The sequence below is a fragment of the Sciurus carolinensis genome, chromosome 13 (assembly GCF_902686445.1).
Source record: "Sciurus carolinensis chromosome 13, mSciCar1.2, whole genome shotgun sequence".
In the NCBI taxonomy this organism is placed as follows: domain Eukaryota; kingdom Metazoa; phylum Chordata; class Mammalia; order Rodentia; family Sciuridae; genus Sciurus; species Sciurus carolinensis.
The window spans coordinates 47,326,071-47,470,249 of NC_062225.1; the positions used below are offsets into that span (position 1 = coordinate 47,326,071).

The 144,179-nt window shown below is 38.2% G+C and overlaps 1 protein-coding gene and 2 pseudogenes across 2 annotated transcripts; all 3 read left to right on the forward strand.

The window, feature by feature from the left end:
• The first annotated feature begins 24,481 nt into the window (after positions 1 to 24,481).
• On the forward strand, positions 24,482 to 79,815 carry Efemp1 (EGF containing fibulin extracellular matrix protein 1). Of its 2 annotated transcripts, XM_047522250.1 has the most exons (12): positions 24,519 to 24,637; positions 25,401 to 25,441; positions 25,871 to 25,958; positions 30,066 to 30,114; positions 30,278 to 30,664; positions 63,476 to 63,598; positions 67,477 to 67,596; positions 68,575 to 68,694; positions 69,380 to 69,499; positions 73,230 to 73,353; positions 73,438 to 73,633; positions 78,528 to 79,815. In XM_047522250.1, exons 3-12 carry the CDS (start codon positions 25,878 to 25,880, stop codon positions 78,687 to 78,689), a joined length of 1,482 nt encoding a protein of 493 aa, XP_047378206.1. In that variant the 5' UTR covers positions 24,519 to 24,637; positions 25,401 to 25,441; positions 25,871 to 25,877; the 3' UTR covers positions 78,690 to 79,815. The 2 variants fall into 2 exon arrangements, with proteins under 2 accessions (XP_047378205.1, XP_047378206.1); XM_047522249.1 differs by lacking the exon at positions 25,401 to 25,441 and having other exon boundaries at positions 24,482 to 24,637.
• Positions 79,816 to 90,459: 10,644 nt separating this feature from the next.
• Positions 90,460 to 91,606, forward strand: LOC124962882 (homeobox protein TGIF1-like; annotated as a pseudogene).
• A 41,450-nt stretch (positions 91,607 to 133,056) lies between these two features.
• LOC124962883 (60S ribosomal protein L22-like 1) overlaps positions 133,057 to 144,179 on the forward strand; it is a 14,869-nt pseudogene continuing 3,746 nt past the window's right edge.

Sequence of the window (144,179 nt, forward strand, 5' to 3'; positions counted from 1 at the left end):
AGAGATATGACTTTGAATGGTGGTTGAATAATGTTAAGTATACATGGCTAGGATCCCAAAATATGACAAATTGAGATGATTGCTTGTAGAAATTTAAATTCCACTTTAGAGCATCTCGTAGTTCCCAAGGGCCATCACAAACTGTTATTTATTCGTGACTAAATAAGACAAAATTAGTGGGTAGGGGGTTGGGGGGCAGGGGTGGGAGGTTATTGGAAGGATAAATCTGTCAGCTATTTAGGGTAAACATAACATTCAGAAGCAGTTCCTTCAGCTATAAAATGATTTGGTACATTTCTAACAGGAGACTTAATTTTTTGGAGGGGGGGCAACTTATCAAATGCAAAGACCTAAGAAACAGATTATGGAACGATTTTACAGAGTGATAAGAGTCCTTAAAAATTCACTAGTTTCAAACCTCTTTCCTACCAAAGTTCCCAAGAAAATTTTATAATCAGAAAAGAATGGGAAAGAAGACAAAATCAACTAACTTCTTAAAAGAAAGATGTTGCTAAAACTGAGTAAATTCCCCAGATGTTGGCCTTTTTCTTTTTTCTAAAATCAGAGCTCAGGTTTGAAATATAAAAATAAACTATGCTTAAAGTTCCAGGTGCTCTTTTAAAATAAAATATTGCTGGAGGAAAATGGGAGGGGGAGCTTACTAGTCTGGAAAAGCCTATAATAACAACTAAACCCTTTCCAGGCTTCTAGAGAGAATTCTAAAGACCAGGGACCAATCTGAAAACAGGATCACCACAGAAGGATTCAATTAACCACACTCTTGTTCCTATAACATAACATGATTCTGTTTGGTAATGCAAATGCTTTGGTGGCTGGGCAAACATGGGATGAACTCTTCAGTTACTTGTGGATGGCTGTAGAATAAATGAGTTTTCTGACTCTGGTTATGTCTACCACAAGTTCTGTGTACACCAAGTATTTTGGCAACCAAATGTATCAGGTTGTTTGTATGACAACAGGTATCTGGATAACATTTTTAAATAAAATAACTATTAAAGGGGGATATAATGAACATATTATGGTTCCTCTCACCATGGCCATAGTTAATTTAAGCCCATCTCTTTCATTTTTTTTTTTATCAAAAGACTTATACCTTTACCCTTCCTCTCTTAAAGTATAAATTTCATGATAGGTTATTGGAAGGATAAATCTGTCAGCTAAGACCGATTTGTGACAACTAGATTTTTTGAGTGATTTGATACTGTCTTGGGGTTCAAAAACAATCAGATGAGTTAGATAGAAAATCCAACATCTTAAATGTGGCAAAACCATAAGTCATGACTTATATATAGCAATAACTCTCCAGAGAGACTCCCTCTTGAAGTAGGTTTGGATTCCCTGTCCTATTTGACCATGGATGTGTCTTGACTAGGGGCATTTGACTTGAAATTCATTTCTCTCTAGAGTTAAGTTCTTTCAGGTATCAAGAGACAACCCTGACCACTTGAACAGTGACTATTGATCATTTGAACAGTACACAAGAGAGACCCACACATGCTTAACAGGCAGGCCCAGACCCATCTTGGCTCTGTAGGCCTCTGCCTCTTCTTCTGCACAGTGCACACAGTAACAGGTCCTACCTCAAAGCATTGCCATGATTAACCAAAGCCTTTTAAACTCACAGTTAAGCCTCAAAAAGCGTGGGCTCTTACTAAGCAACCAAGTTACATGCTGATAAAATAACTTAGTTGTAGGAATCTCTTACATTGCTATTTTAAGAATATTCTACTGATGAACACCTGTTTAAAATTTAAGTGTGCTTCTCCTTTTAGTAATGTACTTCTGTTTTCTTAATAAAGTTCAAAGCAGAAGCTTTAAATAATTACATTGAGTTTCTTGATCTAGGGATTATCTATTGCAGAGAAATCACTGGCAGACCCAGATTTTTGTGGTTTTAAAATTTATCCATTTGGAGGCCCTCTTTTAAAAGAAGAATATGACATTATCAACACAAAATTAAGGACAGGGTCTTAGAAATTAGAAATACAAAATTAGAAGACTGTGCAAGTAAGGCATTCTGAAGTTTCATTAACTTCATGGTAAATCCACCCCTGATAGCAGTTTTAACATCAGAAACATGATCTGTATTTCACTTTTAATACTTATAACCTGAAAGAAGATACTTTATATAGAAAAGTAGGCAACATGGAGCTTATAGAAGAGGTGGGCTGCTTTGCATAATAATAATATTTGCAGAACTCTGGTTAGCCAAATAATTTTTATGTATAAAAAAGCCAAAGAAACCCTATAGCAAATATCTTTTATAATGTCAAGAATTCTTATATGAAATGAGTAATCCCTTTTTAAAAATTAGATTCCCAAGAACTGTTTTGTTTATGGCAGTAACTATAATCTACATTTACATTCCCTCAATTAGTCATTATGAGACAGAACTTTGTAGGAATATATTGTATCTCAGACACACCATGATTCTTAAATGGAAGACATTAACCTTGATCATTAAAAGATACCTCTTTATGGAGGAAATATTTTCATCCCCTAACATCATCATCAACAACATCATTATCATTATTATTATTACTATTATACAATACTCTTAAGAAAGAGATTTACATTTTCTTCTGTAGCAGCCCATAAACCCTGACTAACCATATTTACTTCAGGTCAGCTTCCCCCCATTTTCATGCAGTTAAAAAAACAATTAAAATTAACACATGACAAGAAATTAACACACACTGTTGTACTTGATGGTAAGCCTTTCATTCATTATTGTAATCAACCTATATTATCATACTAATTCTGTACACTTAAGGACATATAAACTTCAAATGTTTCATAAAACAAATAACTTCTTAACAACCACTGTTTCCACTTCTTCATTTTTCATTCATTCTTCAACCTCTCCACACACACAGTGTTCTCTTAAGGTCAAAAATGGCTTTGTTTCTAAATCCAGTCTATGTTTTTCAATTGAAAAGAAACCTACTCAAAGCCCACCTCGATCCCACCATTAAGCCCAAGGGCCTAGTTTCAGACCCGGCTTATTTCTCCGGTCTCAACGTTCACACTGAACTTTTCATAACTGCCCTGAAGGCTAAGTGTTTTTGAAGTCCTACCCTGCCTTTCCTGTGGTGCAGGGCTCACCTCCTGGAAGCAGCCACCCTCTGACCTCCCAAGGCTGAGCTAGCCGTCTCTTCCTGCGCTCTCTGTTGCTTGCACATCACATCAACTCACCTGCCTGCTTAGAGAGATGTTTGACACGCCCTCCACACTGCCATGTCCTTAAACATAGGGTGGTAAATAGTACCTAGCATGTATTCTACAAATACTTGTAGAAAAACCAAAGGGCCAATAAAAATTCTAAAAAACAAATGAATGATTTTAAATATAAACAAATAACATGTAAAATAAAAAGTAGTGAGGATTTTGAACTTTCCCAACACAAAGAAATGATAAATCTTTTAGGTGATGATATGTCAATTTCCCTAATATGATCATTACACATTGTACCCCATAAATATATACAAGTATGTGTCAATTAAAAAATTTTAAGCGTTCAATAAATAACACATACACACTCATCGTTCAGATGGTTTTACATAGACTTTTCTTTCTTGAGACTGAACAAATGGTGCTCTACCACTGAGCTACATCCCCATATCCCCAGCCCTTTTTATTGTTTGCTTTTCAGACAGGGTCTCACTACATTGCCCAGGCTGGCCTCAAACTTGTGATCCTCTTGCCTCAGCCTCCCACATTGCCAGGACTACAAGAGTGTGCACCATGCCAAACTTTACATAGACACTTGACTGTTTTTTCTTTCTATTCTTAAAACTCAATTACAACAACCAAAAGGTATTTAATAATTTCAAGTAAAATGCATTAGTAGTTAGCCAGAACATAATCACCTAATTAAATCTAATCACCAAATTAAACACTGGTATCTCTGTCTAGTAGTAAAAGCAATGATTTAGTCTACATTATTGCCCATAAATAATTCAGTTACTGGGTTTTATTTTTCAGAGAACTTACTGACCTAATGGGCTACTCGAAGTTCAGACAGTAATGGGCTTTATAATGATTTTTATAATTTAGGAACAGCCTATTAATCAGTTTCAAGTTCTTTCTTTTATAAATGTTATTTTCACAAATTGGAGGCTAGTTAGACTTAATGCATTACTGCAAGTACAAATTATACAAGAAATACAAGTTCACTTTAATTTGCAAAGAAATTTTGAGTTTGTATCTTAACCACTCTGTGTGTTTTAAGATCTCACCATTGTCCAAATGAAATAGGGACTCCAAAGAATAAGGCAATTTTAGAATGTTCACTTTAAGAGATCTAATTGAAAAGACTCAAACATAAGCAAAACAGACTCATGAAAGGAACCGGATGAGCATTTGTTGAAGCTAATCACTCTCGACAAGGGAATGGGAGGAAGAGAGCAATTTTCCAGATCACACCCTCAAGGTGTGTGTTTTGTGAGATTCTTCAGCTAAGCTACAGCTTCCAAGACTAACCTAGCTGGTCATTCAGTAATTCATCTAACACATTTTTGTTGAGAATGTCTTCCATGGCTCTAACAGAAGAAGCAGTCATGCCTTTATGGAGCTTAGAGTCACAGGTAGTGAATTTTGACAGTAGCTTATTACTGTAAAACAAATAAACAAACTGAATTGCTTGACTCTTACCCTAATAATGTACCTTATCGCTTTTTATGATAAACTATTCCCCAGGACTGGATAATTATCTTTTGAGTGTGTATCATGTGTCTCAAAAGATAATAGCTAGTATTTTCAATAGATCCATTTCCATCTGAGGGAATAAAAAGTCCTCGACACTTTGAAATGGGATCAACTTCTCTCTTCTACTCCCCATCTGCAGCCCTTATTCTTTCTCTTCTGTGTTTCTCCCTCCAGTTCCTCTGTTGACTAATTATACCACCTGGTCTCTCGAGAAAGAAACACAAGAGTCATCTGGGCTTTCTTCCTGAACCATCACCAGGTCCTGAACTGCCCACTCCCTTAACACCCCTTACCTCTGGCATCTTCTCTCCACCCTTTATCAGAAAAATTCAAACAGGTTTCTTACTGCTGTGAACCTCACACCTCCCCTAAAAAATTTACCCATCATCCCTTCTACCAGCAATGTAAAATTTATAGCATTTAAGTCTGAGTAATCATTTCCCTTCCTAAACTCCTTACCAGGGTCATCAAGTCCAAGTCACTCCTCAGGATCCACAAGATCACCCTTCTTTGGATCTTCAACTTTACCTCCCACCATCTGCCCACACCTGCATCTATATTCAACCCTTGCATCTATGACTTTGATGACAAAACCCTATCTTCCTGTGAAATCTATCTTAAGCATAAGTTGCTCTAGTAATCTTTACTGCTCAGAATTAAGCATTGCCTATCTTCCCTTCCATATAAATTGGGACAAAGTAAGGACCTTCTTTATATTCCTCATATCCAGATCAGGGCCTTAAACATAGCAGGCTCTCAAAAAAAATTTTAAGCATGAGTGGAAGGATGAATAATACATGGGATAAGAATCAAGAAAACAGAATTCCATACCCAGCTGTACTCTTCAATGCGTGTGCACCTACCTACCTGCCTGTGTGTCTCAGGTAAATTTCCATAAAACAGAAGAGTGGAATTGAAGCCTTCAACTCTAAAGTAGAATAATAAAAAGAATATGAATGGTTTAAGAGATCAAAGAATTAAAGATATAGTATGTTTCTGTTTAATGTTGTAATGCCTTTGATAAGTATGAGAATATGGGAATAAGCAGAGTCTTAAACATGATCAACAGGGTAAAATATAAAAGACAGCAATTCAGTCCCTCTTAAAAGACTACAGAATGTTTGCTTCATTTAATTGAACCCTTAACTTGTTCAACTCCAGTTTCAATTCCTTTTTTAGAGAAAAGTGTGGGAACAAAAAGGAGAAAAATATCCCTATTTTCTATGACTCATTTATTGCCTATCTCATGTAGATATAGTAATAGTGGTCTAAGAAAAATGGCCTTCCTCATAAGCAAATATAAAAATAATTGAGGGGCTAAAAGCTGCTAGGAAGGAAAGACAAGCAGCAGATGATATGGAGGAGAGGAGAAATGTAAGAGTGATTAGGCATAGCAAATAAGAGGCAGCACATAGCACAAAAGCAAATTTTTTCAAATAAAATGCAAAAAGAAATCTAGAATTAGAAAATGTTCAAAAGTTCTTTACTTTGTGATAGAAGTTCAAAAATCCCTTCTATCTTCATCACCAATCAGTAGATCACTCTTGCAGATCAAAGTATAATTTGATGGAGAGATACATATGCCTTGTTCTCCACTGAAATTCCAGACATAGGAGTTTGTCTGATGAGCTAGCAGGGTGGACCTGATACAAGGTGATGTTTATTGGGAGACGGATGAGCATCTAGGGAAGATCCAGCCAGATCCACTAACAGACTTGGTCATTGTGGAAGAGAAGAGGATGTAGCACTGTACGGAGTGCAATACTGTCACCCAGATTTTTCCCCGGGCCAATGCCTTATATATTGATTCTGAAGGAAAGGTTCTTACGCAAATATAGACCTGAGAAGCTGTTTCTGCTATTTCATGTAAATATTGATGTCTAATGCAATGCCGTGTTAATGTTCATGTGACCCCCTCCCTTCTGCATGAGACCAGAACATTTTCAGAGTACAGGAGGTTTCAGAAAACATCACTTTAGATCCTCAAGAGCTGCAGCACTTCCATGGGGGCCACGGTGTCCAATGAAATACATCAGACTTGTCCTCAGAAGACCACCATGTTGCAAATAATATATAAATCATAGATAAAATAATATATAAAATCATATATAAAATCATATGAACGACTGGAGATCGTTCATAAAGAAAATCAAATATGAACTTTACAAAACATTACACATTGGGAAAAATGGTCAAAATAATTTAATGTTGAGCAAGGATAAAATAATATATAAAATCATATGCACAGGTGTAATATATGTGCTCCAAAATATGGACTTAGAATAAATACAGAGGGAGAGTATGTGTGCATATAATCAAGTCTGGAAACAAAGAAATATAACTATGTTAAGAGTTGTTGTTTCTTAGATTGAATTATATTCATTTTTGTTGTAATTTTTATGTTTTACAAAATGTCTATATTAAGCACATGTTAAGGTTATAAGTATCTTAGACCATTTTCTGTTGCTATAACAAAATACTTGAGACATGGTTATTTATACAGAATAGAGGTTTACTTAGGTCACAGTTCTTGAGGCTGGGATGTCCAGCTGCATGGTACCACCATTGGCTTGTTATCTGGTGAGGGTCTTCTCACTGCCTTGCAATATGGCAGAGGGCATCACATAGTGAGACAGCAAGTATGCCAGAGAGTACATTTTTATAACAAAGCTACTCTCTCAATAACCTATTAACCCATTAACCCATGAATGGATTAATCTACCCATGAATTCAGAGCTCTCAAGACCAGATCACCTCCCAAAGGTCCCAACCTCAAATGCCATTGATATAGGAATTTGTCAGTTAAGTTTCCAACTCATGAATTTGAGGGATACATTCAAAGCATAACAACAAGGAAAAAACATATACTGTTAAAAAGTCATTAGGAAGACGGAAGCTACACAATGTTCAGAAAGATTAAAAAGGTAATTATGTTGGCAAACCACTAAAGTTCCAAATCAAGGTTGTCAATTTAAAAACTTGTGATATTCCTTTGGTATGCTTCTGCAGAAGAAAGACAGGTACTATTTTGTCTAAAATATAGCTTATTCACACATTACTTTTAACTTAATGGATATGAGTTATTAATTAACTCCAACCTAGAGTTTCTGAAGGATTTTGAAAGAAGGCTAAGTGATAGAAACTCAGCATGTGTATAGAGAACGACTCCTTTTTTCTTCACTAAATAGTTCCTCGGAGAGAAGAGAGAATAATTCCTTAATATAACATAAACGTATATTCAAATTCAGCCTTCACAATACATGCAGGAGAAAAAAGAACCAGTCATTCATACAATTTGCCAGATATTCAGACCACCTGACTAAGCTATAAGAGTAGCTTAGTCAGTTTTCTGTTGCTGTAACAGAATAACTGAGACTGAGTAATGTATAAAGACAAGAAAAGTGTTTCTTTAGAATTCTAGAGACTGGGATGTCCAAGATCAAGGGGCAGTATCTGATGAGGGGTTTCTTGCTGGTGGAGACTCTCTACAGAGTCCCAAGGCAGTGCAAAGCATCATATGGTGAGGGACACATGCAAGAGACAGAGCCAAACTAGCATTTATAACAGACCTGCTCTAGAGACAATCCCTTAACCCATTAATCCATTAGTGGATTAATCCATTCAGGAGGGCAGAGCCCTCATGACCTAATTACCTCTTCAAGGTCCTACCTTGTAAGATCTCACAATGGAGATTAAACTTCAGCGTGAATTTTGGTGGGGACATCCAACCATAGCAAAGAGTAAACTTATGTGTCTGAGTGTGACCCATTGAACCATGAGCCATTTTATATCACATGTGTTCTTAACACAGTCTCTCCAAGCTACACACTCCATAAAAAGATGAGGAAGATGAAGACAGAAGTGTCCCTATGAAGTATCTTTACTGTTCATTCTGCAAACATCTGTTGAGTATCTGCCAAGTACCAGGATTGTGACATTGATAAAATTACTTATTTCAGTTTCCAGATACATAGGGGTCGGGCATTAATATGGGCTGAGGCCAACATCCTAGGAGCTTGCAGCAAAGGTAAACATGTGGGCCACTTGCTCAAGATCTACAGAGAACAGCATCAAGCAAAAATAAAGTAAAAGGTAATCTCTAGGCAAGATATCGAAATCAAAGCCAGGCTGTCCAAGTGAATTGTCTATCTAAAGACAATGTAAGCTGTGAAGAAGACTCCTAGCAGGAAGCAATGGGCCCGAAACCAAAACAGACATGAGAACTCTTGGCCAAGGAACAATTGGAGAAATATTGGAGGCAAAGGGCTTTCTGCATAAAGCTTCATAGAACCTGTTCTTGGTGTGGACTGCTAGAGAAGCAGACAAGCACAGCCCCTGCCTTCGGGATCTCAACCTGGCGGAAGAGAGATAGAACACCCATTTAATTCCACATCTGTACTTGTCAGCTCCACCCACCAGCCCCTAAGGACTGGAGACGGCCCAGGCAGCACTCAGGGTGTGCTGGATGGATAGATGATGATAATGAAGATTAATTGTGTCAAATAGACTAGGAAGGCTACAAATAAATCGAGAAGGCAGGGAAGAGGGAAGTGGAAAGTTCTAAAGATGGGGAATCAAGACATGTGGCCCCAGTCCTTGGCTCTGCCACCAAGTGAACCAGTGTTCACTTGAACAACGAAGGTAAACTCCAAGTTTCATGAGGAAGAGTGGATGGCTACTCAGATCCTCCTTTCCTTCTCTCTCTTTTTCACTATAAAATGAATTCACCTATTCTTAAATCAGACTGGAAAGCCCTTTCTGATCCTGCCATTCTTCCAACTGAATTGAACAAATTCAACAGTGTTTTATAACTCTTGGCCCTTTTAAAAATTAACTACGATGAAAGCATCTGCTTGAACAGAGATCTTAAAGGAAAAAACACTTAAATCCAAGCAATATCCTTGCAATGTCTCTCTTGTGGATATGTAAACTTTTAACCTTTTACCTTGAATAGAATTTCCACATTTGCCCTATTTAATCAACAATAAAAGTCAGATATGTCATTCCTTCTATTTTATCCCTTAGCAGCATACTATAAATCCTAAGTAGAAAGGGATTTTTTTCTTGCCTTTTCACATTCTACAGTGAGATAGAAGTTAATGCTAGTCTATCAAAATAATTTATGTTTTAAAATTCCTTAAAGAGCAGAGAGAGAATAATAATGTCCATCCCAGTTCTAGGCTTTGGTCTCAGGAGTTCCGCTGGCCTAGCATATGACATACTCAGGGGAAAAAGTCATAAATCTATCTTACTAATGCTATTATAAATTTTTTTTAAATTACAGTTGTCAACATACACAAAGTCTTTATGATTTTATTTGAACCATTGTTCCCTAAAAAATCAATTTAAATATTTTCAAGAGATTTTAAAATCTGTTTTGTAACCTATACTAGGTATCAAGATGTAGGATTAGTCACAGAAGGACAGATGAGGAACTTCTCCATTAGGCAAATCCACAAAGGGGAGGAAAAAAATATTTAACTAAGGTAAAATAAAGTTGGAAAGTAGAACATCAAAAATTCTAAAAATCAACAAATTATTATGGAAAGGTACCAAACTGGCAAAAGTGGAAGAATAATGATCGAGTGATTTAAATTACACATTGAAAGAAAATTACTAATTTTCAGAGAGTATTATTTCTAATTTCATGCTTCATAATATATTCATCTTGAAACCCCATCAGCCTTGATTAGACAAATGAAGTTTCCGGAAAAGCTAAGTTTGAAATAAGGAGGAAGGGATTTGAAGTCAAAAACAAAATAAAGCTTCACATCTGTGTCTGCATCTGAGGTTGCTCTGTAAGATCTGATAAGTTGTTAGAAAGCAATCTTTTTTGCAAGGCAATGGATTTACATCATACATTTTTATCTCTCCAAGGAAATTCTAATTACTGGTTCCAATCATTTCTGATTGATTTGACTTTTATTCATCCAAGGTATTCTCTGCTCAGTGATGAAATCAAGTCTCTAATAAAATTCCAAAATTTTCAGAACAATTTACAAGCTCCAGATGACTGAAAGTTTTCTCATGTTCATTTGGCGTTTGGGAACGGAGTTTCACTGAACATATTCTGAAGAATGATACATCTGGCACTCACTAAAACAACTTACCGATGACATACTTAAAACCAATTAATGTCGCCTAAGTGCAAATTTGTCAATATTCTTTGAGGTCCAACTTCAATACGACCCCCACCTATTCAGTGAGTCTTTTTCTAACACACACGCCACCAGTCCCGTGGGTTTGTGTTTAGAGGTTATTTTAGCAATTGATTAAATAAGTACACATTATCTGCTTTGTACAAGTTTATAATTATTTATGTATGTTATTTTTTTTTAAAGGAAAGACTTAGCATCTGTTGAAAGATCTCTGAAATTCATCCTTTCTCTTGGCTTTTTGGACTCCAATTCAGTGAGAAAAGACAACCTATAATCAAAGAATGTTAGCAACCATCTCTTCCAAGGAATTGTTTCAATCATAGTAAATATATCAGAAATCCATATGTGCGTTCACCATGAGAATATTTTCATGGATAATAATGGTAAATTTAGCTATTCAAAAACATTGAATTTTTTTAAGCATCAATATGATAGCAACCCAAGAAAATAATAACCAGCTTTATTCTTGCAAGAGTACATAATGGCTATTAGTCGTCAGTGATCATTTTTTTTCAATTATCTGAAGAATACTAGCATTTGGCAATGAACTTTTTCTGTAAAAGGAAGAAATTTATTCAGTCAGTCTGACTCCAGCCTTGGATTCTCCTTCAGCACCTTCATATGAAAAGATACTTTTACAAATCAAGTGAACCCAAACATTGCCTGGTTTGACCACAGGGCCAGAAATTATTGACTAATTTAGTGATTCATGTCTTGGTCTCAGCATGCCAGGGATACCCACTGTGGTCCTTGCTGGACCCAGTCAGCCTCCCTCACTATGAGCCACTCTTAGAAATGAGCCACACTGATAGGACGCATGATTCAGACACACATGCCAATGCACACTACACAATGTATGCTCATCGATATCTGTGAATCTCTTCTGAAACTGTGAATTTTTTTCCCACCAAAGAGATCTTGAAATCTTTAAAACCTTGGCTTCCCCTCAATTCAGAGTAATTTATCAAGGTGAATGTACTGCAATCTCCAACTGCATCCTGCTCAATCTGAGTGTCCAGCTTGCATCTCTGTGGCTGCACCCTGTGGAAGAAATCACCTATGCCTCTGTATGTCTCGACCATACTACGTTCAGTTGTTCGTGGTGGGGGTGGGGGGAGGGGGCATTGCAGAGAGACATTCAGAGCAAGAGTTCTGGCACTAGACAGCCTGAGGGTTCGAAGGTGAACCCTTGCTCTGCTGCTCCCCAGCTGTGACCTAGGGCAAGTTCCTTTGCTCTGGGACTCAACTTCCTGTTTAATATAACAGGGATGATGACAAAGCTATTAAGTGAGCACACATAAACTGATTATTATAGTTTCTGGAACAGTGTAAATGCCATATGAATATTAGTTATTGCTACTTATTGATATTAAGGAAATATAATTTATCATACTTTAAATTTTTGAAATTCAAAAAGTCAAGTATCTCAGAGCCAGTGATTCCAAAAATACCTTTATCTGAGAATATCGCTTATTATGGGGACACACATTTCCATGACCCAGTCATCAAGTTGTTGCAGCATAAGCCAATGAGTGATAAGCCATCATGATGAATAACAACAACAGTAATAGTTTTATGAGAGGAACTGTACTAAGGGCTCTGTATTTGTTTATTTGATACTTGTAAAACCTTGACAACACAGGAACTACCATCATCCCCTATTCTACAAATGAGGAAATTAAGGCCCGGAGAGGTTAAGTAACCTTCCCAAGTTCACACAGTCAGGGAGTTACTCAGTCAAGATTGAACACAGCCTTGCTGACTCTAAACCTCATGCTTCACCACCACTTCATTAAAGGATGTCTTAGAGTGTGTCTACCATTCCTCAACCAAACATTGTGGCTTTAAGAGATTTGATGTTATGACTAGCAGGGCCTAGGCACACGTTCGCCCATCAAGCCAAGGAAAAAAATTAACTCCATAACCCAGAAATGTTCTAAGCCAAACCAAGGTGCCTGGATTCAAAGATAGATAAATATCATCCAAAGAATAAAATGAAAACAGGGTTTGTGAGACGCCTCTGCTCTGGCCTTCCTCGTGGTTCACACCGGCTGGCCCGGAGCCTGAAGTCTTGACATCCTAGATAGAATGGGCTGTCTTCCAGTCAGAGGGGCAGGAACAGTCTGTGTGTGTCCCCTGTCTCATCAGTACACAGAAACAATTTAAACCACTACAAAAGGCAGTATTTTGCCACAGCACTGGACTTGAGGCCCAACTAGGCCTTGACATGCTTGTGCTCGCACTGGCCCTGTCCCCCATCTAAACTGTAGGCTTTAAAATTTTTCCTTTGGTGTGCACTTAGGAGCATCCAGTGGACGGGACCAGTCAGGACCTACACCATATGGTTGGTTTCCAAAGGAAAACCAGGATACTGTCACTAAAAGAAGAGAGAATAAATGAGAAACAGGAAAAATAATGTAATGACCTCAGAGAAGCAGGATATGATGGCAGCAGGTGAGATGCTATAATTACTTCAGATAAATACCATCAACAGGTATGCAGGGCTGGGTTGTAGCTCAGTGGTTGAGTGCTTGCCTAGTAGGCGTGAGGCACTGAGTTCAATCCTCAGCTCTGCATAAGAATAAATAAATAAAATAAAGGTATTGTGTCCATCAACAACTAAAAAAAAATTTAAAAAAAACATGTATGCAAAACTGACTCAAACAACCCAGGAGACTGCCAGGGCTCACTCCCGGTCACCTGTCCCATTTTCTTTGTGCTCTATTTTTCCCACTACTCATACCCTCAAGTTTGCCTGGGACGGAGAGGTTTCCCAGGACACAGAACTTTCAGTAAAAACTACGAAAGTCCTGGGCAAGCCAGGACGAGTTGACCCTATAAATCTCCTTGTAACAGTTCCATCTTTAGTGCCCTCTTAGTGAATTCATTTTTTTTCCCCACAGGTTTCAATTTTCTCCACACCATGGAATATTCTTAACTAGGTTTGAACCACAGGACTTGTTGACTCAATGACTCAATTAAAAACCTATGTGGGAGAGGTTTCAAGATGGCGGACTAGAGGGTGGTTGCATTTCATGTTGCTCCAGGATGCAGGATTCAAAAGAGGAGATAGTGAGAGACTTGGGACCAACTCAAAGCCGCCGGGTGAGTCTCTCCCACTGGGGAGGCGTCCCGGATGGGGTGGTAGCCCCAGAACGCAGGGAACTTTGTGAAGTAGAGTTACCCGGCGAGACGCCCCTCCCCCCACTAGAGCGGAAAACACGGACAACTGGGATCATCGTAGAGGAGGCGGCTCAGCACAGTGCTTGACTCGGAGCAACCACTGGGGCTCCGGGCGGCTGCCTGAGGAGGAGCAGCGTGGCGAGCTGTTTAGACTCAGAGCAACCGCTTCTAAACACCAGGGATTTGCCCGGAGGAAGAGGAGAAGCGCAGAGGGTCGCTTGGTCTAGGAGTGACTGCATCAGAACTACAGGCGGCTGCCTGAGGAGGAGCTGGGGGGCGAGCTATTTGGACTCAGAACGACCGCTTCTGAACACCGAGGGGTTGCCCGGAGGAAGAGGAGAAGCGCAGCGGGTCGCTTGGTCTACGAGTGTCTGCATCAGAGCCACAGGCGGTTGCCAGAGGAGGAGGCGAGTGGTGAGTTGTTGGGACTCAAAGCGACCGTTCCTGAACACCCGGGGGGCTGCCCCGAGGAGGAGGAGGAACAGGGTGGGTCACTTGGACTCGGAGTGACTGCCTAGGGCTACGGGCGTTGGCGGGAGGAGGAGACGGGAAGTGAGTTGCTTGGACTCCTAGTGACTGCATCGGAAACCTGGTGGCTGTCCGGAGGAGGAGGTGTGTGGTGGGTCTCTGGGTCTCTGAGCTATTGTACGGGGCTCCAGGTGGCGGCTCAGAGGAGGGGCCGCATAGCCAGGCGATTAGGTGCAGAGCAGGGTACCAGGACCGGCTTCTTGCTGGAAGAGCCGCACAGAGACACGCCTAGGGGTGGAGCGAAGTTTCCAGGACTACAGGCAGATTCTCTGAGGAGAGGCAGCCTAAGGAGACTCGTCTGTGAAGGGTGAGGCTCCCAGGCCCAGGAGGTAGGGCCGGGCCCCTGGAAACGTTGCAGAGGAAGACAGCCCAGCCCAGGCGGCAGTTGTACATTGAGGGGAACCTCTAGGAGGGGAACTGACCAGCGAGACCTCCCCACTGGGTGAGTCTTCCCTGCCGGGCGAGGTTTTCCCACAAGGACGGTAAAACCAGAGACACAGGCACAAACAGGCCTTGCCTCAGCCTGCAGCCTAGTTCCCCTTTGGATGACCATTGGTCAACAAGTGGAGGCACCTCTGCCCACTATCAGGGAATATACCCCACCTGAGGGTCACCATCCCTAGAGAGGCAGCTTCCTTGTGGAGCACCACATTATCAACTTCCTCCAAGACTTCAGGCTACTGAAGGATAAGAGGGGATATACTAGCAATCTTCAGGGACATTATAAGTCAATAGAGGAAATCTGCAATATCTTAATGACCCACTGAATCCTGAACAATATGAGAAAACAAGGGAAGAAAATGCCCCAAACAACTCTAGATGTTACATCAATAAAATCCAACGACAGCATGGCAGAAGAAATGACAGAAAGGGAGCTCAGAATGTACATAATTAAAATGACCAGAGAAGCAAACGATGAGATGAAAGAGCAAATGCAGGCATTGAATGATCGCACCAATCGACAGTTAAAAGAGCAAATACAGGAAGCAAAAGATCATTTCAATAAAGAGTTAGAGATATTGAAAAAAAAAACAAACAGAAATCCTTGAAATGAAGGAAACAATAAACCAAATTAAGAACTCCATAGAAAGCACAACCAATAGGATAGAAAACCTGGAAGACAGAACCTCAGATATTGAAGACAAAATATTTAACCTCGAAAACAAAGTTGAACAAACAGAGAAGATGGTAAGAAATCATGAACAGAATCTACAAGAACTATGGGATATCATGAAAAGGCCAAATTTGAGAATTATTGGGATTGAGGAAGGCTTAGAGAAACAAACCAAAGGAATGAACAATCTAGTCAATGAAATAATATCAGAAAATTTCCCAAATCTGAGGAATGAAAAGGAAAATCAAGTTCCAGAGGCTTATAGGACTCCAAATACACAAAATTACAAAAGACCCACACCAAGGCACATTATAATGAAAATACTGAACATACAAAATAAAGACAGAATTTTAAAGGCTGTGAGAGAAAAGAACCAAATTACATTCAGGGGGAAACCAATAAGGATATCAGCAGATTTATCAATCCAGACCCTAAAAGCTAGAAGGGCCTGGAACAACATTTTTCAAGCTCTGAAAGAAAATGGATGCCAACCAAGAATCTTATACCCAGCAAAACTTACCTTCAAATTTGACGATGAAATAAAATCATTCCATGATAAACAAAAGCTAAAAGAATTTACAAAAAGAAAGCCAGCATTACAGAACATTCTCAGCAAAATATTCCATGAGGAAGAAATAAAACACAAAAAAGCAAATCAGCAAAGGGAGGAATTATCCTAAAGGAATAAAGGAGGAACCAAGTTGTGTCAAAAAATTAAATAAATAAATAAATAAAATTTTAAATATGAACCAAATGACCGGGAATACAAATCATATCTCAATAATAATCCTGAATGTTAATGGCCTGAATTCATCAATCAAAAGACACAGACTGGCAGATTGGATTAAAAAGAAAGATCCAACAATATGTTGCCTGCAAGAGACTCACCTCATAGAAAGAGATACCCATAGACTAAAGGTGAAAGGATGGGGAAAAACATACCATGCACATGGACTCAGCAAAAAAGCTGGAGTATCCATCCTCATTTCAGATAATGTGGACTTCAAGCCAATGTTAGTCAGAAGGGATAAAGAAGGACATTTCATACTGCTTAAGGGAAGCATAAATCAGCAAGATATAACAATCATAAACATCTATGCCCCAAACAGTGGCTCATCCATGTATGTCAAACAAATCCTTCTCAATTTTAGAAACCAAATAGACCATAACACAATAATACTAGGTGATTTTAACACGCCTCTCTCACCACTGGACAGATCTTCCAAACAAAAATTGAACAAAGAAACCATAGATCTCAATAACACAATCAATAATTTAGACTTAACAGACATTTATAGAATATACCATCCAACCAAGAGCGAATACTCTTTCTTCTCAGCAGCGCATGGATCCTTCTCTAAAATAGACCATATATTATGCCACAAAGCTAATGATAGCAAATACAAGAAAATAGAGACACTACCTTGTATTCTATCAGATAATAATGGATTGAAGTTAGAAATAAATGAAAGAGTAAAAAACAGAAACTACTCCAACACCTGGAGATTAAACAATATGCTATTATATGATGAATGGATAACACAAGATATTAGGAAGGAAATTAAAAAATTCTTAGAGGTAAATGAGAACAAAGAAACATCATATCAAAATCTCTGGGACACTATGAAAGCAGTACTTAGAGGAAAATTTATTTCATGGAGCGCATTTAATAAAAGAAGTAAAACTCAACAAATAAACAACCTAACACTACAGCTCAAAGCCCTAGAAAAAGAAGAACAGACCAACACCAAAAGTAGTAGAAGACAGGAAATAGTTAAACTCAGAGCTGAAATCAACGAAACTGAAACAAAAGAAACAATACAAAAAATTAACAAAATAAATAGTTGGTTCTTCGAAAAAATAAACAAAATTGATAAACCTTTAGCCACACTAACAAAGAGAAGACGAGAGAAAAACCCAAATTACTAAAATTCGGAATGAACAAGGAAATATCATAACAGACACGACTGAAATACAAAACATAATTAGAAGCTATTTTGAAAATCAATACTCCAACAAAATAGAAAATTTCGAAGACATCAACAGGTTTCTAGAGACATATGAATTGCCTAAACTGAATGAGGAGGACATACACAATTTAAATAGACCAATTTCAAGTAATGAAATAGATGAAGTCATCAAAAGCCTACCAACAAAGAAAAGTTCAGGACCAGATGGGTTTTCAGCCGAGTTCTACAAAACCTTTAAAGAAGAGCTCATTCCAATACTTCTCAAAGTATTCCATAAAATAGAAGAGGAGGGAACCCTCCCAAACTCGTTCTATGAAGCCAATATCACCCTGATACCTAAACCAGACAGAGACACATCAAGGAAAGAAAATTTCAGACCAATATCCTTAATGAACATCGACGCAAAAATTCTCAACAAAATTTTAGCAAATCGCATACAAAAACATATTAAAAAGATAGTGCACCATGATCAAGTGGGTTTCATCCCAGGGATGCAAGGTTGGTTCAACATCAGGAAATCAATAAATGTAATTCACCATATCAATAGACTTAAAGTCAAGAATCACATGATTATTTCGATAGATGCAGAAAAAGCATTTGATAAAATACAGCACCCCTTCATGCTCAAAACACTAGAAAAAATAGGGATAGTGGGAGCATTCCTTAACATTGTAAAGGCCATCTATGCTAAGCCCATGGCTAATATTCTAAATGGTGAAAAACTGAAAGCATTCCCCCTTAAAACTGGAACAAGGCAGGGATGCCCTCTTTCACCACTTCTTTTGAATATCGTCCTTGAAACTCTAGCCAGAGCAATTAGACAGACCAAAGAAATTAAAGGGATACGAATAGGAAAAGAAGAACTCAAACTATCCCTGTTTGCTGATGATATGATTATATACTTAGAGGAACCAGGAAATTCCACCAGAAAACTGTTAGATCTCATAAGTGAATTCAGTAAAGTAGTGGAATATAAGATCAATGCACATAAATCTAAGGCATTTTTATACATAAGTGATGAATCTTCAGAAAGAGAAATTAGGAAAACTACCCCATTCACAATAGCATCAAAAAAAATAAAATACTTGGGAATCAATCTCACAAAAGAGGTGAAAGACCTCTACAGTGAGAACTACAGAACACTAAAGAAAGAAAGTAAAGAAAACCTCAGAAGATGGAAAGATCTCCCATGTTCTTGGATAGGAAGAATTAATATTGTCAAAATGGCCATACTACCAAAAGTGCTATACAGATTCAATGCAATTCCAATTAAAATCCCAATGATGTTCCTTACAGAAATAGAGCAAGCAATTATGAAATTCATCTGGAAGAATAAAAAACCCAGAATATCTAAAGCAATCCTCAGTAGAAAGAGTGAAGCAGGGGATATCACAATACCAGATCTTCGACTCTACTACAAAGCAATAGTAACAAAAACGGCATGGTATTGGTACCAAAATAGAAAGGTGGATCAATGGTACAGAATAGAGGACACGGACACAAACCCAAATAAATACAATTTTCTCATACTAGACAAAGAGGCCAAAAATATGCAATGGAGAAAAGATAGCCTCTTCAACAAATGGTGCTGGGAGAATTGGAAATCCATATGCAACAGAATGAAACTAAACCCATATCTCTCACCATGCACGAAACTAAACTCAAAATGGATTAAGGACCTCGGAATCAGACCAGAGACCCTGCATCTTATAGAAGAAAAAGTAGGTCCAGAGCTTCAACATGTCGGCTTAGGACCAGGCTTCCTCAACAGGACTCCCATAGCACAAGAAATAAAAGCAAGAATCAATAACTGGGATAGATTCAAACTAAAAAGCTTTCTCTCAGCAAAGGAAACTATCAGCAATGCAAAGAAAGAGCCTACAGAGTGGGAAAAAATCTTTGCCAATCATACTTCAGATAGAGCACTAATCTCCAGAATCTATAAAGAACTCAAAAAACTCTACACCAAGAATGCAAATAATCCAATCGACAAATGGGCTAAGAAATGAATAGACACTTCACAGAAGAAGATGTACAAGCAATCAACAAACATATGGAAAAATGTTCAACATCTCTAGTAATAAGAGAAATGCAAATCAAAACCACCCTAAGATTCTATCTCACCCCAATTAGAATGGCGATTATCAAGAATACAAGCAACAACAGGTGTTGGCAAGGATATGGGGAGAAAGGTACACTCATACATTGCTGGTGGGGCTGCAAATTAGTGCAGCCACTCTGGAAAGCAGTGTGGAGACTCCTTAGAAAACTTGGAATGGAACCACCGTTTGACCCAGCTATCCCACTCCTTGGCCTGTACCCAAAGGAATTAAAATCAGCATATTACAGAGATACAGCTACATCAATGTTCATAGCTGCTCAGTTCACAATAGCCAGATTGTGGAACCAACCTAGATGTCCTTCAATTGATGAATGGATAAAGAAACTGTGGTATATATGTACAATGGAATATTACTCAGCCATAAAGAATGATAAAATTATGGCATTTGCAGGCAAATGGATGAAATTGGAGAATATCATGCTAAGTGAGATAAGCCAATCTCAAAAAACCAAAGGAAGAATGATATCGCTAATAAGTGGATGATGACACATAATGGGGGTTGGGAGGGGTTAGTGTTAGGGTTAGGGAGGGGGGCACGAATGGAGGAAGGAAAGACTGTATAGAGGGTAAAGAGGGGTGGGAGGGGTGGGAGGGGTGGGGGGAAGGAAGGACTGTATAGAGGGAAAAGAGGGGTGGGAGGGGTGGGGGTGAAGGAAAAAAATAACAAAATGAATCAAACAGCATTACCCTATGTAAATTTATGATTACACAAATGGTATGCCTTTACGCCATGTACAGAGAAACAACATAAACAACATGTATCCCATTTGTTTATAATAAAAAAAAACCTATGTGGGATCTTGAGACTTCTGATTAAAAGATAAATATTAGAGAAAACATATAATAATTTTTCGTGTATGATATTTACAATGTAACATCTGGCAATGTAATTGGGAACACAGGGCTCCCATATTAAAGTTATTATTACTTTTTTTAAAATGATTTTGTTTGTTCTAATAGTTATATATGACAGGAGAATGCCTTTGGATACATAGATGGAGTATAACTTCTCATTCTTCTGGTTGTACATGATGTAGAATCACACGGGTCATATAATCATATATGCACAGAGGGTAATAATGTCCCAGTCATTCTACTATTGTTCCTAACCCCATTCATTCTCTTCACTCCCCTCTGTCTAATCCAAAGTACCTCTACTCTTCTCTAGCCACCCCGCTAGTGTGAATGAGCATCCGCGTATCAGAGAAAACATTAGGACTTTGGTTTTCTCTGATACCGTTACTTTTTAAGTTACAAGAAGCCAGAGTTGCCTTCTTGAGGCAGTGACTGTTAAAGGGAAGAGTCACAACTTAAATCTTTGTAAATTTTTGAAATCTCACACACACACACACACACACACACACACACACACACACACACGGTAGATTGAGAATCTGCTCCAAGTAGAAGTAGATGAATGCTCACCTCACCCAAGGACAGAGGCTAGGCATCTCTCCCCATACATACCTAGGCCGGTCATTTTGGAGTGCAGGGCCCAGGTACAACACTTGACAGGATCTGAGTTCCCACAGAGGGAGTCTTCCTCAGCTAGCAGTGAGCACATTTTCTGCGACAAGGAACACCTGACTCAAACTGCTTGAACTGTGAGGAAATATACTGCCTGACAAAGCTAGAGTGCAGAAGTAGAGCAGAGTCCATTTTTGAGTGGCTCAGAAGTCATACAACGACTTCCATGGTCCCTAGGCGTCCTTGCCCTTATGGACCCCTTCCATCATAAAAAATAATTAAAAATAAAAATAATAATAGTAATAATAAATTATATTTTATAACCACAATGGTATAAATATAAATAAACCCAGGAAGGATACATTTATTTCCTCCTTCTGATTTTGAAAGAAATTAAATTATTAGGGCTGGGGATAAAGCATAAGGCCCTGGGTTCAATCTCCAGCACGGCAAAAAAAAATAAATAAAATTATCACGGAGAAACCCTGAAAGCATCAAGAGCTGATTGCATTACTTTCAGACTAATCAGGAAACACCCTGGCGTTTGGAATGGGCACAATACCTAAATAATATTGGGTTATGTTGGAGAGGAGGAATGGTCTACTACAGCCCGCACGCCAGAAATCCTGGTGTCTAAAAACAGTCATTCACATGTACTTGATATCTGTCATGAGATTCTCACTCAATCCTTAGAACAACCTTAAGAAATAGACTGATATCCTTCCTATTTTACAAAAGCAGTAACTGAGGCATAGAAATTGTAAAGAGTTTGCCCAAGGCAAATTTCTTAAACAGAACAAAAAAGGATAAAACATAAGGAAAAAAGTAATAAATTGAACTTCATCAAAATTAAAAATGTTTCTTTCAAAAGACAGAATTAACATATTGAAAAAACAACAGACTAGGAGAAAATATTCAAAAAACATATTCAACAAAGGGCTGGCAGGAAAACTATTTCTTACAAAAACTCTTACAACTAATAAGAAGACAAAAGAAGTCAAAGAAATAAATAAGATTGACATGGGCCTTACAGAAAGGAAGATATATTAATGGACAATAAGCATGTGAAAAATGTTTAGCACTCGACATCAGAGAATTATAAAATAAAACCATAATGAAATAGCATTTACACAGCAACAAAATGACTAACATGATAAATATCTGGCAATATTTATATTGGCAAGTGTGGTCAAGGATGTGGAGCAAGTGGAATCTCATATATGGCTGGTGGAAATGTAAAATGGTACACTTACTTTGGACAACATTTTGGCATGTTCTTCTACCATATAATCTAGCAATTGTACTCCTATTTACCTAATAGAAAACATATATGCCCACACAAATATTTCTGTGAATGTCCATATTGGAGTATAGCTACACAATGGAATACTATGCAACAATAAAAAGGGATAAACTTTTGAAACTCCTAACAAGGGTGCATCTCAAAAATATGCGAAGTGAAGGAAATCAGACCCAAGAGATTATATATTCTATAATTTAATTCATGTGAATGTCTGCTGAGAAAAGGCTGCAGAAGAACAACAGTGTAAGCAGGGAGATCAAACAGGAGACTATTAAAATAGAGGTAGAAAACAGTAGTGGCTTAGACCAGGATGTCTGCAAAGGAGATGATGGGAAGCTGACCAGTTCTGGATATATTTGAAGGTGAAGCCAACAGTTTTCTGAAGACTTGAATGTGAGAAAAAGAGAAATCAAGGATGACTCCATGGTTCTGGACCACAGCAAATGGAAAGATGAAAGTTCTATTAATTGAGCTGGTGAAACAGGTGGGTGGAGTAGTTTGGGGAGAAGATGAGACCAACAGATGTGATCAGTCTGAAATGTCCATTAGTTGTCTAAATGAAGATAAGTCCACAGTGGGATATACAGGAAGAGATCCAGGCTGCAGATAAGGGTTTTCACCTCATTTTTCTGGAGAAAAGACTGAAGACAGGTAAAAAAGAGTTCAAATGAAACTGAAGAAAACACCTGGATAGATCTTTTACTGAACAAAAAGCAAAGATTCATTTAAAAAAAAAAAAAGGTTTAAGGGGAAATGATGTACTAGAATTTTGGTAATAAAAATCTTGAATACAATTAACAAAACTATAGGCTCATATGAGGTTCAAGGAAGGTCAGGGAGCTCCTCTGGGCTTGCCCGATATTGCAAAACTTTTTGCCAAGCTGGCAAGGTCTGGGTACCTACTTGGCAACTTCTCTCTTGCAGTCCCTATCACCTTCTCACCCTTGGTGACACCTGTGCTTTCTGTTCTTGGGTAAGTTAAGTTCTTAACCCCTCCTGTTGGCAGGTAATCTCTGCATTTGATGGTTTGGTTCTTAAAAGGCACAGCTGCCAAGGAAGCAAACTATTAATCTGACTTTAGAGTTGCAGCTTTCAGAGATAACCCCAATCTGTGTGGTATGATTCAACGAAAAGCAAAAATAATTTTTTTTCTCTCTGTCCAGATTCCTAAAATTCCACCATTGGTTTGAAAGGGGGGAAAAGCAAAATATCCAACTTTGAATAAGCAGCATTGAGGACTCCATCAAGTGAACCAGAAGAGAAAAGATAAACTGCAGAGGAGAAAGGAGACTCACTGAAAAGCAAGGGTTGAAAAATCAAAAGTAAACTTCCCCTCACAATTTGGTTGGGGTGAGTTCTACTGGCCCCTTCCCAACACCTTGCACATAGTAGGCCACAGATATTTGTTGAATGAATACATGAATTCTCATTTTTGTTTATTTGAGGAAGCAGACCTTTTCCCTCAAAAAAGAAAGAAAGAAAGAAAGAAAGAAAGAAAGAAAGAAAGAAAGAAAGAAAGAAAGAAAGAAACAGGAGGAGGAGGAGGATCTTAAAAAGCAAAAGGATCAGTTCTATGAATAGGCTTAATGTACTCTCAAAACTGTGGAAATTTTTTTAAAGCAACATTTGAAACTTTCTAGGAGAGATGTTTGCCCCTCCTAGGACACAAGAAATCGCCCTGTAGGCTGTGAGCATCACCAAGGCTGATTCAAAAGCAGGGCATCACTTCTCAGATGTACCCTCTGAGGCCTGGGGTCCGGGTGAGTCAAGAAACGCAGCAACTGGCAGGGTAGGGCAGGCTCTGGGCGGCGTAGACCCGCCTTGGGGGGCGCAGAACCAGCTGCGCGGTGCGCTGCCCCGCGGGCTTGCAGCGCTTGGCTGGGCGCTTGCGCCTCCCTCGGCTCTCTCCTCCGCCCCGCTTCGCCCTCCCCCTTTCCCTCCCTTTCTCCTCCTCCTCCTGCCGCCGCGGCCGCTGCCAGACCTCGCCAGTTCAGACCCACCGGGCTGCCCTCCCCTGCGCACTCCCCTCGCTGCCCCGGCCCCGAGCGCAGCACAGCAGCGCAGGTAGGAGCCCCCGACGGGAAATCGCACCAAGCACACCCAGCGCCCCAGAGGCTGCGCGCCGGGGAATAAGGTGGGGTGACCTGCGAGGTGCAGAGCGCCCGAGAACTGCCCCGGACTGCGCAAAGTCTCAGGCAGAAAGGGAGGTGGAGGTGTGCAGTCTAGGAATGCGATCTGTCGGCATGTGCGAGTAGTCGGTGACATCTGTTGGGATGGGCATGTGTGTGCGCGCCGACAACCGACCGGCAGGGTTTTGCCTGTAAACGTGATTTTGAAGATTTCAGGAGACCCGTGTGAGAAATTTAAGCTGCACTTGGATTCCACGCGAGCTAAAATAGAAGCTGGAGCGCTAAGCAGCTCTGACGGACAGCCGCCTGTTAGCTTATAGTTGAGAAACGGGACCTAACCTGGCTGGAGGCGCCAGGGCCCTCCGCCCCGACGTTGGTACCCTGGGGCTGCTGCACGTTCTGCAGTTCCGCCCCTAGACAGCCCGGATCCTGAAGGTAGCAGGTCGGGGACCTAGGGATTGATAAGATACAAGGGAATCAGTGGCATTGGGCTGCTCCTCTATACAACCTGAGGCTTTTAAACAAAAGCTGTGCGCAGAGAACGGCGTGGAAATGCACTTTGAATGTGTGTACGGGAGGATGTGGGACGCTCTAGTATTCTACTAGAACTGGGAAGAGATTGCTCTCCGAATTTTGTTTTGATATTTTGTTAAGAAAAAAAAAAAGTTTGAGGCCATGTAATTCATATTGATTCGCAGGTATTTTTGCTGAGCTATGCAAGGAACTGCACTAGCTGGAGGTGAGCATATAGGGAAATCCTTAAAGTTCAAGGGAATAGAGGTTTACTGCCCCACTTCCACCCCTGGGGGAGGCGGGATTCACCGTCGCCTTTAAAATTGATTACTTTTAATTTTTCTCTTCAAGTCCCTTTTTCTGGAACCGGCTGTGTAAGTGCAGTATAAAATACACTCTGAATGTCTTCTTAATATGGATGAATGGAGTAAAGAGAAATGCAATTCTGCAGCCGTTTTTCAGTCTTTCCTGCCTCATTTGGTGGCTACCGGGAAGGTTGAGGAGGGGGAGGGGAAATAAGAAAGCAAATGAGAAGTTCGGTGTTGTAGAGCCTCTGCCTCCCCACCCTCCTTGACTTGCCGGTTACTTCACTGCTGAAGTCCCCCTCCCCCCGCAGCAGATACTAAACATCGATTTGTCCTGTGTTTTCTTTGAGATTCACAATGTTGAAAGTCCTTTTCCTAACTATGCTGACTCTGGCCCTGGTCGAGTCACAGGACACCGAAGAAACCATCACATACACGGTAAGGGGTGATGGAATTTGAGATAAGAGCGTTCAGTGGGATTCTATGACACAAGAAAGATTTTACCCACCCCTGCCATTGAATGCCGGCTCTATTCTGTGACGGGTAATAAATTAAACACCACTTTAGTATGGTTCACATTTAAGATTTGTTGTGAATTGCCCAGAATCCTTTTAAAAGTTCATTTAGATCACCAGTTGAGATAAGGATCAAAAATGTAATGATTTGTATGAGGACAAAAGAAAGGAAACCCTTTTGAAACTGAAATCAAAGTAAGCTACATGTTTCCAACACATTTAGTAAATTAATGGATGTAAGGAATCAGGAAACTTGAATTCCCACATACATGCAAATGAAATCAGTAAGTACAGAATAACATCAAGTCAAATAAGAATGTTAAACATGATATAAGCACAGCATCCCATTTGTGCATGTGACTTTTGTCATGGAAGCAGCCTTTATTAAATTTATAAAGGCTATATATTCATTTACAGTATAACTCACATAAGTACCCTACAGGATGCAGTATTGGCTAACGCAGATTTAAAATGCAGTTTGTACAACTGTGCTTTGCATTTTCTATTAGTATCTCTGATATGATATTTCCAAAGTGTTTGATTAACTAGTTAATGCATGAGTATAACCAATATATAATAAAATGTTAAAATTATCATCTGACCATTCCCACTGCCAAAAATAGATATGGTAAGAACAGGGCAAGACAGAACTTACCTCACTTGAGTGAGGTGAGTTTGCATCTCTGTTTTGTGTTTTGTAGTTTTCAGTCAGTTTATGAAGTGAATGACATTTGTCCTGGTTCAGAAAATGAAAAACACATTTTTCTATTTGCTCCCAACTTTAAAAATTAAGTAATCACACTCAAAAGAATGCAAAAAAATTTTTTTAAACTTAAAAGTGATCTAATGTCAATTACTGATAATAAACATTATCTCACTTTTTTTTAATCCCTGAATGTTAGTATTCATCTGGCAAATGTTTCTTTTTGTTGTTCAGATCAATTATAAATAAAATAGCATAATATAAATATTTTGTTAACTTGATGTTAAATGCAGTTGCTTCCTCTGCTGAAGATAAATAAAGCAAGAGAAATTAATGCATGTGCTGTTTATCTTCAATGAAAATGTTTTGTTATTCAAGCTAAACTTACTACCTTCTCAGGGAACTAAAATTTAATTTGCTTTTCCCTTTTGTAATCATGTAATAAAAGGTTTTATTGCTTTTACAATTGCTTATTTTATGCCCTTCCGTTTGCTAATCACCTAAATCTAACTTATTTTTAGTAAATAAAGTTTCCTGTGGAGTAAGGACTGTAGTTCTAAGACTACTAACAAGGGTTCACTATTATTCTAACAGATTTTCCAGATATGATACCCTTTTTGTGCTAAGATTAGTTCTATTCTCTTTTGAATTAAGTATGCCTAGTAATCCATAGTTAGAGGACATAAAGGACAGAGGTACCTATATAAGTACTCCACTATGGAGACACTATCTCCTTTCACCATCGCAGTAAAGTAGGAGGTAAGTGGCATCCTGCTTGCCCTGCTGATGACAGAACTGAAGACCAGAAAGTGTGCCTCACGTCTACACAACCAGCAAGTGATAAAGCTAAATTCAGTCTAGGCTTGTTCAATAATAGGTCCACATCAAATGTTCTGGAACTAAATAGCTACAACAAACTGCAAGTCCACTACTTACCATTCAGATTATTCAAGTGAACTGCCATCTTTGCCTGGTTTGAAAGATACCGTTTGGAAGAATGGGCTTGTATCCACAACACAGCCTCATATTCCCCTTCCATATTGGATGGAGGGTTTAGTCAGCTACTGCACAAGCATCTCTCATAACTATTCAAAGAATTTAAGTTGCCAGTTACACCTGTAATCCCAGCATTTTGGGAGGCTGAGGTAGGAAATCACAAGTTCCAGGCCAGCCTCAGCAACTTAGCAGGGCCCTCAGTAACTTAGCAAGGTCCTATTCCAAAATGAAAAAATGCGATGAAATAAAAAGGGCTGGAGATGTAGCTCAGTGGTAAAGTGCCTCTGGGTTCAATCCCCAGTACCAAAAAAAAAAAAAAAAAAAGAAAAAAAAATCATAATTTAAAATTTTTTAAGTTTATTTGTTTACTAAGAATAGTCAGCCTTCTGTCCCAGGGAATTTACCCTGGGAATACACTGTTGAAAACTACAAAGTTTCTAAGTAAATACAAGTAGTCTTATACAGTTTATATAAATTGCTAAAGAAATAGAAAAGTGAAGAGGTGATTAATGTCGGTGCTGGCATGTTAAAGAAGATAGAACTCTGTGCTGGTTCTTGAAGGAGTTATGACCTCAGATTGATCCAAAAAAGGCTAAAGGGCCCTTGAGTCAAAGAGTGTGACATCATCAAATACTGGGGCTGAAAACAGCAACAATAAAGCCTGGAGGGCATAAAGGCAGATGGGCTGAAGCTGGGGTTGGAGAGAACCTGGAGACAGTAATAATGACTTACAGAGGTGTGAGGCCCACTATGAGCCCTTAGTAATCAAAAGAGCAAAAACCATTGTCATGGGGGCTTCCGCAGAATGTAGAGATCAAGAACCTTGTCTCCTCATGAGGCCAGAAAGAGTAGGTAGAAATGGGGCTAACGTGGTAGATACAGGAACAGACACAAGCAGGCAAAGCTTGAAGGAAAAGAATTGGAAAAGTCAAAGTTGATGTTCATGCGTCTTGAGAAAGGTGGTGTTACCTTGGAAGTATTGGAAAAACTAGAAAAAATTAGTCTGGGAAATAACATGAGTTTAGTTATCATCCTGGTAAATTTCAGGTGTCAATTAAACAGTTAAAAGGATATCTCTGCCACCATTCAGCTAGCTATTTGCCATACATCTGTTGTTGAATGAGGAATTCTTGGCTCTGTTAAAAGGATCATGTTTGCTTATTTGTTTACTCTATTTTTGCACAATCCTTCCTGAAGCATCATCCTTACCACGACGTTCTCAAGTGAGCAACTGATCAAATTGTTTCTGGAGCATTAAAGTTCTGCAGGGACTCTAACCACCTACAGCAACATTTCTCAAGATGTGGCCCATGGATGACCTATTTGGGAATCACCTGGGATATTAGGAATTCAGATTCCAGGCCTCTGGCCCAGACCTATAGAATCAGATCCTTTGGTTTGCAGAGCCTCAAAATTCACATTTTAACAAGCACCCTAGGTGATCCTAAGGCATAACAAAGCTTGAAATTCAAGGACCTTCAGGGTAGAATCTAGTTCCCTCTATCCCAAGGAAAGGCTTCCTGGATTTGATGGAAACCTCACCCCTGACTCAGAAACACTTGCAGCCCTTTCCCTCTTACAATTCTGTGCCTTTGCTCACAATGGTCCTCCTTCCTAGAATAGGAAAAATCCTGCTCATTCTGTAAGACCCAAGTCACTTGTCACCTTCCCTGTGAAGCCTTCCCTTCTTCGCTGTTCATGCCAACCCTTCAGCCCTGAGCAGAGTGCCTCACCCCTTCTACATACACACTGACATCTTGTTCCAACTTGTCCAACTGTCTGTCTTCTGGCCCTTGAACTGCTTGAAGGGGCAAGGTGTTCATCATCTTTGCATCTACAGGGCCTAGGACAATCCCTAAGTGCTTAATAGATGACTTGTTCAGGGAGTGCACATGAGAGGACCTATAGGAAGTGAAGCGAAGAGGAAGGATGGGTGTGAGAAGAAGCTAATCATGGTGAGCAAAGCCAGGTGCTTGATTGCTCAAGAGGATTTGGAGAAGAGGAAGATGTCAGGGCTGGTAGGGGTGAGTAGAGAACTTGGTGAATTTTTTGGTGAAATTTTCAATGTGGGAAAGGGGGTAAATAAAAGAGTAATCAGAGAGATTGGAGAAGATTAGTCTCAAGACAGAGAAAAGGATTCAAGGGAACGCTGAAGCATATCTATGCATAGATTTATCTTTAACACAAGGATGGCTAGAGAACATTAAGTTATCCATCTTGTATATCTAGGACTCCAGCCCAAGGATTGTTGCCCATGAGCACAATTTTGAGTGTCTTCTTAGGGAAACAACTAATTGTTTTCTGGCTCCATCTTTGATGTTTCCTTTGCAGCAATGCACTGACGGATATGAGTGGGACCCTGTAAGACAGCAGTGCAAAGGTGAGCTGGCTTCAAAGACTTCCATCTGAACATAGCTTCCTGTCTCCATCTCTTGTAGTGCTCTTGCTGTCCTGCTCATATTATACTAAAGGCATGTGCCTATAGTTACATGTTCCTTTTTCTCTCTAAAAAGATTGCTGACTTATTTTATTACTGATCACAGATATTGATGAATGTGACATTGTCCCTGATGCTTGCAAAGGTGGAATGAAATGTGTCAACCACTATGGAGGATACCTGTGCCTTCCTAAAACAGCCCAGATTATTGTCAATAATGAACAACCTCAGCAAGAAACACCAGCAGCTGAAGCAGCCTCAGGCGCAGCCACCGGGGGTATGGCTGCCAGTAGCATGGCAACCAGTGGAGTGGTGCCTGGGGGTGGTTTTGTGGCCAGTGCTGCTGCAGTCGCGGGCCCTGAAGTACAGACTGGCCGAAATAACTTTGTCATCCGTCGGAACCCAGCTGACCCTCAGCGCATTCCCTCCAACCCTTCCCATCGGATCCAGTGTGCGGCAGGCTACGAGCAGAGCGAGCACAATGTGTGCCAAGGTGAGCGTGACTTACTATGCTAACATGAACGTTCTCGCCCCTGTGCACCTCGGGTAAGGATGCCAGCAGTGGCTCATGTTTACCCAGGGCTTCCAGTGAGACACTGTGTAGAGTGCTTTGTCCATGCTGGCATATTTAAACGTTGCAATAATCCTAAAAGGTAATTGTCATTGGTGTTATCGTTTTCCAAATGAGGAAACTGTGGTGCAGAAAGTTCATCAGTGGTTCCCTCCCTTAGCTGCTCCTATTTATAGTCACTTAGGAACCTTTAAAATTTCTCAATGGCCAAACCACACCCTAGCACCATTAAATAACTGTCCCTAGAGGTAGATTCCAGGCATCAGTAATTTTTAAAAGCACCCTATGTAGTTCAGCATGCAGCCAAGTTTAAGAACCAGAGGTCGCACAGGTGGAAATACAGAGCTGGCTTTGAAATCCAGGCAGGAGGCCGCCAGAGTCACAGTTGTCAGAAGTAGCAGTCAGGTGATTCATCTGGAATTTGAAATTGTGCTCCATAAATGTCTCCCATTGGTTTCTCAAGCTTTCTTGTCAGTGACTTATTTTCCTCATTTAGGAATAAAGAAGCAGGGCTCCTGCCTCACTACCTTGGAGGGAGTCTTCACTGCTCACATTTATTTCTTTTAAAATTCTCATTTGAGCACATTTTGCTTCTATCACTTGCACCATGGCACGGTCTGCTTGGGCTTTTCTGTTTATTTTCACAGAGAGTACACATCACTGTGTATTCTAGAAACAGCTGTAGACTCATGCTAGCACAGTGATAAGAATCTCAGGCTTTGAAGACATGTAGGATATTAGCTAACTGGACTGTGCTAAGGGATTTTGTTTCCTTTTTCCTTCTTAGCAAACCCTTTCAGAGCTGCCTGATTTGGAGATTGTGTTAATGAGATGGGGCTATAGGAACCCCCCACCCTCAACTCCTTTCACACTGCTAGGAGCTAACTGGGCAGAACCCATGTTATGGGGCTCATTGTCACCACCACATAAGTGCACAGTACATACACACTGCCAGTGGAAAGAGCCCAGGAGTTCTCACCTCCCAGCTTCTGAGTGAGGAAGAGACCACCTTCCTCCCTCCACGCAGGTGGGATCCTAGAAGTGCTGCGTTCAGTGGAAAGCGCATCTCCTTGTGCCCTGAGAGCTGCCCTGTTTACCAGTGCTTCGTTTTATCTTCTGTATAAGAGACACTAGATTTTAAATGGCTTATAAATGAAGTACAGAAATCTATCATCCTCTGACTTTTCTTATTTCATATTTTGTGTGCAAATTTTAAGTTACCCCACATCGGGAGCTAACCCATGCAGTGATGGTGTCCCTTTTCAGAGGGAGCATCATTTGAGCATCTGTTTTGTGTTACTGTCATGAGTCAGAATTCCAGTATTGATGATGAATGCTTCAGCATCTGCTTGATATTCTGATATTTAATTTAAGGATTATGTCAAGGAGATAAACTGATGAGGTTATTCTTGTATATGTGTATTTGGGTGAATATGGATTAAAATTACCTTGAGTTTATTTAAGATTTACCAACTTTTAATTGTTTTTTTTAAATATATAATTAGTTTGGAAGATTTGGTAGTATGTTTCCTGAAATTTAAAAAATTTTGTTGGATTTCAGTATTGGCTTTTATATTTTGGGTTATTTTTAGCCTTTCTGATGTTATATATTTCAATGGTATTTGGGAGATAAAACAAACAAACAAACAGATAATGAATGGGTTCTTTATTGTCCAAAGTGGTTTATAGTCCATCCTTGATATTTATGGTGGAATTTAAGAATAATTCCTAAAACTGCATGAAGGAGTTCTAGAATGATATATATTCAAGACATAAAATATCCATTAATCACAGTAGAAATTATACTTTGAATAATGAAAATGAAATTCCATTTAATTTTTTTGAATATATTTAGACTGCCTTCCAAAGTTACTTTTAATATATTAAAACACTTCTAATTCTCCTTCTTTGGGATTTTTTTTTTTTTTTGATTTTTTTTTTTTTAGTTGTAAACTGAAACTATTAAGGACCTGCTTATGGAAAATTTAAATACATATTGGTTTACTGTGTGCAAACAGGGTATTTCCAACCCAAATAGTTCGATATAATTGAGTTGATTTCTAAATTTTCAAGTTGGGGTCTGTACTATTGAAAGCAGGGTTAAAAGTTTTTCGGATGACTTAAGGCTCAAGTTGGATTTCTTCCCACCTCACGATTTTACAAAGTGCCCATAAATGTGGATTTACTTAATTGTTGATAAAGGGGGGTTATTTCATATGATAGCAACAGAATAATCTGTCTAGGGAATCTGACTAACATAAGTCGAGTCACACTTGTGCCCATTTATTATTGAGCTAATCAAACATTCATTCCAGCTTCTTCTAATTGCCTACAGATGTATGACATTCTCATTCCAGGCCAGCAGCACAAAATAATATTTTATAACCAATGTGAAAGTGTGGGGACCTCTGCTTAAAACAATAATGTGCTCCAAGGACCTATATTCCTGACATCATCATGCAGCTTGAGGAGCCTTCTGTTTTAATAAAGATCTCCACTCTCTTTTAAATGTTGCATACTTATGCCCAGTAAACCAAACACATTTACCATGGTTGGCTGGATGAGAATAGTGAATGCCTACTTATGAGTCATATTTGTGCAAAAAAAATTTCTTTTTTCCACATTTATTTTTCAACAGGTACAGTTTATCATTACATAACCTAAAACTGAGAACATTTTTTTTGTGTGTGTAAGGGCTGAGATCTGTATTGTGTCTCAGTCTTAAAATCAACTTTGCCTTTGAATGCCCTATACCAATCACAGAGTTCCTACTAATTTAAATAATGTTAGATTTTTTTAATGAACTCTATTTTATAAATATGTCTTTTAACCAGCTATCTGTGTCAAGAGTTTAGTGAAAACATAATATTTTTATTCCTTTTCATGTATTTCAGGGTTCTCAGTTTTTTATACAAAGGAGAGGTTTGAAATACAACATAATATCCAAAGAGCAAATCAGAGTCGACTGTTTTGTTTTCAATTTTTACCAAATGATGGTGATGGCAGGGGAGCCAGTCACACTGAGAGTTTCACATAACTGGTGTTATCATTGACAGCTGTAGAACTACATGACAATCATTTCGTTGTTACATACTTGGAGCCATGCATATATAAAGTTTTAATAATTAGTTGTTTCCATGAGATATAATCTGCCTTAAAGACAACAGATATTCATCTATGCCAAAAGGAAGTGGTATGAATAGGGGATGTCTTATAACCCATTGATGGCTCATGCTTAATTTTCTACATTGTTATTACAAAGTCTATGTAATCTTTCTCAAAGGAAATGTAGTGAAAAATCACGAGCTCAAGTCAAGAACAGATTTTTTTAAATCATATATAACTTTCTAAGAGCCCATTTTTGTAGGGTAAAAATCATTTGGGAACTGGCAAAAAGGAAAAAGCATCCAGTACCTAATTTGCTTAATTGAACCTTCAAAAAATTAGATGTAGGGCATTTTGCATAGCTAGTAATTAAGCCATCACCAGCCCAGTCAAGATTTACAGATATGACTATGGACATGCTAAAGAAATCATGCCATCAAGAAATGAACTCAGTACAGATGCCTAATGAAGCTGATTATAGAGCCAAATCCAGAGCACACTTCCTGGCTTATATTATATAAGGTGTCACTGAGAGATGTGAAAACATACCCGAGGGGTTCCAGCTGTCTCTGTCTGCCAGGACTGACCTGGTTTTAAAACTGCAAGTCCCATGGCTCTGGAAACACCTCAGACCAAGACAAATAGGATGGTTGATCCCCCTAGCATACATACCCTAGGACCAAATCCCATGCAGTTCAGAGCCAAGAGTGAAAAAGTGCTAATATTAGAGTCATTAGTTCAAGTTAAGGCATTGTGTATCCAGTATGACTATTGTTTAAATTTGTTTTAATCTTTCAAAGTCAAAACCAAACTTCATAGATTTTTTTTCATTACTTGGACAGAGCTTTCCTGTGCAGTTGTTGGGATCCCACTTGCCAGTTTGCCAATGAGCAAGTCTCCACATTGTTTTAGACTTTGCACAGATAGGATACCTAGACATTAGTACCTACAGACTTAGATACATGTCATACTAAAACCAGCTCATCTTTTCACATTTCCACACTGCCAAATTAAGAACCATACTTCAATTATAAATTTTTCAGTTTACTGAAGTTTTTATTTTTTTCAACTCTTGGCTATATTTTCAATGATTTTATTTTCTTTTTATAACTATTACCTGTGATAGAGGAGCAAGTAAAACATTTTTGTCTAAAACTTGTGTGGTTTTTTTTTTTTTTTGGCCCTTTATTAAAGTCTTAAGAAACAATAAATTATGCTCAGCTTAAAAAAAAAAAAAACTCCATTCTTGGTTACCATCTATTATGTTCTGCACATTTCTTTATAAACAGAAGGATAACTAAAATACTATTCTGAAAATGAAAGAAGTTGAAGTTATTATCTATACATCTACTTTAAAAAAAGAGAAACTTGAACTAACATGTTCAGCCTCCCAGATAGGAGGGATACCTTTCTTTGACTTCTTTCATTTTGAATTTAAATTGTCTCATATCCAAAAGAAGATTTATAAATTATAGTGTAATCAAGTATCTCAGCATACCTGGCATTGTCATTACCAATTGGCTTTTAAACACTGCCCTTTTGTTGATCTTACTAATGTTATTAGGGTCTCTGGTTTTTGTAAGGAAACGCCTAATTTTTGTTGCATATAATTATACAGCTTTGATCTAAGAAAATAGATATTTTGCAAAAAGAAGCTATAATTTTATAAATTACGATATTAACCGAAAAAATGCTTAAAGCAGAAAGTAAAATGGGCATTTAACCTACTTACATTTCTTCATTGTTTTTAGATGTTAACTACCTTTGAGTACCTGAAAATTCTCTAAAGCTTTGTAAATGAATAGAAGTTAAATTTTTAGGGAAAACTTAATTTTTTTTAAGTAAGCTGATGCAATGTAATGGGAGTGATTGATTTACTCCTGAAAAATCTAGCATTGTTTCATAATTTACTTTCCAAAATACCGCAGACATTGATTTCTAATCAATTTGAGACATTTTTAGCATGCCTGTGAGAAAAATATGCGTATCTGATTCATACACAATCAGGAAGTGTCCTTAAAATTCCTTCTTAAAAATTGAATACATGCTGGGCAAACTGGTACACACCTGTAATCCCAGTGACTTGGGAGGCTGAGACAGGAGGAGTCTAAGTTCAAGGCCAGCCTCAGCAACTTAGCAAGACCCTGTCTCAAAATAAAAACGGCTGGGGATTTAGCCCAGTGGTTAAGTGCCCCTGGTTTCAATCTGCAGTACAAAAAAAAAAAAAAAAAAAAATTGAACGACAACCATTTGAGGTAGTAGAAGAAATCACTATAATCTCTTTTCTGCAATAAAAGATTGTACTATTAAACACCCCAACTTAGCAGTTTCCAAAGTGTGTGCTACACCAGAAGCATCAACTCATCTAGCAACTTATTAGAAATATGGATTCCTGGGTCCCTCCCCAGACCAACTGAATCAGAAACTCTGGGGAGGGATCCAGTGATCTACATTTTAACAATGATTCTGATGCCTGCTGAAATCAGAACCAGTACCCTAACTTGATCTTAACTTTGGGAAGCTACATTCAACTATATAAATCAGGGCAGGGTCAGAGCACTTGACATTGGATAATGAAGAGAAAGCATAAAAAAAAATGTTGTTCTGTGGGATAGAATAGAAATATATTGTTTCCCTTATCTTACTTTTCTTATTGTTGTTACCAGTACTCTGAAATGGGTGGTTCTGAAAATGAGTGGTTCTGAAAATGAGTCCTGGTTAGGATTGTATCCCTGAAGCAAGGACTCAATACGTATAATTTCAAGGAAAAGGCACATCTGAAAAACACAGGAGAGATTTGCATCTCTCTATATATAACCTGCAAAGATGACATAATATAACTATCCTTAAATTGCCAGTAGGTGAAAAGTTGTACTCTGGCTGTGGTAATGATTGATGCTCAGTGTTAGTTTTGTCTTCCATCAGGATCCCCCTTAAGTTCATGGCACAAACTTGTGATATGAAGCAATGCCATTTAGAGGTTCAGTTCATATAGAGCTACAAAAAGGAGAGACATTGACTCTGAACTTGGTCTTAAGGCATCTTTCAGTTACCAAAGTGATATGGGATCTTTCTGGTATGAGGTGTTAGTTGACCATCTTACTACATTTAGACTCTGTGAGTCATCAGATTTTTGAAAGGGTATTCACATTAGTGTCTTCTGTACAATTTAAACTTGATCAAAGATATAGTTCCCATCAAAGATGAGAAGATTCTTGTTAAGTCTAGTTAACACTTAATCTGTGGAATGAATTTCTCTCTCCTCATAGAATCACAAAGAAGTAGATTAGAGTAGAATTGCAAGTCTGGGTAACTTCAGGAATGTTCACTGGTACTAGCTCATTATTTCTTTCTCCAGCTGAAAGTCTCAAGCTTATATTCTCTAAAATCAACAAGTTGCCCTTTTGTAAGACTTGCCTTTGCACTTGTTGAATTACTGGCATAATTTTATTCTTTGAAACCAGAGAGTAAACAAAATTTGTCCCAAATGTGTTCAATTTTGCACGAATGTACAAATAAGTAATTCATGCCACATCTGAAATTCATTAGTATGCTGCTTTTTCCAGGAGGTAACCACAAATTGCACACTCAAAAATAAAACTGATCAAGAAAACTGCATTCAAACACTGGCAGAAGAAAACACTGTCACTGTAAGAATTTAGACATGATCACAGGTTTTTGGTTTAAACCTAAATGATTAGTAAACATTTGAAAAGTGAAGAAATGACATGAAAGGAAGACTGAGTGCCAAGATATTGGCAGCAGCATGGATAGTTTATTATTGTCAATTTCATATGACCACAGATGAATTGATGAAAAAGAACACCAAAGCATTCAGTTAGTGTTCAACACTGTCAATCAAGTTTGAGAACCACTTTCTGTTGTGGTTTGATAGAGTCAAAGTACGAGGAAAAATAATTGTCATGGTCCTTAGGGGACTTAGCATAATCAACACATGAGTTACCAAATAGCAATAAAACACACAACAGAGCAGTAAAGTAACACATGGGACATCACAATGACTTCTAAAATTAGAAGTAAAGTTTGTGACACAGGTAATCCCACAAGTTTTTATTGAAATACATATTTGAATGGAAAAAGAAAACATGTCCTAGAAATGTGATCAAGTACAAAAGTCTGTTTTCTTCCTGGTATGGAGAATTTAGGAGAAAATAATAAGTTGATGTGGAAATTAAGATCCTTACATCAGAGTACATACCCATCCCATGGCCAGGCAGAACTAGTGAGAAGCATTATATCCATTCCTTCTGTCCTAGAAGTGTCCTCCCAGAGGAGGTCCCAGGGACACTGTGCTTCTGATAGGAATGCCAGCAAGGAAAGGTGGGGACACAGACCAAATCAGAAAGTAACTGTGCTGCAGAGCCCACATCTATGACTGGTTCCACACTCAGTAAATCCCCCCAACAAAATAGTAGTGACTTCATCTAGCCTTAGCTATACGTCTTCCAGAACTGTTCTGTTCTATTTAGTACTGAAAAGACACTCAGAAATGTCTTCTGTTTGTTTGTATAAAAGAATGGTTTTTAATCTTCAGAGAACTCAGACTTAAAATCCAGCCATCCTGGAAAATGAGCCATTGAGTATCATGTGTGTGTAAGATTTATCTCCCAGCTCTATGCATTATAAAATTTCCATGTGGCCCATGTGTAGGTTATATTAAAAGACCATTTTATTCCTTTAATGATGGTCTTCTATGCCTTTTTCCCATTTGAAGCTTAAGCCACTTGAAAGAATTCATAGAATCTACTCTTTATATCCTTGATTATTAGGTTCTTAATAAATATAGGTAACTAAACAGGTTGCTGTTATTCCTGGAGAGTGACTAGTAATTGAATACACTGGAATTCTTTTTATTTTATGATAAGGCATTTAACCAGTGAATGCATCTTTGTATCAATATATCCTTCCTCAGAAAGCTCATGATGAATAATGAAAATACACAGTTTGGGGAAATGTTAACATGTATTATATTTGAAGATAAACATAAGATTGGAATTATTTTTTAAGTTTTACTTTTAATTGGCCAACAACTGGATATATTTATGGGGTGCAATGTGGGTTTTTGATAGATGTCCATCTTATCCTGGAGGTTTCCTAGGACTAGAGGCAAGAAATTATCCTTTTAAAATCTGTTTTTAGAACCCAAGAAAGGCATTTAGTTGAACGTAGGTACTTTAAGAAGATCTGGTCCCAATGTAGGAATAACTGAATTGCTAGGGAAGTGAGAAGGAAAACCACAGCTCTCAAGGGCCCAGGACAAAAGAACTTGACCCACTGAGGGACCGTGAGTTGATAACTGACTTATACTTGAAGTGTAGGTGAAATAAAAGTAAAGTAGGGAATGGAACTGGAACCTGCCATAAAACTGTGTACATGGCGTTCCATGTACCTAGCTAAAGTGAGATTCAAGACAGGAGTTGGACCTGCCTTTGTGCATGCAGTTAAATGTTAAAAAGGCTCTGGGGACTGTGGCAAAATAAGTTTTCACTCTGAACAGCTGTGTTTGCAAGGAATCTAATCCTGATCCCCTGAGAGAAGCCACAGAACACAATTCAAAATAGGAAACAGCTCAAGGAGGCCTGTTCATTGCCCTCCCTGGAGACTTGGTCTATCAGAACCTGGATTAGGGAAGAATTTTTATCAGTAATGACTGGATTTCACTTGTGAAATATTTTGGCCACAAAGCCAACCTGTTGTACTTGCACTCACACAAGTCTGCCATTAAATTGTTAAAATTTTTAATATTCACTAAAAACTTAAATATCCCAATATGTTCTAGTACACAAGAATCACAAAAAGCAGTGTATGTCTGTTTTCAGAGTTGATGTTGAATCCTTAGAATTGTTGATTTGAAGAGGCTTCTTAGAGAATTAGTTCAATTTTACTCATTCGTCTAAAGTATGTGAGCAATTTGGTATCTGGCACCATTCAACTTTGCAAACTCACCAATGAACTTTTTTTCTAATCACTACTTTTCATAATTTAAGGTCTGAAGAGATGCTGTTTTACAAAATGGTTTTCTCGTCTGATTCATGTTCTTTCTTGAGTAGTTGGTGATATCAGAAGACCCCTTCTCTAAAAGAGAAAAGAGCATCCCAGAAGAGATTGTTAATAGACACTTTGGAAACTTGCCTATGCAGGATACACACCCCCTCTCTTGCCTGAAGTTAGTTTATTCCAGCTGTTTATACTCACACACGTGTACACATTCATGTACCTACTCAAGTGCATACACATGATAGGCACAAATTTACACTCACCACTATTTTTAGTAGGAAAGTAGCATATACCAAAATTAAACTGATCAAAATTGATAGACTTCCAAATTAAATTGAAATGCATTTCTGCCCTCATTATTCCTGTAAAATTAACACTGGAAACAGCTTTCTAAATGCATCTGTTTATCTCTCGCAAAAGAACAGGGCACCTTGGACAGCTACTACACTATTTGCTCAACAAAGAATTGTATTAAACAGAATAACACACAGAGTCAACAATGAAACCACTAAGGCATAATCTCTGAGACTTTGTCACCTTACACTTCCGCATATCCGAGTCATTTCATTACTAATCTTTCTGACAGATTTACCTGGATTCCATCGTGACCCACCTTTGTATTTTATACTCAACAACTGAATTTTTAGCCCAATTAACTTTTTAGATAAACCATCATAGAAAGGAAATAATAACTTATCTGGGACTAACATTGAATCACCAAGCTCTTTCATTCTTCAGACTTTGGTAAATTATATAGTAAGAAGGAAGTTCAGAATAAAACTGCACTCATCAAGCAAGGCAGAAAATTCCAGTCATTCATGATGAATTAAACTTCACAGTAAAAGCCCTGGGCCCTTTTTGTTAACACAGTTCATGACCTGGTATATCGTAAGAACGCTAATCCAAGGAGGAAGCCAGAGAGAAACATCCTCCCACACAGACTGGTAAAGATGCTTTGTTCTGAACTTCAATTGTGTGACCTCCCTCCTTCAGTGATTTCGGGAGGAGAGCTAATGATAAAAAGAAGTTAAATGCAACATGGGAATTTAATAGTGGTGCAATTTAAGCTGCTAATGATAGCCTTGTAAAACCAGGAAAGATTGTTTGGTGAATAGCTCAGTCAAAAACTTTTGTTAAATAGAAAAATCATTGTAAATTGACCTCAACTCTAAGTAAACTACAAAAATCTTCTTGTTGATATTTTAATTTAAATAGAAAAATGATTTGTGTAACCATGCCAGAAGAGTAGCTTCCAATAAATCTGCTTATCACAGACGGTTAATACCCAAATAGACTTATCAGAATATCATTCTATTAAAAAAATGGGCCTGCCATTTTTAAACCTGGCCACAAAATGGTAGTAGGGTTCTAATAGATAATTTTTTAAATTCTTGGAAAATATGATTATAATATCAAAATTAGGAATAGGGAGACATACACATTACCAAAACTATCATGTGAATCAATTTCAAAATGATTTTAATTGTGTATTGCTCTTTTTAGAGTACAGTTTCTAGTCTCAGATTTATAGTGACCAGGATACAGTGGTAGTGATTAGAGAAAATAAGGAAGATCTCAATAAGGAAGATTGCACTTGACTTAAAATGAATAATGTTTGAAATTTTCTCCAGAGCTTAAAACAATCAAGCAAAATTCTTGAGAAATGGGTAAAACTATCTGCAAGCACGGAGCCTGCCTATTCCTCGGTGTAAATCTTGAATTAGGGAAGAATTGGTGCAGATTCAAATTCAGACCAAGACTTTGCCATACATTTGAAGAATCTCAATGTTTTAATTGTTCCAACAGATGGCACAATATTATGTCAAAGCTATTGATCAACAGAAAGAAATATTATACTTTCTCTTAGAACAGGAGGAATAACTTCTCTTCTCTGTAACAGTTAAGTGAACCTCTGCATCAGTCAAGGTTCTCCAGGGAAACAGAACCAGTAGAAGAGTCTTTAAATTCAGAATCAAGTTTAATATATGTTTGATACTCTTCTGTATGCCATGCATGATAGACCAATACCTCTCAAACGCTAATGAGCATACAAATTGCCTTGGGGTCCTATTTAAATAAAGATTCTGACTCAGTATGTCTGGGTTGAGAACTGATATTACACTTTTCTAACAAGTTCCTGGATTTTGCTGATGTATGCAAAGTATATCTTCGAGTAGCTAATAGTGTGCTTCCCACCAATAAGCTGATACATCTAATGATTCTTTATGCTTCCTTTTCTGTGGTAGCAAAACGAGGTATAATCTGAGTAGAATTAGATATGCATGCAGTGATTTTTCAAAAATTTATTTTCCTCCTTTGGTTAGATATTAAGTCTCTCTAATATAAATTATATTGTAATAGCTACAGCTGTAATACACAGATACTTCCCTTGCTTACTAATTAATAGAATTTTCTCCTGTAGTGGAATGTGTTTATGCTTGAATGCTCAGGAGGATTCCAGAAAGTAGTCTTTGGCAGCAATGAGTAGTAGAAAACTCCATGAAATGAAGCAAGAGACAAAGATTCCCATCTGGCTCTTCTCCTAACTGATTCATTGACTGTATTAAAATAGTTAATCTCTCTGGTCTTTAATTTTCTCACCTATTATTCAAAATAAAGAGATATTCAGGCATGTCTGTAATCCCAGCAGTTCGGGAGACTGAGACAGGAGGATCACAGATTTGAAGCCAGCCAAAGCAGTTTAGTGGGGATCTAAGCAACTTAAAGAGACCCAGTCTTTAAATTTAAAAATAATAAAAAAAGAGTTGGGGATGTGGCTCAGTAGTTATGTGCCCTTGGGTTCAATCCCTGGTACCAAAAAACGAAACAAAACAAAAAAATAATAATAGTAGTAAAAAGATAAAGAGTACATTTTGTCTCGGTTTTAAGCTTGTGGAAGCAGAGGAACAATATGGTCTTGATTGATACAGAGAGGGCCTTAAACTATGTGTATTGATGACAGTTCTTCTTTGTCTTTTGGATGGCATTTCTATAAGGAAAACATACCAGGGCGAGTTGAAATCCGCCCTGAGAAGAATGCAGGTGCATTCTGTGATTATAATAGTATTAATGACTCAGAAACAGAAAACTAGACGGTTCTAATGACCTGAAGCTTTATTGACAAAGCAGTTCACACCTAGTACTGGTTGTTTGCTAACAGTCTGGGCCAAGTCACTGGTGCCTTAAAAACTATATCACTGCAGTCTTTCCCCCAGGCACTGACATGAACAGTTATTATGGTTCATGACACAGTCCTGGACTCCATGTCAATCCTAGCTCAGGAAGGAGTTATTTTAATGTCAGTGCACAGTAAGTGTACTTTTTGCAGGTATTAATACAAAAACTCCTTTAAAATATAAAAATGCCAGCACTAAATATGACCAACCTTTTTTTTTTTTATTTTCTTGATTTTGAGTTAAGCTTTCCTAGCTTTACTGAGGACAGGAGTGCTTTTCAACAAAGAACAATCTATTTAAAGTCTACAAGGTTGTTCATTTCACATTTTGGAATATCTTTCGGTCTCAACCAGGCTTACAACCCAAACCGTGGGTTTCGTTTGAGCTTATGCATAATTATTCATCATGTATCTTAAGGAAAATTATGTGTTCATTATCTGTTGATGAATAACAAGTGACCCCAAAATTTAGCAGCTTTAAACAATAAGTTCAGTTTCTCTGGGTCAGGAATTGAGTTGTGATTTAGCTAGGTCCCCTGGATTTGGGTCTTTCAAAGACTGCAGAGATCTCAAGGACTAACTGGGAAGGATTCGCTTCCCAGATAGCTTATTAATGGTTGCCAACAGGACTCACCTCCTGACTCAGGTTCTCATGAATTCTTCCACCTACAATTCCTTGTGCATACACTTCTCCATAGAGCATCTTCTAACATGGCAGCTTCCTTCAATAGAATAGGTAAGAGAGGTAGCAAGAGAAGGTGCCAGCGAGAGAGAGAATGCTAATTAGATGAAAGTCACTGTCTTTTGCAACCTACTTGAAAAAGTACCAGCCCACCTCTTTTGCCATTTTCTGTTCATTAGAAATAAGTCACTAGCTCCAGCCACACCCAAGGGTGTGAATGCCAGGAGACTGGCATCATTGGGAGCCAGGTCAGAAGCTACCACCATAATCTTTAATTAAAATTCCCTCTAAATTCACTCCAGCCCAATCTTTACAGTTAAATATAGAATTTTAAAGTATTCCCAAAAGCAAAATATGAGTTAAAAGCAAAGTGCACGCCCCGCTCCCCAGCAATGCCAGACAGAGACTGGATAACTCATTTGGAAACACAGCTTGATGGGTGTGGTAAGCAGTACAGTGAAATCCTGTCCTAAAGAAGAAACGGAGTGCTTCTAACAGCTCATTTTGTGTAGCACACCCTCTTCTTCTTCATTGACCTAGGACTTCTCTGTATCTCCTCCAAATTCATTCCTGCGTAATTGTATCTCCTTTGATTTTAAAATCTTCTTTCATTAAAATATTTTAGTTCACTTTACAAATAAACAATATCCATGAAACAAAAATTGTATGAGCAAGCACAAAAAATCCCCTTTCATTTTGCAGGTTAACATGTAGTTATGTGCCTGATACATAAAAAATATAATAAACACTATTCTTACTTTATGTTAACTTTTGCTCTAGACATTATGATATCTGTGTGTTTCTTAAAGAATCATGGCGGGGAAATGTTTCTCCATCTCTCCCAAAGAAATCCCTGCTCTGTTTTGGTCACTTGCTCCTAGATTCATCATCTTTATGTTTAAGTATGTATAAGTCTTCTTTTGCTTAACACAACCAATAAGTAGATTGTGTGTAAGAGTTAAAAATTCAGAAGCAAAAAAATTCCATGTGAACTATTTTGTGGTCCAGAGGAGAAGGTATCTTAATAAGAGGCAGGAGGTGATTTCTGTTTCCACAAGAGAGCACCAGAAATCGAATAGCACTCTAGGGAAAGATAAAAGATGTACCAAAAAGAAAATTTTAAAAAAGTGAAGGTAGAAACCAAGCAATTGAACAAAGTATTGGGGGACCTATAAAATCAGCTGATGATGTGAAGGGATGGCCACCAGCCACACTCAGTGTCTTCCAGAATAGTCTAGTAGCCAGATTGCTAATTGACCAGAATGGAGAAGAGGTGAATTCAGCTATTAAGAAGCATAACTAAGCTGGGGATGATAGTACGTGCCTGTAAAGCCAGTGACGTGGGAGGCTAAAGGCTAAGGCATGAGGATGGCAAGTTCAAGGCCAGCCTCTGCAATTTAGCAAGACCCTGTCTCAAAATAAAAAATACAATAAAGGGCTGGAGATATGGCTCAGTGGTAGAGTACCTCTAGGTTCAATCCCCAGTACGGAAAAAAAAAAAAAAAAAAAGGAGGAAGAGGAGTATCTAAAATCCAAAAGAATATTTGGTAAAGAATATTGAAATTGTCCATTCTTAAATTGCTTTTAAAAGTACATAACATAGCTCTGCATGAAGTAATGTACATTTTTCCCTTTGTTCACTCTGTTTTCCAGATTTGTCCAGGTGTTTCTGATGCCAATAATAAAACTCTATGGCCTGTTGAGTGGGTTGTGGGATAAGTGGGTGCCTCACAGCCGTGTAGAGGCCAGCCTCTGGCCTTGGGCCTAGAGCATCCTGGGGAGGCTGGTTTGGTCCATGATCTTGCTGGAGCAACCATCAGAGGGGCTCCTGGTAGGATCTGGTTTCCTTTTACCATGAAGCCCAGAGAGAAGTAAAAAAACATTAGACTCATAAGATTTCCTCATATTCAGCAATCCATTTGCTAATACATTCTCTTGACATAAGTAGTCCCACTAAATGCCTCTTTCCTCATCACTAACTCTAAAATGACAGTTTAAGGATTATCTCTTCTGCCACTTACCATGAAACAGGGCTCCAAACCAGTTTGTTATAGGTCTGAGCTTAACCACAGAGCTCACAACTGAGTGGTTAATCAATCATTCTATGACTAAATCCATCTGGAACAAATTTGAAGAAGTGGCCATGTAGGTTTCTTTGGTGTGTGTTGGGGTGGGGGGGAGACTAAACTAAAACCAGAGTTGATCTTTTCAAAGGTTCAGAAGGAAAAAAATTATAAAACTCAGCAGTGGCTTTCTCCCATCCCCAGAACTCCTGCCTGTTCTCTGAGTAAGGTTTGTTCTGTCTTTATCCCACTTGTATTGCATTTAATCCTTCCGAGAGGCTGTCTATGGATGTACAGGAACAGAATCTACTTCGCAGAGAATGAGATCACAATCTCTCCTATGGCAGAAGGAAGGGGGGACATGGGGTAATCAGATCCACCATAACCTCATGCCGCTCTTCAATTCCTCAACTGAGGGATTATGCAACCAAAGGAGACTGTTTCCAGCCTGTACTTTGTTGGATCACTACTTTTTATCTTGTAGATATTAAAGGATAATTTAAACATTAAGAGCCTTGGTTTTTAAGAACTCCATCTTTCCCTCACCAGACCCCAAATTGTTAGTGTGAATTTGGGATATATTTCTCCATCTATACCCTGAAATCTGTACCATTCACACATGCTCTGTTCAGTTTGTCGTCCTCTATTCGTGGCATTCAGTTAATGTATCTGCAAACTGTGCTAGACACCAGGCACACTACCTTTCTAGCAAGGACCTTTCAGTCCATCTGAAAAGATAGATATGATTGGGTTTTTAAAAATTAAATGATACAAATAATTCAACTCAATGATCAAGTTAACAAACCTAACTGAGAACATCCATTCCCATATAGTCAATTGTAAATGGTGGTTACCCTGAAGAAGTCAGAGGAGGAATTGGTTGCTACAACCAGGTGCCTAGTTAGGACTTTTCAGAGAGTGGATGGTCATGAAGGATGTGACTAAACCTGAGAAGAGTAGGACAGGATTTGGTGGGTGGACGCCCTGGTTAATCATATATATATATATATATATATATATATATATATATATATATATGAACACATACACACACACACATACATATATACACATATACACACACACACACACACACACACACACATATATGTGGTTAATTTTTTTAAATTAGCCTAATAAAACTGTGGGTGGGGTAGATAGGGCAGATTTCACTCTGACTTATAGAAAAGTAAGTTTCTCAGGAAAGAATTGATTACTCTCAAGTACTGTATATGCAGTAACAATGCCAATAAGAGACAGAAAATGAATCAAGGACTATTTTCAGGATCATAATAATTAATTTAAACCTATTTCTAACAAGCATACTCATTATTTTTGCATGTAAGTGCTTCTCCTGAATCAACCAGTGATTCTAAACAAGTTCAGCTCCAAGAAGGGTAAATGGTTTATGATATTCTTTAGCAATGTATAATTGCAAAAACACAATGATCTGGACTAATGTATTATAAAGGTAAGCCTTGATTGCAAATTAATAAGATCATGGAATTTCAGCTCCCACACCCTTTGAAATAACCAGTTAGGAGCTAACTTTAAACCCTTAAATGATCTTCTGAACAATCAGCCTTTCTGCCTTATGCCCACATCCATTAAGCTGGAGAATGTTCATCAGTTGTAATGTATAGTCAAAGAAATATGGAGCAAATCTCTAACTAGAAACTACATCTAAAAGTGGGCAGTTAATAGCAGTTACTAATACAATAATGTTATTTATTTTAACATTAAGACTATGACCCTCCAAAATGCAGTGGACTCAACCTAAGTAGAGTCATGCCTTGGTTATTGGGTTTTTGCCCTTATCAGAAATCATGGCAAAAGGCAATTATGCATACGCCCCTGTCTGTCATACTTCCCTACCATCCATCTGCAAATATAAATAAGAGTGTTCTCATAAAGAGAGGAGAGCAATAAGGCCTCTGATATGTCTAAGGGAAATGAATTTACCAGTTAAAAATTGTCTTCATTTAAAAATAAGAATTTTAAGGTTGGGGTTGTAGCTCAGTGTAGGGCACTTGCCTAGCATGTACAGGGCCCTGAGTTTCATCCCCAGTACTGAAAAAATGGCAGCAGGGGGAGGGGCAGAATAGAATTTTAAAAGGGAACAGAAAAGGAGCAGTGGTTTGGGAGTAGGAGTGAGACTGGAATGCTAAGCAAACTTTATTAGCAGAATTTGAGAACATGAGACTATGTAGAGAATATGTTTTAAGAACGTAAGAATATGTAGTTTATGGAATAATGCAAAGGCATTTTAGCTGGATTTAGATCTCACTTCACTCTCAACTCTGTAGCTGTTGTTTTCTTAAGGCCTCCCCACAGATACTTGGCAAAGGTAAAAACATCTGGTTTAACTATTTATTGACCGATTTAAGTTTTCATTCCGAAACACTTCATAAGCAGTAGCTGTACCTGTACTTTAACTTCTCAAGGGCAAGTCATCTGGAGATGATGTGTTAGTTGTCTGGATCTACTTTTTTTATTTTGTATGAATTTGGAATAAGATTGAAGGGGGGATTTAACCTTACTTTGTTACTTAATGTTGAGGAGATGGCATGAAACAGACTAGGTACCCTGTTGCTAGATCCCTACACATAATTTCAACATGTGAGATTATTCAGCAAATGTGAACTGGGTAACTACTGTGTAAAAAGTATACTAGGTGCTGAGAATACAAAGAGAAAAGTTTATGGGGCCTGCCCTCAAAGAGCTCACAGTCTAGGAGGAAGCAGACAGTGATAAGAATGCAGCATTTTGAGTCCCATTCTAGGGACTTCTAGAAACCAGGCCTCAGTCTTAAAAAGTTGTGGAAATTCGACTTTAGAGAGCTGGGAGGGAGGAGGGAAGAAATGTTCCAGACAGAGTTAGAAACATTTGCTAAGATATTATAAGTGGAAGACAGAAGAAAGGAACAAGTTGTTTTGTATAACTTCAGTAGAATGTGAGAGCAGGCAGGAGTCAAATCAAGAAGGGCCTTGCATGTCATGTTAAAAAATTGGGGTTTCATCCTGAAGATGATGAGAAGTGACATAATCAATTTTCCTTTGTATGAAGTGAAAGATGTCCCATATCAACTTGTAACTTACATATGCAAATCCAAATGAAGTCATGCTCTTTGCTCACAAAAGAATTAAGTGCATGAAACACACCATTTACTTTTAAATTTATTTCTGAATTATAATTTATTAATGAGGTCACATAATTTTACTATACCTAATTAGGACTGGCTTTATTTTCCATTTACCGTAGTGCTACAAAGGCAAATTAAGTATGGATTTTATTCTATAAATAGCCCAGTTCTGTTCATAAACTTAAGTTTTTATCAGACAATGTAGGAGAGAAAATATCCTAGCTCAGGGAAAAGCTGCAGACATCAAACCAGCCTTAAAAGTCCACTCAGCATTTAGTGTGTTGTTTCAGGCCATTTCTAATTTCTCTCCACACAGTCTATAACTGTAAGTCTTAAAGGACTTTTACTATGTAAGGTCTGTTCTATTTTAGAGCCTGTCCTAAAACTTTTTGGAACACTGGTTTGAAAAACAAAATAGAAATTCAGCCTTTGCAGAAGCTACAAAGAGATTCTGAATATTGACCTTAATTGACTGAGCATTCTCTAACCTTATAAAAAAATTATTGTTGTTGTAGTGACAATTTAATTGTAAAACACTATGGAAATATCAAATATTATTTATCTTAAGTGTTTTGCCTCTTTACAATGTATCAATACTAGAAATTGTACATCAAGTCTAATGGAGAGCTTAATTGCTACCTTCAACTAGTTAAGGCTATAAAATTATATAGCCACTGATAAGTGCCAAGGTTTATCCAGCTGCTAGTTTCCCAAAGGAAAATCCCAGAACTTGTTGATTAGAACAAAACTTGTATAGGACTATAAGCCAATTAGAGTTTCATGACACACAGCTTCATCCTTGGGTGACTTTAAAGATGTGGTGGGGAGTAGTCATTGAGAGCCTCAAGTCAGTTGACTTTCCAAAGATAGCAAGTGTGCTTCTACTTCTCTTCTGTAACAAGGATAAATCATAGATCTTGCTGTCCCAAAGGTCAGTTGGAGCCTGTGTTGGCCAAACCTGGGAAAAGGAACTTAAAGAGATAGACATAAGGAGGATCTTGAAGGGGAATCGGTCCTGGTAAGGTAGAGGAGTTAAGGGAAAGCTCACAGACAAAGACAGACAAGTGACAAGACTGTCTTGCACATAGCAGTGGGCAGCCTGGCTGATGTGGAGGGCATGTGAGATACAGTGGTGACTTGGAGCCCAAGGAGAGACTACTTGTATGTGGAACCACCTGTAATGTTGCAGTGAAGGTTCAAACCAATCACACAGCACCATCTGCATTTTATTAACATCTACACACAGTCACAGACAGTTCTTGGATGCCTGAGAGCCTCTCAGCAACACAGCCTCACTAGGAAGGTGAAGATCCAGGGGCAGTCCTACCAAGTCCCTGAGGGTCTCACTGGAGAGCCACGACCCTGGGCCAGAGGAGAAGCACCCTCAAACCATTCCCCAAGAAGCAGCGCCCATGGCCTCCAGACCAGTAGAAGGGAGTCTTCTACTGGCAGCAATCAGAGCTGTCCAGTTGGAAGAATGATCCCAAGTGTGATGCAAAACTGAATGTAAATTGAATGTAAAGTAGGAAGAAGAAAGAAGTCAGAAATGCAGGATGGAGACAGATAAGTCGAAAGATAATACAGGAGTCAGTGTGGTCACCTGCTAATTTGTCATACTCTCACCATTAGCCTGAAACCTTTCCTCAGGCTTTAAGTTCTTTCACTTTTCCTGCTAATTCTCTCTGTTACACTCTTAATATGGGAACAAGAGACAATCATATATGCGTATATAATTTACCTACAGCTATAATGAAAGCATTTGGAAGGGGTCATTTGATGTTCAAAGAAACCAGAATTAACTTTCCAAAAGAATACTTTTCTAATATGCCATGATTTTACTCTATTACTAGAAAAGCATTTAAAAAACAAAAACTGGCTCCTGATTAAACTCTCCTATGTGATGTGACTGCAAGGATGCTCCATTAAGTACAGGCACAAGTGCTGTAGATTACCATTGTGTTTGCAACCTGCTTATTTGAGACGTCTGGCATCCAGTGAATCCAATCCATTCATCTTAGACTCTAACTCTGAGCCTGTCCTTAGAACAAATGGCCAGAAATCCTTATCCTAACTTTTATGTCATTATTATGGTGACATTTGAAAATATACCCCTTTTGTTCTCTAGTTCTGAGATGATTTCATTATTGCCTTGAAAGATGGTGACTATAATGTCCTATTCTACAGGATCATGTCTTTTTCATAGCTAGAACTTGCTCACCCACTAGTTCTTTCTTGGATTTATACATAATCTCTAACCAGAGCTCTAGTTAATGCCATCTTGCTAAGCAGTCTTTATAAACATTAGCACTCCATTGCCACGACAGGGTCCTGTAGTCATGAACAGTCCTTTCCCATCACAAAACATTTTGAAATTCAAAATATGCTAGATTTGTTTTGTTTTGCCAGATCCTTTGTGTTTGAATATTTGCAATTTCCGTAATGAGATATAGCTTCAAGAAAGAAAGGCTGACTGCCTGCTTTTGTATCCATTTGTCTGGAATATGTCAAAGGAAGGGAAAGTCATGCAATGCTATGATGTCCTTCCTGACTGGATTTTGGTCCTGATGGATCCTATTCAAAACATGACAATAAGCAAGGAAACCAAGATAGGATGCTTAATTATATGCAAATACATGAAATTTCTATTAGAAATCATGACTTTTTGCAGTTTCTTGATTCCTTCCATCTGTATGCATCAGAAATATCATCCTGATCTATTACCAACTTAGAGCCTTTTCACTCTAAGAGCAATTTATTGAGCATTTTACTAAGGAAGAGGTGTATATTACAGTGGTTAGTCCTCACCATAGCATTATGAATTTGGTATTATCCCTGCTTGATAGATGTGGTAACGAGACTTGGAAAGGCTAACTAACTTTCCCAGGAGATATAACCAAAGTATATTACTTGGATTTGAGGAGACCTATTTGATTCTAAAACCTATGATCTTACACACTTTTCTGTCTTAATGATTTTTCTGCCAGTGAGCTATATAAGAAAAAAAATTATTCTGAAGTTCTCAGACTTTCTAAAAAGATCAAGTTCTCACTCAAATTCTGATTCTTTCTATAATAAATTATACATAAGCATTTATTCTTGTTTTAACAAGACTAGGAAAAAAGCTGGCATAAGCAACTATGGAGAGATATAATCTCAAATAAAATAATTTAGAACTTAAAAATACTGGCAGTGAGAGAATAGCCTAATACCTCTACTTCTGAGAACCATAAAAAGAGATCTGTATTGAAGGTCATTCACAGGGGACCACCTTACCCCTATCTGGCAGCTTCACAGTCGTCCACATTAACCACATATGTGCCTGAACTCAGAGGTTTTTATTTAGGGTTTCCATGAACAAATTATTACATTTCTAGGGAAAAATTATCCTAGCCTGATTTTAAAATTAACAATATGAATTGCTCAGTGTTTCCATTTTCTTCCAAAATGAAAACTTGGAATGTGACTCCATGGATGTGCTGCATACAGTAACTATGTAAAGTACACATAAAAGAGGTCTGAGAATGCAGGGTTTCTTTTCCCCATTGGTGTTTATTCATGCCAAGAAATTCTCCTGAAGACTGGCTTAGCTTGGCATCTGCCTTCAGCATATCAACTGTATCGCTGGCACAGGTCCATATGCCTTTGTACCCTACCGACTTAGAAACCACATACAGGGCATGTTTCCCCGTGAGACTTGTTTCAGTTTACATTGCCAAACAGACATTAAGCTGCTCCAAATTCCTGACAAGTATGTAACTTTACAGGTACACAGTAGTTCATTTAAACATTGAAGTGAACTTTCTATTTGTCCCACTCAGCTAACAGAACCATTTAATCTGTGGTCCAGGAAGGTGAGTCCATTTTTAGACTTTGCTTTGATCCTACAGATTAGAGGACAGAAGTTTGCCAAAAAAATGAAAAAGGCAGGAAGAGGAAATAGAGACCTGTGACCCACGTCCCATGAATGCAAGAGCATGTTATTCAGATTTCCCAGGATTGTACATTGTCAGTTAAGAGGGGAAGAGAGATTAGAGCTAGAAAATGAACGCTTTTTAAAATAGCACTTGGGAATTCATCAAAGTAACCTTTAATTCAGATTCTTGAAACTGAAAGAGATCTCAGAGACTATATAGTCCAACCTTACTGTGGAAATGTTACATAAAATGCCCCAGTCTCACTTAAAAGCCCAAAGACTTTTCTCAGATATACCTAGACTTGTAATACTCATAGGTCCGTCATTTTATTGAACAATATTTTCTTTGATCCCATCAGGTTTAGGCCTTCCTTCAACGAATACTCAGGAGTTGTTTGAATGCTCTTCTCTCACAATACTGAAGGCGTTTTAACACAGAGAGGGGGAAAATATCTCAGTCTTTGCCAACACAGTTTATTAGCAAATTAAATTTAAGTATGCATGATATTCCTGGGTAACTTGGAGAAAATGCTAACTATAGTATGAATTTGGAATAAAAACAAGAAGTCTGATCTTTCTTGGTTAATGGTACTTTATCAAAGATCTGGGCACAAGCTGATAGTCGCTTACATTTAACATTTTAATCCCTGAATAAACATGATGAAGAGTGAACAGTCTTCCTTCCTGAAAAATCCTAATATAGGACAAGGAATAAATAAGTTAAAGACTTCTCAATTGCTTTGCTGCTCAAGGAGAAAGGAGGGAAGAAATAGCCATTTTAAAAAATAGATATTTTAGTTGTATATGGACACAATAACTTTAATTTTTTTTTTAAATGTGATGCTGAGGATCCATCCCAGTGCCTCACACATACTAGGCAAGTGCTCTATAACTGAGCCACAACCCCCAACCACTTTAAAGATGAAATCTTTTCTTGCTTCATTTTATCATGAAGCAAGTTTTTCAGGTGTTAAAGGATACATTACAAAAGTGTTAAAGTTAACTTCACAACTATACAATGATAGATGTATGTGTACCATATATCAAATGAAAGTATAGATATTCCATTTTCTTAAATCCTCTCAATTTTCTATATTAGGGTAGATGCGGCAGCTGTTTTTCCATTTTTTTTTATTATCAAAATTATCAAGTTTAGAGAAAAGTTAATTGTACAGTAACAGTGAACATTGAACCCCAACATCCAGGTTAAAACTTCATTTGCACACTGCCACATTGGCCTGCAGCACCTTAACACCATTCTTAAACACAGACAACTAACCGAATTTCCACCCACTACTAGGCTTCACCTTGCACTATTTGCATATGTTCAGAGATAGGAAGCACATTACTGCCTAATACACTCAAACAACTAATATATTTTTGCTCTTCTCTCACAATACTGAAGGCGTTTTAACACAGAGAGGGGGAAAATATCTCAGTCTTTGCCAACACAGTTTATTAGCAAATTAAATTTAAGTATGCATGATATTCCTGGGTAACTTGGAGAAAACATGGAACTAAAATTTACTTTCCTTGAATTTCTACTCATTTATTCTAGTTCCACCTTTTGGGAATACATGATGGAGAGTCTCTTCCCTCTTTTCTAAGCAGCCCTTCAAAACCCTGAAGTTCACTCTTAGAGCCAATTATGACTCTTGTGGAATGAGCAAGGGAGAAAGATAGGAGCAAAGGAGGGTCTCTAGACCTTCTTATGTACTGGCATTTGTTCCCACAAATTTTGATATGTAATATTTTCATTTTCATTCAGTTTCTCCTACTCTCCAATTTGGATTTGGCCATGTTCTTTAAGTCATGGATTGTTTCAAAGTGTTTGCCTTCTTTTCTAAAACAAGGGTTGTTTTTTCCCATAATTTTGTTGCTGTCATTGCTGTTTTTGTCATTGTTTTTATCTTATTTGCACACTAGAGAACATAGTTTGTATGTTGCAGTTTACTTAGACTTGCCTTAAGGCTAGCATACAGCCATGTTCTTTCTTCAGTATTTTTATTGGTGCATTATAATTATACATAATGATGGGATTCATTGCTAGATAGTCATAGATGCACATGACATAACAACATAGTTTAGTTGATATTCTTCCCCAATATTTCCCCTTTCCCTTCCCTACTCCCTTTCTGTATTTTATTGGCCTCCCTTCTGTTTTTCTCAAGATTCCCTCACCTTTCTTTTCTTTTTCCTCTCTAGCTTCCATATATGAGAAAAAACACATGGCCCTTGACTTTATGAGTGTGTTTAGCCGTTTCCTTTAATGTTGCCTCAATCCTTAGAAAGGTTATGTATTCCATATAATTTTATACATGTATATGTGTGTGTATATATATATCAATTAGTTCAAAGTTTTTATTCATGATAATTATATTTCACTTCATTTCTGAAAATGTAGGCTTATTTTCTCAGTTCCTGGGAGAAATGTGTTAAAATCTCACCAAAATTGTGTTTTGTCTACTCTTCTCTTTAACTGAATCCACTTTTGCTTTATCTATATTAAGACGATGTGATTAAATGCATTGAAATTTAGAATTTCTATATTTTCCTGGTGAACTCAAATTTTCATTATTTTGTGGTACTCCTTTTATTCTTTAATGATCTTTATTCCCGTGAAGTCAACTTTGATATTAAAATTGCTGAACTAACTTTCTTTTATTTAGTGTTGCATGGTATGTTTTCCAACTATTTTAATTTCTGTGTCCTGTATTTAAATAATATCTCTTGAAACAGCATATTTGGGTTTCGTTTTAATTAGTCTGACAATTTGAGGTGGTTTCAGAGAGTATTTAGTTCACTTATTTTTAATGCAACTACTGGCATGTTTAAACTTAAAACTACCATTCTCTATTTGCCTTCTATTCGTCCTACACATTTGCTTCTTTTTTTTTCCCTTTCTTACATTCTTTGTAAATTGATAAAATATTTTGTATGGTTCCATTTTCCCTTCCATTACCTTTGTAGTTTTACATTCTTGTATGCTTCCTTTAATGTTTTTCCTGGGGATTACTTGAATGTTCTTCCATGACTTATCAAGATCTAAAATAAATTAGAAGTTTTAAACCTTGTTGGACAATGTGAAGACCTTAAAATATGTAAACTCCATTTACCTTCTGGTCAATCTATATGCTTTTATTCTCATGTATTTCAATTCTAAATATTTTATAAATCTCCAAATATGAATCACCTACTAGTATTGTTTTGCATAGTCAGTATTCATCTAGATTTATGCACATTTATCCTTTACTCTTCTCATTATTGTGCTGAAATTTTATACCAAAAAAAAGAGAATAAAAGAATTTAGTGCCAATTTAGTGAATCCATCTGCAGCCACCCTTCATCCTACCTCTTTGCTTCGTTTGGAATTCAGAAAAACATTTGGGGAACATAGTGCAGAAATAACATAAGTAAGATGTGATGAAATGGGCGGGAAAATTCACACAAGAGGGCAACATGCTCTGGAGGCAAGAGGCACAAAGACATACTTTATTGAAAAAGCTTTAGGCAGTTAATGAGTTGGAGAAGTATTGCCAAGTTACACTCACCAAATTTAGTAGTATGCCTCAATTTAGTGGGCATAAAAGCTGCTTATTGATGAATGAACAAATATAATGTAATTGGTCTCATATAATTAGGAGGTCACCAAGCCATGCTTGTTATAATTGGCATTGCCATAGTCAGGGGCTTTTGTGACCTCAAGTGATGATTTGCCTGAAGGAGTAAGCCAGGAATGTGTATGCTTTGGGCTAGGGAGACTGTCTAAGCTGGCTGTAAAGCCTAAGGAAGGAGGCCAAGAATCAAATCACAGTGCTCACACAAGGCCTGGTGCTCAGTTGAATGTAGTCCTTCTCCATTCAGTTCATCAGTCTCCAGGGTTTGATATGGGACCAAGGAGGCAGAGAATGGGGGAGAGGTAAGGTGAAATGGTGAGACTTCAGGAAAACACAATTGAAATGTCAATGCAAAGGCATCCCATATTAAGGTGAGGTCATAATTCCTCCCAAGCCTATTCAGTTTAAAGCAGAACCCCAGCCTGTATAAAATGATCCTGAACATTCACACAGAGGGTCTTTAATTCCTAGTACTGAGCCACCCTGGAGCAAAAACTGACAGCACTGCTTGTTTCAAAATACAGTCTCATTACAGGTTACAGATGATTGGTTATAACATCCCAAATTCCCGGCTATCTCTCCCCAACCAGTTTTTGATGGATAATTAAGTAAAGAAGACAAAGAAGAAGAAGAAAAAAAGGAGAGTTTAGCTGGGTATGACATATTCACTGAGATGCCAGAAAATAACCACAGATACAAAACAAGCATTTATCCATAGAAAACATTGTTTCCTTAAGGTTCCAAAAGCAGTAATCTTCACTTTGCAAGTATGTGAAAGAAGCTAAAAAGAATCAACATGAAAGTCTTTGTTTTCTTGCTTGTTCTGTTTCAGCCTATGACTGGTTCATTTGGTTGTAGTACAGATGAGTCACAGATTGATCATTCACACACACCAGTTGGTTTCCTTCCCACATTTATGAATGATATGTCTAACCTCATCCAGTCATCTTGCAAGTGAAAGCTATTATCTACAGAGGAAACTAGAGGAGTGAGGGTCCATTTTCAATGCAAATTCTTCATCATTTCTTAAAAAGCAACTCCGGTATATGTAGCATGATGTTTCCATGTGGGAACTGCATATTGCAAGATTCTAATAAAACACAGTGCAGTGCCAAGGACTGCCAGGACACTTGATTTGTCACTCTCTAAAACAAAGAAAATGAACTATAAAGGAGGTTGATATTTGTTGACTTTGGTGATATTTTTGTTTATCATTTGAAGCACACCAAATTATTAACAATATGTTTCGCCAGAACTGATAACAATCTCGAACTATAAATCTACTGCTGGCCATCGATGAAGACAGTTCTCTTCTGTTACTTAATATCAGTATTTATTTTCTCCATTAGAACTGCTTAGCTTGGGTGAATTCTAGCTGATAATTTCAGAAGGGCGAAAAGCTAACTAGAACTGGGCATTTGGCCCAGATGAATCTGATTCCAATGCTGTGAAGGAAGCAGCAAGGGAACTAGAAGGTCTTTGACAAAAATTGTTGATAATTGGCTAAGGACTGGGAAGGGAAACAGAAAACTTGGAGCATTATGAATGTTATTCTAAGTAAAAGAAAGACGCAAGGGGGGAATCAAGGTGCTGCAAGATTAGGGACCCTCTCTTTGATGCTAAGAAATTTAAAAGCTATATGGCTACAGGAAAATCTCTGCTATCTAGTACTCCTAGGAAGTAAGTCTTTCTGAAGACCTAAACTACAGAACCAAACTGGAAATCTTGGGTTCAAACCTCTGCTTTGTGTTACTGAACCTGCATTTCAGTAACCTCCTCCTTCCTCATCTGTTAATTGTGGATGATGCAATCACCCACAGGACTGGGTTTTGTAAATCTGACTCCCTCATCAAATAATGGATCTTTTCATGCTGCACAGCATTTATCAATTTCATACCAATTAATTTTAGAATTTTAATGAATTATAAATGTAGCTATATAAAATATTATATACTTTATTATGATGATTTCAGTCAACATAAGTTAGTACCTTGATTACTCAGGTTATAATTCTCAATTGCCATTAATAAATAGGGCAATAATAAAACAACACCACCCTCAGCTCTGCTAAACTTGTTCCTACCTACCAGGATTATATTGAAAAATAAAATGAATATTCCAAGTTACTATAAGACCTTTATCTAGTAAGTCCCTTTTATTTTATTTAGAAAGGTTCATTGATAACTATATCACATAGCTGTAACAATAAAAATCATTTCAATCCCCTTCCTTCTGTTTCAGGGCACATTCATAACTAGTCTATAGTGGCTTATTCAAATGTACTTCTGAATTATTTCTTAACCTAAAACAGCACAAATTAGAACAGTCTAAATAGCACTCAACAGCATTCAAACTGCAGATACTTTTTGCCCATAAAAACACACTGAAGTGACTCCATGTCGTGGTAAGTTATCAAATTATGGAAAGAACATTGCAGAGATTAAAATGTTGCATAAGAGAAAGAAAGCAGTATGAGTCAGGGGTTTGGGAAATATGAGTCAGACTGAAAGGAGGGAGCCAAAAACAGAGAGAAAGAAGGCTTATACAGGAGCTTAATGGACACCACAGTGATGCGGACACCATTGCTTCCATTAGCTTGGAGAAACCAAATATGTGGATCCATCAACTGAGGGCCAGTGTGATAAAGAAGCTAAAAGTGACAGCTGAGCAAAGATTAGTCTGGACTATTTAAAGCAACTAAGGTTGCCAAAGTCAGCAAGAGAGGGACCCACAAATAGTATAAATCACTAGAAGGGAGACCATGGGCACATTTTTGAAAAATGAGGGAATCACCAAATATTGCCATTAGCTATTCATAATATAATATAATGAGGAAATATGTTGTGATATTTTAGGAAGCACATCCCATTATTTTATTCTTTGGTAATGTTAACATTAGGCTATGACTACATAGTTCAGGGCTGCTTGCTATGCTGTTCAATCTAAACTCTCTGATCCCACCTTTATGGCCCTGAATTTTGTTCATGACTTGAACCTACTTGTTCATGAGCAACCTCTGCCAGGCACTGTACCAGGCCCCTTACACACAGTACCTCCAACTGTGCTGACTTCAGCTCCTTCCATTCTCCTCATGCAAAGCAATTTGGTCTTATTACTGTTTTCTGATGTGACTGGCCTTCTCCTTAGAAACAAACTTATTTTCCTGCTAATCCTCATATCTCACCTTCTTCAAAATGCAACTCAGAGCCCACCTCCTCTGGCAAGCCTCCTGCAGCTGCTGACCTCTGATACTGCTTCATGCCTCATGGACTCTGCACTTCTGCACTCAATTACTTTACATTATTCCCACTAACTGATACCTTGTTGATTTTGCTGCATTTCTCAGATCTTGCCTGTTACACTCTTACAAATTTTAGTTCCATGAGATAAAGCACTGACCCTCCTTTCCTTAAACTCTAGGCATCAATTCCCAGCAAACAATAGTGACTCGTCAATTTATTGAACAAATACTTACTGAAAGTTCACCATATTCCATGCACTATCCTAGGCTAAGAGTACAGAAAGAAGTCATAGATTCCATCCTCAAAGAGCTTGATTCCAGGGCCCAGGCATACATTGACTGTCTGAAAATCCAAGTAAGCTTAACTGTGGAGAATAAATGATAGATAATTTAAAAACACAACACAAACTCCTCTCCACAGAGTATTTGTTCCTTCATTGTTAGGAAAATTTTGACAGACTTGAATAGTTTCCCTGATGAATAAAGCATTGTTCTTGTCTATGCAGACAGGCCCCCAGTATAGGCATAGGAAATGGATTTTTGCCTATACACCACAGAGGTGCCTGCAAAAGGCATTGTTTGTGCTGGCTGAATTCATGATTTTTGAATCACATTGAATTTTCTGATTAAATAGAAATGCCTACAAGTAGAAAAGACAAACAAGAGAGTTTATCAACATATAATGACTTTGATATGGCTTTGTAGAGCTGTGTAAATGTGCAATAACAGGATCTCAAAGTATAATTGTTCTAAATAATAAAAGTATATTGTTTAAGTAAACTAATAAGTGGATATTATAATAGATGATAGTTCAAAGAAATGCAGTTCATCGGGAGACTTCAGCACGAGATAACCTACTGAAAGCAAGGAAGAGGATATTTTACACTGTAGTCAGAGAAGCCATAAGTGGAAATGCAGTTAATAGCTGCTTTCTGGAGCCAGGTACGGTACCACACACCTGTAATCCCAGCAACTCAGGAGGCTGAGACAGAAGGATTGCAAGTTTGAGGTCATCCTGGGCAATTTACAAGACCCTGTCTAAAAATAACAAACTAAAAAGACTGGGGTTGTAGCTCAGTGGTAAAACACCCCAGGGTTCAATCCCTAGAAAATAATACTAATACAAATAATAATAATAATAATAATAATAAAATTTTAATTTTTTTTTAAAAAGCCTGCTTTCCTGATTCTCAGAGATTACTTTTTTGATGATTTTGTAAGTCCAGGTAAGTAGAAAGTATAATCACCAATGTTAGGTAAGGCCAATCCTACTGCAGTAGGATTTTGCTTGTTTCATTTTATTTTTTGGTACTGGGGATTGAATCAGGGGTACTTTACCACTAAGCTACGCCCTCAACCCCCTTTTAAAAAATATTTTTTTTGTTTCAAGACAGAGTCTAAGTTACTGCGGCTGATCTCTGATTTGTGATCCTCCTGCCTCAACCTCCTGAGCTGCTAGGATTATAGTAGTGCACCACCATTATACCAGTTTTGCTTGGTTTTTGAAAAAGAAAAGACCATAGTGAGAGTAACAGTAGTGGCATTTCAGGATTGTTTGTTTTTATTAAATTACTTTAACTTTTGTTTGTTTCTATTAAATAACCCTTCTTGGGAACTAAATTGACATTATAGTTGAAGAATAGCACAGGTTGCTGTATTTAAAACCTATTTAACGATGCGTTAATTCCACTGGACATGTTAGCCTATTTATCAAAGAGAGTTAGAAATGAACAATGTGAAAATAGGAAGGAAATTGTAGGACATTCAGGAATGCAATGGGGTGGAGGCAGTTTGCAGAGATGTCTCAAAAAGAAAAGCCTCAGTCACTGGTGAGACCTCCCTTAGAAATGCAGCAGCAGCCCATGTCCTTGATCTTCTGCCAGAGTATGCCGAGGAAATCTGCCACATCTGAATCTAACATTGCCATATCTCTCAGGGCTGTTATCACTGCAAATGCTGGCAAATGTTCTTGACATAAAACAATAGGAATTCTGCTGTCATTTCTGCATTAACCAGTCATAAAACTCTGAAGAAACCCCAGTAGAAAGATTTTCATCAAGTGCATATGAGAAAATAATAAAAGACACAAAAAGGAGCAGATAAATCTCACGGCAAGATTGTTGAACCATTGCATTATATCCAAAAAGCATAGTTTGCAATCACTGATTTGAAACTAACAATAATAGTAATAGTACTAATAAATTTCAAAACAAAACCAGAAACATACCAAGAAAGCTTAGCTAAAACTTTATAACCAGGTTCAAAGAATTACATAAATAGATGCTTTCATTGGTTGTTATCTAACAGTCATACACCACTCAAGTATTTTTCACCTCCTGTCCCTCTTTCCTGTGGAAAGAATCTCTGTTATCATTTCCATGCTCAGCTAAGTGAAGCTGTTATCTGAGGACAAACCTCTTACAACCAGATCTCCCTACATTATGATACTGCATAGTGTTTAAATGCAACAGTGCACCTTGAAAACATGGAAAAACAAAAGGGAAAAACATAACCACTCTCTAAGCTTCTGAAAGGGAGAGCAGAGATTGAGAAAACTCAGATTATTGGTGATTTTTTTAAACAATTGATACTTGGTCCACTATTTCTACTAAAGCACCCCCAGGTCTACCACAGTAATGATTTAAGACCCCCTTATTCTCAGTTTTCATGCAAAATGTGTCATCTCAGATTTATGTGTCATTATGATACTCTTAATGACACTTAGAGTCTTCAGTTGGAGAATGTGATAATTGTGTGATGCTTTTATTTGTTCTGTTTAACTTCATGATATGGGAGTTTTGAATGAATACAAAGGTGATATATATATATTAAAGGTGATATATTATAATATAATATATATGGCAAAATTGAATTCACTTATAAATGACTGTAAACCTGAATATACATACACAATTTTACATCACATTTTCATCTGAAACCAATTCCCTAAGCTATTTTATGTACAGCTGAGTTGTTTGTCTTTTGTTTTTGTTTTTGTTGTTTTTTTACTTTTCTAGAACAATGACCTGCTTACTCCTTCAGGAACATTTGATGAAATAGTCTCAGAAGTAAAATGCTTTGGGAAATTGTATATATTAAACTACACCAGCCTATGTCTCCTAGAGAAATATGATCTAATTGAATCCTTTGCATATTGAATTTGCAATGAAAAATTTATACACAAATGTTACTCTACCATTTGCAAAAAAAAAAAAAAACAGCAACAGGAGATGAAATGTATATTATGTATAATATTGATTATATCCATTTACTGGGCAGATTTTTTAAAGCCTTATAAATAGAAATCATCTCAAATATAACATATGGGTGGAAAAACCAGGCATCATTTAACTTCTTCAAATTTTAAAACACACTAAACTGCTATATCCTACTAGATGCACCCACCTAGTCCCTGTTTAACAAAAGTATAAATAATCTCCTGCCTACCAGGGGAGTGGCACGTGGTGGGTAAAGGGATGAGGATGGAGTGAGTCTTTGGCTGCATGTTCAATGTTTTATTTCTTAACAAAACAAAAGCAGCTGAGACAAGCATGGCAAAATGTTAGCGTTTGTTAAACCTGAGTAGTACACACCATTATCAATGAAGTTATTTTCTGAATTCTCTGATTTGTAATTTAAAATATTTCCAGTATAACAAAAGTGTAATGCTTTAAGAATAAAGTCAAAATTCAATTTAAGAAAAGCAATGGCAAAATGGAAGAAATGATGACATCTTCACAATCTACTAAAATTCTTCATGTTGTGTGTCTTGGACAGACATCGACGAGTGCACTGCAGGGACACACAACTGCAGAACAGACCAAGTGTGCATCAATTTACGAGGCTCCTTCGCGTGCCAGTGCCCTCCAGGGTATCAGAAGCGAGGAGAGCAGTGTGTGGGTAAGTCCCACGGGGCAGTAAGCAGAGTCCTGTCCTGAGCATCTTCAGGCATTCACAACAAAGTACCCATATCCACTGGAGAATGATAGTAACAACACTTCCTCTTTCACTGACTACCAATCCACTCTCCCTCTAACAAGAACAACTAGCCTTAAAGGTTGAGCCTGTCCTAAACAGCAAAGTGTTATAGCAGAAATCTGTGGTGTAAATTGGACCACAGGGGCAACCGAGAAAGTAATTTTAAATGAGGGGGTATCGCACCCACACACTGGTGATGGGGCTTTGGTCACTGCTGCATAGTGCAGCACAGCACACCAGGCAAATGGTGAAGTTCAAACCCCAACTCTGCCCCACAAGGCATTTTGAGGCATTAGGCAAACTATTAAGTTCTCAGCATCTTTCCTTGTTCAGGTGCCCTGTGGAGACAGCAGTGGTTCCTACCTTAGGAGCTCACGCACAGGAGCACCCACCACAGACTGGCCCTGTGTGGCGCAGCTGTTTGCCATCATCACACAGAGACTCCTTGTGTTGCCAGCCTGTGCCAGGTGTTGTAAGTGCAAAGCCAAGCATAGTACCTGCTTCCTTGAGGGTCTGAACCTGTCTGCTCCCTGAGGACAAGAGCAAACTCCTATTCCATTATTCAATCCCAGTTCAGGCTCCTCTAGGAAGCCTTCCATGATTCATCCAACTATAATTAGTCACTCCTTCCTCATCAAACTATGATAAAGTATCCTTTTATAAATCTCCAATCTGTTGCAGACTAATACTTCTGTAAGGTATAATAAAAAATATTGTGGTGTTATCAAATTGCTATTCCTAAACATGTGTTTTCAGTTTCTAGATTGATCCAAATAGTCCATGGATCAGCAGTACTCTGTGTAGCACAGTGCTCCCTCTGTCCCTGGTACGCCTGTCTATTATTGGTCATATTATTACTCCAGGGGGAAACTTGTTTCATGCCTATCTTCCATACTAGGCAGATGTAGATTGTATGTCTTTATCAGCTTGTGTCATTGCTGGCTCCAGAGTCCTCAAAGAGTGTCCACCACAAAGAGGATGCTCTGAGTGCATTTTGAATGAATAGAAGAACACAGTGTAAGGAGGCCAACTGGCAACTAGTGAAGTAAAATAAAGCATTCTGGCTCAATAGGGAGGCCCAGCAGTAGCCCTGAAACTGTAATTGACTCCCTCTGTTCATTTATTTGCATACTGCCTCTCACCACAAGCCAACAAAGAGGACTTATTTTCTCTTAGGAACTGAGAGCGAGGATGTGGGGACAGGCAACCAGCACCAGTTTTCACCCACGAATGTAAGCTGTTGATATTAGGTTGTCAGCAGTGAACTCCTCGTGGTCTCTGGCCCAGTTCTGTCTGCCACAAGCTGTTCCTAGATGCCAGGGTTGGTGCCCAACCCTCAAAGAGCACCCAGGGTTTGCAGCAGCTGAGCCATGGTTTGGGAGAAGAGTGTGGGGAAACTCCACAGACCCCAGAGCTTTGCCTATTGTGTTGATAAAATAAACATTCCAGAAGAAGGAGCTAACCCATCTTACTGCAGGACAAACCTAGTAGAGAGGAGCATATGGTCACAGTCTTTTGTAAGAAAGTAGGAAGAGACCTTCACATCCCAGTCATGTGTCTGCCCCGCTATTCCTCTCACCCACAGAATCAAGTCTACATCCCTCAACAGAGCATGAGTCTTCCTCATTCTGATCCTCATCCAGCTCTGTCGCATCCTTCCCCACCAAAATAAAATTACACTCCAGTCTTCTTCCACTAATTATATATGTATGGCGTCACAATTCGGTATCCCCACCCAAGTTCTTTCCTGCACCAAGAACATTGCCTCCTAGCAAACTCCTATTCCATTATTCAATCCCAGTTCAGAGATACCTCCTCTAGGAAGCCTTCCATGATTCATCCAACTATAATTAGTCACTCCTTCCTCATCAAACTATGATAAAGTATCCTTTTTTAAATCTCCAATCTGTTGCAGACTAATACTTCTGTAAGGTATAATAAAAAAATATTGTGGTGTTGTCAAATTGCTATTCCTAAACATGTATTTTTAGTTTTTAGATTGATCCAAATAGTTCATGGATCAGCAGTACTCTGTAGGCCACACTTTGTGTAGCACAGTTCTCCCCCTGTGCTTGGTACACCTGTTTATTATTGATCTTATTACTCCATGGGGAAACTTGTTTCATGCCTATCTTCCATACTAGGCAGATGCAGATTGTGTGTCTTGATCATCATCATGAACCTGCAGTGCCAAACACAGTGTTACCATATAATGATGGTTGATGAACGTCTACTGGTTGAGAAGACATGCACCATTTATTTATTAAATAGTTATTGAGGGCTGGCTATGTGCCAGGAACTGTTCTAGTTACTGGCTATAGTAGTGAACAAACAGATTGTATAAAATCATGACTATTAGAAAGTACCATTTGTACAATTGGCTATCAATACTGGTACCTGCCTATAATACTAGGAAGCACTGTGCTAATAGTTCTCTTAATTAGCCTTGAATTTCCATTCATCATTCATTCAAATAATGATTATTGAGCACACACTATGCCAGCCCTTGTTCCACATATTAAGCAATTGTCATGATCAGACAAAAACCCCATTGTTCTTTACCTCAAGGAGAGGATACAGGTTTTATTTGGCCTGCATTATAGTGAGGGAGACAGACAAGAAGCAGATAAACATAACACAATGTCAAGTGATGTTAAGGTCTACAAGGAAATCCAAAGCAGGTTAAAGAAATAGGGCAGAATAAACTATTGTATATATGTGGGAGAATGTGAGGTGGTGACATTGATCAGACAATGCTTTATTTCAACATGCAGGTTAAATCAAAAGTATTTTGCAGTTTATTAATAATATCTCCCATTTATTTTTACCTGCTATGATCTAGGAACTTTGCCTACATATCATATAATCCTCTCAGCAATTCTATCATATTTTTTGCACTATTACTTGCAAAAGAGGAAATGGAAGCTTGAGAATTATGATCAAGCTAGTAAATGCCCGAGTTAAAAATTCAAACTCAGGTTCCCTGAAGCCACTTGAGCACACTGCCTCTCACATTTTTAAAGTACCCACACAGCCCAGCATTGTTTTGTTTTGTTTACCAAAAGTCAGGGTCAGTATACAGTGTTACATTGTACATGCATAATTATTGTTTTAAATGACACATGCCATATTGGAGTTGTCATTAAGCATAGTCATGAATTAGTGACATTTTTAAATGCTTCTAAGATATTAGTCTTATTCTGCAAGTACTCAGTTGAGCATTTTATGGTTGGAGAAGGAGACAGGCTGGAACACTTCATCAGTGTCAGCAGGGTCCTCCCAAGAGGTGACCTGTTGAGCATCCTTTCCTTCCACATTCTTCTATTTGACTCTCACAAAAACTTCCTAAGATACACATGGCAAGCATTCCTTTCACTGTGTGCAAAAGAAACCCCAAGACCTGAATGTTTCAGCAACTTAGCCCCTGTCACCAGCCACACATATCCCATAATCCCTTTCTCTTAGTTTCATCCTACATCGCTTAATTCTTTTTTTTTTACCTCATTTCATAACATTTTAAGTCCCCACATGGACATTCTCATACGTATGTGAAGTGGTCTTAATTACTTTTTTCTTTTAAGTCTCAGCCCACCTAACCAGGCTTATTTATCACACACTGAGGTATGTAGTCTGTTCTTAACATCTTCTTTAACTGCAAAAAAACACAAATACCCTAATTTCAACAACAGAGGGATTAAAAAAAAAAAAAGGCTCTTCCCTACATAGGTTTTCTAGATAATCTTTGCTGAAAATTTGGTAAGTCAGTAATTTTTCTCTCTGTGTGTATGCTGGTCACCCAGACATAGATGAGTGCTCCGTGCCTCCATATTGCCACCAAAGATGTGTCAACACTCCAGGCTCGTTTTATTGCCAGTGCAGCCCTGGGTTTCAGTTGGCAGCAAACAACTACACCTGTGTAGGTAAGTCTTGGGGAGACTGCCATCCTAACTGATTTCTGTCTTCAAGAAAAAGGAGACCCCATATCAAGGTGCACTATCTCCAGTCTCTGTCATTCTTTAATGAATTGGTTTCCATCAACTTCCCTTGAGTAATCATTTAATGCTGAAAGGACGATAATTAATCTGTTTCTCAAAACACATCAACATGGGAATGGAAAACTTTTTGAAGCTTGGTTTTCGTTCTTCTCTGTAGGTGTATCAATTTTTTTTTCAAATTCAAGATCGATTGATAAACACACAACAATTAGTCAATACAGTGTGATATAAATGCTAAAGGTGCCAAGGGGGTTACTGTAAGTTCAAGTACATAAACTTCCCACTGAAAACGCATCTGATTTTTACTTGCTGCTTCTCCCCCTTCCGAATGCAATGTCACAGCACACAATTATAAGATTGGCATGACATGGAAAGAATCTAGTGCAGGAAAAATGCCTTTTCACAATATTTTCAGTGCCTTAGAGCATTGCAAAACTCTGTATGGGTCTCAAAGGCTTATGTTATAATTGTAATGGAATTTAACAGAAACCATTTAAAAAGTAATAAATAGCACAGATAAATCTTCACTACAGCATGCTGAGAGACCATATCAGTATGAGTGTCTTATAACAATTATTTATAGACTTAGCATTTTGAATCTGAACAACAAAAGAAAATAGATACTGGAATGTTTATTTATTAGAAGCATTAAATTCTTTTGGGAAGATTTATCAAACATCAAACTGTCATACCTAGAAAAAATATTCTGGTATTTCTAAAAGAAGTATATTACAGACCTTTGAAGTTGTTCCAACAAATATGAAACTGAATGGATACTCTCCAATGAGCTTCTGCAGGGCAAAGAATTCAGCTAGGGATTTACTCACTAATCATCAGATGATATAGGTACAAAAGAGCAAAGATGTTTAAAGACATATGTGTATCTAAAACCTTTCCCTTCAGATATAAATGAATGTGATGCCAGCAACCAATGTGCTCAGCAATGCTACAACATTCTCGGTTCATTCATCTGTCAGTGTAATCAAGGATATGAGCTAAGCAGTGACAGACTCAACTGTGAAGGTAAAATATTTTTGAAATAATACGCAGTAAGAGTCCACCATTGTCATTCATATTCTTTCTCTGAGTGTACCTGTTGATGAAAACAAATTTTTACTCACAGAAATTCTATTCCAAAATCCAATTCATATAGTTTAACAACGTTGGCTTCTTAATATGTTACCAAGAGAAAAATATGTTAATATGTTAAGAAGAGAAAAAACAGAATAACTGAAATTTTAGATGCCAGCTGGGTCTAATTATTAGAAAGGATGTTCTAGAGTGTTGCTTCTCAAAGTGTGATTAAAAAGTAAAAAGAGGAGCCGGGCACAGTGGAGCACGCCTGTAATCCCAGCGACTCGGGAGACTGAGGCAGGAGGATGGAGAGTTCAAAGCCAGCCTCAGCAAAAGTGAGGCACTAAGCAACTCAGTGAGACCCTGTCTCTCAATAAAATACAAAATAGGGCTGGGGATGTGGCTCAGTGGTCCAGTGCCCCTGAGTTCAATCCTGGTTCCCAGTACTGGGAAATTGTAAAGGGAAATAAACTGATACTGTTAGAATTTGACCTTAAGCTTTCGATAAAGTCTGATATTTTGTTTAGAGTTCACAATGTTTTTATTCTCTTTAGCTCATCTAAAAAGTATATCACCAAAGTAGTGACATTAAAACTTTTCAACTCTGTGTCCTTGCTCTTGTCCGATTCAACAGACATTGATGAATGCAGAACCTCAAGCTACCTGTGTCAATATCAATGTGTCAATGAACCTGGGAAATTCACATGTATGTGCCCCCAGGGATACCAAGTGGTGAGAGGTAGAACATGTCAAGGTAAATTTGTTTTCTTATATGTGAAGTGTTTGGTTTTAACTGGGAAGAACCTGGAGGAAGTTGCAGGATTCTCTACTACGGATTTTCATTTTTCCCACTTTGAGTACATAATTTGAGTTCTTTCTGTCCCTATTCGTCATGCGATAATGCACATCTCATGAAGCTGAGACTCCATGTTAGTCTTGACCTTCTTTGGAATTTAGAGTCACAGTTTTTCTTTGTAAAAAATGTAAACAGTTTTAATAAAATGTTAATATCTCTACTAACTGGCATATACAATCTCTTCCAAGCATCTACCACAAAAATCAGTTATTAAAATGTTTCACCATGAGTTTGAGTTTAAAGCCTCAGTTTAACATGTGAGTTAGAGATAACCTCAATCCAGTCTTAATTCTCTAAAATACCAAGATTATAAATTTTGTAGTAATTTAGGTGCTGAGAGAATCATCCTAATATGTATTAAACTGTACTTAGATTCTTCAGAGAAAAAAAAAACTAGTAAGCCAAAAAATAACTAATGACCTTGTACCTGCTGCAAAATAAATACTTAGGTGGTCTTCACACCTACACACAGATGCGAGAGGCAACCATCTACAATTGTATGATTTTAGAGTCTTTCAGGAGGATTTGAAAATGTACACCCTCTTCCCCCTACCTCCAATGCTGCATGTAGTTTAAAACTTCTTCAACAGGAAAAAGACTGGTAGATAAAACCAAACATGTAGATAATCCTGAGAGAGCTAGTGTCAACACTTAAATTTACACAAAACAGTGAAAGTGTAAAAAAAAAAAAAAATGACAACTTGAGGACAGAAAAATCTATTTGAATTTGGCTGTTTTGCATTCTAACTATACAATATTGAACCAATCAAACTTCTCTAAGTCTCAGCTCTAGCTTTTAGAAAAAGGAGATGGAGAAATGAAACAATATAATGTGAAAATAATTCATAAACTATGAAGTCCATACAATTCAAGGTATTTTTATGGAATTTGCTCGGCAATGTCAGCAACTAATAGTAAGTCTTTTCTAGAGGCTTTTAAAATCAGAATTGGAAAGCGCACACACAAAGCCAGTAAGCATCTTGTTAAGAAAGGAGAAGATCAAGGAGACACTGGGAAGTCTCAGTCTATATCAAAATTATACAGGGAAATAGTAACTCAGAGGAACATCCGTGACCTAGGATTTTGTAGTGTGAAACTAGACTCCAGTCACTAGTTATGTACATAATCAAAATGTCGTTCATTGCATAATGAATATCTTTATAACCTTTTCCAGGTTACTAGAAACTCTGTAAATGTTAATTGTGGGGAAACATTGCATTCCAATGGTCTCACTGAACCCTAATTGAGACTTTTAGAATGAATATTACATGCAGGAAAATGCTAGCCAATGGGATATTTTAACCAATTTCCCTGGAGTCCTTCAAACAAATGTCTGTGTGTTTCTGATCATAAATGGAGTTGATATTGAACAAAGACAAAAGCAAATTAATGTACAATAGGATCTTATTTTCCTGATCTATATATCCAGAAACATATCTGTTTTAAGGTGGAAAATGCACTAAAATTACAAATGGGAGTTCATGAGTGTTGTTATATTGAAGATATGTATCTTTGGAATATTTGGTTGAGCCAAAATATTGTAGTGAAAGAGACTTACATTCTTTTAAAGTATCAAGCAATTGCTTTCCCCTACTAAAACCATCCCTCTTGAGCCTTGTCCATAAGAACAAAGTAAAATTCAGAAGGTTTGAATTCTTACCTTCCTGGAAGGGCTTATTCGGGGTATGAAATAACTGTTCTCATTTCCACAGGCTTACAAAAATGAAAACAGTATGTGTGTGTGTGTGTGTGTGTGTGTGTGTGTGTGTGTGAATGCACGCATGTGCATTTTTATCTAAACAGAGACAGAAAAAACATACACGCAGACACATGTTCCTCAAATATTTTAATACTGTTAATTTCTGAACCTTCCAGAACGGTTAAACTGTTGATTATGCTAGTCTCTACATTACCAGAAGTAATAACCAAAGTTATAGCATAAAATTTCCTTTTGCTGTTTTTGGACTCTGTATAACAAACCAGTCTTCATTTTCCCTCTAGCTAAACAGCACCTTTATTTCTCCAAATGGTAAAAAATGCTGAAAGGGCAGGTCAATTGTGATTTCTTCAAAGAAAGTTAGGTTTTCTGCCTTCAGTCATAGCCAGTCCAAGAAGACACTTCTTGTGGCTGACTCTTGGAAACTGCATAACTTTTCCAGTCCCCTCTTGGATTCCAGATAAGTTTAGCCAGTTGGAAGCCAAAAGAAAAAAAAAAAAATGCTCCAAAAACAAGGCATGGAATTATTCTTCCTTAGAGAAACTTACAATGGAAAGATGCCTGTCACTATATGAATTTGAATCTGCCACTTACCCCTGCTTTGTTTTTTCTCCATGTCAAAAGGAGATAACATCTTCCTTACCTATCTTCACATAGTTTATGTGAGGAGCAACAAGGAATTTACAATAGGATTAAAACAAACAGGCAGATTTCAATAATGCAAAGCAGAAAGGAATAAAGGTGGTAAAAGGGGAGCACCAGGTCTGAGAATGCAAAAGAGATCATATCCCAGCTCCCAGCCCATGCCTGACTTGCAGCATGGATTCCGTGGAATGAGTAAATGAATGAATGAAAATATCCAGTGATAGGGAAGGCATGATTCAGAAAAGGTTTACATTGGATAAAATATAAATCACATTCAAATGTAAAGGCTTAGGGATGTGGATATTAATTTAATTGTTTCCATGGTTATAAATGCAGTGGCTTGCTAAATTGTTTCAAATCTCACCTGGGAGCTCCTAATCTAAAATGAGCCTTGGTCTAGCCTAGCCTACGTACAGCTGGGACTCTCCCCTTTGGCTCTTTGGCACCAGTCCCTTCTTCTTCTACACAGTCCTTAAATATCTATGTTCTATCCCTGCCCCCATTGTGAATCAGCATCTGCAATTAGAACAAATTTTTAAAATTTTCTACAAGGTGAAACACCTCACAGTATCACTTCTGCTGTGCTTCCTTCCTCTGGACCGTGGAAACCACTCTCAGAGAGCCATCTATCCCTCAGCATACCTGCTTCCTAAAACTACCTTTCTAGATATTTTCTGTCTCCTAAGCTCCAGAGACAATCAGCTGCCCTCTGCATAGATTTTTCTTGCTGCTTTCTCATCCTGGAAAGCCTTCCCCGCCCTAGCAATGAAAAATTCATTTAACTACCATCCTTCAAAGTCAAGCTGAGATGGCTACTTCTTTCTTTCTTCAGCCTTCCTTAATCTTTCAGGCAGAATTAATCAATTCCACTTCAAGTCCTCCTGTGTACTTACTTATCTCCTATTTAATTCCATTTTGTTTTATAAGTAATTTTTCCCAGCTAAATTATCATCTACCTGTGGGCAGGAACTGGTGAGGTGTTTGGTTGGTTGGTTTTTTTAGTTTTATATAAGTCAAGTCAATGGTTAGCATTTGACTTTGAATTTAAGAGATTGGTACTTGATAAAAATATCACAAAATGATACATATTAATCTGTGCAGAATGGCTCAGCTACATCTGTCCTGAATTCAGTGTAATGAATTGAGGTCCCACCCAGTCTTGGGTCTAAAAGCAGTCCAGATTCCTATATACCTCTTCCTTGAAAATCAGAATCTGCCACTTATACAATTTTCTTGATTAATATACCTTAAACCCTATGTCTGCAGATATCAATGAATGTGAGACTGCCAATGAATGCCGAGAGGATGAAATGTGTTGGAATTATCATGGTGGCTTCCGTTGTTACCCACGAAATCCTTGTCAAGATCCCTATATTTTAACATCAGAGAAGTAAGAAACATCAGCTTTTGAAAGTGAGCCTCTTCTGGTCTTCCCCAGCCAAACCAATGAATGCTTTTTTATTTGTCTCTACAGCCGATGTGTTTGCCCAGTCTCAAATGCTATGTGCAGAGAACTGCCCCAATCCATAGTCTACAAATACATGAGCATCCGCTCTGATAGGACTGTACCATCAGACATCTTCCAGATTCAGGCCACAACTATTTATGCCAATACCATCAATACTTTTCGGATTAAATCTGGAAATGAAAATGGAGAGTTCTACCTAAGGGTAAGTATCCTGAAGCCAGCTATTGAGAAAGGTGGAAGTTTGTCGTGTCGTATTCACATGGAAGGAAAACTAACATTTAGAGTTTTGTGTGTAGGCATGTGTAGGGACCTCCAGTGGACCTTATTTCACTTAATCCCCCTGGTAATGCTGTAAGACAGATATTAGTATTGATTTTTATTTTTTCCAGAAGGAAACATGACATGTAGAGAGATTAAGTAAAGCTTCCCTAAAATCACAACCAAACTACAGACTCTAGTAGAGTTGTGTGTAATTGCCAAAACACAAGTCTACAAATCAATGACACATAGAAAAAATAACTTCTGGAGAGTTTTTCAAAAATCATGAATTCCTTATTGCTACATTTGCAAGACAGTTTACATTCACAGCAAAACTAAAACCTGTCAGTCTCAGAAGTGACCTACCCCAGTGCACAGTATGAGTCAACACAAGTACCACTGTCTTCTGGGCAGACAGTGTGGGCTCACCCAAGTCTTTTCTCTGTCTTTTATTGCCTATGTGAAATCTCATTTCTGAATTCTGCCATTTCTCTCTTCACAGTGTCTCCTGGGTTACCTCTGCTCCCAAAGCCCCAGTTTCTCCTTTAAGCTAGTTTTTCACCTCCTAAATCTCTCCAGAGCCTTCCAAGCTGATCTCCCTGACTCCAGTGCCTCAGCCTTCCATTCTCCCCTGCAAAATCTCAGCAAGTTCATTTTAGGTTAAAATCCTGACACATTTTAAATACAGCTCACCACTTCATGTGAAACATGATGGCACCCCACCAAGCAGTTTGCAGGGTTACCGTAACTGTTTCAAGCTAAGGATGTTATTCATCCAGTTACGGTTTTTTCAAAACTCCTTTGGGCACTCTTCCTTTTTAATCAGATTTTAAAGTCAATATTTCATTTTGAGAATATGAAAGCAAATTGGGAAATTCATCCTTGTGGTAAAGTTTACAGATTTTTAATGTTTACACGTTTATCCTGTTCTTTGATATATTAACTTCCTTTCCAGCTCAAGTAATGTGATTCTCTTTCTTTGCCAGTAAATTAGAAATGATTAATTTCTCATGACCAACTTCTGAAGAGAAAAACCCAACCCAAAATACAATCTATTACTATCATTATTTTTTCTATTAGGAAAAAATAAACTTCTTTAGCATTTGATGTTTTAAATTTGAGATGCACTAGGTATTTGTAAAAAGTTTCCTGTAAATGAGTTTTACACAGTTCAGATAATACCAATTAAATAATTCTAGCCCAAACAGACAATATTATCAGTAATCCCGTGGTAATAACATAGGCTCATCTCAAAATCTTCTTTAAAAATAATTTTCCATTTTGTACTCTTAACCACAATTTTAAAAAATAAAATTTCCTAGTAGAATCAGCTGTTAAATAAAGTTCCAACATGGTTTTTCTCTGCAATAAACAAGACACTTTCAAAGTTATTTTTATTCCGTCTGCCTTTATTGATTTTTCAAACACAAATACAAATCCTTTTTCTCATGAATAATATAAAACATCGCCAATTTTGATAATTCCAGAGTTAAGTCATTTTAAATTACTTGAATAAAAAAGCAATTTTAAATGATAAAATAGACACTTCAAGACTATTTGTCATCACATAATTCAAAAAGTACTTGGATCAAATTCTACAAAATTTCTCACTGAAATTCCACTTATGCAGAGGGTGTTGATGCCTATGAATCAATCATTAGTCCATAATTAAGCACCTACTATGTTCTTGGCTCCAGAGTGAAGAATTAAAAAGACATGTAATACACAGTTCCTGATTTCAAAGAACTCTGGCTACAACTGTGCAGCAAAAGTTAATATCTATGAAAAAGAAGGAGCCAACATTATACTTAATTCCATGGTCTAAAGACATCAAAAAAATTAATAGATAAAGGAGGTTTCTTGACAGTCATGAGTGTTGACCTAATGCTTAAAAGGATATATAGGATATAGGATTTTATTTATATTCCTTTTGGGGTAATACTGAGAAAACCTCCCTCCCTAGAAATGGGGATATATTATAAGGAAATAGTATACAAAATTGAAGGTAAAGTATCACCTTCAAATTATTGCTGTTACCTAGAGCTATTGCTTACAAGAAGCAGGTACCATAGAAGATCCTAGAGGCACAATGAATTAAACCAAGCCAATTCCTGTCCATTGGAGACGATAGCCAAGACCCTGTACAAGTGCTCAGAAGGGTGTTGACCATTGCAACAGAGTTTCAAGTTGCTCACAAGTGTGTAAGCAGAAGTTCCAACCATGTTAGCTGTGGTGTAGCAACCTTCCGGCAGAAGTAGATTTAAGCTCAAAGACAAACTGAAGAATAGGAAATTAAAGGATGTATAGTTGGTCTAGAACTCCAAGTGCTAGAGGCAGAGGGGTCTGAGAGGATCCTGGAGAGCTGAACAGGGGCTAGCTCTCACCAGTTTTACAGAATATTTTAAGACCTTCAGGTAGAGGAGTCTCTACTGGGTTTTCATGTTAAAATGATGCCTATCTATATTATAGAGCATGATTTGGAGTGTGACCAAAGTGGAAATAGACCAGTTACACATTCAAGAGATAGGGAGTTAGGGTGGTAACCAAGAGCTTTTTAAAATGAAGAAAGAACAGATTTAAGAAGATGTTGGAAGAACTACATGACTTGGTAACCCATTTGCTATTGGGAGGTTTGAGGAGAAAGAAGCATCAAGAATAACACCCTTGTTGTTTCTGTCTTGAGCAACAGTAAATAGTGGAAATAAAGAACAAGGAACCAGTGAGGAGGGGAAGATGAAGCGCACAATTTGGATAAATTAAGTCTAGGTTCCCATGAGACATCAAAGTAGAGATACTTGAAGCTGGATATGTGAATTTGGAACTCAAAATGCATACTTCCAAGTCACTGGCAAATGCATAACTGAAGCCATGACCCTGGATAGGATCACTCAGGGAAAGTGTGTTGAAGTGGGTGATTAGTGGAAAGGGAAGAGTGTCTGAAATAAGGAAGGGCTACATCATGAAGACTCTTCCTTTCTATAACCTGATCTAGGCACCGTTAGAATTGTCCAGCACCCTAGCCTGCAGTTCCCTGGCCATCTCATCTCCATGACCTTCTGTATTATGCCACTAACCCCCAGGCCATACTCAGGTATTGGTCTCCAGTGCTCCACTCAATAACTCACCCTCCTTCCTCTCTCTCTCTCATGCCATCACTCCCACACTGTGCTCTTCACCCTCAAAGTGATGCTAGTACCTTGACCTCCAGCCCCCTCTCCCCTTCGAGTCTATCAGCTACTTGGTGGACACTTAAACTACCCTGTCACAACACATCCACCCCCCATCTGGCAACCCCACATCAATCCCATAATCCATATATATTTTCATACTCAACTTGTCAGTGTGGACTAGTAACCCTATAAAATTCTAGTCTCCAATTTAAGATGGGTGCTCAGTATACTCAACAATTCTAGTAATTTTTCTTATTTCTTTTATTCCATTTTTCTTTATTCCCTGATCTCAAATGTCCCCATATTCTGTAAGTCCTTGCACCCTTCATTTTCAGTCAGTAACCTCACCTCCTACTCCTCTGAAATCACTGATAGGCGTGAGTTAACTGAACTTCCCATGCCACCCACTCAAACTTAAGTCTCTGTATTCTCCATCTAGTTTCCAAAGACAAGGTTTCACTTCTGTCAATCACGATCAACCCAGCCCATGTATTTTTCATTCCGTCTCCTCCAGAACCTTATTCTACCAGACTCCCCTCTACATCCTACTTATTCAACATGTTTTTCCCCTCTAGATTTTGTCCTACCTCTCCTCTCCCTTGCCAGACTAGCTTCTTAAAATTCAGTCTGTAATCGTGGTTTGTGCTTTATCACTTCCTGGTCACTTCTGTCTTCTGTTCACACTACTGTATGGAAGTTGATATGGGAAGAAAGCACCTAATGATTTCCATACATTAAGTCCAAGAATCGCTATCCTCTTCCGCTCTGTTGGACACCACAGTCACTCATCTGTTCTCCACTTTACCATCTATTTCTTCTTAGCTTCCTTCTTCATTTCTCCTCTGCCTACTCCTTCAGTGTCATCCTCTCCCAGAACTCCAGCCTTACCACATCCTCATTTTCTCCCTTGGTCTTGTGTCTACACAAAATGATTGCTAAATCTTAATCTCTGTCTGTATCCTTTGTCATTCAAACTCCCCATCCGCTTACCCACCACTCCCATATCAATCTCTCTCCTCTTTCCAACACCCATCACATTCTTCATCAAATTAAACTGCATTCAGTTCTTCTGATCATGGTGCTTTACAGAACTTCTGTTTATCCCTGGGGACTCTCCTCAGGCATTCCAAAACCTTTTCTCAGTGTTTCAGGATTCCTCCTCTTTTTTTCCCTGTGTGTATATGCACCTGTATGCACACACCCTGAGTATCCCCATATTCCTTAATATTTGCCACATTCTATTAAAATTAACTGTTTCCCTATCTTTCCACCCACTAGAATGGACATAGATGTACGATGTTCAGAAAGTGAAAAATGACAACTTTGTTTATAGGTTCAAAAATGATTTGATTCCAAGCTCTGTACTCTGTAAAAACTGAAACTGTTTAAGGGTACAAGAAATGTTAGTGAAGAGGGAGGAATAGGAAAGAAAAACTATCTGAAAAGCAAGTCCTTGCAACTTAGAGCTAGGTCCAATGGATGAACAAAGGGTAACTACGAAGAAGGTTTGGAATCAGGAAGGGACTAAGTAGCAGTTCTTTTATCCCACTAATTATCTCTCCACTAATTAATTATCCCCTAATTCTCATTAGAGGTATAATAACAAATAAGAGAAACTCTATTCCAAGAAAAATAATTCTCTCTCCCTTCTTTCTTCTTTTATTGTAGCAAACAAGTCCTGTAAGTGCAATGCTTGTGCTTGTGAAGTCGCTAACAGGACCAAGAGAATACATCGTGGACCTGGAAATGCTGACAGTCAACAGTATAGGAACCTTCCGCACGAGCTCAGTGTTAAGATTGACAATAATAGTGGGGCCATTTTCATTTTAGCCTTTTACCAGAGTCTACCACAAGCATTTAAATCAGCCAAAGAATATTGTTACCTTAAAGCACTATTTTATTTATAGATATATCTAGTACATATACATCTATATACTGTACACTCACCCATAATTCGAACAATTACACCATGGTATAAAGTGGGCATTTAATCTGTAAAGATTCAAGGTTTGTCTGTATTAATATGTGTAAATTAGACATTAATCCACTAAACTGGTCTTCTTCAAACATTAATCCACTAAACTGGTCTTATTCAAGAGAGCTAAGAATACATTATCCAGTGAATCTTGTATTCTTCCCTATAAATTGGGACCAAGCAATGATGCTCTTCTGTGGTGCTTAGGGAGACTTACTACAGCTCCACTGGCAGTCTCTTAAGGAGGCAGCCATGCATGACATTGAATAGCATGCAAGGGCAGGAATGAGTTTTTTAACCGCTTTGTAAGAAAATGGAAAAAGTCAATAAAGATATATTTCTTTAGAAAATGAGGAACTCCCATATTTGTGTTGGTCTTTATTTTCACAATCAGTCTGAAGGTGGTTGTTTATTACATACAATAAATCATTATTGCACAATAAGTTAGTCTCCATAGGGTATTTTAAATTTTTATCAGAAATCCTTTGTTATGAACATTCAAAACCAATAAGCAAAATTTCCCAAAATTCCCCAAATACATCAAATATCTCCTATAAAATTGTTCTATTGAGAAATCTATGAGGAGGAGATGAGAAAAATTTTTTTCTAAACCACACTGGAGTGGAACTGAAGAAGCAAATCCAGTAAATGTAATAACATCCCTGAACCTAGGATTTCACAAGATGCAGAACAAAATGAAGAAAAGGTATTTTACTGGGGGAGGTTAATTTCTAAATAAAATTAAAACCCTAACACTTCACTAATTTTTAAGTAAAATTTTTCATATTTGTACTCAGTGCTCACCGAGGAGGAAAATGATGATGGTTCTTGTTCCTGGTGTTGAGAATGACTGAACTAAAGCAAATCCCTTCCTTCAATTCTAGGAAAAGGTTTTAGGTCTTCTTATTTTTTTAAAAAAAAATGTAACTGCCTCACTTTGATGTGTCATATTTTTAAATAAATATTCTCTTAGATCGCCCAGTCTTTGGAGTTTTCTTAATGTAGCCAATAACAGCCAATATAACTTTTATATCTGGGGAAAAATCAGTTTCCACTGCCAGAGCAAGAACAACCATTTTATTTCTGTGTGCATGTTTGTGTGTGTATACTAAGAAATGAAGAAACAAAGACTATTAAAATCATGCCACAAAGAAAGTGTACAACCAATTTTTTTCTTACACCCAATTTCAAAGCACAAATGAATAACCTCTGTCACCAAGTTACCCTGCTACTAAAATGAAGGTCTCTCAGAGAAAAACTGAATATGCAAGAATTATCAAAAAGAAGGTTCAGTAAGAGACTAAGGAACAAAAGGCAAGCTCCTTATGTTAGAGTGGAGGATGGGCTCTTCAGTGCCAGAGAGGGACCGGACCAGTGCAGCGAGAACAGGTCTGACCAAACCGCCGGACTGAGTGCATGCTCCTCACCTGTCTGCATGACTGCCCACGGTCCAGATAAATTAAGGCTTTAACCTTTTCTATTTATAATCAATCTAGTGATTTTTCCACATAGAGTAAAAAAGAAAGAGCCTAAGACCTTCCAAGATCTTTCACTCTTAAAGAAAAAGGCAGAGTCTTGGTAGAAGAAGTAACAGGAATCTCTGGAATATTTATGCATGAACCCTGGCCCTCCCATTACCCCCAAATCCTGTATATGAAATCCGGATCTACAGAAACCATTAACTTCCAAGATCATGATTGTCCTTGAATCCCAAGACTTGGTCCCATTCGCAAATCATAGATCAAGGAGGGGATGATATACTGCGACTTCACTGATTCAATCCCGTTTCCTTTTAATGTGTGGTAAAATACACATCACAAAATTCACTCTGATTGTGCACACAATTTTACAGTGTGCACTTCAGTAGCACACTTAGAACATTATACCCATATTCCCACTACATGGTTCCATAACATTTTCTCCACTGGAAAAACAAACTCCACACCCCTCAGCAGTCTCTCTCCACTCTACCTTGTCATAGCCTCAGTGGGAACTGTCTCAGATTTCTGTGGATTTGCCTCTTCTGGGCATGTCATATAAATAGGATCATAGAATTTGTATGCTTTTGTGTCTGGTTTCTTTCACTTAACAGTTTCCAAGGATCAACAATATTGTTGCATGTATAAGTACTTCATTGGTTTTTGTGACTGAATAGTATTCCATTGTACTGGTATACCACATTTTGTTTATCCATTCATTAGTTGACTGATTGTGTCCACCTATACTTCCTTTTTATTTTGGGTGTCAAAAAGAAACTGATTTCCAGGCAATTCAGTCACTAATTTCACAGCCCAAATTCACCCAATTTTAGTTTCATTTCTGACTAAAGAGTAGCAAGTAAATTTTTACATAAGAATAAAAACTTGGAAAGAACTTTGAGAAGCTAATCTGTGAGTTCCTTTACAACTATCCTCATTAAACAAAAATCTCATGCTATTTTTTAAATTTATTATTTTTAGTTATACACAACATTAGGATTCATTTTGACATAAAATCATGGGATATAATTTGCTCTAATTCAGTTCCCAGTCTTTCCGCTTTCCCTCCCTTCCTCCCTCCCTCTGTTCCTTTCCCTCTACTGTACTGATCTTTCTGTTATTTACTTTTAGTTGTTTTGTTTTTTGGTTTTTTTGGAGTTAATTTCTTGTGATACATGATGGTGAGGTTCACTGTGGTATATTCATATATATACATAGAAAAGTTAGGTCAGACTCATTCAGCTGTTCTTCCCTTCTCCCATGCGTTGTCCCTCCCCCTCGGTCCCCTTCACCCGCTCTAACCTTTTCAACACATGGTGTTAGAAAAACTGAATATGTATAAGCAGAAGAATGAAACTTGACCTCTATCTCTCACCTTGCACAAAAGTGGATCAGAGACCTAGGAATTAGACCCAAAACACTGAATTTCTGGAAGAAATGTAGGCCCAACACTTCAACAGTTGCCACAGGAACCAACTTCATTAATGAAACCCCTGAGATGCAAGAACTAAAACCAAAAATCAGTAAGAAATAAAACCAACAAGCAATAAGTGGGACGGCATCAAATTAAAAACTTCTTCACAGGAAACAAGAGTGTGAAGAGAGAGCCTACAGCACAGAAGATCTTTGCTACCTGCTCCTCAGAATATATAAAGAACTCAAAAAACTTGACACCAAAAGAACAAATAACCCAATTAAAAATGGGGCAAAAGAACTAATAGACACTTCTTAGAAGAAATTCAATTGGCCTCAACTGACCAATAGGCCTTTCAACATTCCTTGAGAAATGTCCATGCTAATCCCATCTAACAGTGTGATGTTGTCCTAAAGAATCAGGGTTCTGAGTCTCTACTCTCATATTAACCAGCTGAGTATTTCTCAAAATATAATTTGTATTTTATACAAATATATTTTAAAAATGTTCCACACCTCTAGCAATCAGGGAAATGCAAATCAAAATTACATTGAGAGTTCATCTCACTCAAGTCAGAATGGCAATTATCTGGAATATAAATAATTAATGCTGATGAGGATGTGGGGAAAGATACACCATATACTGCTGATGGGACTGAAAATCAGTGCAGCCACTCTGGAAAGCAGAATGGAGAGTCTCAAAAAAGTAGGGATGAAACCATCATTCAACCCAACTATCCCACTCCTCTCTATATCCAAATTAGATAAAATTAGCATATTATAGGGATAGAGCCACATCAATGTTTATAGCAGCACAATTCACAATAGCCAAGCCATGGAATCAACCAAGGGGCCCTTCAACAGGTGAATGGATAAAGAAAATGTGTTTTTTATACACAATGGAGTATTATCCAGTCAAAAAGAATGAAATTGTGGCATTTGCTTGTAAATAGATAGAACTGGAGACTATAATCCAATTCAGCTCTAATTTTTAAAATTATAATTCAAAATACATTTTTTTAGTATTTACTCTGTAAAATTATGTTTTTGTTACTTTCTGCTGATACTGAAATATGATGATTGTTCATGTTAAACTGAAAGTCATTTTACCTTGTTTCACCAGTGTAAAAAAAGGGCCAGTCATGGGTTTCCACACTTCAAACATGCTTCCAGGGAAATGCCTATGCAGTGAGCCTCCGTAATGAGAACTTTCCTAGACATTCCCATGACTTCACCATTCCAGTGCCTGTGGCCCGGGCTCTGAGACGCCAGTGCTCACCAGGTGGATAGAGTTGTTTTCTGACTGATAAGAAAAAGCCTGTTGGTGGTTAGGTCATCTAAAAAAAAAGGATGATAACTTCCCTCAGCTGCCAACTCCCCACAGCCCCAAAAGTACTTTGACAACTTGTAGTCACCATTTCCTCCAAACAAAACCTTTCCTATTACACACCCTTCTTTTTAATACTAAAGGGATTCTAGAACTTAGATGCCATCTTGTTTTTAAGACTTGCTCCAGGTAGCAGTTTGTTAAGCAAGAGCACTGTGCCCACAACGCAGGTCCTAAGACTTAAATCGGAACTCTTTTCATTGGCCATACTCCAGACTCTAGCACCATCAGGCAATCCCTTTCCTTCCAAACTTCTTCCTATAAAACACTATACTTCCTATAAAATGCTTACTCCACATCATGGATCAGCCTTGCTGGTTATATGATGAGTTGTCACTGCTGCTGTCACATGTAGTTGAGTTGAAATAACACAGATACCAACCCAATACAGATTGACCCTGAAGAACTGTAGCTGATTTGTTCTCTTTAACTCCAGAGAAACAAATATTCTTGAGCTCTACAAATTGAAATGCAAGGACCAATCATGTAGACCTTACTATAATGGAGAGGACAGCCATTTCCAAAAGAAAAAAAAAAAAAAGTCTATTACTAAAAATCCAAAAAGAGCTCTCTGTGTGGGGTGCTTTGAGAGTCAGAGTGGTGAATATGGAGTGGGTCTTACCCTGGACAAAAAGGGTTATAAAGTCCTTCCTGCCATCAGAATGAGTGAAAGGTAAGGTGTTAATGTGAAGAATAGTGTCATTCTTTGACCTTGGTTAATATCCCTTAAGTGATTATTAAAGAAGGAAGTACGTACATCAAATATTAGCCACTAAAGGCTTCTTGCTTTAGAGGCTGGGATAAGATATCACAATTGACAATTCAGTCATCAACAGACCTTTCAGGTCTTTCACAATATATTTAAGTGAAAAGGGAAAGAACAAATAGGTTCCTTTAAAATTATGACTACATAGTGGAGGGTGGAAATCAGCAAGAAACCAATCCCCATATCTAATAAATGTAGTATCTCTACCACTATATAATGGAGATGGAGTGAATCCAAATGATGGAACAGAACAATCATTCAATGCCCTGAGACCACCTGAACACAGCCCGATGGGATTATTATTTGGGGGGAAGCTTCACAAATAAAATTTGATTGTCGAATCTTGTTTCCATGACTTCAAGCAGTTGCTTATGTTTTGAATAGCTCTGTATGTGTCTAACTTTCTAACTTTCCTTTTTAAAATATAGAACAGCTGCTGGTCTGTTCATATGTTGTGCATAAGCAGCCCACAAGGGACAAAGCCCTCCATTAATATGTTGAATTATTTTTAACACACTTATATTTCTATCCTGAATCATCATCCCTGAAAGATGGCAAATTTCCATCTTCCCAGCTGGGGGGAGCACCTGCAAAATGCAAGCCCAAACTGTGACACATCTGGTATCAAAAAACCAATCTTGTTTCATCTGGCCAACAGGCTAAAATATCAAGATCGTTGAACAGAAACAAGGCAAAAAGTTAACTGCCTCTTATATGTAGTCAACGCAGATGTCTAGTTAAGCTGTTTATATTGTAAGCACATGTGTATGTTAACAGAGCACAGATCCCCTTAATAAGCCAGAGTTGGAATATAAACGCAAGAGAATTTTAAAGACCTGAATGCAATAATTCAGTTCTTTTTTATCTTCCCATACAAAGTGAATTAGTTTCTGCAGATCTGTATTATCTTTAAACAGATGCCTGTAACACAAAAATAAATTATTTTAATGAGTTATTTTGGTATCTCCAAATTGTTTATTTCCCTTAAACACTGTATTTCATATTTATATATTTTAATATTTATTTTTTTTACACTTACCATAAATTACTCATATATGGCTTAAACCAGGTGTCTTGGTTTATGAGGCCTCAAAAGCAGACCCTGAGACAAGAATTGAGTTTGGATAGTTTGAGAGGTTATCTCAGGGAGTGGGGAAAGGGAGCCACAGAAAGAAAAGATGCCAATAAGTGGATGAGTTAATGAGTGGGCCACCTCTGTGGGCACCTGGTGCTCAGTTCTTCTAGGATCCTCAGAAAAATCCTCAGCAACTCACCTCAGAAGTATTCCACCAACCAGTGTAATTCTGCATCAAATTCAACAACACGAATAGGATCCTAATTAAATAAGTTATACTCCCAGTGGTATAACATGTCAAAATACATTCTATTATGTATATCTAAAAAGAATTAAATTTTTTTTTAAAAAAGAAGCATTTCACCAGAAGCCCACTATCTGGGGTATTTATCTACCAACTTCCATCTCTGTGGTAAGGATTACCTACACACACATAACTGCCTGAGAGTGGGCAAGCTCTCCAATGCTGGAAAAAGCCCACAGGAAAAGACAAGAGAGTTTTGATACAGGACACTGCCAGTAAGCTAAAACACCTACTGAGGCCCCCAGTAAGCTTATGAGGCTAAAGGGATGTGCAGGCAGACACCAGCATGGGCTCGACAAGGTCAGCTCAATGCTTCATGACCCTGGCAGCTGAAGTTTGTGTTACTTCCTGACTTGATGGCTTCTTTTCACATAAATCTCTTCCTTGACCTTTTACTATCCCTTCTCCCATCTTTTTTTTTTTTCTTCTCTTCCCCTCTCTCTTTTACTAAAGTTTTCTTCTCCTCCAAGTATTAATTTAATTAGCAAATTGAGCACCACCATGTCTAAGACACATGGTACAAACAGATACAAAGACACGTAAGGTACAACGCACAGCATGGTGTCATATTGTAAACACCAGTAGCCTGATTCTAGAGTTCATCACACCAAACTGCAGAGTATTGTGTGAAATGGGTTGCTTTTCAAAGGTGAGTGTTCAGGGGAGCTAATGAAGCTAAAGCTTCAAGGCTCCTGCCTTACATACATCAGCCCCTTCCAAAGTCCTGGAAGCTATATATTCACATAGCTCTGTATTTTTGTAAATTTTGAAAAAGTCATATATTTTAGCTAACTTGTAGGATCACTCCTTCCTCTCAGTTTTCTGCATCATACTTTTCCTCATGTTCAGAAGGACTAGAGTAGGTCACAAGCATTTTTGAGAATCCAGTCTGGAGAATTTGATTTAGGACAGTATATTCAGTTTGGGTTTAGAAGGATGTATTTATATAGTTAACAGTCACTCCTATGTGTTATTTGAGCTCCTGTCTGGTATTGGAACAGCTTCTAGAAATATTCATACCATCTTCTGTGTTGACCTTACCTGATAACAGGCACAAAAATTCAAGAACAGAGTTCCTATCACAGTATGATGTCCTATAGCATCTAGCACCAGATGTGAACAGGAAAAAGCAAGTTTTGTAATAGTTAAAGCCAGAAGATAATCTACAAAAATTCTTCCATTTACCAGAGATATAAAATGGTAAGCAGAGGATTGGGGTTTTAATCAATTCCTAGTCATGAGTATACATAATTATGCAGCATGCACAATTACAAATGCACCATACCATAGAGATACTTTGCATAGATTTTATAAGAATTCACTAGAAACTATTCTAACTATGAGAAGTGAATTATAACCAAAAAGTTTCAGATAATACTAAAAGTTGTAACTTATTGAGAGGAAGAAATAAATTTCAAATGGAAATAATGAAGAGACTTGTAGATTAATTTGCAATCAAATTAGTGAAGAGGAATGAATCATGTGAACACACTGGGAAAGGATGTAAATGTCCTGCTACTTCAGTACAGAACACTGATATGAGTGAACACAACATAAAACCAAGAGTTAAACACTACTCACTGGCTAACAAGTGTGTCGTTTCAGAGAGCATTAAGATTAGTCACTATACAAGAAACTTTGGAGTGAGCTAAATTCATACAGATTTTACATGATACAAAATTGATAGAGGTTTCCCAAATTTCCAAATTTGACATTTTAAAAATTTGCATGATATATAATGATCTATGAAGGCAGAAACTTCTAGAAACCATCAATTAGAAAAATAAAACTCAGGCTGGGGAGATAGCTCAGTTGGTAGAGTGCTTGCCTTGCAAGCACAAGGCCCTGGGTTCAATCCCTAGCACTGCAAAAAAGAAACAAAAAAAAAAAAAAAAAACTCAACCATACCAAAAAAACACAATTATCTTTCTATTTCCTCTATAGATAATTATATAAAATTGTCATCATAGACAGAATATGCAGCCAAAAATGTAGGAAAAAAAGTTTTACAAAGTGTGTTGGGCAGCTTTTAAAAAGCGTTTGTTCCCCAGACTTTGTGATTTTTTTTTTTTTTTTTTTGCTATATTTGTAGGCTTTTGAAATTTGTAATTTATTGTGATTTCTTTTGCTATTTTAAATAAAAATTCACTTTTGTGTCTAATTTTATACTTATAATTTTGTATTCTTTCCCTTAAAGTGAGCTACCAAATATGTATAAGCTTTGTTCAAAACTTGGGCATATCCTTGATAGTAAGAACAAACTGCAGCCCTGCTGCTGACATGTTCGGAGCTTTTGCGCAAGTTAGAAAAGGACACTTTCTTAGTCTATTTTGTGTTGCAAAATACTCGACACTTTATTGAGAGAGCAATCTCAGTTTTGGAGACTGAACTTCCAAGATTTTGTGGCCCCACCTGTCTGGCCTCTGGGAAGATCTCTGGCTGTGTCATAACATGGCAAATGGCATCATATTGCAGATGTATGTCACAGTGGTGTGGAAAAGGTCAAATGGCCAGAAGGGAAGCAAGGGACTGCAAAGGAGGCAGGTTTCATTCTCTTATGACAACCCTCTCTCTCAGGAACTAATCCACCCTTGCAAGATTCCATGAGACCAGCATTGATTCCTTTAACCAGCATGGTCTTGACCCAGTCACCTTCCATTAGACCCTAGCTGTTAAAGTTCCTTTCAGTACCATTACTTTGAGGACCAAGCTTCAACTTGAGGTTTGGAGAGAACTAACTGCTTCTAAACTATAGCAAATACTTAATCTTGGTCTTGGAATATGAAAATAGGTAGAAAAGGGTACAGAAGATGGCCCTATATTTCCACACCTGCCATTAGCGCCTATGCCATCATTTCATCTTGATAATAGTAATTGTGGATTTAAGAATAGTACGTTCTGACTCAAGATCAAAAGTTGAAAAATATATTTCAGCCCTTGTGTCTATTGGTGAGTTTTTTTGGTAACGTTTCAATGTTCTGTTTCCCCTACTTGTCTCTTACCAATGATTACCTGCCTTCATTTTCTCCTTGCATCTATTGACTAGCCATTAATAAGAAGGAAACGACCTCAGAGAGGTTGGTCTGAGGTTATCTAATCCCCTGATTATATCTCTGCATCTGGATCCTACCTTATAATTCTAATGGCATTCATTTTAATAAACATTTCACTGAGCACCTACCAGGTGCCAGGTATTATACTAAATATTAAGGAAGCAAAGATAAATATATCATGGTCCCTGGGCTCAAAGAACTTACAATATATTCAGAATGAAAGATAATATTTGGAGTTCAATTTTTAAAAATCAGCACCATTTATTGAGCACTTATTATTCATAAGGTGCTTCCAACCCATTATTTCATTCTTCACACCCTATGAAGAAGGGATTACTATCTATCATAGTGGTGAAGAAGTTGATTAGATGACTTGGTTAGGTCCAAATATCAAGCAGGTTTGAACCAAGACAGGAAACAAGATCCATCTTTCTCGAAAACCTGAATATTTTCTAAGGGGAGAGAAGCTGAGGGTAGTTGATTTTGGCTAGATGGCAGTGAAATCACTCCTGGGTTGATCTCCAGGGGAACAAGGTTTCTTCAAGTACAGCAGGTATTTCAGCAGAAGAGGACCTATGAACATAGGCAAGTGTTTTTGTCAGCTTTTTCGCAACTGCAAATAAAAACCCAACCAGAACAATTACAGAGAAGGAAAAATTTATTTGAGGGCTCACAGTTTCAGATGTCTTAGTCCATAGAAGGCCAGCTCCATTCCTTAGGGCTCAAGGTGAGGTAGAATACCATGGTGGAAGAGTGTGGCAGAAGGAAGTGGCTCACATGGTAATCAGGCAACAGAGAGAGAGATTGTACTCCCCAGGTACAAAATATATGTCCCAAAACCATGTCCCTAATGCCAGGCCTCCTCTAGCTACAACCCCACCTGCCTCCAGTTACCACCCAGTTAATCCCATCAGGTGATTAAAGTACCGATTGGGTTAAGGTTCTCAGGAAGCAGAGAGAGAGACTCCACTTGCCAACCTTTTTGCATTGACTCATGCATGAGCTTTTGGGGAGACACCTCACATCCAAACCACAACAGCAAGGAAGCAAAACACAACAGGCCAAGAAACATCATAAATTTTGTGGTTCCTCATGCTCAACCAAGATCCTGACTCCTGATACTGAATCATGTGATGACAAATCACTTCATCCATCCATTTCTTTATTTCCCCAAACTTTTTCTCTCTTTATGTCCTTCTTTCATTCCTTCCACAAGCATGGATATGATGTATGTTTAGGTACCATCCCTACTTGTAAGGACATGTTTTTTGGAGAAAAAAAAATGAATCAGATAATCTCTCAATCAAGTGAAATTTGTAAATTTCAACTGTGCCAGGCACTACAAAAAAGGCATGAGGTACTGCATGAGCCTATGATGGGGGAAAGCAAATGATCTACTTAGGCTTCCCTGGAAAAGTGTCTCTTGAACTATCTTAAAGATAAATAGAAATTAACTACAAACAAAATAAAGTAGCATCCAGAAAGGGATATACATATGTCAATGCTCTTTGAAGGGAGAGAGCATTTTCTGGCACAATGTTACAAGCAACTGAAATATCAGTGGGGTTGGAGCTGAGAATGAGGCTGGAAAGACATGTAGAACCCATTAAAAAAACTGTGTCTTTATTCTTAAAGCAATGAGAAGCGATTTAAATATTTTAAGCAGATAGGTAATGTTACAAGATTTTTACTTTTAAAAAACTCACTTTGACCTGGAGGTAGGTTGGAAAAGGGGTTAGGATGGATGCAGGTTAGAAAGACTCCAGCAGCTCAGGAAAAGATGACAGGGTAACTCAGGCAAGAGCGTTGGTGGAGGTTCTGACAGCATCTAGGTGCACCATAAAGGAGCCAGGAATAAAGGAGATGGTGAGGGGAGTGAGCTGGGTGAGGGAGAGCCCCCTCTAGCTGCCATGAGATCTCTGCAGTAGACAGCCCATTAGTCACTTGAATTCCATCCAGGAAGAAGCATCTGGAATACTGGCACCTTATTCAAACAATAACCTGGGGCACATCCTGTAAGTTGCAGGAGAGTCAGTGGTAAAGGAGGTCAACTGCTTGCCTTTGCCCACTGTGTCCCCACTCCTGGTCCCTTCAGATCTCAGCAGTGCCTTGAAGTGGGAGAGCAGTTCTGGAATGAAGAACTGGTGTTGTTGGGACATCCAGCAGGGAGACTGAAGATAAGGATAGCATGGACACACTGGTGGACCTTTCCTTTTTAACGGCCTGGGGCAAGAGAAGGAAAAGAGGCAACCTGCCCAAGCAGTCTGTTTAGATTCTGCAGGATATGAGCACCCATAAAATGCCTATCCCTCAGGGGAAGAAAAAGCAATACTGTCCCAGCAAGCACACCTGTCCATGCTACAGGTTTGTAGCTGGTTCATCCACACCAGGGGCAGGCTGCTCCCTGACTTGCTCAGAAAGGATGGCAAAGATTCAAATCGGCTCATCATTTCCTGCTCTAGAGCCAAGATTTCTGAAGCTAGCTGTGTGAGAAATAGAAACTCTGGTCCATTTTCGAAATATAGTATTCATCCTTAACTGGGTCCAATTGTAGCCATTTTGATTTTAGCCCTCTCCTTTACCGGCTCCAATTTTAAAATTAGCCAATGGCCTAGAGTGTACCCCTGAACTCCTTTAATCAGGGCGAAGGGCAGCACTGCACTAGGTATACAGACAAGTGACTGCCCACCCAGATGCACTTGCTACCAGGTTTGAGTAGGGAGCCCATGGGGAAGAAGTAAAAGTTTGCCTTATTTACCCACTTTCAAATGTGTTTAATTTCTTGTGGCACCTTGGTATTTCTAACATATGGAGGCCACAATGGGTATTGAAAACATGCCAGCACTAGAGAAGAGCCCATTTCATTCCTGTACAGCTAGACCAATCCCAACCCTAGGGAGGCCACTGTCTCCAAAGCCATCCTCCCCAGGATCTATTTTGGCTCATCCATCAGTAGTCTGCCTTGTTACTCTAACTGCTTTGAAAGAAGTGCCCTTTGCTTGATGTTGGACAAACCACAGATACACAGCAAACAGCCACCAGCAACCTTACAGACACCTCTCTCTTGTACCTAGCGGACACTTGTAAATCTGGACTGGGGACAAATACTCAGAATGGTCTTTTCAACACTCCTTCCCTCTTCCACCAGACCTCAACCAGATTTTCATGGGTTTTAGCTCCTAGTGGATGTTACACTCAAATGGGTTGCAGAGATAGAGTTTCAGGCAAAACTATGGCTTCACCCCTTCTCTAGCAAAAGATTTCTCAAAAATGTTGTCATGTTTGCTGGACAGTGATGGCAAGATATAAATTCCATTTTTAATATTTTTTATTAATATTTACACATGGGACTGCTAAAATGAAGTTTCCTGTTACTGAGATGTCTTCAATGAAATACAGAATGTGGGTTTCTGGCTCCCATTACCTATTACACAGACAATTGTGTCCATGTAGAGATAAAGGAACCACTTGGGACTCCATCATCTTCAACAGGTGGCTTCCAAGGTCACTCACTGCTCAACTACATCCATGGGTTGGGGAAAGCATAGAGGACTGAACGTGAGAACTTGCTAGGAGGCAGACCTGAAAGTGGTTTATCATTCTGCTCATCATTCTTTGGATGCACTTCAGTGGGAGGAATGGTGAGAAAGAGATTCTAGCTCTGTCCAATAAGAGGTACAAACAGACCTGGTCATTAACTAGCTGTCTCTATCTCCATCAACAAGGTAGAAGATGGGGCTGGGGAGATAGCTCAGCTGGTAGAGTGCTTGCCTTGCAAGCACAAGGCCCTGAGTTCAATCCCCAGTACCGCACCATATATACTATGGCACTGGAAGTGTACCCCAGGGACAGAGAACAGTTTTCTCATTCCCAGACTTACTCTTAGCTTCACTTATTTTTCTCCTTATTCCTTTAGTGTTCCTTTCTAGTGTTCAAAGTTAAGTAGAGTCCTTATGTCATGCCACATTTTCATGTATTCATTTTTATCAAGAGCAAATCTCCTTCTTGATACTATTTACTCATTTGATAGATATTTAAGTGTCTCCTATTGTCTCAGAAAATACTATGTCCAAGGATGGAAGAAATAATCAATTTTTTTTTCTTTTTAAAATTAATTTTAACTAATATATAAGAACAAAAATCATGCATATTAATGGGGTAACAGGTGATATTTCATATATTCATTATTTAATATTTAGAAACTAATCTTTTATTCTTTAAAAGGGATATTAAAACTGGGTTTCCAATTGATGAGAAAATGTTAATGCACAAATATGATTACATTTGTATAATTTCTAATAACCATATGAAATAGTTTAAATATATAATAATTGGGAATGGTTAATTAAAATATGGCAAGACTATATATAGAATATTTGGCAGTAATTAAAATCATGTTTATAAAGAGATTTTTAGAGCAAGGGATGTTTATGATACGGTAGTATCTGGAAATGCAGAAAGTAATGTCAATTACATAAAAAATATGAGTGTGTATGTGTGTCTGTACATTCCTATATCTGAAATTTTATTTTTACAATGAGTTTCATGAAAATTTTCTTTTAATTCAAAGCAAACTCTAAGAAGCCATAGAAGACTTGGAAATATGTTAGGTAATCGAAGTCAGGTCATATTTAAGTATCCCAAGTAAATGGACCCTAAACTAAAGCTGGAGGTTCGGTCTAAAATCCAGGAGCAATGTTATTGTTTGAGGTCCCCCAAAGGTCCCTTGTGACTAAAGGCTTGGTCCCCAGGTGGTGCTGTTGGAGATGGTAGAACCTTTGAGAGGCGGAGCCTAAGAGAAGGCCCTCAGGTCATTGGGAGCATAAGGTATTTCTTGTGTGACCCCTCTTCTCAGAAGAGGGTTATCATAAAAGGAACAAGCCTGGCTGCCCCCACTCTCTCTACCTCTTTGTTCCGGATACAACCAATCACCTGCTTGTTCTCACATACACCCCATCATTACCATCTGTGCCATGGGACAGCCCTTGCCAAGCCTGCAGATGGCCTTTTGGATTTTCAGTCCAAAACCATGAGCTAAATAAACCTTTTCTTTTTATAAGTTAATTGATCAAGTATTTCAACATAGTGATAGAAAGTTGACTAATACAAGCAGGTTACCAGAAACTTCCATATAAATGGCTATAGAACAATATTTTAGCATAGACTGCACCACTCTTACTAACTAAGGATTTTAACTCCTTGGTGTCATGTGTTTTGCCCAAGGACTGCCCATCCAGGCTGGCCTGGCAGGCAAAATGAAAACACTGCTTGCAAGCCAGAGGGTCAGGCCTGGGTGGTTAAGATGGAGTAACGAACCTCCTGGTCAGAGAAAATTGGAGAATAGGCCAGAGCTTGGCTACCACAACCTCTGAGGAGACAGGAGGTGCCACAGGTCAAACAAGTAGATGCAAGAGGCAAAAGCTGAGGGAGCAGAGTGGAATCACACATATTCAGTGAGGACCAACAGCAAGGATTCAGGTGCTAGGAGGTTCATATTGATTTCCTAGGATGAGATTTAAGCCAGTGTCTCACTTGAAAATCTAAGGCCTGCTTTTTCTAACATGACTTCAAACATCTTACAGGCATAACTTAGTGTCAGAAAATCTGTGTTAATTTTCCAAGAAAGGTATTTTTTTAATGCCTAGATATCTGAATAACAATGATGATGATAGCAGACACTTATTGAGCACCTATTATTACCATACACTGTGGCCTTGCCTTGTGCTAAATGCTTCATGTGCCTTACAGATAATCTCATTTAATGAGCATCTCCTTCCTGTTTTAAAGATGAATATTTTGAGCATCAGAGAAATAAGAAACTGCCCAGGTCACACAACTAGAAAGTAGTAGAGCCAGATCTTTAACCCAGGTCTGTTGGATTCCAGAACCTATAGTCTTAACCAGCTTACTATTGTCAGGGTCTAATTTTATGTGGCCATTGATTTTTCTGATCTTTAAAAAAAAAAAAAAAAAAAAAAAAAAAAAAATATATATATATATATATATATATATATATTAGTGAAGCTAAAATAGGAATGGGGTTGGTAGACACCATGTATAAATAAATTACATTTAGGCCTTTATTCCCTGCTAAAAGAATATTATTAATGGAAAACCATGAGAGCTAACTTGGGAAGTAAGAATATCTTTTTAACACCCCTAACATCACACAATGGGAACTGGAGATGACTCTTCTCCATCCCTAGCCAAGATAAATAGGGAAGAAATAAAAAATTTATACTAGAGATATCTAAGGCACCCATTAAAATTAGTCTGGGTTCAGGAAGGACCTAAATAAATAAATCATTAAACAATTAAGATTTCTAATTAAAATGGAAAACACAACACACAACCTTTGTACAATGCTTCATTGGATCACTAAAATGCACCTCTTTAGGCCAAACACACTGTTAAATATAAAACATAAATATTTAAAAATCTCTACAGTGTAATAAATATTTCTGGGGACTGGAGAATGTATTTAATTGTGCAAGACCAAACCACGGATAAAAACTGTAAATACTTCTTTATTTGCTTCTCAGAGATGAATGTAGAGCTGTTGAATATCAGTTGCACCTTAACATGCTCAGATTTTTGTGTTTTTCTTTTTTTAATTACTCAATGTTTGGCATATTTTCTTCTGTTGAGTGAAAACCCAAGCAATTAACTGTGAGGAAAGCTACAGATATGCTAGGGCCACCTTACCTTACCAGAAGTAACTGTTCATACATCATCAATTGCATATTCTCCATCACTGGTTCTAAATCTAGCAGGCCATTCCAAAAGCAATCATGGCAGCTTTTACACATTCCAATTCACTTTTTGAAGAGAAGGGAAGGTAGGGAAGGTAGGGGAATGGACATAATGATGGGTAGGTTAGTACCTTAAAACAGCAATCCTTATCCTCTTTCTGAAATATGTTTCTAATACTCTGTGATGAAATTTAAAAAGGAAATACAACAAACAATGCTATGAATGTCACAAAATGGCAATGAGAAGTTTCATAGCAGGCTATGACCATTTTGGAGGAGAATGAAATTAAACATCTGCTCAAAGACACCAGAGAAATGTTATTGTCATTTTTATTGTTTTTTTTTTCCCAATGGTCTGAGTGCCAATCTGAAGATTCCATTTTGCAGTGATATCAAGGCACCTTTTTATTCAATGAGGGTGCTCAGAGGTGGGTGGGGCAAGTTTCCATATTAAATAAATAAACATAGAAAATAAATAAAAAGCAGAGAGAGAGAGAGAGAGAGAGAGAGAGAGAGAGAGAGAGAAGAAAATGATGTAATGCAAAGTTATTTAGCTTTGCCAGATGCTTCTGTAGCAAGTAAGAAATCCCTGAAAGTCAAATGCATGTCCTATTATCTTCCCAATAACTTCAATAAGAAGTTATTTGGTGTGGAAGCAAGCTTGAGCCTCGGTTTCGACAGTTTTATAGTCCTTGGTCAAACTTTTCAACAGCATTTGGGGCAGGTGTGATTAGGCAGCTTGATTATACATACTTTATTTCCACTTGCCGATAAATAATATTTACTCTTCAGGGTGAGCCTATAAACTATCTGACCAATTAGGCCACAGATTCCTGTGCCTCATGAAAGCTAAGCAAAGGATGTGAATGAAAAAGCTTCAGAAACATATGAAAGCTGGGATTTGCTTACTGTGTCTTCATATAATCTTCATGAAAGACTGCCAATGTCCAGTAGCCTTCCATATCATAGCCACTTAGGTACAAAAACATTGAAACTGTCTCTCAAGTAGAGTTTAGTTCTCAGGGTTTATAGAGAACCACATTCAGGCAGCAGATAGGATCAAACTTCAGAAACAGATGCAAAATTTTTTTTTAATCTCCTAAATCCCTCTGCCTTCCTTGTCATTTTATCTATCATTCAATTTCCTCCACAATCGACATTTCAACATTTTAAACCAGTATTTCCATAAGTGATCCTCCATTCTAGCCTAATTGATCTCAATGTCCTCTAAATAGGGAATGTGTATTCTTTCTCTTCTGCCTCTGCTCAAATCATTGACCCACTTAGAATGTCATCATCTTGCCCTCCCTTTCTCTCTCCTGGTAAATCCCAGGCCATCTAAATACTACTTAAATTCCACCTCTGCCATGAACGTTTCTTGGCAACATTTCTCTCTTGTCTGTGATCCTATAGCATCAACTGTTTTGCTTATACTGCTACATGACCATTCTGTAACATTACATAACTTCTCATTTATGTGTGTTTTTCTCTTCCTGAAAATTGTTGCAGCCACCAATTGACAATTTCTACTAAGGTGGCTACCATACTGAAGGGGAAAAAAAATCTATCACTGAGCTTGTATATTTCCTAAATCTATGCTATTATTGTCCTTATATTTCATTCGGACTCAAAACCATGAAATCACTTGGAGTCTCCTTCCTCTTGCCTATTTCCCATATTCAGTCACCAGAACTTGTGAATTCTAGCATTGTTCTATCTCTTGCAACCACCCGCCTTTTCCATTTCCACTGCCAACACCCTTGTTTAGGCCTTTATTTCCTTGCCTGGACTCTTTCAAAAATCTCCCACTGGTCTCTCTGACTCCAGTTTCTCCACCTCTAATCCAATTTAAACATACGAGCCAGATTAGTCTTCCTGAATACAACTCTGACTCACATTACTCCTCTGTGTAAATACCTTCGATCGCATCCAAAAAATCTATTGAATAAAGTATAAATTCCTCAGTCTGACAGGAACTGGACCCAGTGTAGTGGATGCTATGGTGTGCCACTGAGATCCTCCATACCAAATATTTTCATTCCCCAGGTGCCAGCAATCCTGGCTTCTGACAGGTCACAGATGAATCCCTATCCAGAAATTTCTTTGAGCAATGGATGCTCTTTGGGCCAAGTTTTGTACCCTCCTCAGTCACAACCCACATTTTATGATTGATTGCTGTGACAATACAAAGACCCATCCCCCTTGCATCACTTCAGGACATCTCTGTAGGTCTTTGCCAGCTTCTGAGTGACACGTGATCATCTAAGGTCCCTTTTTGAAAATTCATTTCAGTTCAACATCTCCTCCTGCCTCCATTCCCTTACAGTTATTGATCCCAAGGGCACTCCCCAGTAAATTTCCTGCACAAGAATCTTCATCTCAGAATTTGTCTTCCAGGAATATAATGGAAGATACTCAGTCACCTTTCTTTCATATCTTTTACTTCTGTCTTCCATATATCCTACACTCCAGCAACTGGGTTACCTGACATTCCTTCAAAATACTACATACATTATCACTCATTTGTTCACTCAAAAAAGTATCCACTGATTATCTAGAATGCCCCATATTTCAAAAAGGTACTGACTTAAAGGAATATAGCCAAATAAATAGGCTACTAGAATACAGTATGGGCAGTTGCTATGGTTTGAGTGTGCTTCCCAAAGGTTCATGTGTTGGAAACTTGATCACTAATGTGACAGTATTAAGAAGTGATGGAACCTATGAGAGATGAGGCTTAGTGTAAGACAATTAGATCACTGGGGGCATTGCCCTTAGAACAGATTGATGTAATTCTTGTGGGATCCCAGTTAGTTCATGCAAAAGTGGGTTATCAAAGAAGAGCAAGACTGGCCATTCCCCAGTCTCTGGCTTCCTGCCTCCTCAAGTTATTTCTCCCTCTCACATGTATCCCCACCATACTGTGATGCAGCCAAGCGGGTAGGCCCTCACCAGAGGCCAACATGATGGGGCCAACCAATCTTGGATTTCTAGCGCCCAGAACTATAAGCTAAACATACCTCTTTTCTTTGTAAATACCTAGCTTCAGATATTTTGTTACAGAAACAGAAAGTGGACTATAACAGCAGTGATTTCCCAGCTGAGATCAGAGGAAGAACAATGGAAAAGAGTGCACCAGATAAGGAAGAGTCCTGGACACAGGAAAACTCTGTTGAGTTGATGAAATGTGGGTACATTTTAAATAGCTACAGTACAGGGAGCTTGAGAGGCAGTATCAAAAGAAGAGGCAAGAGATGTCAGCAGGGCTAGAATAAGAAAGGCAAGTAAGCCTTGTGTAGGATCTGGACATCATCCTTAGGGCAAATGGGAGATATCAGGGCTTTAAGGAAAAAAACAATACAATGATCACATTTGTGCTTTAGAAAGATTCTCCTGGATAATATGTAAAGAAAGAATTAACTGGAGTAAAGTTTGACAACAGATGTTTACTGAGGTCCTCCAAGCAAAAGATTATGGTGAGTCGCCCAAAGGAGATAGCAATGAAGATGGAAAGACCTGGACAGATTCAGGAGGAATTAAGAAAATATAAAGGATATTTACGGCTTATTATATGGAAGATGATGGGGAGGGAGGAGTCAAGATCATATTTCTTGAATAATTAGATGAACATTATTCACAGAGGTAGGAAACCCAGGAAGATGGATCTCTGAGGACAAAGATGAGTTCAGTTTTGGACATGCAGAACGTCAGATCTTTAAGAGTTGGATACATGCATGTGACCAGCAGTCAGTTTTGTATAGGTCTGAACATCAGTAGAGCAGCCTGGCTGGAGGCACAAGGAAGCTACCATCAGCATATCTATAGGTCATAGAAAACTGGGGATAAGATTGAAAAGAGCCACCTGAAAAGTAGGAGGATATCCTGCAGAATGGGAGGTCATGGATGCCAAGAGGACACTTGTACAGCACCAAACACGACTCAAGCCAAGTAAGGTAAGAACCAAAAAGTGTCCATTGATTAGAAACACACTTGTACCTTCATCCAAACCTCCCCCCAGTTTGAAATGTCTTTTCCCACAAACAGAGACCACAGAAAAAATTTCCATCTTTCAAGGGTGAGTTCAAATTACCTCACATTTGCATGTTGATTTGCTGATCATCACACATGACCTCATTTACTGACTGTTAAGATGTTGAGGGTTAAAACCATGTATGTATCTTGGCATCCCTTCAGCTCATTAAAATGTGGATGCTGTAGGTTCAGAAAAACCAAATCTGTCAGGAAAACCTCATGAAAGAAGAGAATCTGAGGATGGGAAGAGCAAATCTTCAGGGCAGAACTACTGCTTGTGCTTGTCAGCAAGAGGGCACATGTGGGACAAGCCTACTTGACAGTCTGTCTTCATCCTTATATGAAAACTTAGTGAATGAAATGACAAGATCATCCTGACTTTTCACTTTAACATTAATTTTGTCAACCAGTTTAGTGTTGAGTCCAGAGCAAAACACTCCCATCTTCCAAGAGCCTGACTGACCTCACTTACCCTCCAAAGGGAGGCCATGAATAATCAGTGATAAGCAGGCATTCATCTTCTGACTTTTTTATTTTTCCCTTCCTGGAGTGTAAACATCTAGAAAGGAAAGCCTATTTGAATAGGTGCAACTGCCAACTTCACTTGCCCTCTTGTATTTAATGAGCCTATTTTGTTTTATGGGTGCTTCAAAAGAGCTGACAGAGTGGAGGCGGCTACCAACAGAAAACATGAAGCAACTTGCTGAGCCCTCAATGTGAGGTCGAAGGCCTGTTCTGCCACACCCTTGCAGACCTACACGTTCATGATTCCTTTTTCAAACACAGTCCAAAACCCAAACTAGAAGAGGAGAATTCCTGCTCTCCTTCAAAGTGTCAACACCAGAGAGAGTATTTCAAGGCAGCTTGAGAGAGATGCAGTCACCAACACAATAACAATTTAAGCAGTAGCAATGTGGTACATTTTTTGGAGACTTTCAGTCCAGAACTCCAAAATTTGCTGCACAGCTGCAGGGACAGGTATTATTCTGCCCTTCCCTCATCCTTGCCTAAGCAACATTCCTCTTAAGTCCTCAAGAGGCCTTGGCATTTAGAACATTGGCAAATATTTACTCAGTGCCCAACGGAGCACCTTGAATATGGTGGGTCCTTGATGGTGGTGATGTTGGACACGAGTAACAAATAGCCTTTTAAGCAGTAGCTTTTTATAAATGGAGGGTAATGAAAATAAATGTTAACAAGGGTAGAAATTCCCAGCAGCTGGAATCTGGAATATGTTGCCTAAAGAAACTTCAGGTCAGTAAGAAGTTAGTAAACACCTATTAACATTAAGCACTGCAGGAGCGCAGGTGGCCCCCTCTATCCATCACCTCATTTTGCCAGTCATTTCAGCACTGCCTCCATATTGATATTGTACATATGGCAGACTTCACTCCTAGATGCCTTTATCTTTATGCTGTGGGTTCTACCACAACCCTGAGTGGATAAAATCAGATAATCATCTTCACACTGATCTATCCTACAAGGTTCAAGGATACAAGTCATCCTGAAACTGGAAGCAGGCCAGGTGCAGTGGTGCATGCCTATAATCTCAGCTGCTCGGGAGGCTGAGGCAGGAAGATGGAGAGTTCAAAGAAAGCCAGCCTCAGCAAAAGTGAGGTGCTTAGCAACTCAGTGAGGCCCTGTCTCTAAATAAAATACAAAATAGGTCTGGGGATGTGGCCCAGTGGTCAAGTCCCCATGAGTTCAATCCTCAGTACCCGCCCCCCGCAAAAAAGTAGGAGCAGGTAGGGCTAGGGATGCAGCTCAGTGACAGAGCAGCTGCCTAGCTTGAGCAAGGCCCTGGGTTTGGTCCCTAGGATTGGGGGGGAAAAAAAAAAAAGTGGTACCAGCTGTATAAATAGGCATTTCAGACAGGAGAAGCTCTGGAAGGAAATTAGGGATTTAGTCCAATGCCAGAGTTTTACATGGTTAAAAAAAAAAAAAAAAAAAAAAAGTTTAAATAAGTCGAGATATGAAAGAAATTTAAATTTACCAAGATTACATCATCATAAGTAACTTCTCAGAATTAGTTTTATTCTCTGTGCATTCCCTGTATTTTTAATACCTGCAATATTAGAATCCTGTCACAATATAATAGCATGCACCATTTTATAACCTTAATCTCCCCAAACACAGAGCCCACAATTGTCTCAGGGGTCTTCAGGAAGAATATGGATAAGGAGATTAAACAATTTGAGTAGGAAAGAACATTTTCCAAACACCAACTATCCATTAAAAGAAGGAGAAATCTATCTGGATTAAGTCAGAAAATTCTCTCTTATAGCTAGTAGTAGCAATAATAATAAAGATAACAATAGGTTGAATTTTTCAGATGTATTATGACATTTAACCCTAACACCAATCCTATGATATATTTATGATTATCCCCACTTTAGAAATGAGGAAACCAGGACTTTAAGAGGTTAGTTAGTTCTCCCAAGGTCATGGATGTTCGATAGCTAATAAATGAGCGAGCGAGGATTTGGATCTAAGCTGTCAGACTCTTGAGGCTACCTCTTCACCACTAGACTGCACTGTCTAGGTGTAAGTTTCACATACACAAATAAACAAAACACACAAGACTAATTTCCAGGTTTTCCAGAGGTTAAGTATTGCATTCTATGTACAAAATCTGGGGGTTTTCTTCTTTTATAGTATGTCATGGAACTGCTGACCTAAAACAATAGGTAAGTCTTTCTGTTTGCAAGTTTCCTTTTCCACTAAATCATTGCATTTTATTTCACTCACTAATTTTTATAGCTAGCATGATTGCTTCCAACCTAAGAATTAAGACTATGTAACTCTGTTAATATTTTTCAAGAACTTGGATTTTTTTCTCTAGAAGATTGCTTTTTAAAACTAAAACTTCAGCATTTGTATCTTTTGGTCATTATTCACAATTTGTTCTATTTCTAATAGTTTATAAATGGAAATTTTGCTTGATTTGGAATAAGTCATGCAGATTGGAAATTTAGTCACTTTCCACTAAGTTTAAATGAAAGATTCCAATAGTGACTGCTTATTTTACTAGTTAGAAATTAACCATAACTTCAGGTAAGCTCTTTTGAAAATGGAATCAAAATTTTTTAATTGCCAAAGTAAGAGGGAACTTCTTTGTCCAATACTTTTCTCATACTTTTAAGCCAATCAGAATCCTTCAAATTATCAAATTATAAATCAGTCAGAAATTACAATTTAAATTCAGTCAAATTAAAAAATAACAATTGAATTTAATAAAATATATTCGAAGACTATAATATGACTAAGTAGTGAATAGCAATCCCAAACCAGTATCTATTATTTATATACAGGACTAAAAAGGGTTATTTATTGACTAAAGTTAAAAATCACCCTCTTGGGTTGGGGTTGTGACTCAGTGGTACAGTGCTTGCCTAGCATGTGTGAGACACTGAGTTCAATTCTCAGCACTGCATATAAATAAAGAAAGAAAATAAAGGTCCATCAACAACTAAAAAAATATATTTGAAAATTTTTTTAGAAAACCTCTTTCTGAATATGGGCCCCAATAGTTAATTTTTCATCAGTTTTCCAGTAAAATTTTATTTTACAGTAAAATAAAAACTTGACTTAAAGAAATATAATGAAACTTAGCATGACAATGAGTAAGGTACTAATGATGAACAGGACCCCATATTAGATGCTGATAAGACATGCCTAAAAATTTAAAATGAGGTCCAGATAATTTGACCACCCTTTTGAGGTGTTGTCATTTCCAAACTATGTTGGGTTTTTTTTTCCAGCTTTAATAAAATGTAATTGACGAATTAAAATCTTATCTAAGATGTACAACTACATAGGAAATAATCACCATAATCAAGCTAATAAATATATCTATACCTCACATAGTTCCCTTTGTGTGTGTGTTTATGAGTGTGGGTGAGAACACTTAAGATCTAGACTCTCACAATTTTAATTGTACACTTTTAGCTATAGTCATATTTCCATGGAGTAGACCTCCAGAATTTACTTATCTTTGAAAAACTGAAACTTCATACTCTCTGACCAACATCTCCCCATTTCTCCTTCCTTCCCCACCGCCCCCATGTCCTGGCAACCACCTTCCTACCCTTTGCTTCTTCAAACTTGACCATTTTAGATTCCATACACAGGTGAAATGATGCCGTATTTGTCTTTCTATGTCTGGCTTATTTCACTTGGCATAATGTCCTCCAGGTACATCTATGTTATTACAAATGGCAGGATTTCCTTATTTTTAAAGGTTCAATAATATTTCATTTTATATTACTTATTCAATATTTTCTTTATCAATTCATGTGTCAACAGATACTTAGGTTATTTCCACATATTGCCTATTGTGAATAATTCTGTAATGAACATGGGAATGCAAATGTCTCTCCAAGACACTGATTTCAATCCCTTTGGATATATACCCAGTAGTGGGATTGCTGGAGCATATGGTAACTACCATTTGAGGAACATCCATAGTGTTTTCCATAATGGCTGTCCTAATTTACAATCCCACTACCAATGTATAAGGATTCTCCACATTCTTCCTAACACTTGTTATTATTTGTCTTTTTTGCTAATAACCATTCTAACAGGTGAGAGGTGATTCCTCTCCATTTTTTAATCATGTTATTTGTTTTCTTTCTATTGAGTTTCTTAGATATTTGGAAATGAACCACTTATGGGATATATAGTTTACAAATATTTTCTCCCTTTCTATAGGCCGCGTTTTTACTGCTAAATGCTATGAGGAAGTTTCTCCTTTTGCATGTGGGAGAGGGAGTCTTGTTTGTTTGTTTAGTTTGGTGAAATCTCAGTTGTCTACTTTTGGTTTGGTTGCCTCTGCTTCTGGTGTCATATTCAAAAAATCACTGCCTAGATCAATATCAAGAAGCTTTTTCTGTTAACGTCTAGTTATTTTACAGTTTCAAGTCTTTTTAGAGTTAAGTCTGTAATCCATTTTGAGTTAATTTGAGTATATGGTGTAAGAAAAGTATTCAATTCTATTCTCCATGTGGATATCCATTTTCCCAAATCCACTTATTGAATAGATTATCTTTCCCCTATTGTGTCATGGCACCATTACCAAATATTGGTTGATTAGAGAGTTGTGGATTTATTTCTGGGCTCTATTCTGTTTCATTGTTTTATGTGTCTATTTTTATGCCAGTACCATGTTCTGAATACTATAGTTTTTGTAATATATTTTGAAATCAGAAAGTATGTATGGTGACCCCAGCTTTGTTCTTCTTGTTCAAGATTGCTATTGTTATTCAGGGATTTTTGTGGTTCCCTCTGAATTTTATGAATTTTTTTTTTCTATTTCTATAAAGAATGTTAGTGGAGCCAGGCATGGTGTTACACACTTGTAATCCCAGCTACATGGGAGGCTGAGACAGGTGGATTGCAAGTTCAAGGCCAGCCTTGGCAACTTAGTGAGACCTGTCTCAAAAATAAAAAGTAAAAAGGGTTGGGGATGTAGCTCAGTAGTATAGTATCCCCCAGTTCAAATATCAATACTATCAGAAATAAAAAATTAAAAAGTTAATGGTATCTTCACAGGGATTGCATTGAATCTGTAGATCACTTTGGGTGGTATGGACACTTTAACAGTATTAATTCTTCCAATCCACAAACATGGGATATTGTCGGGGTTTCCAGGACCCCCAGCCTTGGGCACGGTCAAGATGGCGCCTGACGCTGAGCCAAAAGCGGCCAGCTATACAGTAAACAACCAGCGAATTCCAATGATTGGCTAGTTAACGATGTGATTAGAGCATGCCCCCCTCGTGTACCTATTCTATGCCTGCAGCTGTCCGCGGTTTACCTCGTGTGCCCCCCCCCGATTGGTTGAAGTGTATATAAGCCTGGTGGGTGGGAGAGTAAGGGGGCGGAAGAAGCTGAGGGCGGAAGAAGCTGGGAGTGCGCAGAAGCTGAGAGAAGAAGCTGAGAGAAGCTGAGAGAAGAAGCTGAGAGAAGAAGCTGAGAGAAGAAGCTGAGAGAAGAAGCTGAGAGAAGAGAAGCTGGGAGTGCACGGAAGCTGGGAGTAAGAGAAGTGTAGGAGAGGGACTGTGCATAATAAACTTCCAAAGCTTCAGACGTTTGTCGTGTCTCTCTCTGCGGCCAGAGGGAGCGCGATAACTGGTGCCGAAACCCGGGAAGATGAAAACCTTATAAAGAAAACAAGGTAAGATATCTAAAAAAAAAAAAAAAATTTTTTTTTTTATTTTTTATAAGTTAAACCGGTTATAAAATAGTTAAAAGGTATCGGGATACGCCATCAGCGGTCCTGACGCGTGGAACGCAGGTTAAAAGGTATCGGGATACGCCATCAGCGGTCCTGACGCGTGGAACGCGGGCCAATTAAAGTGAAAGTAGAAACACGTTTGAAGCGGTCCACTTAGGGTGCAGGTAGTACGTGAAAAGCCGCTATAAAAATTCTAATGCACACTTGATAGTTTTCCTTTCAGTAATCTCGTTGCTCCTGGCAGCTAGGCCACTGTTTGTTATTGTAACTGCCATAACTGAAGTTATTCAAATTAGTAACAATGGGGTCTGAAATGTCTAAATTCAGAATGTAGCAACCCCTCAGGGAGCTATTAAAAAACCATGAGACGCCATTAAAGGAAAAAACAGCTAAAGTATTTCTCGATAATACCCTACAGTAGAAACACTGGGGAAGGACTAGAAAATAAGGAAACCACTGTATGATCATATGTTCAAACCCTAGTAGAAATAAGCCCAGGGTTTATAGAAGAAAAGCTGCTCAGTGTGCCACAAGGGGGATCTTCATGAACAGGATCTAATAGCAACAGAAAAGAACTCTTAAAGAGAATAAAGTGAGGAAAAATTGAGTGGTGGTGACCTAGAAAATAATTGCTCAAAAAATTTAAGAACAAGGGAAAAAAGGAACTAAGTCTAACACAAAGAACCCCCAAAAGGAATAACCAAGTGGTAGTGAAAACTTAAGAACAAGGGGAAAAGGTAGGAGAAACCTAAGCCTAATAAAAAGAGCTTCAAAATCTGTAGAACCTGCCCGTATTTGAGGAACAAATGGAGATACCATCAACCATTAGAAAAACTTTAAAGAGGCAGTTAAGACTATTTGGAAACAGGTATGCAGAGCAGTGTTATCTGGAGGACAATGTCTAATTGGAGAGCTCAGTGGCAAGAAATAGCTGTTGAAACTGCTTGCAGAAACATAGTGGCAAGGTTTCCCGATAGAAATGTTAATAGGAGAAGGCCAATACGCTTCAATAGATGCACAAAATCAGCAGCAAGGGGATAATGCCCTAACGAAAGATAAGAGATAACTATAGTAAAATCTGTTACACCTTATGCCCCAGGACTTTGCCCAAGGCGCAGAAGGGAAACACGTTGGGCTAACGAGTGCAAATTGGTTACTGTTGAGGGAAAGCAGCATGCAAGTGATGCTGCTCCTCCTCGCAATGGCGAGTCTGAGCCTTCCTCCAATAACAAAAACTCAGACAGAAAGGCAAACCCGGAACCTATGGGCCATTGTTAGCCTGGCCATATTTTTCACTTCTAACTAACACATTTCTTATCCTTTCTTTTCTTGTTTTTCACCAATTCCTCTACAAGCCTGTCAATTCTACTGATGATTTTTCAGGTCGTGCTGTTTTTGGTGACAAGGATATCTTTAGCCTTTCTTTGCTTTAACAGGAGGAATTTTTGCACTTTGCCGTTGGAATCATACTACAAATCAGACCCAGAGTAGAGCAACTCGTTCTGCTGACCCTAGCTGTGATATTGCTTTTCCTCCCACATCAGCTTGTGTATTTCCTCCCTTTCATGTTTCTACCAACTAACATTTCTAATAACACCTCTTAACTGTTCACTAACCGTGTGCTATCTCTCACAATGCTGGAATGGTTCTTTTGCCACCCGTGCAATTTGCACATTTCTATCTTCCTACCAGTCCTAGTTTCTGTTGCAGATGTAGAATTGCCAGTGCTATTGTCGAGAAGCAGGAGAGGCTTTGACATTGCAACAGCCGTGATCATTGTCATCACAGTCCTTGCAGTAGCAGCATTGACACAACCATAACAACGATCATTTGGCCGAGAATGCATCTGCAGCCTTGCAGACCATAGAGACTCTATCAGAGAGTGGACTCATTATAAGAACAAGTGGATACCTTGCAAGAACTTTTGGGACTGGGATGCGTTTATTCCCTGAGAGCTGTTTTGTGTTGCCCGTATTGTAACACTACTGGGATGTATATTGTTTCTGTATTTAATATGGCTATATGGTTTTTCTTCTGCTTATAGATTTGTCAAACAGCGGGCAGGCTTAGGAGCTATGGTGGTACTCCTCTGCCTTGGCCTCCTTCTCTTCATTCGTTTTGGCATGCATCTACGAGCTAGCCAATAGAGAGATCAAATTATCTTTCATCAGGCCATGACCGCCCTAAAGGCCGACAGCCCCCCATTAGTATGGCTCTTGATGCTGGACCGGTAGTCAAAGACGGGTAATGAAGGAGGTGGCTGTGTACCAACCTAAGACAGGAGCTGCAGCATGCTCTGCAGGCTCTGATGACGGGTAAGGACATATGCTGACCACTCAACCTAAGACAGACACGGTCCCGAGCCTTAGTTTAATAATAAAGAAGGGGGATCTGTCGGGGTTTCCAGGACCCCCAGCCTTGGGCACGGTCAAGATGGCGCCTGATGCTGAGCCAAAAGCGGCCAGCTATACAGTAAACAACCAGCGAATTCCAATGATTGGCTAGTTAACGATGTGATTAGAGCATGCCCCCCTCGTGTACCTATTCTATGCCTGCAGCTGTCCGCGGTTTACCTCGTGTGCCCCCCCCCTGATTGGTTGAAGTGTATATAAGCCTGGTGGGTGGGAGAGTAAGGGGGCGGAAGAAGCTGGGAGTGCGCAGAAGCTGAGAGAAGAAGCTGAGAGAAGCTGAGAGAAGAAGCTGAGAGAAGAAGCTGAGAGAAGAGAAGCTGGGAGTGCACGGAAGCTGGGAGTAAGAGAAGTGTAGGAGAGGGACTGTGCATAATAAACTTCCAAAGCTTCAGACGTTTGTCGTGTCTCTCTCTGCGGCCAGAGGGAGCGCGATAGGATATTTTTCCATTTATATGTATTTTCTTTTATTTTCTTCATCAGTGTTTTACACTTTTCAGGGTTCAAGTCTCTCACTTCATTGAGTTAGTTTACTTCTACACATTTTATTATTTTTATTGCTATTGAGAATGAAATTGTTTTCTTACTTTTTTGTTCTGATAGTGGACTCCTTGTGTCTAGAAATGGGACTGATTTTTGTACATCAATTTAGTAACTTGCAACCATTGAATTTTGACAGTTTTTTTGTTGAGTATTTGGGATTTTCTACGTATATAATCATAACATCTAGGGAAAAAAAGATAGTTTACTTCTTCCTTTCCAATTTGGATGTCTTTTGTTTCTTTCTCTTTTCTAGTTTCTTTCAGCAGTAAGTAGCAGAAGAGATCAAAATGTCTTCCATGTGAAATATGATGGAGTCAAAATGACAAGATCAAAATAAGATCTAAAGTTAGGGTAAATGTATCCTTTTTCATTTGTACATAATAAATATACCATCTGAAAATTCCCCCTAAAAGAGAGAAAAAAATTCCCATTATTACATTCTCTATCATAATTTAGCAAACATTTCACTATTTAAGGGGTAACTCTGCTAAGTTCATTAAGGTAAAAATATAATACAATATAATTCATAGCAAAGAATGCTATCTCCTCATGCTCTTTTTCCCTGTAATGATGGCTCCTGGTTCCTAAAAATTACAATATTAAAGTTTACTTATTTAGCTATGTGTCCCTCAATGGGTTTTCACATCCTTTGCCTCCACTGAACCTCACAACCACCCAGGAAAGTTGATTAGGGCATTATGCATGTATAATAACTAGCTAGGGAGAGAATGAAGGATTTGTTCAAGGAATACAACCACCTAGGAGGTGGGCTAGAACTGGAAGTCAACTCTTAAGAACTATATATCCATTTTAAGTGTTTGAGGTCATCTAATAACTTACATGATGGTATCAAAATAAAGTATTTTTGTAAACCTGACCATCTCTCCCACCCAACCCCTGCCCAACATGATTCTGATGGCATCCTGTTGCTTTTACAATTAAAGATCAAAATCATCCTCATTATGATTTTTGTGTCCCTGGATGACCCAGACCCTGCTACCTATTCTCCTGTTGTTCCTCCATCCTTACTCTGTTCCAGTTCTTCTGGTTCTTTCTCTCCATCCCTCCAATCACAGAGCTTTGGTCCTTGGCCATTGACTCTAGCGATGTCTCACCCCAACCCCCTACTAAGTAATGCCTCTTCTTCCTTACTCTCCTCTCACCTCACAACCGGGTCAAGCTCACCTATAGCTCCATTACTTCCCCTTTTGGCATTTATTTCCAAGACAATTTTAAATATATTTGTGCGATTATGTGATAACTGTCTGATTTCTCCCATCAGACTATACTGCTCCATTAAGATGGAAGCTTCATATCTGACTTTGCCCACCATTGTTCACTCTGTTGAATAATGTGCCTAGAACAGAGTAGGTGCACTATGAAGCAAATGAGTGAATGGCCTCAACAAAATAAGCACATTTGAATTTATGCTTTTTGCTTATGATATACAACTTTGCAACCTCCCCTTTCAATGGCTCCCTCTTGAGCAGGGTTCCATAGAGGTAACAGCTTTTTCATCTTAACTGAAGTCTTTACCACAAGAATTCCAGGAAGGACATAGAAGGTGACAGCTATCAATGACCTCTTGTTCCTCTGTGGGGGTGGGTGGTAAAGTTACTATATGGCAAGGAAAACCAAGATGTGCCAAAGAAAGTCCTGCATTAGAAGTTAAGTCCTCCACAGTTACTCTCTCTTCTGAGAGTGACTCTCCTCTCAGATAGTGTGAGGATTTCTGACCATCTGACAATAGTGAATTTTTTGGTCTCTCTGGAAAAAGCTAAATCTTTCTATGGCTTGGAAATACTCTTGTCCATTTGTTTTTCAACTCAATGTAACTTAGTAAGTTCAACAATAATATTTGAGTTGGAGAATCTAAATGCACAAAGAACTTACCTGATCCATCAATCCCAGAAACATCTCTTCATGGAATCAAGACATCCTCAGGTTAGAATGGACCTGAGAGTTGATAACTCATCCCCTTTCATACCCAAGACCCCAACCATTCCATATCTCGGGTTTCCTTGAGCTAGGGCAATATGTTCCATATACTTTAAGGGAACCCAGAGGAGGACTTCATGATAGTTCTGTGATTTTGAAAAATTGAAATAATGTGACTCTCACATAGATCTTGAGAAATAGGAAAAGATGAGAATATGAGAAAGCAAAAGTTGGGAATGGATAACAAGAAAAAGAACAAGTAGGGCAAGCAATGAAAATAGAAAAAAAAATAAAAAAACAAACTTTGGAAACATGTGCAAATTGAGATAGCCCAGGATATGAGTCAGAAGAAGCTTGTTTAAAAAAAAAAAAAATACAACCAAAGAAAAATAAAGAAAATGAGATGACTTTGCTATTTTCGTTGTTAGTCTCTTCAAAACATAAATTTACAGTTATTAAAGCAAAAATTAAAGTTGTTACAATGTTCTGTTTGTGTAGGGACAATTTTTGAAGCGGAATATGGATATCCATGAATATATGTAAATCAGATGAAAAAGATCAAAATACATGGTAAAGCATACCTTATATTTGTTTTGTTTTTGTTTTTGTTTTTTTTAATCACACTGAGCAGCTAAGAAGATCCCTTCCAAAGTGTTTCATTTTCCTTCCCTTTACTGGCTTCCTCACAATGCGTTCACCCACACACCCTGATGTTACTGGCACATAAATCAAATCTTTAATAAAAATCAGAAATAAAAAATATATGAGCACAGGAGGTTCTTGATATTGGCAAGACTCCAATCCACATATACTTCTGGGCCTGATCCACTAACTTGCTTTAAGAAGTCAGTTTGTTCTTAGTTCAGTGATGGGGAAAGTGTTACCAGACTTAATTTACATGTACTAATACACTCTCTATAAGAAGCAAAATTTCTCTAACATATCGTTTCACAATTGCCATAGAAGATGATGTTGCAAGGTGTGTAAACCCTTCCTGGCTACTAATTTGCAACCAGGCAGTGACTAAAGCATCAGAAGATTTGGAAAATCTGGCTCAATGTATTTGTGACTAATAGTAGTGTAAGAGCCTACAAAAGGAAGTACCATTGCATTGGGTGTGATGTCTGAGCAGGGAAACCCTCCCTGAGGACAAGACACTGTGTGCAGTACAAACCTCTCTGCACTTCGGCAAGATCTAATGCTGATCAACAATAAAGTAAATAAGGGTTCTTCCCCCAGCACCCCCCAAAAATCTTTGAAAGTGACAAACTACAGATCATATACTGTAATCTTAGCTAAAAAAAAAAAAAAAAAAAAAAAAAAAAAAGCCAAAAAGGAGGCACAGTAACTCCCTTTCTGCCAGAGGCCGACTCCCAGGGAGGGGCTCCCAGAGCAGTCTTCAAGTCTGTTGACTTGTTTTTTCAAGCTGTTAATGTAACTCACAGCTACATTGGTTTGTTTTGTTGTTGTGACATGGTCTCCATAGATGTGCATTGAAATGGTGCCCAGCTGCACTGAAGCCAAGAACCATGCAATCTGGAGGTTGTGCAAGCGAGATTACAAGGCTCCAAGGTATCCAATGCCTGCACGGCTCATCTCTTGCTCTTACCTCGAAGCTCTGCTTGTCCAACCCGGGCAACTAAATGCTGCGTTGGGACCAGATCCAAATGCTGTAGGAAAATGGTCACATTAGCAGAGAAAGAATAGAGTTTCATCTTCAAATCAGGGCTTTATTTGCACATTTGGGGAATGGACAATGATAAACTAGGACCAGTTTCATGTTAGTTTTTCTTTTTACTTGCCCCTCTTCCTTTCCGTCCATAACCCAACTTGCTCATCTTTATTCCTCTCAGGAGTCCATTGTCCTCATATTTGCTTCATCCTCCACCCATCTAAAGAAATATATTCTTAAAAAATAACTCAAAAACGGGTTGGGAATATATCCCTTATCAGTGTTACAGCACTTAAGTAGTATACACAAGGCCCTGAGTTCAATTCCCAGACTGTGCAAATAAAAAGAAAGAAAGAAAATTCATTCGTGCACACCAGACCTAGCAAAAATAAATACTAGACATTCAGATTCAGTTAAATTTGAATTTCAGTTAAACAACAGTGTTTTCGTGTATGTTCCATGTAACATTTGGAATGTACTTATTTTAAAAGTTATATTAAAATTAGTCATTATTTATTTGAAACTCAAATTTAAGTTGTCCTGTATTTCCTGGGGTAGCCCTACACTAAAAAGTAAACGCCTTGTGATGTTTTCATTTCTTTTCTGAGGATATTGATTTAATTTTTTTTAATTTTTTTTATTATTTTATTGTAAACAAATGGGATACATGTTGTTTCTCTGATTGTACATGGAGTAAAGGCGTACCATTTATATAATCATAAATTTACATAGGATAATGTTGTTTGATTCATTCTGTTATTTTTCCCTTCCCCCCCACCCGTCCCACCCCTCTTTTCCCTCTATACAGTCCTTCCTTCCTCCATTCTTGCCCCCCTCCCTAACCCTAACTCTAACCCTAACCCTAACCCCTCCCACCCCCCATTATGTGTCATCATCCACTTATCAGCGAGATCATTCATCCTTTGGTTTTTTGAGATTGGCTTATCTCACTTAGCATGATATTCTCCAGTTTCATCCATTTGCCTGCAAATGCCATAATTTTATCATTCTTTATGACTGAGTAATATCCCATTTTATATATATATATATATATATATATATATATATATATATATATATCACAGTTTCTTTATCCATTCATCAATTGAAGGGCATCTAGGTTGGTTCCATAATCTGGCTATTGTGAATTGAGCAGCTATGAACATTACTGTAGCTGTATCTCTGTAATATGCTGATTTTAAGTCCTTTGGGTATAGGCCAAGGAGTGGGATATCTGGGTCAAATGGTGGTTCCATTCCAAGTTTTCTAAGGAATCTCCACACTGCTTTCCAGAGTGACTGCACTAATTTACAGCCCCACCAGCAATGTATGAGTGTACCTTTTTCCCCACATCCTCGCCAACACCAGTTGTTGCTTGTATTCTTGATAATCGCCATTCTAATTGGGGTGAGATGGAATCTTAGGGTGGTTTTGATTTGCATTTCTCTTATTACTAGAGATGTTGAACAAATTCCATGTTTCTTGATTGCTTGTAGATCTTCTTCTGTGAAGTGTCTGTTCATTTCCTTAGCCCATTTGTCGATTGGGTTATTTGCATTCTTGGTGTAGAGTTTTTTGAGTTCTTTATAGATTATGAAGATTAGTGCTCTATCTGAAGTATGATTGGTAAAGATTTTCTCCCACTCTGTAGGCTCTTTCTTCTCATTGCTGATAGTTCCCTTTGCTGAGAGAAAGCTTTTTCGTTTGAATCTATCCCACTTATTGATTCTTGCTTTTATTTCTTGTGCTATGGGAGTCCTGTTGAGGAAGTCTGGTCCTAAGCTGACATGTTGAAGATCTGGACCTACTTTTTCTTCTATAATCTGCAGGACCTAGGGTCAAAGTCCCCATATTAATAATTCAGAGAGTATAGCAACTGACTGAAAGAAAAATACATCAGGTAAGCGATCACTGCTTGAAATTTGAAGGATTCCACTCCAGATACAGAAAGTACAGTTTGGAATTAAGGCTTATTGGTTGGAATTAAGGTTACTGATCAATATTTGGATTGGAGAAAATACTGTTTGAAGATACAAATCTCAGATCCAAAATATAGATTTCCACAGTAAGTTCGGTGGACTAGAGACACAGGTGGGGATAGTTGAGTATCCTAAGCTCACTCACATAACAACAAAGACTTTTCACATGTCATATGCTTTGACAGAGTCAAGTAGAAAATATGTACTTTTCAAATCCTTAGGAAACTGTAGTTAGGGACAGGGAGAGAGAATGGTAATAAAAGAGAAAATAGGGAAAAGAATGGAGCAACAGAAGGAAGATAATTAACCCGATGTAAACTATATAAATGGGGAGTGAACAGGATACTTTTGGATCAACCCCAATCACCCAGAAGAGGTGGTTGTCTATCTATTGGTGGGACCTGAGGATCTCTGAAGAACTGTATAGAAAATACTAGAAGTGGGCTCATTCAACATCCATTTGAACATCTTCATGGAGTGCTTTCTCGTGTTTTATAGAGGTTGGTCAACTAAAAATTACTTTTCTTTCCAAACTCCTTACAATCTCAGTATGATTTAAGCTCTACCAGAAACACTTTTAGAACTTGCCTTCAGAATGGAGTGCAGCAAGGAAAGACACAAGACATGAGGGATCCTTCTCCTGCTGCCGGTGGCATGTTAGCTCCCCTGTTTAGCAAGATTGGCTACCCTCCATTGCTCTCCATGGACATGCAGTGTCCAGATGCAGGCAAGCGAAGCAGTTCCCTTGATGGCTCATTCACAGTGTCATTTCAGGATCCATTCCGGAAAATTCCAATCTGGAGTCAGTTTCTCCAGATTCTGCTGATCACTCAATACCCTGTATCATTTGTACATTTCAGATTAAGTCAGCTAGAGTGGGACCTGCCCTCTGCAACAGAACAGTAAATGAGTGGGACCTGCTGACCCCTCAAATAGCTGTTCCACCAGCCTTATGGTCCTTATGGTCCTGAACCAGGGATACTTTTTTGTCTTCTGCCCAGGGGTCACTTGACAATGTCTGGACACATTTTTGGTTGTCACAGCAAGGTTGGGAGGAAGAGAGATATGAATGTAACTGACCAGGGAGGTTACTAAATGTCCCACAATGCACAGTACAGCTGCCCACAACAAGCAACTATGCAATCCAAAACTTCTTAGTGCCCAGATTAAGAAAACCTTGCCTAGCAGAGCATTTGGTTTGAAAACTTTTTAACAAAAATGCAATATTTGTAATATTTTGGTTTCAAAAGTATCCTCTTTAATAATGCAAATTGCTCTCAAAATAGTATAGGTTAATTTAATTTTCAAATAATATGGTATTATTCTCAAATTTACATGATCTTCCCATTTTAATATTTCTGAAACCATGTCATGACCTGAAATTAAGTTTTCTCTTAGTGTGGTGATATTTTTTTCTTATTCTTTTTTTTTTTTTTAGTCAAAAAATCTGTCATTAACTCAAGGTGCTAGTGTAATTGAAGCAGGTACTCTCCTAAGAACAAAGTTACCCAAGTGCATATGGTGGAGGAGTGCTGGAGGTGACCAGTGAGCATCTCAGCCTCAACCCCAGTTGCCAGATAGAATCACTGAAGCACTTTTCATTTGTTTCAGTGTGAAACTCAGCATCCATGTTGTTTATGCTCTATGCAGGTAGAATCCAGAACAGATACCTTAGAACCTTGAAGGAGAGGAAGAAAAGGGAGGAAAAAATGGGTGCCACCAGAGTCAAACAAAAAATGATAGCAGAAAACCCGATTTCAGAACTTCATTGTATTGCCCAGGATTAGGCCTCCTTACTAGTGCCAGGCAATTTGCTGACACTCCAGTCTTACAACTCTTGAGTAACTTTCACAAGCTCTCAAGGGCCCAAAGGAAATCACAACCAGAGAATTTAGCTAATAATGGATCCTTCAGAATATGTTTTCATCCACTCGGAACACAGCACATATTCAGGAAGCAAGCTGTATCTTATAAATATACTTCCTATAACTTGTAAACACTTCATTTTCTCAGAAAGTCAAGCTCTTGCCTTGAACGAAGAGGTGCTCAGTACATATTTGCTAAACAGAATTAAATTCATTCTCTAAAAGTGCTACTGCCTCGAATGGGAAGAGATATAAGCTCCTTTGAAAGGAGAGGGCTAAAATTCAAGAGAACAATGTTGGCAGGACAAAGAAACTAACCCATTCAATTATCACTTTACCTAGCAATAGAAAGAGATCTACCTGGCTTTAAAGAAATGTTGCCTCAGAAATTTGCTACTACTGCCAGCCCTGTATTCCTACTATTTATTTTTAAAAATTTTCAAGTCAAAATCAACACAATAAATTCTAGTGTCCCCAACTACCCCAAGACCCAGAGCATAGGTTTCAAAAGTTAGAGCCTAGATAAGATCCTGAAGTCACGCTTTGCTACACCCAGTGTGTTCGGGAGACAGGCCCTGATACTGCTGAGTTAGTTTCAAGCAGTCAAGTCTGAAGCCTCAGCCTATCTTTTTAGAAACAATCCTCCTAATTCCAGCCGAGTCAGTTTTCCTTTGTTTTACATTTATTTATTCAGAGACTTCTAAATATATGCTGGTCTGTTGAAACAGCCTCTGGGCCCAAGTACAATAAAAACATTAATTAAAACACATGATTAGAAACACCCAGCAGTGAGCCTGGAACAGCATCAAATGAGCTCTGCCATTTAAGTGTCAGTCAGAGAAGATAAAGCCGCCTGCGGGTGACCTGCGATGTGCCTGCCTGGCTTCTCTGAGGATTCCTGACCCGCTCTGAGGTGAGTGCTCTCTGCTGATGGATGCCCACACCCAATTAGTCAAATTCTCTCCTAACCCTTGAGTTGGCACCATCTCTACCTGCCACTCCTTTCATTCTGCTATGGACTGACGAGAAATTTGCAGAATCCCCAAGTTTGGCAGAGATCTGGGCACGGGAATCTTACATAACTGTTGAGCTTTGGCAGGGCAACACCAGAAGGGCTGGGTGCCCTTGGCTGAAATGTGCCCTGTATTTTGTGGGCAGTGTCCCCCTCTCTGAAATGGTCTACTCCTGCTTCTCAATTCGGAAGCAACAGCAGAATTCCCATGGAATGTATAGTGCAGGAACCAAAGGGAACACCATGGGGAAAGAGCACCAAATTCAGAAAGTGTAGGTGCATTGGATTTGGGGGGTACAAATAGAGGTAATAAACCTTCACCTCCCCGTGACAGAGAAAATTCCCTAAATTCCAAATTTGTTTACACAGCTAATTGGGCATGAACATTTTGAATCTAGCACAGGCCTGTTAAGTCAAATCTTGTTCCACACAGACATGTTCTGTCAAGGACTTATATCCTGTGAGGGATGCCATCAATAGGAAATATGACTTTATTATAAGTTCTATCCTTTTCTGAAAGGTTCACAAGTAAAATAAAAAAGATCTTAACTTCCTTCTTTTATGTATTATTTTCCCACAAACCCCCCATCTTAGAAAAACAAGAAAAGAGATTTGAAAGAAAACAATAGCATATCAATGCTAGTTAGGAATAAGATTTCAAAAGTGGGGGAACATATTATTTACTGTTCCTGGATCCTGTATTACTCTTTCCTCATTATTTTTCTTTAATGACAAATGTGCCAATATCTTATTACAAAAAGGCTACCACCAAAGTAGATAAAACTGCCTTTTATCACACATCTGGCCCAAATTATATCTCCTCAACCCCTTTTCAATCAGTCATGGTGTTTTTTATAAATTTGTGACTTCGTCAAATTGGCTGAGTCTCATGTGCTGCCTGCTACTACATTCTGACATGCCAGGCTGGTACCTAAGAGGAAAAATAACACTTTCCTTCACTCTTAACCCACATTCTGACTTCTCATGCTAAATTCAATCCCCAGCTAATTAGTTCAAGAACAAGCAGCTTTAACCAAGATTTGGTATTACTTTCCTTTTTCTGAGAGCTGGGCTTTCCCCGAATGTAGCTCTCTTGTTACCCTTTGCATTTTAAATAAGCCATTTTGGAGCATGGCTCTTGTTTTTTCTTTAATATATGCGCCCCTTGGGGCTGCACTGAAGCTTGTGATGGCTCTCTGCCGGCAGTCAGGGCAACAGAATATCTGGGAGATCCGGCTTTGTCCTGCAGTTGGCGTCCATTGTGCAGCCCCAGCTGAATACTGAGGTTGCAAGTTAATTTTCTCAGAAATGCAGGGTCCCTAGTACTCTCAAACAGATTCCTAAATTTCATTTAGGTTCCTCCATTTTGTTTTGTTTTTAAACTTGCAGTATTTTCTTTACTGATAGTCTGAGGAATCAAGTATTCGACAGAAGTCAATTTTTCCAATAACTGAAGATTTGTTAATGTAATAACTTGATGAAAACCCTTTCTCATATGTTAAATAGTTCCCTTAGGTCTCAAATAAGATATACTCAATGTATTTGACTTTTTCTTGATGGTTTGGAGTCATCTTTAAACTATCAAGTATTATGTAGGGGTACAAAATAATACCAGAACCATTCTTGGACCCACTCACATAAAAGAGTCCTACACCACTAGGTTTTCTTTACTACTTTGGTAAATTTTTATATTTTTAATTTTTGTCTCCTTCCATACTCAACCATACTATCAACCTATCAATGATCACTTTGCACTGAGGTTCATGTCAGTTTCTGAAAGCAAACTTTGGGTTTTTTGCCTCCACTGTGCAAATGATTGGAAATCCATGTAAATAAGTTTGATATAACAACTACATTAAAAGTAAATACGATTTGGAAGGTACCAATAGGAAATATTGCTTTTGGATCTAAATATATAAGCATCAGTACCTGAATGTGAAGTCTATTCTGGTTGCACAAAGGTCTTCTTAGGACTGAATTCCAGCTAAATTGGGTCTTACAAGAGACATTACCAGAGACTTGTCTTTAGGAATACACAGTCAGGTTCAGTGGTCAGTGATCAATCTGTTCACTCTCAGATTTCTTCTCTTTCTTTTGTGTTCTTGTCTTCTCTTTGTCCCTCTGATTCCTGCCATGAACCATTTCAGTAAACATTATACCATCCAACAAAAGGAAACAAAATTATTAAGGTGAGACCAAAACAATTTAATCTATAACAAATTGAACTCTGGATTTTTTTGGTTGGTTTTGTTTGGTTTGTTTTGTTTGATGAGAATGAAAGTACATTGAATTTAAAATTATTTGAATTCTTTTTTAATTTGCCTCTCCTTAAAAGGGGATCATGAAGTTTGGCAACTCTGAACAGGCACCTGCCGCTCTTACATGTGGCTATCTCTCTCCCAGTTATATCTTCAACCCCTTCAACTAAAATCCCAATACCTGCCTAGATAATCCCAGTCAAACTGACTTGGAGCATCGAAGAGCCCCCATAGTGCTGGATACCTCTTCCTGGTTTGCTGATTTGAAAATCGAAAGTCCTGCATTCCAGGAAACTTCTCAGTCCTAGGCACATTGGGAAAATAGGATGGTGATTCCTCAGAGATCTCATTATTTCCCCCTGATAGCACTTTTATCTTTACAGCATTTCTAAGAATTCCAAAAATCTTTTTTGTTTCGTTTTGTTTTGTTTTGTTAAGTTTTTCTTTCTGTCCAGTCTAGCTAATTATTTCTAAACCATTTCTAGTGCTGTTTTCTTTTTCCCCTATTACCAGCTGAGATCTTTATCCTCTGATCCTAGGCTATTATTTCATTAATTTTCCCTGCCTTCATTCTAATGTACATGCCACTCTCATGTTGACCCTTTTAAAGTCCTGTTTGACACAAGCGCTTTTGGTGTAAGGAGGATGAAAGTACATTGAACTTCGAAATTAGTTGAAATTTTTATTTTTTAAAATTTATCTCTCATCAAAATGGAGTCCCACCTTGCCACAAAGTCTGGCATCTTTCCTGGACCAAGGTAGAAGAAAGAAAAAGGCAGGAATGTTAGCTGCTCAGTGCTGATGGGAGTGCTGCAGGACCCAGCAAAGGAGCGTCACAAATTTCTAACAAACAAAAATCAAGACAGGCTGTGGAGGAGAAAGACAGGTAATTGAGATCAGTAATCCCAAAAGAAGTCTGAGTCAGCCACTGAGCCAAGGAGGCCTTGCCACAGACAAAACAACAACAACAACAAAGTGTCTTTGTGAACATCTAAGAGCCAGGGTACCTGGGTTCTGCAGTGTGAGAAGCAAGAAGAACTTAGGAAGCAAATCCCTGGGTGCACACTTAACTGCGCAGCTGGTAGGAGGTGGGATGGCTGCAGAAGGGAAAGTGAACTGTAGTAGCAAGAACTGCTGTTACCATCCTCCCTGCAGTTAACAGGTACTAATTTGGAAAGCTGTTTATATTTTAATGTATGCATCCCTTAAATGCAAAAGCTACTTCTTAGGATGCTCTGTATTCCCAACACCCAGGGCAATATGTAGTCAATAAATATTTGACTTAACTGATAATATAATCTGTTCCCATCTTCCAAGGCCATGTGCACAGGAAAACATGAGGAGGTTTTAGCAACTCCTTTTTTCAGCAACTTCTTTTCAGGAAGTCTAGAAGCCATCTGCCTGGTTGAGGTTGAAAATACTCTAATCAGTAAATGCAGAGTGAACACAACTCCTCCCTTTTCTCTTTTTAAAACTTCAGAGCAAACATAAACTTGCCTACTTTCTTTTGTATCTTGGTCAAATGTTAAGCACAAGAAGAAAAATTAAAATAAAACAAACTTGCTTTCACCAAGACTGCAAACTAAGCCCCAGATCCAAAATATTCTTGTGTTTTCAGACTATAGTGTTTATTAGTACTTGAAGTTCACCAGAGGGGATGAAAAATTGATCTAGTTATTCAGTTTCTCAACTTGAGAGTTTCCAGCACACGTGCTAAATCAGTGTTTGAGCATATGTTGTGATGTATTCATGCTGAAAATCCCTTTAAAATTGCCAGTCTTTAAAAGACGACTAAGAATGTATATTTCACTTGATAACATGCAAAAAAAAGGCAAAAAAAAAAACAAAAATTAAGTTTAAATGAAGACCTATTGAGCTAACTTTATAAATGAAATCACCTTTATTGACTGATTTATGAAGTCCCTTGAGTAAACAGAGCAAAAAAAAAAAAAATGATAGTTAAGATTTACAAATAATGGACCATTTGAAATAGCCTCAAGTGAGAGCCTTGTTTTAAGTGCCAAAGTAAACCTCTATCACTATAAAAGGGGGCTACTGTATTTTGTTTTCTATCCAAAAAAAAAAAAAGAAGTGTCAGCTATAATTTTGGAAAGTCTCCAGGGAAGCAAAAAGGGAGCCCCAAAATGAATTTCTGATAGGAACCTGCATAACATGCATAATGCTAGAAATATTATTCACCTTAACAAGATGACCTCCCTAAATTATAATTCCTCAATCTTAGCAATACTAAAATTTTGGACCAGATAATTCCTTGTTATAAGGCAGGGAAAGGGGCAAGGGGAGCTGTCCTGCGCTGTATTGCAGGGATAACTGGAGCATCTCGGACCTCTAACCATTAGATACCAGTAGCAGCTTCCCCCCACCCCCACCCCCACTACCACTACCACTAAATGTGACAATCAAAAATATCTACAGTCACTGCCAAATATGCCCTGGGTTTGTGGGGTGCAGGGCAAAATCATCCCAGTGGAGCACCATTAATCATACTAGAAAAAAAAATTATTAAAAACATGAAGGATCTTAAGACATCAGGTTTAGAAGGACCCAGCAAAGAAACCAGTAATGCCACTAAAAAGATGAAATAAAAAGACAATGCACAATTTAAACCACTTAGAACAATGCTCACAAATAAACACACCTGAAAAACAGACCATAAGATCTAACCCACAAGAAAAATGGTTTACTGAAGAACACAGGAACAGCCAGCATCAGTGGATATTTGAAAAAAATATTTTTCTTAAATTTTTAATTGAAAAAAATAAGAAAAAAGAAACCACATTGGTCTAGATTTTTTAAAGTCAGAAAATGTTGCAAAGAACAATAACACTTCTCATTACCTCCCAAAATTGTGTTTGTCAAATGTTTAATATATAAAGAATAAGAGTTTATAAATTTCCAAGGAGTTGGTACTAATGTGGAAAGTCATTGAGATTTTGATATATGTACTCGAATATGAAGACTAGCTTATCTCCACACCTAGCATCTCGGACACTCAAAAAATGTTTTATTTAAATGATAATAAAATGTGCCTTCATGGTCTAAGAGGTTTTAAGAAGACATTTCAAATGTGGTGATATGAATGTGTCTGAACATCTCATTTGGAAATAAGAAGAGCTCTATAGAAAAGACCAGACAATGCTCAGTAGAAATAATGGAGTCAGGAGAGAAGGAAGAGTTAAAAAGATCTAAGTTAAATCCCAGCTTCTCTGGTCCTAGATATGCAACTTTGATTCTGTTAACTCCTCCACAGAACAAGTACAATAATTCTACCTCAAAGGACAGTGAAGATAATTATATAAGATAAAGTACACAAGTAAGAAAAAAAATGCCTCTCTCGAACTTCTAAGGAAATGGAATTCTAACTCCACCTGCAGTACCTACCCAAGTTAACTTTTCTCTTTGAAGTCAAGAAGAGAAAAATCCCAAATCATCATAGACCTAAAACAAAGTATCAACAAAATCCCACACCAACAATGATAATACAAAGGAAAAAAATTAAGGAATACAAAAAGGCATCTGAGGGTAAGTGGATATAGTAAAAATGGAATGTTGTCTACATAAAGTCCATTAATAAATTTGGTAATCGTTTTGGAAACTCTAGATATAAAGAAAAAAAATTATGGCTAAACAAAACCTAATGTCTTATCTCTTCCACAAAGTATTTAAAACTTTACTTAATTGTAGAATTAATTTTTTTTAAGTTCTCTATATCTCTGTTACAGCTTTTGGAAAAAGAAGACCAATTAAGCTGGATATACTTGCTTAAAATTAACTTCCAACCTTGTTTTTGTAAGCTTTTAAACTGAAGGCTACTTCTAAAGTCATGGATATACTGTTTTTTAATTGAGGTGCTGGTTACACAGGTACATAAATTTATCAAAACACACCAATAATAAGATCTTGCATTTTATTACATGTCAAAAACAGAACATATGTATATGTATATATATATACATACATATATAAAATATATTTATGTATTTATATTTATGCTTCTATTTATGTATATCCATGCATTTATACATATGTACATACACATAAGTACATTTATTTAACTATTTACATTTCCTAAAATATATAAATTTATATGACATATATTTTTCCTCTCCTTCAAATTGGTACTTTAAACCAATTTTAATTGTAAGAAAGAAAGAAAGAGAAAAAGGGAGAAGGAGGGAGGAAGGAAAGAATTTAGTTTACAGAACTAGTTTACAAAAATTGTATAGATAAAAAGATTGACAACAACCAAGGTCTACCACCTCTGTAAGACTATAAGGTAAACACAGGCTATTTGTACTAGTAGCTAATTAGGGTTTTTTTTTTTTTTTTTTTTTTAGCTCACATTATTATTAGAAATGACTATCTATTGGATAATGTAGATTAACAACGAATTAGTAATACTGAATGTATGTATCTAAAACCACACAGTAGGAGTGGGGATGTGGCTCAGTGGCAGAGGGCTTGAAGTGCGAGCATATGCCCCTGAGTTCAATTCCCAGTACCACAATAAATAAATAAATAAAATCACACAGCGAGACCATGCAGAAAAGAAATATTGACAAAACTACAAGAAGACATTGAGTTAGAAATTACAGAATAACTTTTAAAGATTAAGGAATAAAGGACAGAGCAACAATCATGAAAATGAGCAATATCGATCATATTTTTAAATTAAACATTTTTCAGCTTGGTTTGCTGTCTTTTTAAGAAATTTAGAATAGAAACAAAACTCAAAGTTCATGAAATAGTCAAATGGAAATTTTCAAATCTCAGGGATGCAAACAAAAAAACTGGAAAACAGACTTGAAAAGCCCAGTTGCTAGTTACTTGAAAACAACCTTTCCAGATGCTTCTCTAGCACCTCCACGGCCTCGTTACCTCCTACCCCAGTCTAAGAAAAACCAGAACATGAGACCTCACCTTTAAAAATGAATGAATAGCTGAAGAATGCCAGATGGTTAAGAAAAAAAAATTGGGGGCGACGGTGGGGTGCCAGGGATTGGACCCAGGGACACTTTACCACTGAGACACATCTTTAACCCGGTTTTTTGTTTTGTTTTGTTTTGTTTTGAGAACAGGGTCTTGCTAAATTGCTTAGGACCTCGCTGAGTTGCTGAGTGCTGGCTTTGAATTTACAATCCTACCTCAGCCTCCTAGGTAGCTGGGATGACAGATATGTGCCACCATGCCTGGCAAGAAAAGTTCTTTTAAAAAGAGACCAAGACAACTTCTGAAGAAAAGTAATTTCAACATCAAAAGACATGAGGGTAAAATGAAGTCATCATTTTCAGATATACAAAATCTCATGCAAATTTGTAGGCATGCTTTTTCTCCAGAAGTCACTGAGGAATGAGCTTATTAAAATGATGGATAAACCCAAGAAAGAGCAAGAGTCTCATAATAGAAGAAAATTCCTTGAGAAAAAATTCATGAGATGGTATCAAGCTGAAGACCTAGTAAACAGATGTGTAGCAAGTCCCAGAGCCAAACAAAAATTAATTGAGGAGCTCAAAAGGTAACAGAGTGGCTTCTTTCAGAAAAATATAAAATGGAACTTGCAGATTATTTTACAGATTGTGTCATGTGAAAAGCTATAATGAGAGCCACTTTACAAAATTTGTTTTAAAAAATATCAATACTAAACAATAAAAAAGACCATTACTAACTCCAAAAAAACTTAGGAATTGTGTAAGAAATAAAATTTTAACACAAAAAATATATATCATATATAATACACATTGTTTCAGTATGTTTAAACTTTAGCATGTATAGCATATATATTGTACATATTATAATCTATATATAGTATAAACTTTAAACCTGTATGACTAAATAGTATATATAGTATAAATTTTACACTGTATAGTACACATATATACATAATATATACTATACACAATCATATATCATAGTATAAACTATATAAAATATACACACAAACTATTTACATGCACAATTACATACTAGTTATAATAAATCATTGAATACTTTTTTAACCAAAAATTATGATAGTACCATTTTTTAAAAGAAATGAAATAAGGAAAGGAGCCATAAGAGGACCAAAATAAGTAATGTTTTAAAATGATGAATTAAGCAAGAAAATATACACATAGTACTTTGATATTAGGAGTAAATATCTTGGGCTGGGGTTGTGACTCAGTGGTAGAGCACTTACCTAGCATGTGTGAGGCACTGGGTTCAATTCTCAGCACCACATACAAATAAATAAAATAAAGGTTCAGTAATAGCTAAAAAATTTTTTTTAAAGAAGTAAATATCAGGAGCTGGAGAGATAGCTCAGTTGGAAGAGTGCTTGCCTTGTAAGCACAAGGTCATGGGTTCAATCCCCAGCATTTTCAGTACTGGGGATTAAATCCAGGGGCACTCTGGGTGAGACACAGCACTGAGCCACACCTTAGCTCTTTTTATTTTTTGTTTTGAGACAGGGTCTTGCTGAGTTGCCTCAACTTCCCCAGTTGCTGGGGTTGCAGGCATGAACCCACCATGCCCAGCTAATGTCAGTTTAAACAGCTGAAGATTTTGAAAATGGTTATCTGAGGGAGGTATGGCTTCCAGAAAAATGGAACGCAATTTGGGGTGGAAGAAAAAAGAGAATATTGGTTTTTACTAAAAGCCTTTTAGCATTAATTAAATTTTTAAACGGTATGCTCATTACTTTGATTTTTTTAAAAGGGAAAATATTAACTTTTATAAAAGGAAATAAAGAGGGAGGGAGGAAGGAATGAAATTATTTCCTTAAAATAGATTTATGTACATACTGTAATACTATAAAAATATTTATACACCCATAGTTCTAGGGACTATAATTCTCAAAGAAAGCAACTGCCCCCACCTTTTAAGTTTGTAAAAAGCTCACCCTCAGAACTGAAATATTCAAGATCAATCTGGGTAAGTATATTAAGTCCGAAAACACTGGTTGATGATTAGTGGGAAGGAAACCTGGTTTGCCAAGTTTTGGAGACAATTGCTTCTTACACCCTATCCTATGTCTTTTATGATGGTTTGGGTCACATTCTCCCAAAGAGATTGGGGACCTATGACACTAATTGTTTTAGCAATTTGAACAGTGCTTTATACATTTTATTAAAGGTACAAGAGGGTTCAACAAAGCTATTTAATTGATGGGAAAAGAAAGATAGCAATTAGTACGTTATTCATAGGAATGGTGGAAGAAAATACATCGTTGATAAAATATCATTGTAAGTATTCCCAATGATAAGTACACATGTTCACTACTGAGTAATCCCAGGAGCAAAACAAACCCTCTGTTACATAACTCTTACTTTACCTTTCTTAATCTTTGAGTAATTAACATGGAAAAAAGCTGTTTTCTGGGCCGCTCCACAAATAGTTTCCCAGCAGAAAGAGACAAGCAAATAAGCCTGAGCATGTGATGGACTTGGAAAGCAATGAATCTTAACAAATTTGCAGTTGAATTATTGAACTATTAAGACTGCAGAGTTAAACGGAAAAGATCTGGATGGATAAATGGGGTTTTGTTACCTTTGTTTTTTCCTAATTTTGTTTGTTGCAGCTGCTTGTTGCCATGAGAACCAAAAGTTATGACACTGCCATTCACACTGCATATTTTTATTTGGAAAATAAGGTTTCACTTACATGGTTGAGGTTCATCAACCACATGAACTTAGAGTGGGAGGTTTATACACACACCATAGATTTATTTGCTAAACCACCAATCTTGTTTATTTTTAGATAAACTACAAAATGGTCTTTCTTCAGAGGAGAATGGTGGTTCTTTTAGAGAGTCTTTTCACTGATCTATTCAACAAATATTTTTTGAATATGTACGTGCTATGTGTACCACGCTCTGTGCTAGGTGCTAGAAATAGGGGCAGTGCAAAATAGAGCATCTACAATCCAGTGGGCAATTAAACAATTAAATAAGCAATTATACTAAGATGAGTTAAGTGCTTGGAACACATTTAGCAGAAGCATTGATCATATCCTGAGGCTCCAGGATGGGGAGGGTCAGGGAAGCTTCCCAAGTGAAGTGACATTGAGTGGAACTTGAGAATGAGTGCAAATTATCCTTGCCAAGGAGGATGGAGAAGAGGCAGAGGCTGAGGAAGACAGGAGGACAAAGAGAAGCAGTGAGGAGGCCACAGCAATAAGGGAGGAGACAGACTGATCCTAGTGGCTTGAACTTGAGTCATGGCAATGGTGTTAGAGAAATAGAGATAGATCTGAGAACTAGGTGCAGAATTGATCAGATTCCATGATTTACTGCACATGAGAGATAAGGAAGAGGAGGAAGGAATTACAGGTTTCCAGCTTGGACAGTAGGGTTCATGGTGGGTGTCATGCACTGTGCTAGGGCACACAAGAGAGGCAGGCTGAGGGAGAAAACGGAGAGACTCAGAATATATTGAGTATGAGGTGCACGCAGACATTCAGTTGATGATTTCTAGTAAGCACTTGGGCTCTAGGGCATGGGCTCCCAATTCAAAAGTTGTCATCTCAGAGAAAGTCTATAGAGAGGGAAAAGCAGATAACAAAGGACAGACTCCAGAGCTTACTGATCTTTAGGGAACAAGCTGAGGAAGTCTGAGAAAGAATAGAAAGGAGAAGGTGTTGTAAGGAAGGGGGCGGAAATAAACTCTACCTCTTAGGCTCAATGCCTGAAATCCTATAAACTAAACTGACAAAATATTGATTAACAGAAGAAAAGGCACATGAATTCCATTTGTTGTGTGGTTTTTACAAGACACCATCGTCTTCCTGCAAAAGAAGTGAAGACCAAAGAAGCAAATAGATCCAAGAGTTTATATAACCATTTTTAAAATGATAAAATTGTGGAGATGTGACAAGATACAGAGAAACAATTTTGGGCTTCTAAGCTCACCCTCAGAACTGAAATATTCAAGTTCAAGATCAATCTGGGTAAGTATATTCCCACACCAGGGGGAGGTAGTCACACAGGGGAAGTTAATAGAAAACAAGGGGTGGGCTACCTTACTGAGGTTTGTTTGTGCAGGTCCATCTCAGTACCAACTTCCTGTCCTGTCCATAGTCATGAAACTTGTCCCAGACGGGGGATTTATGGCAGTCCTCACTCTCAGAAGTTTCTGCTCTTAATTAGATAAGGGGAGCTCTGGGAAGACTTCTTTCAGTATCTGTAGATTCTCAGTTTTCCTCAGCTCAAAATGATCCTACAGCAAAGTGGCATATTTGGGGGTTGCACAATCTGTTCCCCTTCTGTGATAAAGTCTCAGATGCCACAGAGAGGTCAATACAATTCAATATGAATTTAATGTACACCTACTATGTGCCAGGCATGTGCTGCTGGGTAATGAGGATAGAGCAGTGAAGATGACCCAGTCATTATGATCAAAGAAGAGAAAATTGCTATGGAATTTGGGGTTGTAGAAAACTGTAGCTTTTGTGACAGCAGGGTTTTTTGGTTTCATTTTTGTGGTACCAGGGGCACTTAATCACTGAACCATATCCCTGCCATTTCTTTCTTTTTTGGTGGGGAGAGGAGGGGAGAGTGGCATTCACTAAATTGCTGAGGCTGGCTGTGAACTTGAGATCCTCCTGCCTCAGCTGCAACAGCAGTTTCAATGGTGGGGGGAAGTGAGAAGTTACATGGCAGGGGACTGACAGAGATGGAGGTAAGGAAGTGTGTCTGGAAATTGGAGACAACTCTTTCAAGAAGTGTGGCCATGAAGGGAGGCAAGAATCAAGAACAATAATTGGAGGAGACAAGGAGCCGAGATTGAAGGGCTATTTGGCTGGGGGTTTTGTTTGTTTTAGTTATATAAGAATTCTGAACCTGCTTCTGTAGAAAAAGAATGTGCCAGGGGAGAAAAAGAAGTTAATAGTGCCAAAAAGAAAGCAGGGGTTGGTAAAAATGATCTCTGGGGAAAAAGAGACCGTGAGAGGAAGGATATAGCTCACCTTGCAAGTCTCACCTGCACCATCTTCTCTCCTGTCCTAGCCCCATCCCAGCTCTGAAGCTGTGTAAAGACCACCCCTACTTCACTCTTAGATCCTCTGGCCAAGAACTTTAAATCCCTAAACCAATGGAACCTGGAAATAATTGGTAGATCTCTAATGTAAAAAGACTGCAGCATTTCTGGAAGCTATCAGTAGCAGCTCCTTTCCCACCTTTACCAGCCCCTAAACTACAGGGTGAGCAGATCATTTTTCTGCCCCCTCCAACCAGCCTCTCCCTGGGCAGGAGATCCATGTATCCCAGGTATCTGATGAACTTATATATGTACATGGACCAGGATCCTCTTCTATTTCTCACCTGATCTTGAAACGTCTCCTACCATAACAGTTTTGCCTGGTCCCTTCGCCATTGCTGTTCTGCAGTTTAAAATCATTCCCTGTGCCAATCTACCCAAAGAAGGCTCCTTGTGGGCCTCCAATGCCAGCTTGGAACTGAACTAAATTTACTTCAGTCCTACTTGGCCTTCATCCACCTTCCTCTAACCTCCCCATCCCCAGCACATGCTCTTCTGGTTCACAGAACACCTTGAGGTCAATGTCGGCAGCACCTCTGGTGGGATACCAGGGCTCACAAGGAATCGCAAGGCCTTGTCTCTGAAGTCAAAACACAAAATAGGTTTACATAAAATCACTTCTTTTTGCTAGCCTAAAAGCAGGAAGGTTACATGCTATGAGTTGACACAGAGCTAAGACTCGATTAATTATTGACTAGTACAAAGAAAAGAACACTGAATCAAACACAATTCAGATTCTCACTGGCCATTTATTAATTCTGTGGGTTTCGGTGTATTGTTCAAGGTATGCAAGTCTTACTTTTCTTATCTGCAAAATGAAGATGATTATAGCTATGCTCTAAACATGTTGTGAATGACCGCATGTGATCTTCACAACCTGGTACAGTACAGCAGGCTCTGCTATTAACAGTTAATACTTGATGACAGAGGTTTCAACCAGATAGCCCTGTTCCAGAGCCTGCCCCTTTAGCCACTGTGTTCTGTTGAATTTAATGATAATTCCCTCCGGCCTTCAGGACTATGAAGAGGAGCATCTGAAATAATGTCAAAGGAAACACTTGCTAAATTACTGTTTAATGGGTACAAAGTTTCAGTTTTGCAAGATGAAGAAAGTTCTGGAAACAGGTGGTGGTTATGGTTGCACAACAGTGTGAATGTACTTAATTAATACTACAAAACTGTACCCCGAACACAGCTCAGATGGTAAATTTTAGATCATGTGTATTGTACCACAAATTTTTAGTCACAAAAACAGAAAATACTAGGAAGATCATAAAGTGCAATACAATTGTGAACTTTAATGTTGTTTTTCTTTAGTGTTAAGTTATCAACCAGTAGGCTCTCTAAAAGAAAACTTGATGTGACTTACTCTTAGTCTCTGAATGTCTGGAAGAGATGACAAGAGAGGAAGCCTAGTGTAAGATGGCAGCATGTGTTCCTCAGCAGCCTCATTGGCAGAAGTCAAATAAGGAAGGAAAAGCAAGTTCAGGTTAGTTTCTCGGTGACAACCTGAAGATCCCGAGTCTGGCATTCTTTGATCACCTCCTGCATGACCCAACAAGTCTCCTCCAAGGGGAAAGATCATCACTGAGGCCAAGCACACCAATAATGATTGCCGACATCATGTGGGGACATTTCCAGCAGCATACACATTGCCTGCCCTTGCCTCAATTACAAAGGGCCCTATAGCTTGTTAGACTTATGCCACCATATTCCTTATAATGCCTTTCTTCTCATCTAAAAATAACTTTAATCAAAAGCACATATTCATTATTAAAAATTTAGGAAGTATAAAAACCAAGGGTTCTTGGGTAAGTATTAGATATTGTCCCAATAACTCCAAAAAATAAAAATAAATGTTTTCTGATCTTCTCCAGAGAATAAAAAGGTGAAGTTTAATCTTATTTTGGGGTAAATGAAATTCTGAAATTTTCCTTAAAGTTTTTGTTTTGTTTTCTAATCTGGCACTCTTGGTTACATTTCCTTTGAAAATAATGTCACGAAAGGCTACTGGGTTCCCATGACAGCGCACAGTTATGTAAGGTGTAATGGAGCTGAGCTGCTGCATTCATGGAGCTATAACATCAAGCCTCTGGACTGCAGGTCTCTTCCAGGAAGCAGGGACTTTGCCTACTATTTCTGAACCTCCAGGCTGGCAAATATTGGACACCAAGCAATGACTATGTATATACTTGAATTTCCAAAAAAGAGAGGAACTGACTGGTCATCTCCTCTCTCAAGCAGCAATAACAAGAGCACCCAAAGTTTCCATGGTTGGAAGAAATAGAAAAGTGTTTGGTTAAAGAAGAGGACAATAATCTTTAGTGTGTGAAGGTGGTTGGTAGAGCAAGTACTCAAATTAGAGACCTGCTTACTAGAATGTGTTGAAGAACTATTCTATTGGGAATACATACAGTCAACAGCCAGTCATATTTATTAGATGGTTATCTTCTATTTGTCAACCAACAAGTTTGTTCTGTGAAGGAACGCAAAAGTTTATCTCTAGGCAACAAGTCACATAAATTCAGTAAACTATCTCCTTTCTGGGCCTCCCAGAGTAGGCACAAAAATGATTATAATAAATTTGCCAAGCAATACAATTTAATGTAAGAATAAATGAAGTAACTCCTTCTTTGAAATGGGTGAATTTCATAAAATTGGAGCTCACTCAGCAGTGCATTTCCTGTTTTGCTTTAATTATTCAACAGAAGCCTGCCCATAATTTCTATGTGCCACATGCTGAGCTAGGTTTTAGGAAGATAGCAGCCCCATATGGAGTTTCAGACTAGTGAAATCAGGAGAAGACTGGCAGGGAGCAAGTATCAAACAAAAATGTACGTCTGTGCCTTTGGAGGATTCAAGCCTCATTGAAAAACTAATGTCATACATAAATGAGAGGAACATCTTGTCAAAGTATGTCCAGCCATTGGAGGAGAAGGAGCGTCTTCATAGTACATGTTATATGACATTGCATTAATTTTATTAATTTATGCAATTGTTTATCCATTCAACATTCATCTCTCCTATCAGGAAGTAAGTTTGATGAGGGCGCCTTGTTTCCTCCTGTATCCCCAGTTCATAGAACCATGTCTGTCATGTACATTCTCAATAAATATTTACTGAATAAATGAATGAACCATGTATTTAATTCTTTTTTAAGCAAAGGACCCTCTGTAAAGCAAATTGCCTTCCTCTTTCTTATCCATTTTGCAAGTCTGGATCCTTACACATCAACTGAGAGGGAAGAAGGAAGAGTAAACCACATCAAATCGTCTATTGTATGGAACGGGATGACATTGCAGAATGTAAATCCCAGAGTCTTTGGAATGTGCTCATTCCATATTTTAATAAATTAATTGCCAAGATGAGATCTGAGATCACTTGTCTGTGGTTTTTGGAATTGTATTCTTTTAGCAGATGATTAACAACTTTGCATTTTAGGATGATATTTTGGGTATCCATCAAAGCATTTAAACTCATCTGACTTGACAACTGTCATACCATACTGGTTGTCATGCATTTGGGAATAAATACCTTTTAAAGTCTTCTACCCATTTCAGGAAAAGCACAGTATGATGTCATGATCTGAAAAGACACTGGTGAACTGATCCATACATTTATCCAGGTCAAAGCTCTCTGCTCTCTCAGCCCCAGAAACACTGACTTCAGGAGTTGAGCTATAGAGGGTCATCACCGAGCGCCAAGGTCAGTGAGTTAGTTTCTGAACCCCTTCAGCTAAAATTGCTCTTGAGGCAAGCTCTCCAAGGCTGTCCTCTCTATGACTGCCCTAACAAATTGCCACAAAGTTGGTAGCTTAAAATAACAGATATTTAGGGTGGACTCATGCACAGGTGGACGGTGGGTGAGGAATGCACGTGTGCGTGGGGGTGGGGGGAAGGGAGTGAATGAGTGGGTGGATAAGGTGAGGGTCTCAATCACGACCCAGCAAGGGAGCAAGTGGGGGGGAATTGTCAGAAATACAGGAAGTCAAGATACAAAAAAAGGATGGTTCACGGTACCTATGGAGAGCGACTCAGAGAATCGGCACCCTGAGCTGATCCAGCCAGAGGACGTAGGACACGACCTTGATAACGGGGAGACGGGGGGGATTCAACATGTCTGGGTCTCAGCGAAAAGCGACGTCTCCAAGGGCATCTACTAACCCGCCCTTGAGTAAGAATTCCCATGGGAGGGAGAAGTGGAGGTTGATGACCCCGGAACCCTTGCTATGCCGAGTGATTGACACCCATTATCTCATCGAATCCTCACAAGCTCTTCACCACCGGGTTCCTCTTATGGAACCATTTTACACACGGAAAAACTGAGGCCCCAAAAGAACCCCTATCCCAAGGGTGCGAGACCAGGCTGACAACACCTAGCTAGCAGGACGCTGTGGGAGTCAGGGAGATCAGAGCTCAGAGAGCAGAGTGCTGTCTCAGCCATAGACTTTATTCACAATGAACGTGGTCAAGACCTGGAGCTCACAGCAGATCGTCCATAGGCTTAAATCCCCATCACACTTGCTCACTTAGAGACAATATGGAAAGACATGGGTGTCGGAGGGAGATGCAATCTTTGCTTTCAAAGAGCTCACAACTTTACTCCACCCTCAAAGAGGAAAGTCCGTGGAAACAGAAAGCAACCCAATGAGACCATCTTTAATTATATGAGTAAGGATGCTTCCAGTTGAGAAAGATCAACTCAAAGCTTTTTAAAATGTACTTCCTGGAAAAGTCCACTTCGCTATAAATTTAAGCTGTTGACCTAAGAGGTCACTGTGAGCATAAAGGTTAAGAGCCTGGGAAGGAGACATCTTCAGGTCCGGTTTGATCAGGCAGTCAGTATCCATCCAAAAAGACCCAACCTCTTTCTGTAACAAATGATTTATCCTGCTGCCTTTATAATGCTGAAATGAAATTCACAGCTTGTGTAATCCCACCACATAGTCTGACAGAATGTCAATAGCATGCTTCATCTATAATACAAAGAGAGAAGAGAACAGATTTATAATGAAAATATGTATTTTTATATATAAAAGTTCATACAAAACTTCAAAGATGTAAAGAGGTAACCAAAACTTGCTCCTTTAAGAGATGTGACAAACAGGTACCCGGAGATTGACCTGGATTTCACTTTACATGTAACCAGTTAGAATAAGTTACATAGTTATGTTCACACAAATGAGCGCATGGCTCAGAATTCTTCCTGGTCCACGTTTTCCAGAAGAACGTCTCTTGGCTTTTCATATGCAAGCTTCATGGAACTCACCTGTCCCTTGATTAATGTTGACACTTACAGAGGAAAAAGTCATGAGTGTGTCTCAAAATTTCAATTCAACTTTGGAAACAAACGACTCTGTAGAATCTGATGCTCCTCTCCAAAATCCATTGGCAGGACTCCGCTGACGGAAGAGCACCCAGGTCATCAACAAAATACACAAATCCCCTGCAGCATGTCGCTAAGACAAGTCATGTGGCTGTGGGCAAAGCCATGGTTTGGTTTCTAACACCTTTGTTGAAAAATAACTTAAGTGTGATTGTCTGTGTCCCAAGTGTGCGATGAAATTGGCTTTGACAGATGCATAGGCATGGGAAGCCATTGGCAAAGGAAGACGCCCATTGTCACTAAATGTCCTTCTGCCCCCCGAGAGACTATCCCTCCCCCACTCCCAGCCCCATCCCTCCCCCACTCCCAGCCCCAGGCAGCCCCCATGTCAAAGCAAGTATTTACCTACAATGACACCTGTTAGGTGATTCCTCAGGCATTGTGTATCCTAAAAGGAGTTTGGAAATGTACAGCCGCATACGTTTTAGAAAACTGAGGATTTGGAGTCACAATGATCACATTAGGATTAGATATTATATGATATATTAACACTGTATATGATATGTTAACACTGAATTATAAATAATCTAATGTATTATATCGTATAATAATCATTATGTCATTATATAATATATTATTACATAATTCATATGTGTCATCCCAAATTTGTCAAGAGTCAGACATTTGTTACATGATATTATATGATATTATATCATAATATATATGAATCAGATATCATATGTAATATGAATCATAGAGGTATAATATAATGTTTCAAATCTTATATCACATAACATCATCATATAATATATTATTTTATAATTTGCATATAACATTATGTACTATAATGAATTATATATGTACAGTAAAAAAAAAAATAACAGATATTTGTTCTCTCACAGGTTTTGAGGTCACAAGTCCAAAATCAAGGTGTCAGCAAGGTCTGCTTTCCTGGAGGCTGTGAGGAAAAATTCATTCCATGCTTCTCTTCCAGCTTGTAATAGCCCCTGGTGATGCTTGGCGTTCCTGGGTTGCTACCTGCATCACTTCCAATCTCTGCCTGGTTCTTTACATCTGCCTCTTCTCTGTGAATTCTCCCCTCTCCTCTTCTTTCCAATCTGCCCCACCTTCTCTCTCTCTTCCCCCCACCCCTGGAGATTAAAACCAGGGATGGACTACCCCTGAGCTACATCCCCAGCCTTTTTTATTTTTTATTTTGAGAGAAGATCTCACTAAGTTGCTGAGGCTGGCCTTAGAACTTGGAATCTTCCTGTCTCAGCCTCCAGAGTTCCAGGGATTACAGGTGTACACTACCATGCCTGGTTCCCCTTCTTTTTTAGGAGGACAAATGTCATTGGATTTTGGACCCATTCTAATGTAGGATCACTTGAATCTTAACATCTCAAGATCCCTAACTTAATCACATCTGCAAAGACCCTATTTCCAAATGCAATCAGATTCACAAGTTACAGTTGTATATATCTTTGAGATTAGGGGTGGAAACATCATTCAAACCACCAAGACTGATGTAAAAATTTTAAAAATAAGATCATGCAATTCTAATAAGGTAATCATCTGAATTAATATGATCAGAATGGGTTTTATCAAAGAGGAGAAAGGCATTTGTTTTAGTTTATTTTAGTTTGGGGTCATAACTGTTTTCCCCTGGCAGTGTATGTAGAGGAGGAAGCCCACCAGGTATTGTAGGCACCCAGCTCTTCAGAGCCTCTTAGATGCATCAGTTCTTCACTATAGCTTTCCTTGCCCTTATCGCTCCACACTCAGTTTGTAAAAGCCTTTTCCAAAACTAGAGCTCTTCCCTAGATGCTGAGGTATCTGATCGACCATCCATACCTGACTCCAGGTGTTGGACTCTAGTCTAACCACTTGATTTAGATGCTTGATACTGAACTACACACCCTGATCATAAAGAATCCATAGAGCATCTTAGGGCGAGAGACCCTTTCCCTGCCCACCTAGACCCAAACCCCCTCTTCCCTTTTTGATGGGCAGATGCAATAGATTGCCCCAAACTCAACAATGCTTGTACATTGTCCAGAGTCCCTTCCTTTACACACTCCCTGGCGATCCAAGGTGGAAGAAACAGCCAGCCCTGGCTGAGAGGTTGGGCGACATTACAGGCACACGAGGCAAGAAGAAGCACTGCCAAGATTTCGTTTCTGTTTTTGCTGGTCTCTACTGTGGTTTCCAATGAAAAGAACAGCTTTTAGAAGGTAAAGTTGGCAGGGCCACCCTGTGTCAATGGGCCACTTTCAGCTCTGAGGAGCACAGCTTGCTTTCTTTTTCTAGGGGTACACTCCTCTGGAAGGTTGGAATTCATTTCTGGCATGGTATTTCACTAGAATCAATTGTGCATGTTTAAAATTGTGCTTTTAATGTTATTTTAAGTACCTATTTTATAATTTCAATAAAACCACTCTTGAGCATGATGTAATGCTGATTAATGACACTTCTCTGGGACACCAAGAGCTCTCAGTTCTGCCTCGTGCCTCAGTGCTCACCTGAGGCATCCCATTAATCATTATTATGCCACAATCTGTCCTATCGTATTGCTTAATTACCATTGCTGTTACTCATCCATCTACTCAATTAATCCCCACAGAACAAATTCATCACACCCTGAGGCCTTGAAGAACAGTCTTCCCAGTCTTGCCAGAACCTAGCCCTAGAAGCAACTTATCCATACATGATGGAAGGACCCCAAAGCTCTGGATACTCAAGAAAAACTAACCTTAATACACAATTTCTACACAAGGGAATCTTGTCTCCCTTCCTTCTTGGCAGATGCAAACCTTACACGCCTTTCAAGGCTCAGCTTGATCCCTGCATCCTCCATGAATTCTTCTTTAATAATAGCTCTTAGTGCCAATATCACAATCTATATCAGTTATTTTATTTTACTCTTTGGGTATTATACATGAATATTAATTCAGCTTGACAATTAATTTCCTTAGAACAGATTTCATGTTTAATGGTGTTTAGAAATAATTAATTAAGCCAGGCACAGTGGCAGTCTCCTTGTAATCCCAGTCATTAGGAGTCTGAAGCAGAAGGATCACAAGTTCAAGACCCAGCCTCAGCAACTTAGCAAGGGTCTAAGCAACTCAGTGAGACCCTGCCTCAAAATAAAAAATAAAAAGGGCTAGGAATGTGGCTCAGTGGTAAAATGCCTCAAGGTTCAATTCCCAGTGCCAGAAAGAAAGAAGAAAAGAAAAAAGAAAAAAGAAATAATAATAGTAACACCTATTACATTACCAGGTACTGGGCTCAGTGGTCAACATAGATTACCTCAAAGAAGTACATCAACAATCTTTGATGGAAGTCCCTTCATTGTCATCTTCACTTCACAGAAGTGAAATTGCCTATTTTCACACAGCTAGTAAGTAGTAAGCAGTGTTCAAGTCCTGGCAGTCAGAGTCCAAAACCCAAGTTCAAGGCCACTAAGCACCACTGGCTCTTCTCATGACCTTCATGGTCTGGCAGTGAGCTAAGCATGTTATTAATCAGCTAATTGTTTAGGTTGGATGAAAATTCCTATTCTGCAGAATCAAAAGAAGAACAAATATGTGGGTCTAGATTAGAAAAAAGACAGGAAAGGGGGAAAATTTTTAAAAGTCTTTATTAGTGTGTTATAGTTAAACTTGGGGGCTTCAGGTGAACATATTCATAAATGCTTATAACAGTTTTCTCCATTTCAGTTCAAAGGGATAAAATTTTAAATCTAAAAGACAAAAAAGTGATTGACAGGTATTTGGAGTGGGAGAAAAGTATTTAAGAGAGCAAGTGTACCTTCTATAGAAGTTGTTTTCAAATGAAAATTTAAATATGGTTTAGAAAATTAAGAGGGGTATGGTGAAGCCATAACATAGTTCTGTGATAATAAACTTGTGTTCTGGGAGACAGGACCAGTAGACTAGAAATGAACATTTCTAGTCACTTCATCACTGACTCGTACAGGAACCAGACTTGCTCCTCTCCAACTGGGAAACTAGGTGTAAAAATGCAGGTGCTCTGATTTCTCCCTGCAGAAACTATGCAGCAAGAGGCACCAAGACAGTAATGGACCTTCTAGTCATGATTTATTTTCCATAAGAATCATAAGAAATAAATCCTTGAATTTAAGAATATTTAAAAGATATATCACTAAACTACAGAGGATAATTGTATATTGTATATTGTAAATTACCCATCCTTTATGCAAGTTGTCTTACTAGTAGAAAAGGAAAATTACATAGTTGTTGGGATAGGCTACCTGTTAGAGGGCTTTAATTTCACCAGTAATACCTCGTATACCATTTACAAGCATATGTATATGTGTGTGTTTATGTCTCACTCTCTCTCTCTCTCTTTCTCAAAAAAAGGATATGCACATAGGGGATAATTTTTGCCCAAGTGTTGTAGCTATCTTTGGGAGTTAGAATTTGGGATCTACTTACTTACATTATTTGATTTTTTTTATAATGGACATGCGTACATTTTTATAAAAATAGTACATCTAATTACTTTTATTCTTTTGACTTGGGAGGTGATTTAGACTAGTTAAAAATTGAAAACACTATGATATCAGGAGACAGCATCAGTCATATACACCTTATTGCCAAGATTCAGAGAGTGAGCTTTTGTTGGGACTGATACCCATGTTTATAGCAGCACAATTCACAATAGCCAAGCAATGGAACCAGCCTAGGTGTCCATCATGGATGAATGGATAAAGAAAAATGTGATCACACACACACACACACACACACACACACACACACACACAATGGAGTTTTACTCAGTCATAAAGAAAAATGAAATTACAGGAAAATGAATGGTGCTTAAGAAATAAGTCAAACTCAGAAAGTCAAGGGTTATATGTTTTCTCTCATATTTGGAGCTGGAGAAGAAAGAGGAAAAGAAAGGGGAGGGGGAATCTCATTCAAATCAAAAGGAGATCAGTAGAATAAAGGAAAGGAACCAAGGCCAGGAGAAAGGGGAGGGAGAGGGGTAAGTGCTAGAGAGTGATATTGGCCAAATTATATTGTTATATTGTGTGTATATAAGAATACACAATAACAAATCCCACCATTTCGTGTAATTATAACACAGCAATTTTTTAAGAGTAGGGAAAAAAAGGAAGAAGACTTTAGCTGCTGGGAGTGAGCCGAGCATGGGAATAGCACCTAAAATGAAAAAGGGTGGAATACCAAAGGCCAAATGTCTTCTCTGATAAGTGAATGATGATACATAATAGGGTGGGGGTGGGTTAAGGGAAGAATGGAGGAACTTTGGATTGTGTAGAAGGAAATGAGAGGATGGGGGGAGGTGGGGGAAGAAAAGATAGTGAAATGAGACAAACATCATTACCCTATGTAGATGTATGATTTCACAAATGGTGTGAATCTACATCATGTAGAAATGAAAAGTTGTACCCCATTTATGTACAATGAATCAAAATGCAGTCTGTAAAAATAAAAATAAGTAAAATTTTTAAAAAAGGAAGAGGGCAGAACACATTCAGTCCAGAAACACCAATGGTTACCTTTGCCTACTTCATGTTAGTACATGAAACTGACATTGTCCAGCAAAATGAAATCAGCCTGTTCAAGCTCTAATTTAGATTTCTGTTCTCATAAACGACAAAATTTTGAAATCTAGATACAGTGTGTCAAAAAGCATACCCTAAGTGACTACTAAAGGAATATTTTTACCACTTCTTTCCTCAATTCAGCACATTTTCACCTTTTTGGCAGATACGTGATTGCACGAGATTTGGTGATTTGCACATGGTCACAAAAAATACTACTCATTCACTCATTATTTTGGTTTTATATTGCCTGTCCTACACGTGTTTTTTTTTCCCCAAATATTGTCCTCAGAACTGAATTAGATCTCAGGAAAAAGGAATTTTTCCTAGGATTCTTTACACAGGCTCCAAGAATGCTGATGAACAGAAGAGGCACTGGGTAAATATCATTTTTCATTAGCATCTTGGGAAAGGCGTTTACAATCAACTTCAGGCACAAGAATGAGCAGAAGAAAATCAAGTGGGAAAATTCAATTCTACAAACAATTCCTGTAGCCCTACTGCAGAGCATTGTGCTGGAGTACCATCCTACAGAGAGATAAATCTAAACCTTTTCAGTCATCCCATGTAAGTCTTCAGAACATCCCAAGGAGGTGCATGTAATTCTCATATACCATGAGGATCTGTGTTAAGCAGCATAAGCCACAGGAAAAAGAACTTATCTTGCCAGTTTGGGGATTTGTGGAAAATAAAGGCTTCCTAGCTCCCAGATTTATATTCCATTCACTTCAGAAAAACCTTCTCCAATTTCAATTCTTTTCCCAAAATCTATCCCAAGGGTCATTTATTTCTACAGACTCCTGATACTGGCCCAAAGTGGGAACCCCTAGAAAATCTTCTAAACATTTGCCAATCATATATATATATATACTCATTCAGAAGACTGATTCTAAATGCAGGAGGAGGGGTTGCTGATAACATGGCTAGTTTGTGTAAATTATTATTCAATTCTCATGTTTTCCATAAACTTTTCTCTAACCTCCTGTAATTACCATAGTTACAAAACAACTTCGGATTAGCTAACTTGTGCCATCTAAAGGCTGTAGTGAGAAACTCGGACCTAAAAAAAAAAAAAGAAAGATATTTATATCAAACTTTCTATAAAATGAATTCAACAAAACTGTTCTGTATGTATATAAAATATAAAACGGATAATAAAGGTTTGGACATGTAGTATTGATATTATATTAAATTAAGGAGAAAATCAAGAAACCTCTGAGTTTTAGTCTTAACTCTATCACCAACCAATTGTGGAACCTTAGGCAAATTATTTTAACCTCTCTGGAACACATATTTCTCATCTATGAAAAAAAAAAAGACCATGATTTCAATTTATACTTACTAATATAATTTTTAACTTTATGAAATAAAAAAACTTAAATTCAGAAATATATACATGAAATTCAAGGAAATGGGTAAGTTAAAAGGATTAGTAAATTAAGAGAAGTAGAATAAATCTGGGCATTTCAGTTCTTTCCTTTTTTTCAAATAAATATTGTAATTCAGATGATCCGTGTATATATGTGTATGTGTGTGTGTGTGTGTGTGTGTGTGTGTGTGTATGGGATGTCCATAAACACTTTGACAGACTGGCCAGTTGTCCATCAAACTATCTCATCTTATTTCCAGGCATAGAGTAGTGCACATTTTCTAGGCTTCCTCACAGTTAGATACCAACAATATGATCGATTTCTTGTCAAAGGGACATTAGTAGAAAAATGTGTGCCTTTCCACATGATGCCCAGAAAACCTCACATGTGTAACCTTCATGCTCCTCCTCTTCCTGTTTATTTGATGCAGATGTGTATGACAACTTTGAGAGGAACTGAGCATCCGAATTATCACTTAGAGAAGCCTCTTTAATCTACCAGATAGGCCTAGTTGGGATTTTATGTAACAAGAAATAAACCTACTTCAGGTTTTAGTGTTATACATGACTAGGTTTGTTTACATCCATCAGCCATACTCTAACTGACAATATTTTTACACTCAAATTATTCAGGGGCAGATGGTCCTTCTTGCTGGGATCCCCTTTAAAAATAACATATCTAGAATCATATGCAACATATCCCTTTCTAATTTTATTTGTGCTGTAAATCTAAACAAGAATGTCAAATACTGGTTGTTACCTTAAAAGGAGAAAAAGAAGAAGGAAAGAAAAGAAAGCATATGAGCCACAGTAAATAGGATGTCAGAGCTAAAGGGAAGGTGCAGGCAGTTGCTCTGGTAACCCAAATGCAGCTTATTGCCTAGTACAATGTCTTCTTGCACATAGCTCATGTTCAATATATATTTCTTGAATGAAACAATGAGTGAATGAATGACCCACAAATAAAATCATTCCTAAAGTAGAGTATGATAAAAGAATTTGTTACCCATGCCATAGAATGGCTAGATTTAATGCATTCAGGACCCAACTGTTATCAGCAATGTGTGTCAGTGCCAGAGAAAAATTCCATTTACAATGTATACTCTCCTGACTTGGAAGTACAATAAGAAACTGGGATATTAGGACACTCACCCAATAAACCCAGCCTAGGCTTCTTCTATGAGGCAGGACCTCTGTTCTGGTCCCAACAGATACATGCCCTCTGCTCCTAGAAGCTCCTCACTGGGAACCTGAAAACCTTCCATGGAATTTCAGCAGGCTCCCAGCCTCTTCTGGCTTTTTTTTTTTTTTGTATCATTGCTCTCATTCATAGAGTAAGACTGACTCAATAATTAAGAGCCCAGATTCTGGAGTAAAAATTCCTGGGTGAAAACTGCCTCTGAAATTTTAGTCTTGGGTATTTCAGAAAGTTACTTAAGCTCTCCTGCCCTGTAAATAGGAGTACTACCAATACTCATTCTTCTGGTTGTCGTGACGATTCCTTGAGAAACTCCAAGTTGAGCACACTTTTTGGCACATACTAATTTAGCTTGTGATAATTTTAAATCTCTTTTCTCTTTCTTCAGAATGTACAGTTTTAAGATAACAGACGCCAGTGGAAATAACACCATGCAGAAAGTCAGAACTAGGTTGCAGTTTCAGATCTATCGTTCAATAAGGATTTTTAACATGAGAATGTCCCTTGATGTCCCCAAGTCTCAACTTTCTTATCTTTTAAATGAAAAGGAGGACTGGATGATTTGTATTTTCCCTTCCAGCTCTAATGAGTCCATATCTTAAGTCTTATGCAGGTCTACATAACCTAACTCTCAGCACTTTGTTCTGCATAAAGTACAGACAGTTCCATAACCTCCCTCTGACACCTACTCCGATGGTTTTAAGGCATGAGAGCTCACCCATGGCATCTTTACCATATGGTAAAGTGTGTAACAGGAAAGGCAGGTGGAGCCAAACAGGACTCAGATGCCCTATCAAACACTCTGAGGGCAGATGTTATAACCAACAGTGCCAGATCCATAGACACATCTGCAGAGAGCATCAGTAACTCACAGAAGCTGTCACATTTATCTCCTAGTAAAGTACCCCGGGGATAAATAGCAGAATCCTAAGCATAGAAACCACTCTAGAAATATTTGTGACTGTTTATTTACATGGAATGCTTATTTCCTCATCCTAAAGGAGTGAATTTGAAAAAAACAGAAAAAACAAGTAGGATTCTTGCCTGAAGTAAGGGATTGTATGTTTTGTTTCTCAAGGACCAGCACATAGTAAATTCTCAATATACGTATGTTTGAAGAAACAATCATTCCAAATCTCAAACAATCATTCCAAATCTCAGGCCTTATGTTCAGGAATCCAGACTACTGGAATCTTGTAAATTAATGTTTATAATTTCTCTTCATGAAGCTGGTGGCATATCATTATGCTCATGTCTCCCAATTAATCACTTCTTCCTGTGCCCCCTTTTTTTTTTTTGTGGTGCTGGGGATTGAACCCAGGGCCTTGTGCTTGCAAGGCAAGCACTCTACCGACTGAGCTATCTCCCCAGCCCGCCTGTGCCCCTTTTGTACTGTGATGTTGCTATTTCTCCAGTTCTTTGAATCTGGACTCACCTTGTGACTTGCTTTGATATGACAAAGGTAACTGTGAAAGTTCTAGACCTCAAGACTCCTTATAACTTCTATCTTTGCTCTCTGAAGGTCTAGCTACCATGGAAAATACTTGAGGATTTTGTTTGTTGGTTTTTTTGGTATCAGATATTGGATCCAGGGGTGCCACATCCCCAGTCCTTTATTTTTATATTTTGAGACAGGATCTTCCTAAGTTGCTTAGAGCCTCA

What these genes read in the sequence shown, in the direction of transcription:
- Efemp1 (XM_047522249.1), top strand. Translation starts at nt 25,878, where the DNA reads ATGTTGAAAGTCCTTTTCCTAACTATGCTGACTCTGGCCCTGGTCGAG. An exon ending in TGTAAGACAGCAGTGCAAAG is followed by an intron (nt 30,115 to 30,277) that starts GTGAGCTGGCTT and finishes TACTGATCACAG; the next exon opens with ATATTGATGAATGTGACATT. An exon ending in GAGAGGTAGAACATGTCAAG is followed by an intron (nt 69,500 to 73,229) that starts GTAAATTTGTTT and finishes CTATGTCTGCAG; the next exon opens with ATATCAATGAATGTGAGACT.